This window comes from Microtus oregoni, unplaced genomic scaffold (genome assembly GCF_018167655.1).
Source record: "Microtus oregoni isolate MIOR12 unplaced genomic scaffold, Mior012 000011F_ref0000422, whole genome shotgun sequence".
Lineage (NCBI taxonomy): Eukaryota > Metazoa > Chordata > Mammalia > Rodentia > Cricetidae > Microtus > Microtus oregoni.
This window is the reverse complement of record NW_024543070.1, coordinates 38070011-38214189: the sequence shown is the minus strand read 5'-3', so window position 1 is coordinate 38214189 and position 144179 is coordinate 38070011. Positions and strand designations below refer to the sequence as shown.

At 43.1% G+C, this 144179-nt stretch overlaps 1 protein-coding gene across 3 annotated transcripts; it reads right to left on the bottom strand.

The window, feature by feature from the left end:
- Positions 1-88366: 88366 nt before the first annotated feature.
- On the bottom strand, positions 88367-143856 carry LOC121453409 (protein SSXT). Of its 3 annotated transcripts, XM_041660158.1 has the most exons (11): positions 143671-143856; positions 140345-140421; positions 131191-131275; positions 116905-117058; positions 112641-112862; positions 102242-102409; positions 101520-101624; positions 98642-98734; positions 97815-97937; positions 94762-94895; positions 88367-90009 (listed from the first exon to the last, which is right to left on the bottom strand). In XM_041660158.1, the coding sequence occupies exons 1-11, from the start codon at positions 143737-143739 to the stop codon at positions 89983-89985; spliced, it is 1257 nt and encodes a 418-aa protein (XP_041516092.1). In that variant the 5' UTR covers positions 143740-143856; the 3' UTR covers positions 88367-89982. The 3 variants fall into 3 exon arrangements, with proteins under 3 accessions (XP_041516092.1, XP_041516093.1, XP_041516094.1); XM_041660159.1 differs by lacking the exon at positions 98642-98734; XM_041660160.1 differs by lacking the exons at positions 98642-98734; positions 101520-101624.
- Positions 143857-144179: the final 323 nt, after the last annotated feature.

Here is a 144179-nt window from a genome sequence, read left to right as displayed (position 1 = left end):
TATATTGTGATCATCTTCATCCCCTATCACCCTTCATTGTCCCTTTCAATGACAGTTTGAATAAGAAATGTCCCCCACAGGCTCAGGTATTTGAACACTTGGTCACCAGATGGTGATGCTACTTGGGAAAGTTGAGGAGGTAGAGCCTTGCAGGACAAAGTGTGTCCCTGGGGACAGGCTTTAGGATACACAGGCCCCGCCTTCTTCAGTTTGCTCTCTCTGGCTTGTGTTTGCTGCTATATGTGGGAGTCTCTCAGTCTTCTGTTCCTGCCACCATACTGCTGCTGCCCCTGTCGCTGCTGCTGCCATGATACACTTTAATTCCTGTGGAGCCATAAGCCCAAAAAAACCTCTCTGATCCCACAGTCGGCCTTGTCATGGTATCTTATCACAGCAAAAGAAAATTAATGAACATGGATCTATTATATTATGACATATTATATTATTATATCGCATATATTATACCACAAGTATGTGGTACCCTGAAGAACCTTACAATGTTGCTTTTGGAGGGATGCAGAAGGTTTTGGAACTTTGGTCTAGGAAAGCAATGGAATGTGTAAGCAGAGCTTCAATGACATTTCTCAGAAGCCTGGAAGATAGTCATTCTCAGAGCAAAGACAGCTGGAGAGGTCCAGCTCAAGAGGTTCACAGGGAAGCAAGGACTTGAGGTGCAACTTGGCTAGATAGCATATAATTCTTTTGGGGGAAAATCTGACTGCTGTCTTCCCTTGCCCTAAGAACTTTTCTGGGGCTAAGTCAAAGGGTAGTGGACTAACTTATTTGTCGGAGGAAACTTCAAGGCAGTGTGATGTTGAATGTGTGGCATGGTTGTTACCAATAATGAGAACGCAGGTTTACCAGGGAAAGGAGCAAGTGGAGCAGAGAGCAAGGTGAACGTACAACCTCGAGAGTGGAGGAGCACCAGGAAGCTTAGCCATCTGGCCCACGCATGTGACATCAGAAGGACTGAAGTTGGCAAGGGTATCCACACCACTAAGCAGAAGCTGCTCTGCTCTAGAACAAAGTGAAGGGTGCTCGAAACAGCTAAGCTGGCCACGTAAGGGAGAATAAAGGTTTCTGCGCCTAGAAGGAAACTTAAGAAGTGTTGCTGTTCGTGTGACTTAAGGTCTATCCCAAGCTGACTGGCAAAGTAGTCCACCTGCTGCTGGCTCCAAGTACATGAAGGATGCACAAGGGAGGGGGTGTATATTCTTTCTCCATGGTTTCAAGGCATCACTAAAGGCCAGGTATAATGTGGCAGGAGCATCCCTGGACAAAGAACCAGAGAGGGAAGAGGCCCTGAGAGGCCATTGCATGAAGCTGTGAAAGTGGATATCCCAAGATGCTGGAGATGCCAGGGCCATGAGACACCTGCCAAGGACAGTTGCGTCCAGGAGTGGAAGTACCCCCAAGAAAGAGATGTGTGCTACATGCAAAAAAGTAGAGGGGCAGAGCTTTCCAAGCCACTGAAAACTCAAGTCTCAGACACCTACAGGAGCTATCTACAGGATTTGGTGTTTGTCCTGCTGGGTTTTAGTCTTGCTTTGGTTCAGAATTTTCTTAGCAAATGCCCATTCCTCCCCTTTGCAATGTTAATGTACATTCTGTGCCTTTATAGTTGGAATGATGTAATCTGAAGAATCTTTGACTTTGGAATTTTACGGTGAGACTAAAAGACTGAGGATTTCTTAAGCTGGAATATAAGCATTTTGCACTGGGATAGCCTTGACCTTGGGGGACAGGCAGTGGAATCTACTGCTTTGAATGAGGAATATCTCCTGTAGAGTGTTGGCTAGTTTTATGTCAACTTTACATAAGCTGGGGTCTGTACCAGGTTTTTTCTTTAGGGTCATCAACCAGTTCCCAAATCATAACACAGAGACTTGTTATTAGTTTTAAATGCTTAGTTTAAGCTTAGTTTTTTGTTTTTGTTTTTTGTTTGTTTTGTTTTCGTTTTGCTAGATCTTTTAATTTAATTAACCTGTTTTTCTTTGTTTTCCTCTGGGATTTTTACCTATTCTTACTTTCTTGCTCTCTCTATGTCTGGCTGGCTGATGGCTGCTGGGCTTCTGTCACCAGGGGTGTCCCTCGTTTTCTCCTCCTCCTCTCTTGTTCCTCATGTTCTTCCTGGGCCTAGGTTCCTCCTATTTACTGTCTCTGCCTGGCAACCCCGCCTATCCATTCTCTGACCAGTTATTGACTACTCAGCTTTTTATTAGAGCAATCAGGTGCCTTAGCCAGACAAGGTGAATCAGATGCACAATATCGTGACACCGTCAAACACCCATCCTTACATCATTAAACAATGCAGCATAAACACAGTAACACATCTTTACGCAGCTGAAGGAATATCCTGCAACAAGAGTCATTTGGAAAGAAGAAACCTTGATTGAGAAAATCCCCCTACCACATTGGTCTGTGGGCAAGCCTATGGTACATTTCCTTGATTTATGATTGATGTGAACCAACTCACTATGGGAGCTACCATCACTGGGCTAGTGGTCCTGGTTTCTCTAAGAAAGCAGGCTGAGCAAGCCATGAAGAGCAAACCACAAAGCAATGCCCCTCCATGGCCTCTGCATCAGCTCCTGCCTCCAGGTTCCTGCACTGACTTCCTTAGACAGTGGAGCTGTGGTGTGGAAGTGTGAGCTGAAAACCCTTTCCTCCCAGTACTGCTCTTTGTCACGATGTTTTCTCACAGCAACAGAAACACTAACGGAGACATAGGACAGGCTCAGGCATTTGAACTCTTTGGACCCAGTTAGTGGCACTGTTTGGGAAGGTTTAGGAGGTGTGGCCTGACTGAAAGAGGTGTGTCGCTGTGGAGCAGATTCTGAGTGTATGTAACCTCCCCTACTTCCAGTTCACACTTTCTACTTCACACTCACTATAAAAGATGGATTCTCTCTACTTTCTGCTTTGGCCACCATGCTTGTCACTTGTTACCATGCCTCTGCCTGCCATGATAGACTCTGATCTGCTGGAACCATAAGCTGAAATCAACTCCCTCTTCTGTAAGATGCTGTGGGTGTGTTCTGTCACAGCAATGGAAGTCACTAATACTCCCTCCTGCCCCTCCTCACACGTCCCTCCTTCTAGCTCGTACCCCTACTGCCTTCACGCCTTTCAGTGGCCCAGTTTAGTGCTGCTTGTATAAGAATGTGTAGCATGGGGCTGGAGAGATGGCTCAGTGGTTAAGAGCATTGCCTGCTCTTCCAAAGGTCCTGAGTTCAATTCCCGGCAACCACATGGTGGCTCACAACCATCTGTAATGAGGTCTGGTAACCTCTTCTGGCCTGCAGACATACACACAGACAGAATATTGTATACATAATGAATAAATAAATAAATTTTAAAAAAAAGAATGTGTAGCATAGGCAACTTCAGTGGTAACACCATTTCAGAAGATGATGCCCCCTTCCTCAGCCACCATCAACTGGCTGTAGCTCCTCAGGGAGGGGGAGGGGCCAATGAGCCTTCTATCATCCCTGATGGAATGCTGAAGGAGCCAATCTTCAGGTCAAGTGCAGGTAGGTAATCACAGCTGTCACGTGTTCAGGACTGTAATAGCCACCAGGTCATGCACAGAAGTCAGCGCGTCTCAGTAGCCGTCCCCAGCCCTAGGTCTTCCATCTTTCGGCCTCCTCGTCCAGCATATCCTGGGTCTCACAGATGGTGATAAATGTCCCTTTAGGCTGAGTCCCCAACAGTCCCTTTTTCTCAGCAATTTGACCAGTTAGGAGTCTGCATTTACTCTCACCTACTACAAACAGAAGTTTCTTTATCCAAGGCTGAGAGCCGCACTAACCCGTGGAAGTAAACGCGGTTACTCAGAAGGCAATTTGGCTACAGCTGACATTTTTAACAATAATAACCAAAAAGAAAAGGAGAAAGGAAGAAAGGGAGAGGATGTCAAGTGTCCTGATGTTCAAATTTTTCCTGAATTTAGAAAACCATCTCCTTTTCTCCATCAATAAATTACAGTGCAAATAAAAAAAGTAGAGCCAAAATAGAGAATTTCACCTGTTTTCTTAACATGCTTTAATACAAAAATTGACAAAAAGAAAATCCATTGTATCTGGTAAGATTGCTTTTGGCTAAGAGCTACAGAAATCTTAACATTGTCTAAGCAATAAATACATTTAATTACTTCAAATCACAAGAAGCCTGATAGGAAATTCTAGGAATTGATTCTGCCTCTTACTGATGTCAACTTGCTAAGTCAATATCTCTATGATTCTCTTGCAAAATTCACCTCCTTGGGGGAAAAAAGCAACTAAGATTCTCTAGCTAGAAAATAACCACAAACCCAAAAGCTGAATTATACGCATACATGGACACACACTCCACAGCACAGACCTCACATCTGATCCTGTCACTTCTCAGGGATGCTCTCTTCTCCATCGATGACAGTGAGGAGGCAGCACCCACAATGCATGGCGCATGAGGAGACTCTCACTACTGTCTTTTGGGCATTGTATCACAACTTCATAGTAAACCCTAGAAAGAGCAGTGGGGTCCACTCTGCTCGGTGTCAGTAGATCCTGTGCACAATCTATGACTGCTGGAAGAAAGCATGAATATTGAACAGTAAGGGAGTCCTGCAAGTCCAAGGCTAGAACATCAACATGAACACCCTTAGACCAGAAATGTACCGCGACACAATGTCATTGATGGGCAAAACAGAGCCACACATGTGTCTCTTCCGGCACTCCGCTAGCACCTCAAGGATGTAGGTGGAAAATGAAAGCAGATTTCACTCTTCAGGGTAACCCTGTCCCCCAGAAAACTGGTATCCTCTTCTTTGCTCTTTCTGTCATGTCCCTTCTGCTCAGGGGAGCCCTTGCGTTGGACACTCAAGATTAGTGCCGTCCTTCATGAGGACTTTGTTTGTGACACATTCAGCCCAGATTTAGGCTTCAGAAACAGGAAACCAAAGACCAGAGTCTGTAGTGGAAGGAAAGGACTGCGCAGAGGAGAAATTCAGAGAGAAAACGTCCACTGAGCAGAACTGCCCTCTTACCATGCTTGTTCTTCTAGAAAACCTCTCCATAAGAAGTTTGCCTTCTGCTAGTGTATGTACACGCATCCAAGATTGCATTCCTGCCCCCGCGTTCAGAAAAGCATTCTCCTGAGCACAGTACACCAGGTTCTCCATGATCAAGTCGGGGTTCCCTTTGCAAAGCTAACTTACTACTCTGCATTTCAACACTGCCAAAAAGGGGGTCCCACAACATCTCTGGGTTCCGTTTATTGTCCAGACCACCAGGAGTCTGGTCACAGGAGAAACTTCATTGCTGCCATGGCTGATCCTAGTTGTTATGCTGACTGGTTTGAAAGGAAAATACCCAGAATGCAGAGCACACCTCTGGGTATTGGTGTCAAAGGCATTTCCAGAGATCACTGCATGAACACTGATTCATTGACTGGATTGATCCTTTGAAGAAGTCCTAATACAACCACATATTCCGGAAATGGTGTAGGCTAGAGGAGGTGCGGCCTAACTGGAGGAAGTGGTTACTCGGGGCATATCCTTGTCAATTGTCTTGTCCTTTACAGCTCCTGTTCATCCTCTCTGCTCTGCCCCACCACACCCTCCCTGCCACAGTGGGCTGATGACTCTGAAACTGTGAGCTAACATAAATCCTTCCTCCCTGCCTGGGCTTTCAACAGCTGGAAGCCATGACCACAATGACACCATGAGCACAGCAGCTCTTAAGAAGGAAAAACTGGGGCTGGCTTACAGATACAGAGGGTTATACATTCTCATCATGGCAGGAAGCATGGAAGGCAGGCAGACAAGATGAGGGTTCTACATCTGGATCAGCAGGCCACAGGCGGAGCGTGAGACATGAGGCCTGGCTTGGGTTTCTGAACCCTCAAAGCTCATCCCCAATGACACACTTCCTCCAACAAAGCCACACCTACTCCTACAAAGCAAAACCTCCTAATAGCGCCACTCTCTATGATCCTTCAGGGGCCACTTTCTTTTAAACCACCACATTCCCTAAGGTTGCTTCCGCTGAACCCTTCCTCACCATCATAAGGAGAGTAGCTGATACTCCGAGCTCCATCAGTGTCTGACAGACCCACGGGTAACACACTCCTCAGTTCAGGAAGCCCTCCACAGTAGAAGATAAATGTGTACCTCAATGATTCACTTTATTCTCAGCCCTCAGGAGTCAAGAAAGCCACATGGATGATCTGGTTTCTTCTTTCCAAAGAGCCCCTGGATCTTAATTAGTTGTGTTATTGCCGGCTACAATTCTCTACAGTCTTATCATAAAACGTGCCATAAAAAGAATTTGTGTTCCCCCAAGCTCCTGTAACTGTCTTCTGAGTATTGCCTTTCTAGCCCTGGGCGGCGCTCTGCAGAGTCCCTTCCCCTGCAGGCACTGTCTCCCAAGAACTCGCCAGGTGCCTCAGCCACCAGAGCAGATGTGCTTCTGTATTTGAGAAAGCACCCTTGCTCCCTAACACCCTGACCCCGAGGTGTGTCATCTGCAGGTAAACTGTTGTCCCTACTAGTCCTGCCAGGAGCTAAGTGAAGTCATTAAGTTCATTTCTTCGTCCCTTTCGAGAAGATGCTTCTACAAACCTCATCAGTTTGTCTTTTCTATGGATGCTAACAAGGCAGCATCCTTCTGTCCTTGATACACTGCCGTGTTTCTCCTCCCTTCCAGGTCTGTCCCTGCAGGCTGAATGTGCCTGGGACACATTTTAAAACCCTGGCTTCTGGCAGTTCACCCGAATTTCTAGACTGCATGGTTACATCCAAGAAGTCCCTTTATTTCTGCCCAATAATTCCCCTGCCTGGGTCATGGCCTTCACCACAGCACTTAGCTGCGTTGGCACTCAAAGTGTTGTGATCCTTCCTCTGAGGACTTGGAATCCCTGAATCTTGTTCCCATGGTATCCACGCACAAATTGTGTGAATAGTTTTCTTGTTTTCAGAGCCCCTTGTCTTTCTATTAACTCGTTCCGCTTCTCTTGATGCCACATTCCTCTAGGAAGATAGAAGTCAGAACTGGTCACGTTAGAGTCCTCCCTGTCTTTGTTTAGGTTCCGGGTGAACTCACATGGTGCTCTAATGTGTGGTCCTCACAGGACACCAAGATTGTCTATCCTTCATCCCTCTGTGCCTTCATTCGAACCCACCAGCTCTCTACACACAAATAGCACAGCACCGGGAGGGTCATGGGAGTACTTAGCTCTTTGGATGCCATCTTGTGGCCCAGGACTCTGCAAAGCTGAAGTCCTACCAGTATAGCACCCCGCTCTTCCTTCAGCACTGACCACTCTCATCCTCTCCCTTGGACCTGTCCTCACTCCCTGGCCTAGGAGGACCTGGCTTAACCCAGTCCTGCTGACACAGTCTTATCTCTATCCTAAACCTCAGTTATCCCTGTATCTTGGGTTTGAAGGACAAATCTATCGCTTCTAACATATACGTCATAAAGCCTTCCTAAGTCAGTGACCTTTCAAGGTCACTACCTTGGAAGACTAATTTAATACAGTGGGACAAGAGAGGGAAATGTGAAAGTGGGGACAGGAGAAAGAGAAAGAAAAACTCATCTGTTCATGTTTTGTTTTCTCTTTTTAAAATTTTTTTCTTTATTCCTCTTGGGTTGATAATTTTAAATGCTCTCCTGGTTGTGCCTACTGTGACCTGATTTGACTCTGTCTGGCTCACATCTCAGGGGACTTCATGCTGCCTTTCCACAGACTGTTTTCCTGCCTTCTAGACGCTGAACCTTGCTCCTCGCTTGCGCCCATCCTGGAATTGGTTTTCACCATCATCCCAAAGCTTGTACCCTGCGCACAGCCGCCTCCTCTCTCCCCATTATCCCATTTAGCCGTTCTTCTGCCTGCCGCTTGTCAGCCCACTTCACAATTCATTAGGTGCTTCATCAGCAAGGAAGAAAGAAGTGGGCTGGCTCAAAATGACTGCTTTCAGTTACTGATTTCTTTGTTTTGTGCCAGGAAGCATTTCTGTAACTCGGCTGGCGATTCAAACACAGATAAGAGAAACCCTCTGTCAACTCCAATCCCACTTCATTTACTGGCGTACACAGCTGAATGAGCTGTTTAAGTGAGGCTGCTATAAAATGAAATGAACTTGAATTTCCATTACATATTCTTTCAATTATTTACGGATTGGGCTGAGCCTGTGTAGGTGACTTTTCCCCTCTCCCCTCCTGAGTCATCACGAGACAGCAGGAGGAACAGTAAGTCAGCACTTTTTTGCCAGGTCTGATATCGGTGGCTGCTTACTGTGCTGCGCTGACCTTCAGTAAGAGCTCCCTGCCCTGGCTTCTTTCGGTCACCTTCGGGACCCTGGGAGATCTGGGGATCCAGGGCCACGCTCTGTGGAGCTGTGGGAGCTGCAGTGTGATTTGAGGGGCCTACCTGTCCTACCCATCCTACCTGTCCCACCCTATGAAGCTCTGGTCATTGTTTAGGCTGGGTCTGGAAAAAATCTTATATAGACACCAAGTGCTTCTTTGGGGATTTACAGTGCAACCCCTTCAAGGTCAGTGTGAGGGTAGGTATTTTATGGCCTGCTTGCCCTGGGGAAATGTCCCCTAATTCTTTCTCATTATCATCTTAGTTACTGCTACCCAGCAAGACTCAGAGACTCCAGCCATACAAAAGAGAGTTTTATAAATAACTCCAGGACCTTGTTTACTGGAGAAAGGACCTCCTGTTATTAAACAGCTTATTAAGTTGATACGGATACTCCAGAGAGTGTGCAAACAGTCCCTTACTTCAGAAAGCAAGTCAAATGTCGGTATGGATAAACCAAGGGGCTAGGACAAAAAAAAACTAGCTAGTCACTGTGTCATCCCAGGGCTGGCACTAAGCCCATTCAATTCAGCCATTCTTCTCTTGATTCAGTCCATTCTCAAACCTCTCATTTCCACTGAAGTTTATTTGGGCACGTTGGTGATTTTCTTAAGTTGTTTTTGCTTTTTAAATAAAGGAGGTCTATATGGGGAAATTGGGATGGTGTGTCACTAAAAACAAAACATCAAATTATAAAGAACTGATATGGCATCTAAAGGAGGCTGTAGAATAAGAGCCCAGAGAAAATGAGCATCAGCAGAATGAAAGGGTAGCGTTCGAGCCTTTAATTGCTCGGTAATTGGGAGTCAACGCAGGATCTATTTAGACTCCACAAGGTCTATTAGGAGTGCAGAGGACCAATCGCAAGTCAACCAAAATTAGGAAAAGAAATCAGACTTTAATTGTAAACAGAAGACTAATCATTAACTGCCCCTTTCCCTGGAGTAAGTCGTGGATGCTTGCCTGACATTTTACATTTCACTTTAAGTTCAAAAAAAATGTCCACAAACAGCCTACCCATTAATAGTTTCTTCTATATTACAGGGCATCCAAAGCCTAGAGTCCTGAGCTTGAAAACATTCTCATGGCAGACACCTCAAAATGATCCTACTGATACAGGCAGGGCATTTGCATGCACACAGAAGCTCACCTCTGACTCCCAAGTTGCAACCCAGTTGCCCAGATGGGGCACGGAAGATGCAGCTAACCCAACAGCAGTGTGCCTCGCTCAACATAGCCCATATTTTAAAACAACAAAAGGCAGGGTTTTTAAATAGTCTTACCACACAGGAACAAAACTATCTGAAGTGACCGACAGGCTACTTAGCCTGATCTAACCATTTCACGATACATACATGTACAAAAACATCACATCAAACTCCCTAAATATACACAACTTTCATGTGTCAATTAAAAAAAATGAAAGTCCAGGGCTGAGGAATGTTCCATGGGTAAAGCATTTGGCAAGCAGATGTTGGGTACCCAGAACCCACGTAGATAGCTGAGTAGACTTGGTAGCCCACTTTTAATCCAAGCACCTAGGAGGTGGAAACCGATTCTTAGAACAAGATGGCTGGCTAGCTGAAATGGCAAACTCATGAAAATGTTAAGCACCAGGTTCAGCTAGAGACTCTGCCTCAGCAACATGAAGTCGGGGATGATAAAAGATGCCAAAAGTTCAGATCTACACCCAAGTGTGCATATATATGCACACTCATACATCCACACACTCACATACACACCTGTAAAATGAAAAGGTTCATAGACAGACTGACTTCTGAGAACCGAAGAATTCTTTTCCAAGCTGTCATAGTCATGAGACAGCGGCGAATTAATTGAAGATAGCCCCAGGTACATATTGCTGGGACAGGATCAAACGATCACGAACATTCTTTAATAATTATCCTTGTCACAAAGAAACCAAACAAGGTTTCTAATGCCTACTATAGATATATTGTCTCCAACATTAGAAATCAAATAACCAGGCAGAGGTGGTGCATATCTTTAATCCCAGCACTCGGGAGGCAGAGGCAAGCGGATCTTTGTGAGTCTGAGACTAGCCTAGGCTACACAGAGAAACCCTGTCTTGAAAAAAAATGGAAAAAACTTTAAAAACAAAAAGTACTTAAGAACTCTAATAACCAACACATTAGTTACCTATTGGTGACCTAAAATTTAGATATTGTCACAGATATTATTAAAATAGAAGATTATACTGAAAACTACCTACTGCTAGTGGGAAGATAGCTTGCACCAGATCCAGATGTTAAGACTTCTGGGAACATCTTTATGGAATTAAAACACAGAAGAGGAAAGAGTTCCACTTTTATTTTAATTTGTTAAATATTAAACTATTTATTAGATTTTTTAAATTCTGGTTTATTCTGTTTGCTTGCACTTGTTCATTCATTTATTTGTTGATTTGTTTTTGGAGCACCAAGTTTGTATGCCACAGCTCTGAGTTGCACCTGTTACTTACATGTTCAAAACCCTTCACTAAGGTTTGCAGCCAATGGATACTGGATGGAAGACACTGGGAAGTCTCTATAATGTGTAACATAGCACAGCGGAGAGACTCAAGGCAGGGCAGCTGCCCTGGGAGCATCAGAAAAGCCTTCACGGTGGTGATGGGATGAAAACCTGGCCAAGAAAAGTGAACAAGAATTCTGTTGGCTAGTGCGGCTGACAGTCAACTGACAATATTCAGTGTGTAGTTGCCGATTGTAACTTCACACATGGTGAACATGCACAGACATGCTAGTGCACCTACTGACAGACTGATGGAGCCAAATGCCACATACACAGGGCTGTGACGAGAAACTCAGCTGCCTGGTGCATTGCACTCACAAGAGCATCCGCATGAGAAATCTGGACTTCACTTACAGGCAAAACAAAGCCATCAGCTGTTCGTAACAGGCAGAGATACACGCTAGAGGGACGAGTGAGCAAGTTCACAGAAGTACAAACCGAAAGGAATAGACACAGCAGAAAAACCTGTGGGGCTGGGGGGAAAATGGCATCTCAGGTGCCCAGAACTAGAGTTTCCTGAGATATGGATTGCACAACAGCACAGGGGGAAATGGGAAGTGAGCAATGTGAACACTTGATGAGCTGAATGTGAGCAGCCCAGAAGTTGTGAGAACAAAATCTAGAATGTGTGGAGGTGTTGAAGAATGAGTGAAAGTCCAACAGAAAAGAAACTAGCCTTGTTCGTACCAGCAGTAGAGCTATAAATCTGAGAAGAAATCTGGAGTGTTTTTACCTGGTCAGGAAAGAGCCAGTAAAGAGGGAAGGGGCAGTGAAAGATCATCCTACTAACAGGCAGAGTGTGTCTTCCAGGAAGTCCTAAGTGCAAAAATGCCTAGGTTTCCCAGTGTCCTCAAAATGCGCATCACAGACTTCAGCACTGTACCAAGGCACTGTAGAGGATACAGGAAAGCTGGAGGCTCCAGCTGGCTCCAGCCTGATGGTGAATCTTCACTGTCTACCTGACTGGACTCAGAGTCACCTAAAAGATAGAACCTCTGGGCGTGTTGCGAGGCTGTCTTCAGACACCGTTAACTGAGGAGGGAAGAGTCTCCCCTAATGCTGGTTGCCCCATCCCATTGGCTGTGGTCTGCAGTGAAGGGACAAAGCAGGAAGCCAGTCGGGCACTAGCATCCATGCATCTGCTTCCTAAATGTTGACACAGTGTGACCAGCCACCGCATGTTCCTTCCACCATGCCTTCCCCACCATGAAGAACTGTAGCCCCTCAAACTGTGAGCCAAAAAAGCCCTTCATCCCATAAGCTGTTCTTGTCAGTTTTTGGTTTGAGAGTTTTTCTGTTTGCCTTTTGTCGGGACAAGGGAAAAGTAGCCCATACAGCCAGGAATGTATTAAAAGAAACACTTGTCTTGAGCAGTGTAGAGAGCTCTCCTCATGTGTCTTAGTCTATTTTACACTGCTCTAAGAGTTATTCATAAAAATTGGAACGATTTTCTTGCTCTCAAGAGGCTACAAACCCAGCATCAAGGTACCAGTCCCTGACATAAGCTTTTTTACTGTACCCTCTTATGGTAGAAGGCAGAAGGCAAGAGCAAGGAAACACCAACTGTCACCTGGCAGAAGATCAGCATGGTGTCCCTGCTCCACGAGTCCTTTCTATTGTACCACCAGTCCATCCAAGTAGAGTCCAGGTCTCCAAAACATCCCCCATTAATCCCACCTCCCAACCTGTTCACTGGGGATAAATTATTCAGTAGCTGAGTGTTGAGAAACACATTTACTTATAGCTCAGAAGATGAGCTGAGACCAGCCAAGAAGATGTCACTGTGTGTACCAATTATCTCTACTGCTGAAAAGCTAAACATGCTCCTGGTAGCAAAATGAGTGTGGGCACTGAACCTTTCTTTCAAAGACTGCATTGACAGGGGCCCCTTGAAAAGAAGAGGAATGATTGTCCAACTATGAGTTTGGAGGGTCCAACAGGACACACAGGTGTGAGTTGCCTCTGCGTACCTACCTTTGGCAAAATTGGTATAATTCTTGTTGATATTTTTCATAATTGGTCAATAGTTAGAATGGACAAGTAAAATTTAGCAAATTATATAAATAATTCCATGTGTATTCCTCTAAGAATGAATCAAATATTTCTGAGACAAATGTGTGTGTCTGAGGTGAAGCGAGGGCTCTGTTGGGCTTCTGCTGCACAATTTAAAGTGAGCTCTTGTCCCCAGGAAGTTCTCCAAATTATATCCCCTTCCCAAAGGGTATATCCTGCATGGACCACTGAACAAGGTTATACCGTCAAAGACTCAGCTAAGGGGCCGCCTATCGGCTCTCTAAATTATCCCAGGCTCCTTGCTTTTGCCTATCAGGAGGTGAATCCCAATTTCTGTAAATGAACCAGATTTGAAAATAGGTGTTTAGGAACACGAGTGGCCCTGATGCCACGGCTCACAAAGCAGCCAGGCAAGTGGCATGCGCAGCCCAGCGTTCAAGGATAATAGGTTCACCGAGGGAAATAAAGGCTAAGCTGGGGATAGGGGAGAGAGTTTTACCCTGTCTGACCTCTTAGGAAAGTCATCTGGTGTTTCCTCGGGGAGCAACGCTGCTAGCAGGAAATGCAGGCATGCCCTCTTATCTGGGTTGATAGTCCCTTGTTGCAGAGCTAAACTAGAAAGAACTCCCTGTTCACTTTTAATATTATTTTTTTAACCTTACATATGAAACAGGGCAAGTGGCCCCTCAACTTGGAGTTGGAGGAGGGAAACCATGATCAGAATATATTGTATGAACAAATATTTTCAATTTAAAAAACAAAAGAAAAAAGCAGACAAGTGTGTGTCCATTTCCCCTACTCATTGTCAATTTACAAACATTTGAGGGACAGTGAACACTCCAAATTTTCCCAGCTCATGTCCCTGCAGGCAAGCTCTGTCTACCATTGACCATAAACACCAAAGATGTCAGAAATCCTGACAACTTTTCTTGGTTAGAGGGAAGTCTACAGTTCCCTGTAGCAGAGACTTCTTGGTTTACCAAGCCCAACTGCTGCTTTGAAAAAGAAATGAGGTCTGTCTGTATCTGTGAAAGAGAAAATTATATTAGCGGTTACCTCTGTTTATACCTTTTTACACAATGATCACTGGATTTTCAGACCATTGATTCTATCCATGCATCCATTCATCACATTCTGGAAGCCTGCGTGGGCTGCTCTGTGAGTGCCGGTATTTCTTTGCTGTGGGAATTCCTGGGGTGAGTGTGCATGTACACACCAGGTGCAGTTTGTAAGTGGCAAGGCCACGCTTGGCTCCCATCCTTTTCTAAAATAATATTTCTCTATAATTACAATAAAATACATTTATTATAAAAGTATAGAAAATAAAGGAAAGCACACATAAAATTAAACCATTCATAAGCACAGATGAATGCTCATCATTTTAGTTCATGTATTTCCAACTTGGTTTTGATTTGCAAATACATTTGGATTCATGTACTCCAGAATAGCATTGTGTTGAACATATTATCCTATATATGTATTTTTATTTAATGTGTCCCAAACATTTTTCTATATTATTAAGTATTCTTCTGAGTATAATTTTCAAAAGATATGACACACAGTAGGTATACCAAGTTATTTAATCCTCCTCTTACATTGGATAATTAAGTTCTTTTCAGTATTTGTTGTCATCTACCAAATTATGCTAAACAACCCTACATCTTTGCTTTAAAATAGAATCTGTTCATTAGAGTGAAATCTTTATTTTTTATTCTCCATGAATGAGTGTTTTGCCTGTGCCTATGTATGTATGTGTGTCGTATGTGTGTGCCTCGTTCTTGTCAAGTCCAGGAGAGGGTATTGGATTCCCTGGGTCTAGAGTTACAGAAGCTTGTGAGCTGCCGTGTTGAAGTTTGTCAACTGCTATTGGTTCCAGGAACCGAACCTGGGCCCTCTGCCAGGCAGCCAGTGCTCTTAGCTGCTCAACTGTGCATCCAGCCCCTGAAAGCAGAGCCTGTAAATCAAATCGCTGAGTCACTGAGATCAATCAATTGTTAAGACTTCTACCTATAGGAAAATTGCTTTTCTCAAAGATTTCCTGGGTTCCCATTCCCACCAGCAATGCATCAGGGTGTCAATTCCCCTCTTCACTATCAGTACGTTTCCTGTCGTTTTGATTTTCTGTCTTTTGGGAGTAGAACTTCTGACTCGTCTCTTTAGAATCATAAATGAACAGTTTGATTCGAGTTAAACACATTCCCATCAGTCTTCGGAACACCTGTCAGGCGCAGGCAACCATCAAGATATTAAACCTGGTGCTGATCGCCCAGATCCCATTTCAGACAGCTCGTCTATTCCTTTTAATCCCCACACAGTATTTGTGATCAGGGAGAGGCATGCACTTAAGTTAAAATAATGGCAGTTTCAAAGGATCTGGCACAGGGATCCTAGAAACAGTTCTACCAGGTGCAATGGAGTATTGAAAGGAAAAACTCTTCATTGAGGGGCCAATTCTCCACTATGGCTGGTACACTAACAGAAAGATGCAGAGAATACACAGCTGAGATCCCTGAACATGCCTCGGAGGAGTGGGAACTGGTGAAGAGCCGGCAGGAGAGAAAAGGAGGGTAAATAGACTACCTATATGCAGGAGAGAAAAGGAGGGTAAATAGACTACCTATTTCAGAAGATTAGATGGGTGGAATCCAGTGCAGCGCTGATACAGCCCACCCACACAGTTACCCAAATGAGGAAGGAGCTTATGGAAATGAAGTGGATGTCAAGCTATGTCAAGGGGGCAGCTATGCAAAGCAGTAGGCATATTTATGCAAACAATCCCAACCACCTTGCTAAAGAATCCTCCCAAAACAGGGGCTGAGCCTGGAAAGGGAATAGAAAATGGAGTTTTTGAAAATGTAATATTCTATTGATTCTTTGAGAAGCTCGTACAATGAATTCTGACCATACTCACCCCACTCCTACCCCCATCTGCTCTAAATCCACAGCACCTCCCTATCTTCTGCAACTTCAACATCCTCTTTTATGCTTTTATCCCTTCCAGTCCAGTTTGTGCTACCCTTACCCTTCTGGGTGTGGGGCTTTCCACTGTTGACCTAATGCTAGGACGGTAAAGTTAACTTGCACGCACAATCTTTCTTGTCTAGCACAGTTTAAAAGCTATTAATTAGGATGAGGAGTAACAACAGATGTCTGCCAGGAAAGCCTGTGACGGCTGTGCGAAGCTGCTACTCGGCCTCCTCGTCCAGAGAGTACTAAGTGAATCCCAGAATGCTTAGGGAGAGCTAACACTTGCACTCATCTTTAATTTATTGATTTGCTTCTTCACTGAGGAAATAAAAGCAGCATAGCAGCAAATGGCTTTAGTTAAGAAGTTAAAGTCTGAGAAGAAACAAGGAGGACTTGCTGGAGTGTACTGAAAATATTGAGGTTTAGAAAAAGATCATATCCAGAGCTTCCAGGAGGAAATCGATGTCTGGGTGGAACCACGCACGTTGGACAGCACAAACTTGAAACTCGGCAAGCTAAGAGCTACAGAATGCCCCTCCCTTTTCTTCTGCCTCTTGTTTGTACAAAAATTTAAAAAACTACAGCAATAAACTGGCAATTTTTGGATAAACTAATCTAAAAACAGTGAGTGGAATGAATAATTTAGAACTCTGGGATCCAGCAAATTATGACTTTGTAATTTGTGGCTTATGCTTAATTGTAATGATCAGTTAAAGAAATCTCTATATGAAAATTAAAAATGGGAAACCCTAAAATGATAAACCTAAGAAGGAAAGTAAAAGAGAAGAGGCAATGATGTAAAATTAAAATAATCCTTAATTCTGAAGACGAAAACGGTCCCTGAACATATTTAAATTACTTTTTGTTCATGCAGTCTCATATTGTTCTTTCATAAAAAAAAAAAAAAAAGAAGAAGAAGAAGAAGCTGAAGGCCTGGGAGAAGCTCGGTGGGTAAGGCACTTGCCACCAAGCCTGGTGCCCTGAGTGCCATTGCTGGGACCCCGTGTGGTGGAAGGAGAGAACTCCTGTGTGCTGCCCTCGACCTCAGCCTGAGCACTGTGGTGCTGAGGCTTGCCACACACACGTGCTAAATTTTCTTTTTAAAAAAGGAAATTATAAAATTTGGAGATGTATAAAGTATGATATACTAATAAATTTGAGTAATTTGAATTTTTTCTTTTAATATATATGGAAAGTTAGTTTGAATAAAACTTTAAGCAAACACAACAAATACACACATAGTATGCTATCCCAGATATCCAGAGTCATGGAGACGACGTGACCGCGTCTCATCCTTCAGAGTCGTCAGTGAGATCGCTGTGTGTCCTTCCCAACACACGTTGCTCATCGTTGTCATCATGGAGTGTGTGCTGTATCTTCTTTGTCATAGAAAAACATAAAAAATCATTTTTAAAAGTTTTGCCTATGAATATGAGTAGTTTGCTTGCATGTATGACTGTGCTTCATGTATGTGACCTGTGCTAGAGGAAACTAGAAAAGGACACGGGAGTCCCTGAAACTGGAGTTATAGGCATTTGTGGGCCAGCATGCGGGTGCTGGGAATCTCAACCAGGTCCTCTGGAAGAGCGGGATGTACTCTTCAGCACTGACCCATCTCTCCAGCCCCACATCAGAAGCATGATCGATGTTACTACATGAACATTTTCAGATCATCTCAATCTTCTACTGGTGTTGTTGGATGCTGAAGTGACATTTGTGCTTTACTATAGTACAGAAAACATTACGATTACAATGAGCACCTTAGCTCATAGGTTTGTGGCACTGGAAAAATGCCCAGCAGTGTCCCTCTCCTTGTGTACGACCCTCTTGCTATGGAACACCTAGTGCCTCCCATTCTGAACCCAAGCTCAGCTACATAATTTGCTCAGCAAATGATATCCAAGCACTTACAAATCCAGACTTAGTCCCTTGTTACCCTGGACACTGTCTCTATATAAACAAGCACTGGGTACCATGTTGCACAAAATAAACACACCACTGTTCCCATCCCTCCTGAAAGCCTATAACTCATGAGTGAAGCCATCTTAGGTCACCCAGCCACAGTCAACCTACCACCTCAACACACAGATCTGAGCAAGTCTCAGACTGGAGCAAGGCAGCACCGGCTCCAGTGAGAACTGCCTACCTGCCCACAGAATCATGAGTCAAAGACAAGACTGTTGTTTGAGGATATGTTGCTCTTTAGCTGTTTAATATCTTAAAAAGTGAACTCACTTTGACTTTTTCTACATTACTTATGCTAGTATCCCAAAATGAGTCTTCTGGTCCCAATCCTTGACCCTGAAAGAAAATGTCACAGGTTTTCTCTCACCAGGTGGAAGCTAGGTTTTGGATAGGCAAGACAGACACATATGTCGTAAAAGTAGAAGAGGGCTTATGTGTGGGAAGTACCACAGAGGGGACACAATGAAAGCCGGAAATAGAGAGGAGAGACAGTGTCACAACTTTCCTCTATGCAGAATGTAAACTATATACGATACATACGGTAAGGAAGCAGAGCATTATCTGGGGATGAGTGGGGGGGGTGGAGGATTCGGCAGAGGTGATAGTGTTTGAATCTGAATGCTTCCTCACAATACATGCACACATCCTATCCCAGCTTGTAGAGCTATTTCGAAAGCTGTCAAGTCTTTCACAGTTGGTAGAACCATATCACTAGAAGCAAACCTTTGATGATTACACCCATCCTTGGTCCCAGCCTACAAACTCTGCTTCCTGGCTGACAGGACATGAACAGTCCTTCACTTCATCCTCCCGCCTCCACAAACTCTGCAGTGCCTCTCCTCCCGTGGTGGGCTGCACCCTCACAAGCCATGACCCAAGAGAAACTCTGCCACCTGTCGTGGTCCTGTCGGACATTTTGCCACAACAATGAGAACACTACAGAAATTGGTACCAGGAAGTAAAGTCATTGCACAAGACTGATCCTATTAACATTCCATCATGAGCTGAGAAAGATTAGTGAGGTCTTTTCCTTTCTTGAGAAGTTATTGGCTGTTAGCGGTTACTAGGAGAGGAAGAATCAGTTTCTTCAGTGGTGCATCCGCTGGCAAGTTGGCCATGCTGCAGTAAGTAACCCTGTTTGCCCAGTGGTGGTGGCACACGCCTCTAATCCCAACACTTGGGAGGCATAGACAGGCAGATCTCTGTGAGTTTGAGGCTATCCTGATCTATAGAGCAAACTCCAGGACAGGCTCCAAAGCTCCAGAGGGACCTGTATTGAAAAAAAGAAAAGAAAAGAAAAATAATAATCCTGACTCAAGTTCATGCCAGTAACCTTGATTAAATCAAATCACACACACACACACACACACACACACACACACACACACGAAACTCTTCCAGCTACTTCCTAAAAACCATTTCACAGGACTTGGTGGAAAGTAGTATGGGTTCAGCAGGAGTGGAAAGGAGATAAGAGAGGATATTGAGTATTCAGGAGGGGTTATGATCAAAATGTGTGTGGTGCCTGTGCAAATAATTGCCAAAGAATTTATTTTAAAATACATTTTATATATATTATATATTGCATATATAATATATTATGTATATATAACATAATAATAAAAATAATATAAAGAAATGAGGTCATTGGTATGACCAAACCTGACCATGTGGTTGGTAGACCTTTTTAAATGGTTTTTAGGAAGTAGCTGGAAGAGTTTGAAGATGCAGGTTAGAGAGGCCCCGAAATGCTGTAATCAGAGCTTAAAACAGAAGCTCTGGTGAGAATTAAGGAAAACAAAATGCAAATACAAATGCATGGAATGTACTTGTGGGTTTCTAACAGGAACAAGGACTCTACTGGCAGCAAATCTGTGACCCATTCCTGTCACAATCTGGCAGGTAACCTGACTGTATTTGCCCATCTCCTGAAAATCTTTGCAAGGCTGGATTCAAAAGTAATGGACTAATTAATTTGGTAGAGGAAAAATGAAGGCAAGACAGCAGTCTGGGGGTAGCGGTTGTTCTGGCTAATGTTAGCCAAGCTTACAATGATGTCATGGGCTGACGCCCAGAAGAAAGATGTGACTAGCCAGTCATGTCAGATTGTGGTTGACTTTAAAGTTTCAGATCCGAACGCAGACAAGGCTGCTGTATTAGTTACCTTCCTACTGCTATGATGAAGCACCATGACCAAGGCAACCTAGAAAAGACAGTCTATATTTGAGCTTTTGGTTTCAAAGGATTAAGAGTCTACCATGGCAGGGAAGTATGGCAGGAAGCAAGAGCCATAGCAGATGGAGAAGGAAGTTAAACCACAAGCAGAGCCTCCAGTGACACGCCTCTTCCAACAAGGTCATACTTCCTAAGCCTTCCCCAAATAGTGCTACCTATCAAAGACCAAATATTCCAACGCCCATGGTTATGGGAGCATCTCATTCAAACCATGGCAGCTGCTGCAACTGTTATAAATACTCAAGAGAATAGTACCATTAAAGAAAAAAGAAAAACCTAACTTCCCCATACTGGGACAATAGGAAAGGTGTCCTCAGGGTGAGAACACACCCACCAAAGGCCAAAGGCCACTAAGTACAAACTTGCAAACCCATTGACAACTTTGACTTAGAATATCTGAATAGAAAGAGCCATGAGTGTTCTACCGGAATATTAACCTTTGTTTGCTTTAGTGACCCAAACACCTAGAGACTGCTACAGCCCTTTTCTGAGGTGTCTTGGCCCTACCTCAAGCTCGTCATCTACATGGTGTTTGATTTTCAGACATAGAAGGTAAGAATTATGAAGTTGTGAGAGCTTACATCAAGATACTAAAGCAACGTTTATGGAGCTAGACAATGTATAACAAGGTCAGATTCCCTGCAGGGAGCCCCTACAGGGATCTGTAGGTGAACCCAACTTGCAAATGAGGCACAGGCACCAAGTGAAACTGCCCCAAGGGGAAAATCACATGTACTGTAAGGGCAGGACCATAGAAACAGCTGTCCAGACTCACTGACCTCATGACACCGCCATGCCCCAGGTTCTGGACATGAATACGAGATTTAATGTCTGATGCAGTAGGCTTGGTTTCACCTCTCCTTGCCATCTTCAGGGTTCTCCTTTTAGGAATGATAATGTTCAGCATGCCATTGGATATTAAAAGCAATTTTACTTTGATCGCATAGGGGATCATAGTAATGAAGTGAAAAAGACTTTGAAATTTGGAATTGATGTTGTAGCTGTTAAGACCATAGGGACTTTGGAAGTGGGACTCAATAGATTTTGCAATGTCAGGTGGCCACAGTCTTTGGGGGCCTAGGATGGAATATTACAGTTTGGAACTGAAATAGACTGAAATAGGAGTGGGCTGAGGTTTTGAATGCTCAGTTATCAGCCTATGCTAATGTGAAGACTGTGGAGCCTTAAGAAGGGAAGGCATGGCTGGTGGAAGTATGTCATTAGGGCTGCGTCTTTGAAGGCTGTGCCCACTCCTGGTCATGGTGGCCACACTCTGCTTCCCATCAGCTACCATCTGAACAAGTCTTTGTTGTACACGCCCACCATTGGGTATTCCACCATGCCCTCTAGGATGAAATATATACTCTGACATCATGAGCCAAAATAGACCTTTGTGTAGGGTCTTGGGGGAGGGAGATTGTATAAGCAATGTATAATCTTTTACATGAATTAAAATGTTTTGCATGTGTTAAAATAATGAAACCCATTTGTTGTATGTAGAATATTATTTTAAGGTGTGTTACTTTTGTTTATGCTCTGGAACATTTGTTTAATGATGCAAAGATGCGTTTGATTAAATAAAATTCGCCTGCAGTCAGGAGGTTGAGTCAGCAACTAGCTGACAGGAAGTTGTAGGGAGGAGCCAGGTGGAGAAGCGTTTTTTGAAGAGGACCAAGGAAAAGCATGGAAACTTCTTGGGAGACGCTGGGAGATGAACAAGGTGAGCTGCTTGCTATTCGGCCTCTCTGGGAGCAGAATTCCACCTCAACCTTTGAATCTTGAGTTCTTTAGAGGGGCAGAAATTTAGATAAGTTCCTGTTGTAGCTTTGAAAGACCCAGTGCCTGAGAGAACAGAATTTCTTCACGCTGTGGCTTTTGCGACCGAACTGCTGCTGATAGCTCGGTTGCTGGCTAGGACAGCTGTAGCTTAAAAGGCAGTGACAATTCAAAAAGAGAACAACACCCATTATTTTGAGTGATCATTGAAAAGAAATTAATTTTATAAAACAGAATAGTATTCTTTAGTTATGACATGCAGTACTTTAAATTATGGCAAACAGTTTACTTTCTCAATACCCAGTAGCCCGAAAAGTGGGTCAGCAATTATGTAACTATTATCTGGCCTGCCCCCTTAGTCTTTACAGCTTCTACCCTGAGTCTGAATGTAGCATTTGAGCAGTCAATGAGGCGAAGGAGACCTGCTCTCCAGGATCTGCTTAACACCCAGAATTCCAGTACTGAGAAAGAGACAAGTCCTGTATGTCCCCATTTTGCTTTCCTGTCCTCTGGGCACCCTCTCTTGGAGGCTCGGTGAGCCCCTTTAGAGGAGTCAAGCCCTCTTGTCTTTCCCTCATTCATTCTCGACATCTTCAAGTCCTCAGTAGCTCGGTGCTGGGAGACGCCATTTTTCCTTCAGGTATTTGTAGCGCAGCCGATATAGGCTGCAGTCGGCAGTCGCCAGTGCAGTTATCCTGAAACAGGCTTTGCAGCCACCCACTCCCCACACCCACTCCACCCCTCCCACACTGCTTCCACCCCCTCTCTCTTCACTTAGTCAGTAGAACAAAGGGGGTTTAGAACATGGCCACGTGGTGTAAGAGGTCCTTCTGTATTTGTGTTGCTTTCATTGGTTAATCAATAAATAAACTGCTTGGCCTGATAGGGCAGAACTCAGATAGGCGGAGAAGACAGAACTGTATTCTGGGAGGAAGAAAAGCTGCAGATGGAGCCGAGCCACTATGAAGCTGCCAGGTCAGACATGCTGAATCTTTCCCAATAAACCACAACCTTGTGGTGACATACATATTATTAGAAATGGGTTGAATCAAGATGTGAGAGTCAGCCAATAAGATGCTAGAGCTAATAGGCCAGGCAGTAATTTAATTAATACAATTTCTGTGTGGTTATTTCCGGGGGTTAAGCTAGCCCTCCTACTACAGCCACGTGGTGAGGTGTTAAAGTAGAAAGGCTCCGGATATGTCGAGTTCAAGAAAATTAGTGTAGTAAAATTACTATTTGATTTTAATGTTCGCCTTTTCTTTTTTTCTGGAGATCGTCAAGCTGTTCTTTTTTTAAGCATCTATTTTTGTCCTTTGACACTCCTTCAGCCCATCCAAGTTTCAGCTGATACACTAAGTTTGGTAAGAATAACCGTAATATTAGGTAATACTTCAGCTAGGATTTAGTCCAGTTCCAATTTTACAAAACATCAATGAAATTCTAAAGAAAATTTTAATTGTCTACAACTGAAACCACTCCCATTGCTGAATGTTTCCATATGAAGGACCTAAGAGTACAGGAACATGCACGTCAAGAGACCAGTCCTGTAGTATTAGGTGAACGATCCCATAGGGATGCTAGCCTATGAGCCTCCCTTGGCATTTACTTAATGCTGTGCTTGTTTTAACAATTATATATGTAACGTGCTGTGATCATATACACCCCCATTACCTTCCTGCAGCCTCCTCCCATTCCTATTGACCCCCTTCTTTGTCCAGCTAGTTTCCCTCCTACTAGCTTGCACATTTCTGTCAGTCAGTACTGCCTTGGCTGAATGAAAAAGACACTGATGTAAGCTAAGAAGTAATCAAATGACGTGAACAGCCAAGTGCAGGCCTATATGTCCAGCTTCCTGGGAAGCTGAGGCAGGAAAATCACAAGACCAAGTCCTACCTGGGCTACACAGTAAGTTCAAGGTCATCTGGACAGCTTAGTAAGATGCTGTCTCAAAAGCAAAGAGTAGAGAAGGCTACGAATGTTGCACTGTAACAATGCCCTTGTCTGGCATCCTCCAGGCTCTGAGTTCAAAAAGTGGACAAGTCCAGTGAGCAATAGTGTGGGAAGAGACTGGGGAAACTGTCCCAAATGGTGTAGACTCATCGAATAGGGTTAGGGTGGAGTTTAGCAGTAGAGCACAGGCTTCCTGTGCAAGCCCCTGGGTTCAATTCCTAACATGAAAAGAATTGTTAAAACTCACACACAATGTGGCCTTCAGAAGACTGGCATGGTGGCATATCTGCCCTGAGGCGGGAGAATCTCTTGAGCCCAGGAACTCAGGATACAGCAAGGCAACAGAGCAAGTCCCTGTCTCTTTAATTAGAAACAGAGAAATGGCTCCAGAGGATGACATAGCCCTCAAACTCCGCATCTCATCTCCTACCACTGGACACGTGCCTGTCGTGACTCGGCCACCTAGTTCATCATTGTAAGAGATTTCCTAATAGATAAATATTTGTTAAAAATAAATAAAATGTAAATTTAACTAAATAAACCAGATTCATCATACAAACAATGCTGTGTTAAATGTAAGAACACGTTTTTACATTGGATAAACAATAAACATCTAATGTCAAGGTATCTGTGAATGTTAAGAGAAATTTAAAATTTAAAGAGCCTAACAAGCTCTTAAACTTTGTAACTCCAACTCATAACACAATTTATTTTAGAATTGCTTGAAAGATGAGAACTTTAATACTGAAACACTTAGAGCCCTTTTCATGATCGTGATAACTGTCTTGTGTTGCTGAAGTTAAAGCTTAGACTTACTTATAAGACTCAAAAATCTCTGCTGTAGAATATTATTTTAAAGTGGATTAATTTTGTTTATACTGTGGAACATGTTTAATGATGTAAAGAGGTATTACTTTTGTTTATGTTGCATTTGTTTAACTCTGTGAAACTGTGATACTTTGCCTGTCTAAAACACCTGATGGTCTAATAAAGAGCTGAAAGGCCGTTAACAAGCCAATAGCAAGACTGGAGAAAGGATAGGAGGAGGTAGCAGGCAGAGAGAATAGGAGGAAAGAAGAAAGAGCAAGAGAACAAGAAGAGAAGACACTAAAGGTCAGCCACCCCGCCACACAGTCATCCATGGAGTAAGAGTGAAAATAAGATATACAGAAGTAAGAAAAGGAAAAGGCCCAGAGACAAAAGGTAGCGGGGATCATTTAACTTAAGAAAAGTCGGCTAGAAACAAGGCACGCTAAGGCCAGACATTCATAATTAAGAACAAGCCTCTGTGTGTGATTTATCTGGAAGCTGGATGGTGAGCCCCCCCAAAAGCTGAAAGAGCAAAGAAACAAAAGAGAAAAAAAAAACTAACAACATTTTGACGTTCCAACATGGGGCTAGAGTAAAAAAAAATCTAGCTACAAATCTCTTTGTCAGGCATCCAAAATTCTATAAAATACAATAAAATAAAATAGACTACACTAAATGCATCGATGTGCTTCAAATGCATAAGGAATTAAATTAAATTTATAAATGGGACTGGTTGTTTAAGGACTCCCAGTTTTTCCATTTGCATTAATTAAATATTCACTCTAAGAAAAACATGAACTTGCTGGTTCTTGCTTTAATAGATTTGTAAGTTCATATTAAAATCTTAATTAAATAGATTTCAGAGTTATAATTTTATAAACTATTAACTTAAAACTCAAATATTGTCAAACATTCTTTTTATGTACAAAATTCCTCATCAAAACAGGAAACAAACTCATACACAGTTCCAAGAGAAGGCACACAAAATTCTTGAGAAAAAGCCAAGCCAATCTTTGTATTGACATTATACTTTTTTTTACCACACATTTTTTTTCTATTCCAGGATTTTAAAACTAATATTGTTTTATCTTGGTGTATGTGTGTGTTTGTATGTGTATGCATGTATATATGTGTGTGTTCATTAATGTGTAAAATTGTAGGCATGCATATACCATGGCATGCCTGTAGAGGTCAAAGGACAGAACTGGGTATTGCCTTGCCTTCCACCTTGTTTGAAACAAGACTGTTTTGTTGGTGGTGCTTCATACACCACACTAGCTGGGTCTGGGAGCTTCTAGAAATTCTGTGTCTACTTCTTGACTTGCTGTAGGAACACTGGGATTATACACACAAGCTCCTGCATCTGGCATTACATACATTCTGTGGGTTCAAATTGAGGTCTTCGTGAATGAGCAGCAAGTGTTTTATCCATTTAGCCTTCACCGCTCTAAAAAACTCATCTTAAATTAAAATATAAAGTCAAGATTAGATTACTCTTATCTGCCTGAATACACGAGAACACGCAGGCCCTTGGACATATATATGTGGATGAGAATGGGTAGCAGAAAAGTTTTGGGGGCATTCCTCTAAATGAGGGACCATATTATCTCAGGGGTACAGGATGTTCTGGAATAAAGCAGCCCACATGTAACAGAGGCATCAAATATTTCCCTTACATTGTCTTGGGTGACAACTGGGGTGTAGTTTAGTGGTTGAGAGCTTGCTTACCATACACAAGGCTCTAAGTTCAACTCCCAGACCACATAAACACACGCATGGGACAGGGGGTTAAAAATTATATATGGAATTGTGTTTTTTTTTTCTAGTTCCATCCATTTGCCTTTAGATTTCCTGATGTCATTGTTTTTAGCTGAGTAATATTCCATTGTCTGTATTCATTCTTCAGCTGAGGGGTATCTATGTTGTTTCTAGGTTCTGCTTCTTACAAATAATGCTGCTATGAACATAGTTCAGCAAGTATTCTTGTGGAATGATTGAACATCCTTTGGGCATATGCCCAAGAGTGGTATTGCTGGGTCTTGAGGTAGATTGATTCCCAGTTTCCTGAGAAATCGCCATACAAGAGATAGTGCCAGGACAGTCCAAAGTTATAGCAAAACCCTGTCTTGATAAACCAATCAACCAACCAAACTCACAGAGATCCGCCTGCCTCTGCCTCCCAGGTGTTAGGATTGAAGGTGGGCACTGCCACCACACGGATGCTTGTGACTATTTTAAAGGGTGCTGTTTCCTTGATTCTTTCTCAGTCTGTTTATCATTTGAATATAGGAGGGCTACTGATTTTATTTTTTAGTTAATCTTGTATCCAGCCACTTCGCAGAAGATGTTTATCAGCTGTAGGAGTTCCCTGGTAAAATTTTTGGGGTTGTTTATGTATTAGTATATCATATCATCTACAAATAATGGTGCTAAAAAAATCATCCTTATTTTTCAATAAACAGATAACCCAGACACAGAAATACAAGCATGGTATGTACTCACTCATAAGTAAAGGATAACCATGGTACTACAATCCACAGCCCCAGAGGTAACAAGGAGGGCCCAAAGGGGAACAGGGACTCATGGACTTCCCTGGGAAGGGGAAATAGAAGAGATCTCCTGGTTAGGTTAGGGACCAACAGGGATGGGAAAATGAGGGATTTGGTTGTGGGTGAAGGGGAAAGTAATGAAAGAGATGTCTTCATGTGGGGGGTATTTTTGGAATTAGGTAAAAACCTGGTACAAGGAAAATCCCTGTAAATCTACAAGGATGACCCCAGCTAAGACTCCTAACAATGGTGGATAGGAAACCTGAATTGGCCAACTCCTATGGTCAGATGGATTGTTATACCAATTGTCATCAGAGAGCCTTCATCCAGGGACTGATGGAAACAGATGCAGGGATCCACAGCCAAGCAATGGGCTGAGCTCAGGGAATTCCTGTTGAAGAGAGGGAAGAAGGATTGTATGAGCCAGGGAGTCAAGGTTATCACAACGGAAACCACAGAAACAGCTGACCTAGGCTCATAGGAGCTCACAGAGTCTGGACCAACAGCTAGGGAGCCTGCATGAGACCAACCTAGGCCCTCATCATATGTGTTACAGTTATAAAGCTTGATCTACCTGTGGATCTCCTAGTGGGGAGGAGGAAGAGTGTGAGGGAGGATGGAAGGGGAGGAGGGAAAATGTGAGGAAGGATGGGAGGAGAGAAGGGAAAGTGTAAGGAGGGATGGGAGGGAAAGAAGGAGAGTGTGAGGGATGAGGGGAGGGGAGGAGAGAGTGTGAGGGATGAGGGGAGGGAAGGAGGAAAAGTGTGAGAAGAATGGAAGGGAAGGAAGAAGAATGTAAGCAAAGGAGTATAGATAGATATACAGTATATACTCACACAAAATGTCCTTGTGTAACCTAGTACCATGTGCAGTAAAGGTACATAGTGATAGCACTTTAAATAAAAAAGGAACATAATTTTTACTTGTAAGTTATCCAAGTAAAGAAGAAATGAGAAAAGAAAGGAGAATGAGAGGAAAGAAGCAGAACGATGAGGAGGTATAAATACATACGTGTGTGTGTGTGTGTGCGCATGTGTGTGTGTGTGTGCGCGTGTGTGTGTGTGCGCGCGTGTGTGTGTGTGTGAATTTTAATGCATGTGCAAATAAGTAGAAGATCTTTAAATTTGCTCTTTTGCAAACTTAGTCATTATGATTATTTTCCAAAACATTTTGTATGGCCATATATCCTGTCCCCACTCCTAAACCCTCAACTATTTCCCTTCTCCCCTCCCACTCGCAATCAACTTCCGGTTGTGGGTGGACATCATCATGCCCTTCACATAACGTGATGAACTTATGACCCTTGCTGTGATGAAACACCAGGACCCAAGAAGCTTCCGGAGGAAAGGGTTTATTCCCCTTAAGCCTCCATATCACAGTTCATCATCAAAGGAACTCATGCAGGGCAGGGACCTGGGGGCAGGAGCTGATGCAGAGGCCATGGAGGGGTGCTGTTTACTGGCTTTCTCCCCATGGTTTGCCCAGTCTGCTTTCTTATAGAACCCAGGACCACCAGGCCAGGGGTGGCCCCACCCACAGTGGGCTGGGTCTTCCCATCAATCACTAATTAAGAAATATTGTACAGGCTTGCCTATAGCCCCATCTTTCTTAACTGAGGTTCCCTCCTCTCAGATGACTCCAGCCTGTGTCATAAAAGTTGACACGAAACTATCCAGCTCGGCATACTATTGCAATGATTTGTTCACTGTCTTCTCAAGCCTAGGATGTCTGGAACGCCGTTTGTCTCCTGCCCAGGTGTGTGAGCACCGCACAATGTGCCTAAACAGACTAGACATTCAGCCACACTCGGGAAGTGATGATTGCCTTCTCTGCTTTGGACATGGAATTTAAAATACCATGAACAAAGTTGCTTCTAAATACCATGTGTCCCTCACACAGCTCTGGAGACTTTCACGTCTAAGCTAAAGGGTATCTTCTCTCTGTGTCCTCATGTGCCTGGTCTGCTATCTGGAATGTTTTTCTAAAGGCGCCAGTCCTACGCAAAGACTAAACACCTTTATGGGTCTTCTTCCTGTTCAAGCGACAGCAAAAAACGAGAAAGACCCTCACTACCAAGTCAGCATCAGGTCCAACAGGGAGGATGTGTACAAAGAACTGCAGTCAGTGTTCTAAAGGATGTGGGAATGTATGTATGGGTGTGCTTGCGTGCACGTGTGTGTGCGTGTGTGTGTGTGTATGCATGTGTGTGTGTGCATGCACGTGTGTGTTCATATGTGTGAGTGTGTGCATGTGTATGTGTGTGCGTGTGTGTGATGTATGAGTGCAGGCATGCACAAGCAGCAGTGCCCACGTTGCACAGAGGACAACATTTGGGAGTCTGTTCTCTTCCACTGTGGTTCCAAGACTCTTGAACTCAGGCTGCCAGGATTATGCAGTGAGACTCTGAGCTGGCTCTCTGGCCCCCTGGGGGAGTTGGAAGAAAATCCTTGGTTTGGAAATGCTTTATTTGAACAGGTGCCTCAGGACTGTGCCTTTGAGGGTGTGCAGGACTGTGCTGGGAAGAGCTGGAAGGAAGGATATGACATGCATGCATGGGCTCACATGTAAAGACGTGGTTTTCCTTGGAGTCCTGAGTCATTCTCTCCATGAGGATTGTGATTTCTACAGGAAGACTCTAGAATAGAAATTAGATCGAAAATCAATAGATACACTATGGTTGGAACGTCTGTGTCCTTCCCAAATCAATAAATTGATGCCTAACTCAAGGACACAGCCCTCCCACAAAGACACACCCTCTCCCTCAAGGACACACCTTCGACGAGAAGGACACACCCCTCCCACAAGTTCACGCCCCTTTCACGAGGATATAGAAATTTTTAGATTCATAGACTTGAAGATTATAACAATAGTAGTGATACTTAGAGGTGGTCTAGCTTAAACATTATGCTTAGCGATAGAACCTTTCTTTAAATTTTCCAAAAACCCCATCAATGTTTTCCAACCTCTGAGCAAGATAAGGGAGAGCTGATGGGGTGGAAAGAAGGAGCCGGATGCCTCGCTGGTAGGCTTCTCTTCAGGAAAGAAGCAGGCACACTTTCCGCAGCTGCACAGAAGCCTTGCGGAACACAGACTGAGACTGTGTTGTGTCTGAATGTCCACAACATAGTAGAAGCACTTAAGAAAGCGCTTTGCCAGTGGAAAAGCGCAACACCAGGTAAAGCGCATTCCCTGGGAAGGGTTTGTTAACGACCAGTAAAGGCAGCTAAAGGATGAGCTGCTCTAAGGCAGGAAAAATGTGAATTTAAACGAGAAAGAAAAGAACTCTATAATACTGGTAAAAATGCAAAAATTTCGTCTTTAAGAAGCTAAAGAAGCATTATTCTAGAAATGGTAGTTGGGCAGCATTTCCAATTTTCATTTGTAATTATTCTTTCATTCGGAAATATTATTTCTAAGGATCTGCTCTATAGAAAGCATAAGCATATGAAGCACGCAGATAACATCTCTGAACAAACCTTTTGTTAGTCGTTTTTAATAAAGAAAAGTTAGAAGCATCATGAAAAACAACAGAAGATTTAAGTGAAGCATAACAGTCCTACTAAGAAACACTGTGAATTAAGTCTTAAATGGTAATAACAAAGACAATAAAGGAGCTGGAGAGGTGACTCGGTAGTTAAGGGCTCTTTCAGGGGACCTGGGTGGGTTCCGAACACCTATATGACGGTTCAATAGCTGTAACTCTAGTTCCAGGGGATCTGACACCATCTTTTGGCATCTTTGGGTACTATATGCATGTAGTAAATGCATACATGCAGGCAAAATGCTCACATACAAAATAAAAATAAATCTTTTCTTAAGAAAAGTTGGGTCATGGTGGCTGATGCCTTTAATCTCAGAACTCAAGAGGCAGGATGATTTATGTAAATTTGAGGCCAGCCTGGTCTACATAGAGAGCTCCAGGCCAGCCAGGGATTATAGGGTGAGACCCTGTGTCTATAAAAAAAGTAAAGAAAAGAAGGAAGGAAGAGAGGGAAGGAGGGAGGGAGACAATCAGGGAGGAAGAAAGGGAGGATAAGAAAAAGAAAAAAACAACAATGATTGGAAGTAAGAGTTGATACAATGAGATGGCAAATAAGTAAATGACACCCAGACATGCAGGGAATGTGGCAAACAAAAGTTGTCAGGACAAGTCTAGCTAGAGAAAACAGATACTAAACTCTGAGGCATTTTTCCTCTTTGAAGATTCAAAATGGGTCAATGCATGACAAGCTAAGAGGATGTTACAGCTGCTTCTTGGCTGAGAACTTTGGTACCAGCACCATGGACGAGTTTCGGGTACTCTTGTAGATTTCAAATTAAGGAAAGAGATGTTCCTACGAAACACTCAGGATGTTAACTAAGCATTCGCTGATGTTGGTGACTATGAAGAGCAAGGGGACCCGATGAACTGCACCTGATTTGACCCAAGACATCTAAAAGGAGGTGCAGGCTGTCTGGCTACTGATGGATGAGCTAAAAGAGAGGTGGCTGCTTTGAGGGTGGCTGGAACTCCCAGAGTTCCTGAAGGCTAGAAGACCTGAGTGGGCCAGATGTGGACCATAGGAGAGAGACAACCAGACTGTCTTGTTGGGACTGGTCCAATTGAGCCAAGTGGGAAGGATGCTCCCAGTGGCTGCATGGCAGGAAAGCAGCCAGCTGGACGTGAGTTCATCATTCTTGTCAAGGGAAGTACAGGTGGGAAGAGCCTAGTGGTTGGAAGACATCCCAAAGAATCCTTGCAGACATCCATGAAAGAAAGAGAGAGGAGCCCTCGTTAAAATTTGCCCGATAAAGACAGGACAAAACCATTCAATTATGAGAAGCTTTCCTGTTGTCTGCCATCACCCCTTCCCTGCTGCAAGCCTGAAATCGCCAGAAACCATAGAAGAGGAAAAAAAAAAAAGGAAAGGGGGAAGGTGGACAAAGAATATGATGTGGAGAACTTGATCACATCCCAGAAGTAAGCTTCCTGCCCACAGCAGACCCTTGGTGAGCGAGGGAAAGAGGCAAAGCTGGGTTAGAAATCAAACCTAAAGCTTTGTTACTTACACAGTTCCCGATGCTTCTGATTCCTGAGTGACAGCTTATGTACTCATTACTTTTGTCATTACTGTGACCATGGACCTGGCACAAACAACCTAAGGAAGCAAAGATTTATGTCGCCTCGTGGGGCTCAGTTCGCGATTTCTTGGCCCTGTGCACTTGAGAAGAACACCATGGAGGAGGGAGCCTGTCGCAGAGGACAGATGTGCATATCACAACAGTCCGGAAGCAGACGGAGACAGGAGGGGTGTTATAACCCCAAGAGTCCATCCTTTATGATCTACTTCATTTTTGCATTTTTCCATTTCTCATGATTGTGTGTGTGCATGTGTGTATTTGTGTATATGTGTGCATGTTTGTGTACATGTGTGTGCATGTGTGTGTACATGTATGTATGTGTGTTCATCTGTGTGTGCGTGTGTGTGCATGTGTGTATGTGTGTGCGTGTGTGTGTACATGTGTGTATGTATGTGCATGTGTGTGCGTGTGTGTACATGTGTGTATGTATGTGCATGTATGTGCATGTGTGTGCGTGTGTGTTCACCTGTGTGTACACGTGTGTATGTGTGTGCATGTGTGTGTACATGTGTGTCTGTATGTGCATGTGTGTGTCGTCTATGTGTGCGTGCATGTGTGCATGTGTGTACGTGTGTGTATGTGTGTGTGTGTAGGCCTGAGGTTGATGCTGGGAACCATTTACTGCCCATCTACCTTATGCTCTGAGGCATGGTCTTAAAGATATGACTATGCTCACTCAGCCAGCTTGCTCTGGGGGTCTGCCGGCTTCACTTTCTGAAGCTGTAATCATAGCTGGGCCACCATCGTATGCATTTCTGTGGGTTTCTGGGGATGTGAACTTGAGTCCCCACAATCATAGGTGGGCCACCATCATATGGCATTTCTGTGGGTTTCTGGGGATGTGAACTTGAGTCCCCACAGTCATAGGTGGGCCACCATCGTATGGCATTTATGTGGTTTCTGGGGATGTGAACTTGAGCCCCCACACGTGCACTGTGAGCCATCTCCTCAGCCTCTTGTGACCCACTTCTGTCACCTAGGCCCCAGCTCTTAAAGCCTCCAAAACTCCCCCAAACAACATCATCAGCTGGGAGCCAAGCATCCAAAATATGAGCCTGCAGGGGGACATTTCAGATTCAGGCCGTAACACTGTGTTACAACTGAAAGTGACTTCTTGTCACTGTTTAAGGACACTCTGAAGAGTTGCAGGCTCATGGGGCTCGCATACAGACGCAGGAGAGAAGCATCCCCTCTGAATACAGTGTACAGGGCCAGGAGATAATAGACAGTTCTATACAACAGTCCCCTTGCATGCTCAGGTAACGATGCATTAACATTTATCAAGCACTGACACCACCAGGAGCAGTACTGAATGCTTTAGTGCATTCTCACAGTTAAAGTGCAGATACTGTCATGGAAAGAAGATGTCAAGCGAATGAAGCAAATCTCAGGGCAATAGAATCTGAAGTGTTTGTGTTTGAGCGTGTGTGTTTGAAGATACTCAGAAGAAAGGGATGCTAAGGTGTGTTAGGGCTCTCCAGAGAAGGAAGCACCGGGGTGCATAGCTATACGTGTGGATAGGAAGAGCATTTCCCACATAGATTAGGAATCTAAAAGGAATAACGATGAGAATGAGGGAAAGAGGTGCAGGAAGGAAGGAGAGGGGGAGGGAAGAAGGAGACAAGGGTAGCTTGAAGAATTGGTTTGTGCAATTATGATGGATTGTGCGATTATAAATCCCGAACTCTGCTGGAGGGAGTATCAGAAGCCTTGCAGTTCCTGTCCAGGTGGAGGGAAGGGTGTTCAGATCTTTTTATAATAGGACATGATTTTAATTATAAGAGGCTCTCTGTATTGTAGAAAGTAATCAGCTTTACTGATAATCCACCAATATAAATCTCAACTCCACTCCAAAAAACCTTCACAGAAAAATCCAGAATAATGTTTGACTACATTGCTGGGACTCTGAACCAGCCAAGCTGACATATAAAGTTGGTCATGGAGGAAGGATACACACTAAACTACTGATACTACCTGGGGTAGGAGGTAAAAGTGTAAGGCCTGATTCTGTCCAGCTCTATTCATTGTTCACCCTGAGACCTGGGAAAGAGGACCAGTATCCTGTTCCCAGTCCTGGCCAAGACTTGGATACTGCTGCAACTTCACTCTGACCCTCCTCCACCATGCCTTTGTGCTAAGTTTTGAGATTCCAAGGCCAAAGAAATGAGCATACCCAGAATCTTTGTCTACAAGAGTTGTCAACCTTTTCAGTACCTAGGGCTCCAGAATACCCCTTCTAGGGGACCAGAGACTGTGTACAGCTCATTCCCAAGACCATTCTCAAGGGCAGCCTGTGCCATCTCCAGAGACTACATCACATCTCTCAAAGGCATCTGTGGTGCTGATAATGAAGAAAAGATGAGGACACAGAAGGATGGGCTGGCTTGGTTTTGGTACACACATGCACACAGCCCTTTGCAATGGGGTGACTGTGGTGAGTCAGTACTATGTCTCATTGCCATGACACATTCTGACAGAGAACCCTGAAAATCTGAGAATCCTTGATTTAAGCTTCATCTTCTAATTCATTAGAAATGACGTTTGTCAAAATAAAAAGATATGTTGGAGAAATACAAATTAAAACAAAATTGTCTCCAGTCTAAGAGCACTAGACACAAAGGTAGGGGCAATAGTTTTATCACTACACAAGCGTCAAGCCCACACAGGGTACACATGCAGACAACACGCGAAAAGCTCCAACTGTAGAAACCCCACCCTTTACAAAGCCAAGCAAACACATCTTTTTGCACTCATTTCTCAAAATGCTCCCAGAGGTTCGCTTACAGGCTAATTTGATGGAGGCAGTTTCTCAGATTCCCTTTCCACAGAAGTCTAGGCTTGCGACAAGTTGGAAACAAAATGAAACCAAACCACCCAGCACATCCAGTGACCCAAGTTCAATCCCCATGACTTACATGGTGGAAAGAGAGAATTGCTTCCTGTAAGCTGTCCTCCAGGCTTCACATGCACACAATGGCATGCACATACACGCAGGATACACACACATACAAAGTAGACATGTAATGTAATCTCTTATACAGAGCTCATTCTAAATTTCCCTGATACCTGTATTCGTTGACTGCTTTTACACAAAAGACTAATAAACTGCTGTCTTTATGACACAAAGAAAATTTGAAACCATAGCCAACCTGCCACCAAAACAATCTCCTAACTACCCCTAGAATCTGAAAAATAGGGGTGCCAACCCTCAATAGCATGCAAGTGGATATGTATGTATGTATGTATGTATGTGTTGTATGTATTGTGTGTGTGTGTGTGTGTGTGTGTGTATGTGTGTATTGGGGTACTTATTAGAGGTCAGAGGTAGGTAGGTATCAATTCTCTCTTTACACCATATGGGCCGTAGCTTGGTGGTGAGAGCCTTCACCCACTAGGCCATCTCACTGCCCCATTCTCTTGAGAGAGCTGCTCTAGACTCACAGTGCTGGCATGGTGACAATGCACTACTGCTGTCCCAGCACCCAGAGTGTGGAGGCAGGGAAGACCAACAATTTAAGGCTGGGGCTGGAGAGATAGCTCAGTGGTTAAAAGCACTTGCTGCTCTCGCAGAAGACTGGGTTCAGTTCCCAGAACCCACAATGTGGTCACAACTGTGTGTAACTCCAGTTCCAGAGTTTCCATTACCTTCCTCTGGCTTCTGTGGGTCCTGTACAAAGCCACACATACACATACATGCAGGCAAAACATTCATACCTATAAAAATAAATCAATTTTTAAGTAGAAAGAGAGAAGGGGAGGGGGAGGAAGAGTTTAAGGTCTTCCTTGGCTGCATGGTGACTCCAACAACCATCCAGCTATGCAGCAGAATCAGACCCTGTCTCGAAAAACATAACCCAACAAAGGAGAACTAGCTAAACACAGATCAGAATACATTTCAGACTGTGAAAGGCCTTACATTCCAAGTCTTTTAAGTCAATTCTGTAATAGAAAAGAAGGTGAAATTTCTTGTTTGTAGCTGGAAGAAATAAGCTTCTGTAGTTTTCAGTTTTGCTTGTCCTTATGGTCACCTCCACCCTGCAGATATTTAGACATATTATACATAGACTCCCGTTTGTTTTGTTTTTCAGCCAGACATTAGGCAGTTTCCCAGCTTTGCTGATGGTAGAGGTCTGTCTGTAGATTGCTTTCATCCATCCCCCACAACAGAGCAATGCGCCATTTGGGTAATTTAAAAATCTTTTTCTAGGAGGCGGGAACTGACGTAGGTTAATGTCTGTTACCCTCTCACACTACCAGCAGCTGTACCACAGGGCCCTTGTCTTTAATAGTGTGGTCCAATTTTGACAGAGGTCCCACCCAGTCCCGCAGCTGTTCAGTCCCAAAGAAACTCACAGAGGTCTACATTAATCATAAACTGGTTGGCCTGTTAGCTCAGGCTTCTTATTAAATCTTACATCCTACATTAATCTATAATTCTTGTTTGTGTTAGCCATGTGGCTTAGTATCTTTTATCAGCAAGGCGTTCTCATTTTGCTTCCTCTGTGCCTGAGTGACCACTACAGACTGAGTCTTTCCTCTTCCCAGAATTCTCCTGTTCTTGTCGCTCTGCCTCTACTTCCTGTCTAGTCGCCCTACCTATACTTCCTGCCTGGCTACTGGCCAACAGCATTTTATTAAACCAATACAAGTGACAAATATTTACAGGGCACAAAACCATTGTCCACAGCAGTCCAAACTCAAAGCTTGGAGGTCCCAAAGACAAGAGTTAGCAACTGGCTTTCACAATCATTCACTGCTTAATGACAGGGAGTATTTCTGAGAAGCCCATGGATAGCCAGTTTTGTCAATATTCAGTCATCAAGATGTAATTGCAGGGTGGCAAGATTACTACAAGCATGAGGGACTGTGTTTGATCTTCAGCATGTACATAAAAAAGACAGACAGAGTGACTAGTGCTTGTAATTCTGGTGCAGAAACAGACAGATTCCTGGAGCTGACTGGTCAGCAGGTGTCTTTGTAGGGAACCTTGAGACAGCCCAAGATCAAGTTCCCAGCACAAAGGAGATTTATTTGTACCAGAGGGACAGAAGGCAGGGAATATGGGACAAAGACAGGAGACAGAGGAAAAGGTAGGAGGGGAAGGGAACAAGGGAGAGGGGGAAGGAGTGTTTGTCCAAGGTGGGGGATGGGGGCAGGACATAAAGGAATAGAGAGGAGACACACGTGGCCCATAGGCAAATGGCAGTTTATAAAGGAAAAAGGGGAAATCCTGTATTAGAATGAGGTGTTTAATTTCAATTGGGCATGTTAATTAGGTGAGCTAAATGGGGCCTTTTGATTGCTGTATTTCAATACTTTGATAGTTGAACCTTAATAATCAGCCTAAGGAGGAGGAAATGGCCAAATAAAGGAACAGACCTTGGTGGCTAGCTTTAGGAATGTAATCTGTTTTTTAACAAGGCAGAGGGAATGGAAGAGAGAAGGGCAAGACCTGCAAGAGCCTTGTTTGCCATGTCCACACTGTCTAGAATCCCATCATTCCCACCTTTTTGTTTTATTTTTGGGTTATTTGATGTTGCGTAAATAGGCATCATAGGTCACTCTAGCTGCTTCCTGCTGACATTGGGATGTCATTGTTAGGGGACCCAAGGACGCTGGTTGTTGGTAAAGGTGGGAAGAGTGGGCTGTGTCACTTGTACCATTGGAAAGTGTGGTCTGTGAGGCTGGACCAAGATGGAGATTCCAGGGAAATAGCTGGGGATGGTGCTCGCACTGGGGCTACTGGAGTAATCTGTAGCTGGTTTGAAATCTGGTAACTAGAGGCAAAGGTAAAGCTAAGGAGCTCAGAAAATATTTTTTTAATCTTGGATGTACATTTGAAACTTGTAGGTTCATGGTGCTGGCAATTGGGAAGAGGAGTCCCAAGACCAGGAAAAAGGGGAGAGAACCTGTTATGATTTGTTCTGTCAACTGGTTACCCTATCACCTTAAGAGATAAGTTCCACCCACTCCCCCTTCCTCCTGGGCAAGCAAATCATCCCTTTCCTCCAGCCTGCATGTTCTCTCCCCAGTCCATTTTCTGAAGAAGTGGTTACTACCTTTCTCTCCTCTTCTCTCCTCTCCTCTCCTCTCCTCTCCTCTCCTCTCCTCTCTCTCTCTCTCTCTCTCTCTCTCTCTCTCTCTCTCTCTCTCTCTCTCTCCCCCTTCCCCTTTCTCTCCATAACTCTATACTCAAACTCTCTCTGTATGGCATATCTGTCTCTCAATCACCATGGTCTCTCACCTGCCTGGGACGCTCCTGGGACTCTAGTTGTGGGACCAGCTGCCCCTCGTGGCCCTCCACTGGCCATCAGGAAACTGCTGCCCCTTTGAGTCATCCACTGCTGCCCAGCTCAGGACACCTGCCACTTTTTAGAGAATAACAGAACCCCCCTTAGTAATAGGTAGTAGGCAGGAAAACTTATCTGGAATGTGTTTGAGAATTCTTGAGAGGAATTGGGAAACTTTTGATTGACTCGATCAGGTTAACGGAGAACAACTGTTCTCTGAAAGCAGGGTCTGGTTGTGTTGAGGAGAATATAACTTGAGAGGCTTCAGTTACATTAGGATAGTCTTTTCTGGGGTGTTCAGGTGAGTTCTGAAATAGAAATATTTTAGGAACGTGAATGATTGAGGAGGTTTTGATACATGATAGAAGGGAAAGTCTGCAGTAGGTTTTGGGGGTTGGTGTGGAAAGGTTGAGAGAATTTGGATTTGGATAGTCAAGGGGACAGGTGGTCAGTAGCGGTATTGGGTATTGGCTGTGAGAGGGACTGCAGTTAACAGAGGGCATTGAAGAGAGGTCCAAAGAAAGTAGTGGAGGCATTAAAGAGGATATCAGTGATACATGGAAGTGGGGGGGATGACCTTGACCCAAGTAAGGATTTGGCCATATAAGTGTGCATGGGTCAGAGAGGAGATGGCTTGGGTTTAGTTGTATCTTGTAATTGGGAGTATGACTTCTTCAAAGTGTTTGATGTCTGGATAGTTAATTAATTCAGGCAGTTGGCGGTTTATGTTTGGCAATCATTTGGGCAGGGGAAAAGTGGGGGTGTGAGAAGAGAGTTGAGACGTTTATGGACTGGGAACTGTAGGCTGAGGTAGTGGGGAATAGGAAAGTATCCTGTATTGAGGGAGGGTTAAGGATGTTATCTGGGAGCTGTAGTAGGGCAGCTTGGGAGGAAGTGGGATTAGTTACAAGAGAAGAAAGGGCAACCTGACAGACTGTATGTCAGCACGATTACTGTCTTTGCTGACAATGAAAGGGTCAGTAATCTGATCTGGCCATCCAACAGGAAGGAGCTATTACCTGCATAAAAGTGTAGAGAGAAGGAACTGTTAGACCCTCTTGTGTTTGAGAGGGATGGAGTATGAGCTCTTTGAGAGTTTGGGAGAAGAGCACAGAGGATCTGGGGAACATGAGTATCAGGATCCACCTATGTGAAGACAAAACGTCTTGGGAGTGGACATCCAGGAGGACTGAGAAGAAAACGTCTTTAGGATGGAGGACTGAGAAGCTAGTGGTGTTGTCAGGGATAACAGTGCCTTTGGGTGCCAGAAGAGGTTATCAGCTCCCTAGAACTGGAGTCACAGGTAGCTGTGAGCACTAAGATGGGTGTGATTCCTTGGAGACAGGAATTTTCATGGTAACCATATCATGTATAAGGGCCAGTGCACAATGCCCTATTTCTCCTCCACATTCCAGGGATCAAAGCAGTCCCTCCCAAACACTGGACAGTCCCTTCTCCTAGGAGACAGTTGTACATATGTGCCGAGCAGAAAGGGAACCAAAGCAACCAGCTTGGAGATTAAGAGGTCCTGAGACTGCAGACACTGAAGTCAAACAGAGTCTTGCTGTCGAGGGAACAGCAGAAGAGCTGCTGTCCATGAGTAGACAGCACTCCGGTCTTCACTTGACCAAACAGTCAAATTGAGAAGAAGAGGTGGCTTGAAGCCACCATAACCATTGAGCCTTAAGATGGCTCTCAAAGATATACATACATCCATGACAGACCTACACAGAGACACAGAGTCCTGTGACTAGTTCAGTTTTCATTATTAGCATAACTGGTTTTTTATTGTCATGAGATATTCTAGAGATTCGGGGATCTGGACTGAGGGTATGGTGCTATGGGTAAAGAACTCTCTGAGAAAGTGTGAGGACCCAGTGAGTCCACATAAAGCCCTACTGGGGTTCTGAGCATCTAATCCTACAATTCTCAACCTGTGGGTCATGACCCCTTCGGAAAACCTGTCTCCAAAATATTTACATTACAGTTCAAAACAGTAGCAAAATTATAGTTTTGAAGTAGCAATGAAAACAATTGTATGGCTGGAGGTCACCATAACATGAGGAACAGTATTCAGGGGTTGCAGCATTGGAAAAGTTGAGGATCACTGACTAAACTCAGTGTTCTTACAGCAAAACACTAGGCAGAGACAGAGTCCCAGAGAGCTTGTGGGCCAACTAGTCTGGCATACACAAGAAGTCTGCCTCAAATAAAAGGAAGAGCAACACTGTATGCTGTCTCAGGTCACACACACAATCACATGCCCACGTACAAAGGAAACAGTTCAGAGATCATTCTATCCAGCAAACCATTTTAGGAGATTTATAGCTGGATGGTGGTAGTGCACGTCTTTAATCCCAGCGCTCGGGAGGCAGAGACAGGTGGCTCTCTTGTGAGTTCGAGGCCAGAGCTAGTTTTAGGACAGGCTCCAAAGTTACAGAGAAAAACCAGATTGAGAGAGAGAGAGAGAGAAATTTATACACAAACTAGAGAAATTTAATATCACATCCAAGATAAATGTTTGTTTGCAAAGCCTGGCACTGGCCACTGAGCCTGGGACACTCCCCACTCTCCCATTCTGCCTCTACCCAAAAGCTCACATCTTTAGCCAGGAAACAGCACTGAATTAGGGGTCAGAGAGTATTTTATATGCAGCTTTATGAGACAAAGACCGCTAGTGAGAACACAATAGCCAGCATCACCTTCTCCATTGTCAAAAAATATATATATACAACCCTCTGAATTTTACTCAGCACATATACCTAGCTAAAACACTGTATTTTCAAAAGCCTTATAGCATAGCAGAGCCACATGACAGAGCTGTGGTCAACAAGAGGCAAGCATGGGAGAAAAGAAACCTGGAGTTGGCAAGATGCTCCGCCAATCTGAGTACTTGTTGCTCTTGCAGAGAACCCAGGTTCAGTTCCCAGCACCTGTGGAGGGTGGCTCACAACCACCCGTAACTCTAGCTCCAGGGGATCCAGTGCCCTCTTCTGTCCTCATGAGAATGTGCACTCAGCATGTGCATGCCCACACACACACACAGAGTCAGACAGACAGACAGACACATACAATACAAAATAAAATAAATCTTTCAGAGGAAAAGAACAGAAAGAAACAGGAAACATGTTCATTTTGGCCCTTTTTCTTCCCGTCCTTTTTCCTCCTTCCTGGCAGTTTACTGAACTGTGAGAACTAGAGCCTCGGCAGCCATGTTGGATCACAGAAACGGGAAAGAAAGTGGGCTCCAGATTGTTACATAGCAGCCTGCACATTATTTTATCTTTTCCCACCCAATCTCTCTTTCCCCCTCCAGCATCCAGGCCCTCCAGTTGCAGAGGTAGAACTGCTCCAACTTTGGCACTTTCCTTGACTCCTTTGTTCTAACAACAGATAGCAAACTCTTCACCAAGTTTCTTTGATTCTCTCCTTATGACACACTTGGGTTCTTCTAATCTTATAAGGTGCCATTTGGTTCACTGTCTTGACTATATGCTGGACTAGAGATATGGCTCAGAGGTTAAGAGCATTGCCTGCTCTTCCAAAGGTCCTGAGTTCAATTCCGAACAACCACATGGTGGCTCACACATTTTTAATGAGATCTGGTGCCCTCTTGAGGAAGAGACCTGGTCAGTTGTCCTCATCAACATAGCCCATGATACCCAATGTGGACAAGTTCAACAGAACCACCATATATGGGCTGCCCACGCATGCTTCAGCATTGCCAGGGCATAAATTTTATTTAATTTTTTTCATTTATTCATTCATTCTTGGCTATATACGATCCATGTGGTCTGTGTGAACAGTGCACCCTACAAAACAGTAAAGAAGTAACAGCAGCAGAGTCTTCCAGCTAATGCTCATGCTTAGCAAAGGGTTCATTCATTCATTCATTCATTCTTTCTTTCTTTCTTTCTCTCAGCTAACTTGTGCCTGTGGTCTTCCAAGTATAGAAATGTGACTAAGGCATTGCCGCGGGGGCAATGTCAGCAGAGAAGACAGGTATAAATAAATAACTAGATGGAAACTTATTTTCCACAAGAAAGTCCCAAGCCAAGTTTCTGTTTGCCGTTTCAGGAAGAACAATGCAAGCCCACCCAGGATCCCTCAGGCCCCGCCCACACAGTGCAAGTCCACCCAGGATCCCTCAGGCCCCGCCCACACAGTGCAAGTCCACCCAGGATCCCTCAGGTTCCACTCACACAATGCAGGCCCATTCAGGATCTCTCGGGCCCCACCCACACAATGCAGGCCCACTCAGGATCTCTCGGGCCCCACCCACACAATGCAGGCCCACCCAGGATCCCTCAGGCCCCACACACACAATGCAGGCCCACCCAGGATCCCTCAGGCCCCACACACACAATGCAGGCCCACCCAGGATCCCTCAGGCCCCACACACACAATGCAGGCCCACCCAGGATCCCTCAGGCCCCACCCACACATTTCTAAGAGAGTCCCACTGAGCCCGTGCAATAACCTACAGCTTGCCAGCTTACATTATAATGTCTTCGGGGTTTCAAAATGCCCATCTATCGCTTGTGTTAATGGGATTTGAATGATTACCTTCCTTTCAGCTTTAAATTTCTGTATTCTGTGAAATACATAACTAATGATAGTTATGGTTACCCAGATACATATACACAAGTGCCTAGACATGTCTAGAGATGAAAGATGAATCTACAGGAATTTAACCGGGCAACTACCCGCACAAGCATTCCAGTAGGAGTGAGACCATGTTCTGTCAATCACACGGCCCAACTGAGAGGATGACAGCCACACCAGAACCCATGAACTAACACTTAACAAAAGGGTTTCCACTTATATTATTTCATTGCTATTTAATAAAATGTTTTTTTCAAATATTTATTTATTATGTATACAATATTCTGTCTGTGTGTCTGCCTGCAGGCCAGAAGAGGGCACCAGTCCTCATTACAGACGGTTGTGAGCCACCATGTGGTTGTTGGGAATTGAACTCAGGACCTTTGGAAGAGCAGGTAATGCTATTAACCTCTGAGCCATCTCTCCAGCCCCCTATTTAATAAAATGTTATGCTTTCACTGTCTATGATTATTTTCTAGACCCTTGCCTTTTTTTTTTTTTTTTTTTTTTGGTTTTTCGAGACAGGGTTTCTCTGTAGCTTTGATGCCTGTCCTGGAACTAGCTCTTGTAGACCAGGCTGGCCTCGAACTCCCAGAGAACTGCCTGCCTCTGCCTCCTGAGTGCTGGGATTAAAGGCGTGCACCACCACCGCCCGGCTCCTATTTTTTTAATTTTTATATTTATGTGTGTATGATATTCACTTTTAAAGATTTATTTGTTTTTCTTTTACTTGCATGAGTGTTTTATGTGCATCTGTATATGTGTACCATACTTGCGCTGTTCCTGTAGGGGCCAGAAGAGTATGTTGGAGCCCCTGGAACTGTAGCTACAGTCAATTGTAAGCCCCCATTGGGTACTGAGAACTGAACCCAGGCCCTCTGCACAAGCAGCAAGTGGTCTTACCTGCTGAGACATCTCTCCAGTCTCAAATTTTCTGTTTCTAAAAGTGATTTGTAAATACCTTCTGATAAAAGACATCAGTACAATAAACGGGTGTTATAAAGCATGAGAAATCAAGAGACTTATAACAAAAGCAGGCCACAATGATAGACTCAATCAGAACTTTGACGTTTATTCTTTCTGGTATCCAAGGAAGCTTGCAGGCCACCCTGCCTATCTCACTCTCGTTGCCTTATAAAAAGAAGCATGTTCATTTAACAGGTTCACTTTTTAAGTTCTGAGGAGATGTCATTGTGATCTATGAGTGGACACTAAACTATCTGAGAAGACAATATTCAGGAGCAGACAAATGTGTTCTATAGTATAAATCAATGCTCAGAAATACCAAAGCATAGAGCCAAACAAGAGTCCATACGGAGCTGCCTAATAGGATGACAGACACCTATTTCGAGAAGAAATAAATATCCTATCCTTGAGACTGCTGGAAACATGGTCATCCTGCCCTCTTTTTCCAGACCAGCCAAGCTGTCACTTTAAGAAAATGTACAACCATGTGTCTACAACTTTGAAAGAGAACCTTCAAGATGAAACCTCAGTCAGTACTTAGCGACCACTTGAGCAAGGTGAGAAATGGAGTCCATTAACAGGACCACAGAGGGCCGTGGAGAAAGCTCTGGTGGAAGCCACCTTCTTTTTAATGCTGCTTCCTCCTGATCTCTGAGCACCCCAACCTCTAAACAGATCTAAACAGATCTCACCTCAAAGTTATTGGTGGCACTGAGTAGGCTTCCCCAACGTACCTGTCATATTCCCACAATGCTAAGGGACAGACCGGGGCTGATGTGTCTCCCACTCTTGGGCAGTACTTCTTCCACTTAGTTGAATCTGTGTCTCTCTTGTACATTCATCAGAAATCCAGATCAAGCAGCATTACTTCTGGAAACATATTCCCAAATTCTCTCTCCACCAAGATTGATCACCCCCAGATCTCACTGTTTCCGGGATCCTGTTCCTCACCTGGATATTGTGCACAGCTCTAAAGTCCCTGAAGCAGGTGTCTGGCTGCTCCTTATGATCCTCAACCCTAGCCCAGGCTTAGAGTTTGTTCAACAGTCTGAATAAAGAGTTTACATATGGTTCACAATTGCAAACCTGGTGTAAGGCAAGTGTCTGGCAGCCAGATGACCTTGGAAAGTCTATCTACATTTGGTGCTGACTAACATCCTTAAAGAGATGCTGGGACTGGAAGATTGATTCAGATTCCGTACAACACTTGCAGAGGACCCAAATTCAGTACCCAGGACCCATACCTGGTGGGTAACAACCACCTGGCACTCCACCCGGGAGATCAGACGCCCTCTTCTGACTTCTACTTGCATTGCACTCACATACACAAACCCACACACAGAAACATAATTTAAAATAAATATAAAATATTTTTAAAACAAGTTACTAATATCTTCCTCATTCCAAATCCTGCACTGCTGATGGGTCAGTGTAGGGACAGTCTAGATTTAAAGTGAGGTTGTAATCTTGTTGACATATGTCTCTGTTGTCCCTCTTACCAAGATCCAATGAATTATTCTATTTATTCTCCAATACCTATTTCCTCTTAGCTTACAGAAAAACCTAAAACTCTCTCACTAGGAGCCAGAAAATAAAAGAGTATTTGTATACTTATTTAACTATTAGAGGACTGGCTCAACTCGCTTAAATCTAGGGTGAAAATGGGCAAACATGTGCTTTGTTTTCCTGGAATAAGAAAACCGTTCCTTCTTGACTGGCAAAGGGGGAAGAACGAGAAGGAGGCCTGCTGGGCACAACTGAGACAAACGTATCCAGAACCTATGGTCTGAGCCCACCATGTCACTCTGAGTGAGGACCCCAAGCTGGCCACAGACTAGCCGTGTTCTAGGTTGGAGGGGCTCACATTGGGTACCCTCCTCTTTCTACCCACCTCCTCATAAAGGCCTTATTCTGTGATCATCCAGACACTAGTGAGCTCCCCTCAAATGCAGAGCAAACAATACCACCACCGGAGGACAACAGAAACGGAAAACCCTCGGCGGCATCGGCTTCAATGGGCCATCCATCAGGCCAGCAGAGGGACACTTCACACCCAATGTAACAGTCTGTAATTGGGTGATTATTCTGAAATATGGAACCTTCCATGTCACACACCAGGCAGCTCACGTGCCAAGACTCCACTGGTCCCCACAGGACGGCAGTTAAATGATATATGGCTTGAGGGGGAGACGCCGCCTGTCTCCAGATGCCACAGCTGTCCCTGTGGAGAGGACTCTCTCGGATCACACCATTCAGCAAAGACCCTTGGTGTCAGCATTTTTAATGCTGGGAGTTCTTCAAAATTGTGCTTAAAGTTAAAATCTAACCTGAAATATACATTTTCTTACTTGGCGACTGAGGTGTGAAATGGAGTCACGTGGGACAAGGAAGTGGCAGGGTAGAACAAAGAAACAATACCAACAACACAGAAATTAGTGTTTCCAGTGCTCTGGGAAACACATGTTTGAGAAAGTTAATTCCCTGGGAAGTGCTTGTTTCTGTGTTAGAGTTTTTTCTGTTCTACTCTACCACTTCCGTATCCCATGCGATTCTGTTCCAATGCTCAGTCTCTGAAAAGAAAATGTATATTTTAATTTTGAAGTGTGAACGCCGAAATGCCTTTGAAGTGTGCACCCGTGCGACAAAACTGAATCCCTAGGCCTGCTGGCTCCTTCACAGAGGTGAGGGGACTGAAAAGAAAGTTGAGAGCCAGAAAAGTTGATTCAGCAAGAACATTCTGGATGTCATTCCGTGTGGAGAGGTAAATAAGGGGCAAACTAGATGTCTGTTAGTCAAAAACAGGTGACAGGCATGGTCACCAAAAACATTGCAACAACCTCTGGAAGGCCTGTGACCACCGCTAACAAGAAACAAAGGCATTTTCCACCCTGAATTTTCTGGAAAGCAGTACTGAAATGTTTGGGCTCAATTAAAAGAATTCCAACATTGCCCACTGTGCTTGTGAAGAATAATATCTCCAAAGGAAGGCATATCAATACATCACTGCTGTTGGGTTTTTTAATCAGAAGTAGATTATTACAAGCGACCAGGCACGCTCCATAATGGACAAAGGGCAACATTTTTTTAAAACGTTGGTTATTTAACCCTATGTATGTTGTTTGCCACTATAGAGAAAAACTTTTAGGGAGAAGGTATCAGCAGTGGTAGAGGCACAAGAGCAAGCACAAAAAGGATGCTGCCCAGCGGACAGATCTGTGAAACTGAGGTCAACTGGGGCAGGGATGTGGCTGAGTGTGTTTGAGGGGAGGAGGGATGATAGAAGACGGGAGGGAGGGAAGGAAGGAGGGAAGGGGAGGGGAGAGCTGATAAACTTGGCAGTTGAACATAATGCACCACCTAGAATTCTCTCTACTATTAAAACATTATTGGGGAAATTAGCCAAATTTGGATATTGTGGAGCAGATAGTAGTGGTACATGGAAGTTAGTGTTCTGATTTTGATGGTTGTGCTGTGGCTATGTAATAGAATGCCCTTGCAGAATTTACACATTGAAGCATTCTATAAAACAACCAATTCATACTCTTCAAAAGTCTATCAGGGTTGTGACAAAGGCAGACTGGGAGAAGTGGAAGGGTTAAGAATACTTGCCAAGCATGTTTGAGGGCCTGTGTTTGATCCCCAATATCACAAAGAAAAAGGTAAATATGAGACTTCAGTGATGTGCGATTCCCCTCTGTATGCTGCGAATACCACTGGTTTCTAAAGAAATTGTTTTAGCCCATGATTGGTTGAGTAGAGCTAGGCAAGGAATGCTGGAAGAAAGGAGGCGGAGTCAAGGAGAAGACATGGAGCTGCCATGGGAGACAGACACCCTGAAACTTTGCTGGTAGGCCACAATCTCATGGTGATGCACAGATTAATGGAGATGGGTTAAATTAGGATGTAAGAGTTAGCAAATAAGAAGCTAGAGCTAATGACTTAAGCAGTGATTCAAATAATATGGTTTCTGTGTGATTATTACAGGAGTCTGGGCTGCCAGGAAATGAACAAGCAACCTCCCTACTACACTTCAGTGTTTCAGAAAAGGGGTGAAATACTGCCAAAGGAAAGAATTATCCCCCAAAGTATCAGCTCCTCTAAAGGGCAGACTTTCCACCTCCCTATTAGACTGAACAGTAAACCAGCATGCAGGGAAAGGAACTGCTGACCATGGGAACAGGAAGACCCACTACACCACTGACTGATGGACAATACAGCACAAAACTATCCGTAATAAATTGGACTTGGGTTCACCAGATCATTTGTTTTAGCAAATGTTGTTTATCACATTTTCAAATAAGTATAAGAATGCCTTAGTTTCTTTAGTATTTTATTTTTATTAATTCTTTGAGAATTTCATACATGCACAAAATGTATTTTAATCATGTTCACCACCATCCACTCCTCCCACTAACTCCTCCCAATCCATCCCCAACCCCTCCAAATTTCATCTCATCATCATCTCCATCCTCTTCTTCTTCTTCTCACACTGAGTCCAATTTGTGCTACCCACATACACATGGGTATGGGACCATCCATTGGAGCATGGTAAACCTAGCAGGGACCATTTGTGGGTTACCTGACATAGTGGTAAGAACTCTGGATTCTCAATTCAATAATCTGAGTTCAACTCTCAATGGCCCTCTACACCATTACCAGACCCCTCCTTCCAAACAATAGTTTTTCTCTTCTGTGCTAACTCCAACCTACAAGAAAGAGAGAATGTTGCCACCAGGAATGAATTAAAAGCAAAGAAGGAGGCAATGGCCCCAGTCAACCTGCAGAGTCCCACACAACCAAGAGAACAGAGTTCTCCTGTCTATTTGTTTCAGGGCTTTTCAGATTGCTAATCTACTCTGAATCCTTTGGTAACCGGAGTTTTTAATTACCCTAGTTCTAAAGTTAATGTAAAGAGGATGGGCTCGTTTCTTCCACCCCTTAGCTGAAGGACTCTGGAGGAAAATAAGAATGCATTCTTAGGTGGGAGTGGTGGGATCACATTAACTTGTGTGGTTTGGTTTCAATGAACTTAAAAACACATTCCATAATTTTCTAGTCTAAGTATTTTACTTAAATATATTTAGAGTTGGGAAACTCCTTGGTGCCATGCAGAATTCAAAATCAATGTCAACAGTGCTTGAGTTTAGTCCAACCTAAGTCACTCAAGAAGACAAAGGGTCTTTATTTCTGGATGCTGAAATGCCTAATACACCCTCGTTAATAAATACAAAATAGCTATGTCTACTTATCTGAAAATAATTTCCCTTTCTCCATAGCTATGCTGTCTTTACATCTCCATCTGTTTAGAAGCTTGCAGCCTCGGCACTTCAAGTTACAGAAGCCGCAAGAGCCAAGCCACTTGTTTTTAAAGAAAAGAAAGTTTTCTTTTCCTCCCCTCACATGGCAAAAGTGACCCAACTACCATTTGATTTGGAAGGTTTAAGTCATTCATAGCCAAAGTGTGAGTCCGTTCACTATCTCAGGCTTCTTAAATTCTTCAACCCCAAGTTGAAACAATATGAACATTGTTAAACTCACACTCGAAGATTGAAGAATCTGACAAGGGGATGGGTGTGATCACGTCTTTACTCCTAATACTCGTCTCAGGAAGCAGAGGAAGGAACGGTGGAGGCCAGCCTAGTGAACTCCAGGACAATCAGGTATGCTTGCATGCACGCACTCACACACACACACACACACACACACACACACACTGTGTCAAAAAATATTAAATAAAAATGAAGAATTAGACATAATTAATATTTGATTTTGCAATTCTAAACTTTAAAAGGAATCTACCATTGGATTAGTAATTGGTTGTTTTCTGGTTTGGGTTTTTTTTGTTTGTTTGTTTGTTTTTTGGCTTGGTTGGTTTTGGTTTTTAGAGACAGGGCTTTGCTGTGTAGCATTGTCTGTCCTAGAACTAGCTTTGCAGACCAGGCTGACCTCAAACTCACAGAGATCTGCCTGCCTGGGATTAAAGGGGTGTACCACCACCCTGGCCTTAGTGGTTGATTTCTAAACAAAACTGTTAACTTGAATAAATAGATTAGCACTCTCTGTGTCACCCAATGTCCTTTAAATCATTCTGCCATCTCCTTAGAATCTCAGGTTTCAAAGGTGGTAAGAGCAAGAGGCAGAGGGCCCGTAGCCTTTGTCTTCCCCTGCCCCGCCCCCTCAACACAGAAGCACTGTGAGTTTCTATGGATCCTGTGCTTATGCAGAAGAGAGGCTTTTAAGAAAGGAGAGGGTGAAGGAATATGCATGACCTGTAAGTGGAAAGAGGGAGGAAAGTGGGCTCAGAGGGGCAAGGAAAGAGGCTCAGACACAAGGAAGTGTATATGAAATGCCATAGTGAAAGATGTTGCTTTGTGTGTTCGTTTAAAAAAAAATACATATATATTCTTCACCAAAAAGACTTCTCTGGGACATCATATAGAATCTATCACAAGCTTTTGTTCTTTCTATTCAAACTTTTTCTATCACTCAAAATCTTCCTTCCTATGTAAATGACCTTAGATTGACTGATTTATTTAGCCCCTCAAACCTCCTAGATGAACTATGTAAACTTGAGAGTGCATAGGTCTCATCTCAGGCTCTTGAGTGGCAGTAGTTGCACATGGGGTACCAGTCCCTGCAGTTCCTAACAGGCTCTGGGACATTTGATGCTGGAGGCACGTAGAGTAGCTAGCACAACCAGCAAGCATTGTGCAGAGGCCTAGTAGAAAGACAATATGAAGCATAAATGTAGTACCCATGAGGTTTTGCCAGCACTTTATACCAGACCAGCTTTTGGAAACTAGGAATTGTCCAGGAAAGGCCTGATTATATATAGCCTTGAGTCACCCATGGATGAGGCAAGATAATCTAAGGCAGGATTGCTTGGAGACTGCCAAGCGTTAGAAAACACACACACACACACACACACACACACACACACACGGGTTCAGCAAAGGGAATGGCTGAGTCTTCCTAATAAACCGTATATATGCCTAGCATGCTCCTAGGCATCCACAAGACCCTGGGCTTCGGGCTGGCCTAATAAGAGGCCCTTGCCTGTCTCCCTCAGCTTCCAGCTAACACCTCATTGAGATGACAAAGCTGTAAGCACTCACAAGGGTCACACCTAGCTCCACAGTGACAGCAATATTACCCGATTGGAGATGATCATCACACCAACTGGGGACAGGAGCATTTGCTCAGTAGGCTTCACAAAGACATCCACTGAGCTCCTTAAGCTGTTTGCCTCCTAGAAGGCAATATCCAGCCTTCCTCCCTCGGTGGTGTTATATGGGGGCTGAGAGCTCCATTAGCCTCAGCTTAATTCTTACCAGATCCCTGCTGAGCATATGAGAAGCAATTTTTTTAATTAGCTATTTTTTTTATATTTTGTACTTTTTTCTGCTTTCCCCTTCTCTTTTTGAGTTTTTACAAATACTATTGCACAAGAAGAATGAATCTCTGTGAAGTTTGCAGTTGATTTCATTATGATGTTTTCAAAGGATTATAGTTAAGAATAGTCCTCCTCCTCTTCACTCTGTGTGTGTGTGTGTGTGTGTGTGTGTGTGTGTGTGTGTGTGTGTGCACGCATGCACGTGCACGCATGCTTGTATGTGTTTGGCTATACCTGCACATGTAAGCATGTGAAAGCCGGTTGTTAACTGTGGATATCATTCCCGGGTACCATCCACCTTGACTTTTGAGGCAGGACCTCTCACTGACTTGGAACTTACCATGTAGGTGGAGCTGGCCAACAGTAATCCCTAGGGATGAGCTAGTCTCCATCTCCCCAGTTCTGGGAGCACAGGCATGTCCGGCCACCCCTGGCTTTCTCACGTGCGTCCTAGGGATAAATGTATCTCTTAGTGATGGGAAATATCTTTCTGTAACAAAGAAAAAACAGCTCCCAAAGAGGTTTCACACACTTAGACATGAGAAATTAGTTCACTTTTTTCTTTTAAACAGGGTCTTACTACATCATCCTGGTTAGCCTGGGGGTTATGACACAGACCAGGCGAGCTTCAAATTCACAGTAATATGCCTGCTTCTGCCTCCCAAGTGCTGGTATTAAAGGCATTCTCTCCCACACCCAGCCTTATATCTTTTGGTTTGTCACATAATGGATAAAATTAATTTCTTAAAATGATAGTACTTTAGGTTTTCCTTGAAAACATCTTTTATTGAAAATAGCCATTGTTTTGCCATTATCTGTCAGTCACCAAGTCTAGACAAATCAGGGCTAGCACAGCTTTGACCTCTGAGCTCGATATTACTCTGCTTTGTCAGCTTTAATGGAAGCCCAGCCTCGTGAATCAAAGGGTGTCAATGGGTCAGTAGTTAGCCCTCCACTTCCCAGGACATCGGCACCAAGGTGTTCTGCAGGACTTCCTCTGATCTACACGTCCATGCTCAAAACTCTTCTTCCTTCTACCCGGTCGCTGAAACGTCAGTGTTATTTTAACACATACCCCACCACAGCCTCATGTCTCTAGAGAGGCCTATTCCTTTCATAGAAGGGGCATTTGTGCAACTTAATATCTTACATTTGATTACCATTGGTGCATATTTAAGTGTTGTCTTGCTTGTCTTGTTTATTACATATATGTATTAAAAACTAATAAAAGCAAAATAATACAAAAATGAGCATTTCATTTTGGCGTCCTCCCTCCTGCAGAACCCCGCAGATGTTTGGCTGCCTGTGATGTATTTGGGAGGATGGAATTTGCAACTGCTATAATTAAGCAATACCACTAAGTCACCAGAGAGTAAATTAGAAGCTAAACTGGTGCTGTGTGCTCGGGAACCCAAGATTATGGGCTGAGATCTCTATTCAGAGCATGAAGTCAGCCCCCTTCAAATTGGTTCTGAAATAAAAGGTGTTATTTCTATTCCCTACCCCCCAAATTCATAAGTGTATTAAACATGTCCCTAATATTGATTTGGCATGCCAGTAGTAATCTTAAATTGTAGGGGGAAATGTTTCTGTATGTAGAGCTATTTCTGCTTCACTAGTACGGTTTCAGCTGTAATGGGCAAGAGAAATGCGCAGGTCTGGACGGCTTCCAGGGTTTTGGCTGGATTCCATTGACTCAGTAGCAGCTTAAAAGAAGAGGGGGAAAAAGAGGAAGAATGGAGGGAACATCCTAGTACATCATGTTGCAATTAGAATTGGATAAAGGTAGTGTCATTCTTTTTAGTTTTCCTTGTGTAGTGACCAAATTAGAGCAACCTAGGACACCAGCTGTCAGTCACCCAAATAAAGCAGTGAGGTCATAGCTGTTTCCCTGAGGCAATGTAACACGGCACATCCCATTATCTCAGAATACTAACAACTGAAAACATGTCAAGAAATTACCAAATAAATACGAAAGCCATAGTCTTAACCCTTCACCATATCGCCATGCAATCGTCTCTTCAAGGATCATTTAAATTGTCCACACTAGAATATGAGGGCTGCCTGGCCGCCACTAGATGAAATTCATTTCTTAACATTTTCTTCAGTGCTGTGGCCGCTGATAATGCTCCCAAGCTTCTGAGAACAACCCTTACCCTTGCTTCTATAAGCAACCCTAATTGAATTCATGAGATAACACACAACAAAAGACAGAAAGTAGAACTCCCTGGGAATAAGGGGACGAGCAGATGAATCCGACAGAATATGTTGTATACATTAATGGAAAGGTCACAGTGAAAGCCACTATCGCATGTAATCAATATAGGCTCATTTCAGAGTGTTTTATTAATCAGGCGTTGAAGCAATCTCATGGGCATTGTCTGGGTCGTGTTAAAAACGCTGAATCTTAGCACCCACCCAAACTTATAGATTCACAGTGCACATTTTCAGGAGACCCTGAAAGGATTCATGTACTTACTTAAGTTTTGGTGGTCATAGGAAAAAATGATTTCGCCAAGTAAAGGCCTTAGAATCATGATTAGAAGAAAAGTTTCTCCTTTTTTGTTTGTTTGGTTTGGTTTTGGTTTTTGGAAACCCGTTCTGAAGAAAAGTCTCTGGCCTCTTCCTTCCTGCCTCTCAGTCCCGCTCTCCACTGAGGGAGGTCAAAAAATCTAGAAAGCCCCTTCCCCAGGGCACAGAACTGAAAGAGGAACGCCTGTCCCCAAAGCCTGTCACAGACCTTGACACACCGCTCTTTCCTTGCCTGCACTCTTCTGTGGTAGTGGTCATAAAAAAAAAAGTATGATCCTTATTCCAGACATGCTTTGTCCCATTCCCAAGAAAGGGACTGAGAAGAACCCAAACAGACGGATGCTGCTGGGTCCATGCTTGCCTTGTTATTAGATCAAACCCTTTTTGTCCAGACATTTTTCTATATGCATGTTCATGCCTGATAGAAACAAGACATAAAAATGGATATCATTTTCCCTGGATCTCTGGATCTTAAATCCAAAGGCTCCCAAGTGGTATACTTGTCTCTTGCTGCCCTGCCATTTGTCTGGAGTGTGGGGCACAGCCCTTTATGGTAGGCTGACGGGCATCATCTACTCTTGTACTTCTACAGGTGAAGAGCTCAAATCCAGACCCTTTTCTCCCTACCACACGGAGCATGTGCTCAAAAGCACCGACTCCTCACTTGGGCCCACACAGTGACTGAAAACAGGAGAAACACCTGCACCTCTATCTTCATTTTGTGTCTGTCTCCTTTAAGTTATCTTAGTTTTTATTGCCTGTTCATTGCTTCCAAAGAGCAGACCAGAAGATGTCAAGTCATTTCCTCTAAATCTACAGTCATTTTGCATTCCAGAAAAACAGGATTGACTGAAAAATATCTTTACCACTTCAGTGTGGTGACATGCCTTTAATCTCAGCACTCAGGAGGCAGAAACAGCTATATCTCTGAGTTCAAGGCCAGCCTGGTCTACAGATCAAGTTCCAGGATCGTCAGTGCTACACAGAGAAAACTTGAAAAACCAAAAGAAGGAGGAAGAGAAGAAAAAGAAGAGGAGGAGGAAGGAAGGAAGAAGGGATGGAGGGAGGGAAGGAGAGAAAAAAGAAAGGGAAGCAGAAAGGAGGAGAGAGGAGGGGAAGGGAGAGAAGGGAAAAACATCTTTATGATAGGGAACTAAAACCACCCAGTCCATGTCATGGGATACAGGACAGTCCACACCCCAGATGAGAACAGTCATCCATGATGAGCAGGTGCACTCTTGAGCAGGAGCCAGCATCCTCTTGGAACCAGGTTGCTCCCTCAAGCAATACGGACTTCCTTGACCTACTTCACAGAACCAGAACCCAAATAATGATCCGTCAGACATCTAGACCGACATTTCGTCATAGTGCTGTACTAAGCACTAATCCTTCCTTTGACATAAACTAAAGCACATGAGATGAGCCGAAGATGTTCTTGGAGCCACTGAGCCCCTCCAGGTGTGCTTCCCATTGTGGTCACCTTGACTAAATTTCCTTTCTCTCCTCTTCACCATTACTTACTGGTCTCCTTGATTGACATATTGGGACAAGTGGTCCAGCTGAGTCTATGAGGAATCCCTGCACCTGGATTTTGCTCTAAACTTAATACAGGTACATTAAGTTGGTATTATTTTGAAAAGCCCTGAGTCACTGAACCGCAATATCTGTACTGTGTCCCCACATATGGCTCCCACATATGGCTCACCTTCTAGTGTCTGACCAACCCTCCCAAAATCACACACCATTTTATCAGATTTCCAGAATTTTTCACAAACACCCTCTGAACCAGGACTGAATGTCTCCATGCTCCTCTCCAAGAGTGGCCTCATTGAGCCCCTCAGAGCAGTGTTGACAAGATATTGATGCTGTACATCTTCAGCTTACTGCTCAGCCTGGCCCTCTTGTTTGGTGGATAGATGGCTTTCCTCTACACACCTGACATTTGTCTCCCATCCTCTTGGTTTGCTGTCTTCTGACAGCCCACGTTTATGAAAGTTCCTATTTTTCATTCAGTGTTTCTTCTACACACACGATTCTGTTTTTCTCCTTCATTGATCTAAGCTTAATTCATTTTGAAGTAATGGTCTTTACACAAGGGAATCTCATCGCAAAGTAAGATTTATAAAATGTTGTGAATTTATAAATGTGACCCATCAGGAATGTGTCTTCCCTAGAAGAACTCCACAGACTTTACTTCCTCTGTGGCTCCCGCTTTTCATTCTTCTCTATCAAGACAATGGAACTATGTTTCACATTCTTCGATTCTGTTGGAAGATTACAAAGGATTTTTATATATTAAGACATAGAGCTGGAAAGGTAACTCATCAGGAACGGTGTTTGCTGGCGAGTTTGATGGTCTGAATCAGATTCCCAGGACCCACATGGTAGAAGAAAAAAAACAACTCTAGCAAGGTGTCCTCTGGCCTCCACAATATACCATGTATAAACATGTGTGCATGCGCAAAGAGATAATAAATAAACAAGGAGATGGAGAGTTGGCTCTACAGCTAGGAGAATTTATTCATTTCCAGAACACACTTGGCAGCTCAAAATCATCTGTAACTCCAGTCCCAGGGGACCTGAGACCCTCTTCTGACCTTCTTGGGCACTAAGCATGCACGTGGTACACATACTTACGTGTTAGCAAACTACACATACACATAAAATAATAAAAATTTTAAAATAAATAAGAGTGTAGTTAAAAGTTTAAAAAGTATATAAAAATGTGTGAGGCATGTGCCCTGCAATCATCTTTAAAACAAAGGACAATAAAAACACAGGCTTTGCTACACAAGGTCTTCAGTGTTGTATGAGGAGGGGAGTGGCCCTTTGCTTGTTCCAGCCGCCCGGCTAGCTTACACCTGAAATAAACACACAGAAATTGTATTCATTTAAGCACTGCCTGGCCTATTAGTTCTAGTTTCTTATTGGCTAATTCTTATATCTTAATTTAACCCATTTCTAATAATCTGTATGTCACCACGAGGTCGTGGCTTACCGGGAAAGATTCAGCATGTCTGATCTGGTGTCTCCATGGTGGCTCTCTCTGGCTCTGCTTTCTTCCTCCCAGAATTCAGTTCTGTCTTCCCCACCTACCTAAGTTCTGCCCTATCAGGCCAAGAAGTTTTTTTTTATTGATTAACCAATGAAAGAAACACATAAATAGAAGGACCTCCTACACCACTTCAGCACATAAAGACCTACTGGTGACCAAGCACAATCAACAGCTATGGTGGCTACTACATGAGCAGGATGGTCACATGGGCTTTGAACACAGGCCCGCTGTTTAGATAGAAAGAAAACAGCCGCTGTTTCCCCCACTGAACAGACTTGGAAGTCAGTCACCATCTAGACTATACTCGGTACAAGATTTTGCTTTACACAGGATTGGCTTTTATTTCCACCTGGTAGTTGCAGTGTAACTGTGACTTCTACAATCTCAAGATCAAGAGTCTCTTGAGCAAATAAAGGCCCAGAAAGCTCCATCTCAGGGGGAAACCCACTCGCTCTGGCTTGTTACTCTACTTTCCCTCAGAGTCAGGAGTTTCTTGTCGTGAGGTAATCATCTAGAAACATCTGGTCAGATTCACTGCTCTCAAGTTGCTTATCACTTCATGATGGTAGAACAAACATCCCTAGGGGAAAAAAAGAATAAAAATATTGAGTGTCTACTACAGGCCAACACCCAAGAATTTCCTATGACATTTTTCTTTTTCCAAGATTTTTCTCCTCAAAATCAATCACAAGAGCTCCTCACCCAGTTGGAAGTTCCCTCTGGCTCACTCTACAGTTCACTGCAGCCCAGGGAACACTATCAGTTCAGGAGAAGCCTTGGACACAGCTTTCCAGCTCCCTGCAGAGGCCTCTCTCCTACGCGTAAGAAAGAGTGGAACTCTTGTGGGCAAATCAAACATCATTTTAGTTTAATATGTTTCTCAGTCAACTCCGTTTAATTTTTGTCCTCCCTCCATACAGACTGTTTTTCATACCACCTCCAAAGGCATGAACAGTTTTCTGGCCTCTTGAAACTCAGTATGCTCAACACTGTGGGATTTAATCAAGTTTTCTGAGCAGCTCCACGCTGAGCTGGCAGCATTGGGGGGCAGTGGAAGACAGTTCACAAATGAACTGGGGGAAAATGTGTTTTTCTCTTCCTAGTCCCAAGTCTGTAATTGGCTCTCAACAAGTTTGCTTCTGCTTTAGTGCCCAGTCCTAAAACTTGATCATCCTACTGACAATCACTGCCCGCAGGATGCCACCAGAGACACCAAGAAACATCTAGGGCCAGACGGGGTCTACAAGGACGAGGAAGCTAGTCTCTGTGCTGAGTACTGGGTTGGGATGGCATTGGCGGAGCACTGAAAATTGCCCGCAGGGGCTGAGTGACAGCTCAGTTGGCAAGGCACTTGCCTTGCAAGCATGAGGTCCTGAGGCTGGGTCTTCAGAACTCACAGCAGAATCCAGGCCAGCGTGTAGGGTCCAGAAGCAGCAGGCAGATCCCTGGATCATGCAGGCCAGCCAGTCTGGCTAACTGATGAGTTCCAGATTCAGTGAGAGACCTTGTCTCAAAATAAGATGAAGAACACCTTACGTGTACATGCACATACATGTACACCTGTCTGTTCATAAGCAAATACATGATGAACACATGTACAGACATACACACACACACAAACACAACTGTATACTGCTGAAAGCCCTGGTGTTTGGGCTGCCTCGGCCTAGACTCAGTCCAAGCGTCAGGAGGCCTTTAACTAGGATTTCTCTTCAGTCTATTCTTCTAAATATTCCCTGGTAAATTTTCTTTTGCATGTGGCAAAGATCTTTTGTTGGTTTTTGTTCCCAGCACCTGTCCTTGTGAGCTTGCCTCCAGCTCCCCACAGCCCCCTTTAGACAGGAAATACCGCGAGAGACTAAGCAAACAGAATTATAAAGTGTAGACAAAGGCTGCCTGAGTCTAAAACTCAAAGTAAGTCAGATCTGACCATCATCCTCTAGGAAAACGATGCTTATCAATAATAATATGTGCTTTTGCTATGGCCTCCACTTTATACTTTGTAAATTAGTCTGCCAGTCTCACCAGCCACCCCTCAGGGTTGGCGAGAAGAACTGGCGCCCCAGGTAATATTTTTTTGGCAGCCCCTCCCCAAAACAACAAAGCCAGTCCCCCACTGCTCTCTCCTCTCGTTCCTCAGGTTGCGCCATCTCTCTAATTGGTATTCATCCAACGCTGAACAGTAGCTAGCAGTACTTGTGATTAACAGCCTTGTGAGACCTTGAGCAAGCAGCAAGAGTTGGCTCCTGTACCCACCATTTAAAAGGAGTGCCGGAATGTGAGATTCTAGTTTCAAAGGGGTGCAGATGGATGGCCCGGTGTCCCCACCATCTGAATGGGTCACAACAGCAAGAGATATGTGGCTCAGGCAAGTGGAGGGGACATCCGAGTCCCTCTGCAGGGTAACTCCCAGCATCTCTATGTGCTGGGAAACTTTGAAAGCTACATCTGGGTCTCTATCACTCTTGCATAAATAAAACACTTGCTTGTTTAGTGCTGAGATTCCCCTTTGCTTGTCATTTATTTTTCATTTATTCTTTTAAGTTGTGTGTGTATGTGGTCAGTGTGTCTGTGTTAGTGAATGACACCTGTGTATAAGCCCCCTCAGAAGCTAGAAGAGGGCGTTGGATCTCCTAGAGATGGAGTTACAGGTGGTTGTAAGTGCTGGGGACCAAATTCAGGAGCTCAGGAAAATCAGGACAGCAAGCACCCCACACCCTTTGGTCTTTCACGCCATCTGCTTCTCTTTCCATATTCTGGTCTGTGAAGCCTCACCCCCTTCACTCCCCACTCACCCCTACCTTACGGCAGCTTCTGTGGGTCGTAGGAAATCAGTGGCCCTCGTGTCTTCAGTCTTGCTAGAGACTAGCCCGGTTTCGTGCACTCTGTACTGTGACCCAGAAGGTCTGTCAGAGGCTGATCCCACCATATGGGGCTCTTTGCTCTGCACTGGAGCTGGGCACGGGATTTCAGAAACATGTTTGGAGTCTCATGAAACCACCAAGTATGTTTGGACTGCACCAGATTTTACAAGCCGTGGAGCAAATTGTAAATACTTTTTGGATACTGCTGCACATTTTATAAATAATTCTGGCAGAGTTTTAATTCTCTAGGACTTCGGGGGTTTGTTATATTCAATTTTTCATTATTTGTTCATTTCCATGTGGCCTTATTTCTGCAAACATGATTTCTTGAAAAATGGAATTAGGTCCAGATTTAGCAAATACAAAAGGATGGTTTGTAGCATCTCTCTCATCAACGGGTTCTGAGCAGAGGCGAAATGAACTCCTCTCTACTTAGTGGAGCATAATTGCAAATTTATACATAGGCATTGACGGGAAATTGAGATTCTAAATCGCACCCAGATTTGCAGCTGCTGCCTTACCATCTTCAGGGTAACTGAGTCTTTCTCCCTCTCCCTCGCCTCTCCCTCCTCTTCCTTTCCCCTTTTCCTCACCCTCTCTTGTCTTATTCAAAGGCTACCATGCCCACACCGCCCAAGCCAAGCACACTTGAGAGAGAGCATCAACCAGGGGCCGCAGTGAAACTCCCTTCAGGGAAACCATTGCTTCTCAGAGCATTTTGCGCTTAGCTGCTTTGGTTCTGGAAGTGATCCAAGGAAAAAGAAACAGTTCTGTCGCTCATAGTCATCATTTTTCTCATTGCTATGACCAAATAGCTGACAAGAAACAGCTTAGGAGCCTGGGAAGATGGTTCAGTCAGTAAATACGTCCTTGGCAACGAAAGTGTAAAGATGGAGTCTGAGCCTCAGTGTCCAGGGTGGTGTGTACTCCATAAAGCTAACACTGAGACAAACAGGGCCTTTCTGGCCAGCCAGTCTAGTTAAGTTAGCAAGCTTACACACACACACAGACACACACACACACACACAGAGAGAGAGAGAGAGAGAGAGAGAGAGAGAGAGAGAGAGAGAGAGGCAGACACAGACAGAGAGTCTGGACACAGAATTGCTCTTAGCCCTGCCCTTCCTGGGGTAATTGCACAGCCCTTTAGATCTGCTTTACTTCATACTTCTGAGCTCTGGGTACATTAAATTGGTCCAAACTCCCAGGGGCATTGTCATGTGGTTCAATGGCTGTGGAAGTCCCGGCTCAATGGAATTTTCAGTTCAAGTGTCTCAGGAAGACTGAAAGTCTCAAGTCTCGTCAGCACATGTGTACACACAACTCTTAGGAGAATCAATGCCCTGACAGGCCCAGGTCTATGATCGTCCCTTCCTCTCGAAGCTGAGAGTGAAGTCAGCACCATGAGGCTTGGTTTTCCAAAAGCAAAAATCACCCACAAAAATAAATAGCCCATAGCGTACAAACTGCAAATCATTCCCCTAACCCTTTATTTTTACAGGTCTGATAAACCAACACTCATGGAGACAAAACCCTTTGCTAGGCAGGTTAGCTGACTTTGGAACAGGTGCCATCTTAACACCTCTCTGGGTCCTTTATGGCCTTGTCTTCTCAGCTGTCAAACTTCAAACTGTTGGAAACCTCAGCTGAAGCATTCCTTACCTTTGGAGGTCTTCATATTTGCATGTCCCCTTCTAAGATATTGATGAAGAATGTCGCATAGAGGAGCCCTAGCTTCCTGTGCCCTAGCTTCCTGTGCCCTAGCTTCCTGTGCCCTAACTTCCTGTGCCCTAACTTCCTGTGTACTTTTTTATAAGGCTCCACCCCCTGTCTTACCAGGAAACTATAATCTGTCCATGAACCTCAGTACTGTGTAGCCCTCCATAAATTTGATGAACAAAGTTAAATCAACAGCCTGGAGGCATTAGCACAGGTCTTTAATCCAGCACTCAAAGCCAACCTGTTCTACAGAGTGAGTTCCAGGACAGCCAGGGCTGTCTGTCTCTAAACAAACAAACAACAAAACACCTGAACCTACAATACATACAAATGAGGAAACCTGCCTCTGGTACATTGTGTACAGCTCCCATCCTCACAAGAATTAGGCCAGACCATCATGGACAGACGTCACCAGAGGTTGGTGCCAAGGCCAGAAGGCTTAGCTTTAAAAAGGTAAAATAAAGGCAAAAAATAACTCTGAATAGCATGGATGTGGTTCCAAACATAAGCTCTGACCAATGCAGGGACTGAACTAGAAACAAGGCAGAAAAATAGGATGCTCAGGGGTCCAGAAGCGTAAACAAGGCCATTTCTAGATCCTGGTCATGTGCCAAAGAATATATTTAAGTAAAAATATAGAGCCAGCAAGATGACTCAGACTTAAATTCAGTCCCTGGAGTCCATAGTGAAGACAACAACTCCAGAAAGTTAGCACCAGCATTCACACCACACATATATAAAATAATAATAATTAGTCATGATCATAATCGTGTAATGGCTGTAGACTAGGATGACCTGGGAATGCTGGTGCTAGGCTGTAGTTGAGATTCCCCCATCTCCAAAGTCAAATAGTCTTTACATTGGGGTTGTTGTTTGCTTTTAGTTTTTTAATTTTTTATTTAAATTTTTTCATACAATATATTTTGATCACTTCCCCTCCTCCAGTTCCTCCCAGATTCTCCCCATCTCCCTACCCACCCAACTTCATGTTTTCTCTCTCTCTTTCTCACACTCTCTCACTTCTGTTTGCTTCCTCTCTTGTTCTCTCTCTCTCTAGGACTTGCATTCATATCCATTCCCAGGCACTGTGGCTGTCACTTAGGACCTGTATAGGTTTAAGCCAGACAGGGTCCCAGTCCTGAGAATGAACACCGGCCTCCATAAGTAACCAAGACATTGTTTGCTATTGAGACCTGCTGGCAAAGAAAACATCGGTTTTCTATCGTGAAGTACCACTGAATTGACATTTGTTAAAGGTATAAGCCTTATAATTTCTTTAATCAACTTTAATAAATTGTAGATGTCATTCTCATGTCAAAGTTAAGCTAGTAACTTTCATGTGTAGCACAATGTTGGAAAAGGATTTGAAATCAATTTGGAAATACAGTACCCACTGCAGTAAGCTATCTGCAGTGTTGTGTTAGTGGCAAAGGATGGGGAAGCAGAGAGAACTGGGGAATGTATTGCTTCTAACACCAGGCTGGCGGGGTGCGCCTCGGGTTTATTCTCCACAATCCAACAGGGCCACCCCTGCTGCCAGGTCCTGCTGGGGATGGAAGAAGCCAGGACTTGAAGATCTACTGGAGACCTAGCAGTTAGAGTCAGCCTGATTTCTACCAACCTTCCAGGAAGGCAAGAGTTCGCCTTTCAAAAGGTAGAGTTGTGCAGGAGAAATGATATTGGAAGAAGTAGAACCATTCCCATAGTCCCTGTGACCAGCCCACGTCACCCAGTCACAATGTGTGGTCCTCCTGAGCATGTGATTTGGAGGCTTTTGTATGCTTCCCACTGGGGAAACTATTATCAAATCTTTTCTTCTCAAATATAGACTTAGTATCATTCGCTAGACTGATTCATTTTACATCTGTTCTAACACAAATAGCCAGCAGGAATATTACTTCCGGATTCCTAGATGTTGATGAACAGCAATGCAATTAATCTTTGGCTACCAGGAGAATGCACTCTTTCCCCATTTCTATCTCACTGTAGTTTTACCCCTGTACGTGACCCAAAAGCAGAGAGGAAGCCCATTCACGGGGCCCTAGTTTCTTAGTGAAACCGAAACTTAAGGATTTAGAGTCTATTATGTAGTGTTACAAACATCATCAGATTCACGGAAACCTGACCGTGGTTTAGACTTGGGAAGGGTCCTCCTAGAAATAGCACCATTACAATTCTGTTGAAATTTGGTTTTCCTCAGAGAATTTAGCCTGACCAACATCCTCATGCAGGTCTAACCCAATTGTGGGAAAAGGGTACGTACGTACGTACACACATACGTATATGCATGCATACGTACATACACTCATGCGTAATTTAGGTATTGTATTTCATTAGTGTCTTTATTAACATTCAGCTAAATACTATTCAAATAGAAAGTATAGGAGAAGGCTCCTAGGCTCTTAGATGTAGCCCATTTCACTTGTGTTTTAACAAATAAAGCTTGCCTGAAGATCAGAGTGCAGAGCTAAGCCCCTAGAGGCCTGGTAGTAGTGGCACGTACCAATAATCCCAGAACTCAGGAGACAGAGACAGACAGATCTCTGTTAGTTCAAGGCCACCCTGGGCTACACAAAATCAATCCAGTAAAAAAGAGAAACAGCTCACACAAAGGTGATCCCAGCACTTGGGATCCCATGCCTTTAATCAAACACTAGGGAGGTGGGGACAAGAGCGATACGGCTGGGCAGAGAGAGGACTATAAGGTGGGAGGAGGCAGGAGCTCAGTGCAGTCTGAGGTTTGGTGGAGACAGCTGTAGTGTGATGATCGTCCCTGCAGTCTGAGGAGACAGTCTGAGGACAGGATCGCCCCTTCGGTCTGAGCATTGGTGGAGGTAAAAGATCTTCTAGTGGCCGGCTGCTCTGCTGCTCTGATCTCTCAGCTTCCACCCCTTTATCTGACTCTGGGTTTTATTTATTTAGACCAATAAGAATTTGTGCTACACTTAGAGACTGTAAATATGAATTAAGCAAAGTCCTTGCCCCAAGAAGTTTATAATCCAGCACAAGGAACAGACGATTGTCTGATAATTTACATGGAAGAGCCTCAAACAAAACGGAATGTGGATTCAAAAGAAAAGATAGGTAAAGAGCTAGAAGCTGCTGCCACTGCAAAGGGACGTGCAGGGTTTTAACAGTAGTCTATTAAGTAGGCAGTAGGAAGGGAAGGCCACAGAGGCACCCCAGGGGCAGGAATGCCCGAGACCCATCCTGCTGCTCCTCCAGCTAGTCCTCTGTGCAATTACACTGTATAGTAAACTGCTTTATGGGTTTCTAAAATGGGGACTGGTCTTCATCATTGCTGCTGCTCGTCACCCAACAGCAAGGAAATCCTGAGCGCAGCATAAAAGGAAGCAGAAAAATCCACTCTAATAGCACACGTGGAGGTGCAAGGTCATCGATCAGTTGTGCAGTCTGTTGGCCAGCGACCCCAAAGTTGGGGTCCAGGGATAACCAACGTGAAAGGAGTACTCAAAGACCGGACCTCCCCTCAGTCCTGGCAACTGTGTCCTAAGATTACAGATACATGGCCTACAGGGTAAGTATCCAGCACCACCTACCCTCAGAGACAGGAGCGCAGTGATGGTGGAATCTCCTCGCTGGCAATGTCTCCCGTATTTCTCATTGAGATCTTTCCTATGAGAAGAAAGCATAATATCGTGCCCATTACAATAACGCAGTAGGGACCGGAGGCATAGCTCTGCAGGTAAAGGGATTTCTGTGCAAGCCTGAGGAGCCAAGTTCAGTCCCTGGAACCCACTCGTGGTAAAGGAGAGGACTGACTGCTGAAATGTCTCCACAGATGTGCCGGGGCATGCTCGCGTGCGCATGCGCGCGCGCACACACACATACACCACCACCTACAAAAACAATAATAAATAATATTTTATAAAACATTCAGCAGAACTAACTATATCCAACGTCGAGGTTGCCTATCCTCAAGCATATCTCTGTAGGTTTCCCTGCTTGTAAAATAAGGCCAACTCAAGTCACCTAGGTAACTTAAACACTACGGGAAGATCAATCATTCAGGGCTCATTGAGTGCTTTCGATATGAAAAGCACGATGTATGTCATGAGCAGGGCTGTGACTTCGGGGGACGCAATAAACAACAGGAAGAGATGAACTTCTGAAACAAAAGCCCTATTCTCATGTAAATGCTCAATGATAAAGGCTATGGGAAAGAGCTGCAGGAAATGTTAAAACATAAACAAGCATTTTCCACGAGGAGTCAGCAGATTTTATCAAGTTAATAAATTATTACAATAGCGTGTATAAAATCAGACTCATGCAGAACCAGCCCTGAGAATATGAAGTGTGGCTCCTGGCATTATCTGGCAGGAAGGAAAATCGTATTGTTTTTTGGAGAACATTGGGTCTGGGAGATTTTTAAATTAGGCAAGGCTGATGACCCAGTTTGGGTATGAAGGCTTAAAAACAGTCCCAAAGAAGAAGAAAACCCAAGGAGATGGCTCTAAACATAGCTATTTTTAACCATTCAGGCCTAGGTGACAAAAACAGAATTCCAAAGACTAAATGCAAAAGGAAATGTGGGGTGGGGGATGTGGGTGCACACATACCCATATGGACCCCCAAAGAGGCCAGAGGACACCAGGACATGAGCAACCTGAACATCACCATTTTGGCCAGGCTGACTGGCACCCAGCTGACCAGGCCTGACTGCCTGGGTCGCTTACCTTTTGTCCTCTTTCTTCCTCATGTAGGCTAGAGAGCCACACTCAGGTCACCATGTTTGCACAGGAAGCGATCTTATTCACTGAGCCTCTTCCAACCCCACAAAGAAAACTTTTTAAGAACTCTACTATATCCCACTTATTTCATAACCTTAGCGGAAAATGTGAATAGACAAAGTTGATTTATTTAAATATAAACTTGATGAAAATAGATGCTTTCTGAGTTTTATGAATGTATGGAGAACAAAGTTGTTATATTTTTTTCTAGGATTATGATTCAACTAAAATAAAATCCCTATATGAAATAGAGACCACAGCGTTGAGTTACAATATATTAGAAGCAGATGTGCTCAACTTAAAAAAAATGGTGTAAAATTTGTAAAGTCACCAAGAATCCCACGGGGGAAAGTGCGTATGGATTAACTTGGTCAAATGATGCTATATAATTACCACAAAATAGCGCCACACAGTGAGAGGTCCTTGTCTCCCCATCCCGGAATCCCATATGACACTTCACCTGATCCCTGTGTCTCTTTCCTCCTTAGCCCACTGGCCTAGCCAGACTCCCTTTAATTACAGCAACCCGAGCAGGAGACGTGCGATCGTGAAAGACACTTCACGACTGCTGGCCCCATCCAGCAAAAGGCGTAGGAAAAGAGGGGGAGCTGAAGCAAGAACCAAACACAGTTTTATTTCAGTGTTACAGATCATAAGGGCTAAACAGGAGTGGGTACAGAGTGAAAGCGAGACATCTTTGAGATGCAAACCCAAACTTCTAACAGAGCCTGTGTTGTAAAGTGGAGACAGAGCCCCGCTGCCTAAGACTAAGACTGCTGAGCACAGGGTCAAGCATTCCCTTAGACACTGTGCAGACTGCTAATGGTAAGTCTGACTGGAAGCGCGCCTCTATGCTTATTCTCCTTCCAAACACAGTAAGCTGCGAGGAGCCAAGTTGAGGTGACTTTTTATTTTATTTTTAATTTTATTACATTTGTGAATATGTGTGTGTTTGCTGGTGTGTCCATGTGGAAGTCAGAGGACAACTTGGAGGAGCCAGGTTTTTCCTTCTGCTATGTTAGTCCTGAGGGTAGAACCAGGTCACCAGACCCAGCGCAAAGTGCCTTTGTCTGCAGAGGCATCTCATCAGCCCTAATTTAACTTTTTAAGAAAAGATTTTAGTTTCAAGTATGTATGGGGAGGGATTGGTTGGGGAATTGTGGGCCTGGATGCAGGTACCCACAGAGGTCAGAAGAGGGCGCCAGATGCCCCAGAGCTGAGGCTGCGCATGGGTGGGAGCCACTTGTGTGGGTGATGGCCGTCTAACTCCACAAGAGTCGTGTATATTCCCATTGTACCAGTCACAAGCCCCACATCAGAAGCTTTCTGTGAGAAATTGGGTAGTAATCTGGGTCCTCAGGAGACCAAGGCTTCTAAGGGCTGGAGCCAGAGCGATCTGTCTGAAGCAGTCAGTCATGGCTGGAGCGGAGTGGTCTGGAGTGGGGCCTGATCCCCACTGCCGCAGAGGAACACCTTCAAGTCACTCAAGAACTGCTCAGTACAACCGTACTGCTGTCGTGACAGGGTGACTAGTCACCGCCACAGAGCATCTGAAAGCCTTCAGTTAAGAAGTCAAACTGTTGTTCAGTTTCTTTTCTCTTCCTCCACAGTCTCAGATCTCATCCTGAGAATAGACCACCCAGAACGGGGATCTTCCAACATCCCTCAATGAACTCAAAATAACACCCTCTCCTGGGGCCTTCTCAAAGGCCCATCTCCCAGAGGAGTCTAGAGTCAGTCAAGCTGACGATTAGCATTATATTGTATTCACATAAACTCTTAGAAGGCATTCTATAAGCATGTCAGCTAGTTATCTCTGTTTAAAAATACTATACGTTCTGACCTAGAAACTCCATTTCTGAAGACATAAAATAATGTGCATATATTACATGTTTTAATGACCATAAAGAGTGTGGTTCCTTATTCTCTCTTCACACATGCAGTATGTACTTTGTAAATATAACTTTAATGTTTTTTCCATCTAAAATTTACCCTTTCTGTTGTTTTTGCTTTCTCTGTCACATCGTTTAAAATACTTTATTCCTTACCCTTTCCTACACGTATAAAGACCAAACATTCGATCAAGTAAAATGTATTATTGCAAAACCAAAGAAAGTTTGAGGGAGTCTGCAGAGCTTGCCAAAAATAGTTCTGGGGCAGATGGCCAGGTCCAGACATAGCGTGGTTGTGACTTGTTTGTATATGAGTGGTGTTCAAATATCACCAGTGACAACTCTGGGCTCCTTGGGTGGCTGAGACTTCAAAGCAGTGCCAACAAACCCAGCTACTTCCTGGTGAATTGCTATGGATTTCACAGGCAGTCTAAAGGCTGGCAGAAATGCATTTGCCTTCCTGCTTCCCAAGATGGACATATCCGCCCTTCTCAGACCAGAAGGACATTGCAATCCACAGCCACCCTTCTAAGCCAATAGAAGTTCAGGTTCCCATCTCTTAGGAACAGATTCTTCATTAATTTGGATTCTTCTTTGGAAGAGAAAGACCATTCATTCATCTAGAGCTGTATCCATTCCTTCTCCTGATTACACAAGAGATCAGCACTGTCAGTTTGACAGGATTTGAAATCACCTGGGAGACACACCTCTTCATGTGTCTGTGATCATGTTCCAGAATGGTTTGACTGAAGAAGGAAGACTCACCCTGAATATGAACAGTCCCCTCCTGGACTGAATAAAATAGGAAAGGCAGAAAGTCAACTGAGCCCCAAGCTTCACCTGTCACTGCTTTCTGATTGGCTGGTGAATTATGACTAACCACCTCAAGCTCCTGCCGCCATGACCCTCGCACCATGATAGTCTATACCCTTGAACAGTAGCCAAAATAAACACTTCTTTGCCTAAGTTGTTTTTCATCGGGTATTTTAGCACAGACACAAAAAGAGCAGCTATCATTCCGCTAGGACATAACTATGCAGCATGCACACTACTGTCCACTCTGATCCTATCGAGGGGTGAGCACACGGTCTCTAGTACTCTGAGGGGCTGGCTGTTTAAAGTTCATAGCTCTTCCCTATACTGAAGCGAGTCCTCCGTCAAACAATCCTAGCCCACCTAGCTAGAAGTCTGTACACTCCCTTGGAAGGCCAACTTCAGCAAATGAGTGACTAGCCCAGGAGAAAATGCCTTGTCTTAGTGCGGAGGTAAACGTGTGTCGTGGTGTATGATTCAGCAATGGCATCCAGGAAGTTCCAATCGGGGTCATGAGCAGCTTTCGTCTCTTCCTAGCCCACTTCTTCATTCCCAGTAGCATGCTCTCCACAATCAACTTAATAAAAATCTCAGAGCCAGAAATGGTGGCACCCATCTATAACCCTAGCTACTTGGGGAGTTGAGAAAGGAAGATCATAAAGTAGCCTGGGCAGCATGGCAAATCCAAGTTCAGCCTGGTCTTCATAATCATCTCATCTCAGAAAAAATCTACCCCAGGTTCTCCTCTCAGGAAACTCATCCTGTGCTTACAGGTGTAGGTCTGAGTCCAGAGGGAGCCTCTTCCAGGTCCTTATGTTTCTGAACAAGAATCTGGATAGAGACACATGGACAGCATCAGGAATGGAGACAGTAACTTAAAGGAAGAGACAGATAAGCCAGGAAATGGGTCAGAGATATAGCCCTGCCTAGGCTCCAGAGTAGCTCTAGGACGCTGTGACTTTCCATGGGCCATGATGCCCTCTGCACTCGGTCTTTTACACGCGGGTAGTCCTGCTCTGTCTTTGGCTTCTTTCCTGTTGATCTGGATGTCTGTCAGGGTGCAGGTGACTCCTCTCCATCCAGAGCCAAGGCCCTTTGGACCCTATGTCCCAGCTTTTCCGTGATCTAGTCTGTGGCCCGTGACTACCTCTTCCCTGGAGTGCCTCATTATGTTCATTGATCTCTGTCACAAATGAGACTGAGCAAGGCACCTTTTTCTGAGAGCTAAACCAACGAAGAGCCCCACTCATCCTGTGTCCTCCGCCTACCTCTTTGTGGCTCCCATAGATAAGTCCTATTCCAAAGCAATCTGCAGCTACAGTTTCTGCTCTCACCTCCACAGGGAAGTGTAATTCTTCAAGACCAGGAGAGTAAGAAATGTAGGGGGAAATACATTCCATTTCTGACAAGTCTGAGATACTTATCATTTTACTTTTTAAGATTTATTTATTAATTATGTATACAGTGTTTTACCTATATGTATGCTGCAGGCCAGAAGAGGGCACCATATCTCATTGCAGATGGTTGTGAGCCACCATGTGGTTGCTGAGAATTGAACTCAGGACCTCCGGAAGAACGGTCAGTGCTCTTAACCTCTGAGCCATCTCTCCAGCCCGATACTTATTATTTTAAATGCAAATTTTCTGTTAAGGAGTTGGTACTGAGGGTCTCAAGTCATGATGTGGTGGTAAAATATTTACCTGGTTCTCTGCTAGAAGGTGGATGTTTTCATGTATACATACATCCAGCTTTGTACTTATGTGAAGGATTATAATTTATAATAACCAATTATACAACAATTTATGGCAAATCCATTCTACCAATAGATTCTCAAAGTGTGTTTTCATTGACCTTTGCTAAGTTCATGTCCACAAAAAAAAAAAAAAAAAGCCAGTGGTTGCAGTTGATGGATGAGCCTGATAAAGGGATTTTGAGGACAGTGGGCTGACTTTTCTTGGGCTAATTGTGTTTGCCACAGGGCCCAAGGTGTTGGACTCTCGCCGCTGCTAAAGATCAACCAGGGGCTGTGGTATCAAGTACGTTTTCTTACACCAGTAAAAGGGGAAAAGACACACACTCCCATGGGTGCATGCAAAGCAGAGACAAACATTATTAAGGAAAATTACAGAAAAAAAAGTGAGAAAGTAAAAGTTGAAAAATTAAAGAAAGTGAGAGGCTCTCCTGAGAGTGGGAGGGATTTCTAAGAGAGGAAAGGATATCAACAATCCTTTTCCAGAGTTTTATAGGGCCATGGAAGAAACAGGACAGAGGCTAAGATAATTGCTCTGAGATTGATTAAGACTCTGGACTATGCAGACATAGATGCTCTGCACTATGCCCACCTAGTTCAGCCGGAGAGGCATTCATGCTCTGTCCACATGCAGTCCACCTAGCTAGGACTAATCACTGTCTCCTGTGGTTACCTCCAACTTTGCATGTCTCTCGGGTAGTGCTAATTATACTAAACTCTTTGTTTCCACGGCTTCCAAGAAGCATCTGCAGTGTTCCTGATTATCCCCTCACCTGTACCATGGTCTGAGATGGCTTTCCTGAAATGGGTGGAAGTTTTTAGAAGCCCACCCTTTCATTTATTCTATTAGCTGCATGAGAAGCAAGTACGTGGCGAGGCAGCAGCGTCGCGCATGCGCTCACTCAGGAGCCTCATGGATGCGTCCAGCCGACCCCCAGCACTGGCTAAGCTCTTGCTTCTTAGGGTTTGCGTCTGTCTCGTTTGGCTCGCTCACACCCTGTAGCTCTGTTTCTCATCCCTGGTGGTCCTAGTCCTACTGACGGCTTGCAGTTTTTCACCACGGGCCTATCTTCCTTGCTGCCTCCTCTGAGAGAGCTCAGGTAAGACATAAATGTTGGCTGATGTTTATGTTCATGAATGAAGGAGAGTAAAACAATGAAGATGTAACCAGAATGCCCCTTGTTTACTGAAGATACAAGCTTTTCCCTGCTGTTGCTTGAACCATGCAGGTAGATTTTTAAAATGTAGAATATTTCCTTAATTTTTCATATTAACCACAGCATGATATACTATTCAGCGTAATCTACATTGTCAACACTTGATTCTTCACTTTCTAAAGTCGAGGCAATCAATATCTAAATTGAACCCTGGTTTGTAGCCTTTCCCAGCCGCCCTGGTGTGGATATCCTCACGGGGACAGTCAGTTTCTAAGCTTTCAGTAAAGTATCGCTCACCACTTGGTTGAGATGGGAGCAGAAAGCTCTTACACTGAATTTCTCCTCTTCAGATATGACAGGCACATGTCTCAACAGTACAGGCAGAAGGAATGTAGCAAAAGAAAGTGGTGAATTTTAAGTGTTTATTACTTTTAAAAGATCCTAAGCTCATACCACTTTAGCAATGTCTAGATTTAGGTCACAAAATTCTTGAAAATGCTAGCTGGTTTTCACAAGCTGGTCGTTGTCCTATTGGCTTAGTGAAATGGGGTGCTCTGGGGTGGGAAAGCGAATGGGTCAACAGTAGCCAAAGCAGGGGTATATGGGATAAGTTCCTGCAGGGAGAATGTAATTAGACCGGTGGTAACAGAAGATAGCTGAGGAGGAGACCTTTAAGGGCACCAGGATATAAAGATAGACAGTTTGAAGAGAGAACAACAGTGTGGGAACTAGCAGGTGGAGACGCAGGAACAGTATCAGGAGAGAGGGTGCTCAGAGAGGCTGGTAAGAAGGGGACTTGGGGGAGGGGAGGTAAGCAGTATCAATAATAACAAGAGGTGATGACATCAAGGACACCAAGAAATGACCCGTTCCTTCAGGAGGTCATTCACTCTTTCACACACCACCATTGGATGAGTATTCTTATGTTATGGTTTGAATATGAACTGTACCCTGCATGATTGACACTTGGGTCCCTAGCTGGTGGTGCTTTTTAGAGGAACCAGATCACTGGGGACAAAGCCTTTTATACCTGGTTCCCGTCCCTTCATCACCTGCTGCTCCGTGTCCACCATAATTAACTTTTCCTGGGGAGAGGTAAAGGAACATCTCCTCCACACAGATGTGTCACAAACAGAACAAAGTAACAATTCTATCAAACTCCAACTTGGCGAACCAATGAGTATATTGGGATTACTTAGAGATCATGAACAAGAAGTTTCTTATAGGAGCATAGTGACCCCCAAACTGCTGCAAAGGCCTTCTCCGGCCTAGAGGACAACCCACTAGAAGCTGAGACCCCTTCAATTTAACAGTCTATTTCTTACATACTCCGGCATCTCCCAAGGTCACTTGCAGCTGGGGAAGAGGGGATGGGGAGAAATAGCTACAATCTCAGTTCAGGGCAATGTGTCTCTCCTTCCTCTCCTATTGAGGATCAACAGCTGCATCACCATTGCCATAGAACTAGCTACCTCTGCACTGCTCTACTCAATCGGTGGCTACTGGGCCAAGAGAATCTCTATTCCCAAGCGAAGATGGGACAATCATGTTATGCCTGGTGGAACAAAGCTACATCACATACTACGTGAGGAGAGGACCTCATTTGCCAGCTGCTGCCATGCTGCTCTGTCTACATAGAGCTAAGCACCCACGGAAACTGGGTGCTTTCAAACCCTTTGAAACTGTGAGCAGATTAAACCTATCCTCCTTCAAGTTCTTCTCCTGGGTATTTTGGTCAGAGCTATGCAAAACTGACTAACACACTGGATTGCTTGGAAATCAACTGTCTTAAATTTTGTGTGTTTTGTCTGCATGTATGTCTGTGTACCATAAGTGTGCCTGATGTCCATGGAGACCAGAAGAGGGCACTAGATTCCCTGGGACTACAGTTACAGTCAGTTGTGAGTCACCACATGGGTCCTGGGAACTGAACCTGGATCCTCTGGAAGAGCTGCCAGGACTCACTACTGAGCCATTTCTCCAGCCCCAGGGAAATCAAGTACTGTGTATATATAAGGAGTCCATGAATACAAGGCTCGCTGAGATTCTTACACTAGCACCTATCTCAAGAGCATAAAGAGACCAAAGGCCAACGTGATGTGGTGATGAAAATTTCTTTGAAAATTCAGGACAACCTCATGTTGCTTCACTTTATGCAAGCCCAGGATGTCACCAAAAATTCCCAGGAACATATCACTTGAGGTATCTGGCTCATTCAGAAAACAAGAAACATCCCGCATGATATGACAGACAGCCTCATAGTAGATGTCCAAGAACGCACTGGACCACTCTGGCAGGAGGCGCAGCCTGTGAGATTTTGTGATGCACACGTATGCAAAGAGCTCTGCTGGAAGGTCCAGGTCACCTCTGCAGTAAGGCTGGAGGCACAGGCTAGGACGCTCACATCGAGGGAGAGGAGAGCCAAAGACGGAGTCCCTCATCCGCTCACTCCCTCATCCGCTCACTTGCTGCATCAGATCATCTTTCAAAGAGCCAGGTGTGGTGGCACACTCTAGTAATCCCGAGTAGGGGAGCAAAGACAGGTGGGTCCCTGGGCTTAGTCTGTTGGTAAGCTCCAAGCTACTGAGAGACACTCACAGGCAGTTTGTTATAGCTACTAAAGGCCTGGCTAACACAATAAATAACAGAGCATGCCTTTTGCATACACGTTTTCAATTGAAGTTTATTTTTTTTATTTAGGTTACTCTGAAGAAACAGTGTTCTAAGACAAAAATGAAAACAGTTCTTCTTTCCTTCCTTCCCTCCTTCCCTCCTTCCTTCCTTCCTTCCTTCCTTCCTTCCCTTATTTTTGAGACAAAGTCTCACTATGTAGACCTGGCTGGCTTTGAAATCAAAGAGATCCACCTGCCTCAACTCTCCAGAGTGCTGGAAACAAAGGCATGTGACACCACGCCTGGCCAATAGGGTATGTTTTTTTTTTTTTATGACATTGACCATAATTCATCTCGTCTAAAGCACTACTTAGTACAGGAATAAGACACATCAGTATTTTATGTTACAAAGGAAAAACCCCCTTTAATTTCAGAAATATTTAAGTATGAGCAAAATCAGTCTTAGATCAGATGAATAGTAGCATATGTAGTTTCAATGACTAAATCTTATTCTGTCTCCCTGAAGATAGCACATGGGGTGTGTGTGTGTGTGTGTGTGTGTGTGTGTGTGTGTGTAGAGGCCAGAGGCTGATATCCAGTGTCTTTTTCTACCATTCTCCACTTTATTTTTTAAAAATATTTACTATTTTTTTAGAATTTATGCATATAATGTATTTTTACATTTTTTATTTTATTATTTATTTATTTATTCATTCTTTTTTTTTTTTTGAGACAGGGTTTCTCTGTGTAGCCCTGTTTGTCTTGCAACTCTAGCTCTGTAGACCAGGCTGGCTTCAAACCCAGAAATCCACCTGCATCTGCGTCCCCAGTGCTGGGATTAAAGGCGTGCATCCCACTGTGTGTGTCCCCAGTGCTGGGACTAAAGGCGTGCATCCCACTGTCTGCTGGGACTAAAGGCGTGCATCCCACTGTCTGCTGGGACTAAAGGCGTGCATCCCACTGTCTGCTGGGACTAAAGGCGTGCATCCCACTGTGTGCGTCCCTAGTGCTGGGATTAAAGGCATGCATCCCACTGTCTGCGTCCCCAGTGCTGGGATTAAAGGCGTGCGTCCCACTGTCTGCGTCCCCAGTGCTGGGATTAAAGGCATGCATCCCACTGTGTGCGTCCCCAGTGCTGGGATTAAAGGCGTGCATCCCACTGTGTGCGTCCCCAGTGCTGGGATTAAAGGCATGCATCCCACTGTCTGCGTCCCCAGTGCTGGGATTAAAGGCATGCATCCCCACTGTGTGCATCCCACTGTTTGGCTATTTTTATCTTATGTGTGAGCTGCATGCACAAATGTGCCCCACATGCATGCCTTGTAAGAAAAAGGGGATTCAGATCCCCTGGAATGGATGTTACAGATGGTTGTGAGCTGCCATGTGGGTGCTAGAAACTGAACCCAGGCCTTCTGGGACCACAAGCTCTCCTAAACATAGACATCTCTCTAGTGCCCAGAAGATGTATTTTGATCATATCGACCCCAACTCTCCCAATTCCTCCAAGATCCAAGATCCACCTCCTTCCGACTTTGGATCCTTTATAATCTTTTTTTTTTACTTGTATTATCCACTGAGTCCAATTCATGCTTCCCATATACTCACGAGGGCGGGGCTACCCATGGAGCATGGTTGACCTTGTAGGTCGAACAAAAAAAAAACAAAAAACAAAAACAAAACAAAACTGCCTCTCCCCAAGCAGCCAGCAACTGCCAAGGGCTCCTCAGCAAGGAGTGGGGGGGTCAGCTCTCCCTCGCTCCAGGCTGAAATGCTACCCGCCATGTCTGGAGAACTGCTTCGACTGTCCAGCCTGACTCAGGCTCTTGCAGTCTCTTTGACCCACTTCCACTGTGTTCCCTGAGCGCTGGGAACAGGGGCCGCCTTATTTTTGAGTCAAGATCTCTCAGTGAACCTGGAGCTCACTGAATTGGAGAGGCGAGTTTGCCAGCTGGCTCCGGGATTGCAGGTGTGTGCCATTGTACCTGGCTTTCATGTGGGCGCTGGGGATCTGAACTCAGATCTCTGTGCTTGCACAGCATAAAGATGCGCCACCTCCCCATGCCCTGAAGATAATTTTTAATCATTAGTTCCAACTGTGAATCGATTATCATGGCTAATCTTTCCCAGTCTGAATTTTTGTTCATTTTCCTACACCGTGGCAACTTCATTGAGACATTTACATAGCAGACAATAAAATTCCTCACACACTAAACAATGAACTCCTGCTGTTTATTCTGCATAGAAGGGGAAAAATTATTGCTAACAATCACACATGCCAGACCAGAAGCCTATCACCCTGAATCTCTACTACAGGAACTTGGAAATTCTGAAAGCCATAAAACGTTTAAAAAGGGAACTGGTTTAACAGGTAGCTTGATCGAACATGGTTGGGTGAGTAGTGGGCAGTAAAGGAAGCCATTTGGAGTCTAACAATGCGTGAGGAGGATTCTATGAAGAACTGGGAACAGTCACACAACCACACTGTGAAAGTGCGTGACAAGGAAAGGCAGGAAAAAGTGGCTGTGGCAAGACCATTGTGTGATCACACGCTTGATCAATATGCTATAGGTAAAAGCATACTAGCCCACGCTTTTCAGCAAGTAGGATTCTAATGGTTTAACTCTGGGCATAGAGTGGCACACACAGACTGGTAAGGCATCTTGGCACTTCAGTTTCAGAGCTAGAGAGACAGTACCAAACTACAACCAGTTGTAGCAAGAGATGGGGCTGCATCCAGGAAAGCCAGCAGCACAGGCTGGCCACCCTGAAGCCCGGGACCCCAGTCACTGCTCCAGAGTATCCAAAGATTATTTGGAAATGTAGAACTTCATGTAGTTTACCCTGTTGGATTTTAGAGCTGCTTGGGGCTGTTGTCTTCCTTTTATCCCCTCTATTTTTGCTTTTGGGATGGGAGTGTCTGTTCTTGCCTGTCCCATCATTATTTTGGAGGCAACTGACTTGTTTGCTGTACACAGCTGGGGAGCGACTGATATCCTAAGGAACTATACCTGGAGTTCCATTCACATCCCACAGATGATAATCAGCTGACACTCGGGTTTGAATTCATGCTGGAATGATTTTAACGGCTTTTGAGATGTCTTCCAGGTTAGGAGGCGGGTGCTTGGGTGGCACTGAGCAGGATTGTCTGTGCCCCTGCCCCAATTCACATGTTGAATCCTGGATGAACCATTAGAAAGCAGGGCCTGCAACAGTGGCGAGGTCATGAAGGTGCCTGAGATCTGTGGACCTCAGAGAGCTCCCTTACCCCTTCTGCCACATGATGACAAATGAAAAGACACCTTCCATGAAGCAAACACCTACCCTACCTAAGCATTACCTGGGACCCTGTGGCTTCTGGAACAACAGGAATACATTTCTGTGTTTCTAAGTCACTGGTCTCTGGTACTTTGTTTAGGACTCTAAGCACACTAAGCCTTTGTGTTGCAGCACTTTTGTCTGGTTTTAACTTTAAAACACAAAGACAGCTTTTGGTTCTTTTTGTGATTCTCTTTCTATAGACCAGGCTAGCCTTCACATCTCAGTCTTCCTGCCTTTACCTCCTGAGTAGGGACTAGAGGCATATACCATCACACCCTACACAATCCTCCTTTTTCTAATAAAAATATTACAATTATTTATGTGTATGTGAGCATGTTTATGTTATGTGGTGTATACATGCCACAGCACCCATGTGCACATGTGGAGGTCAGAGAACAAATCTGTAAACTGTTCTCTCCATCCAGAATGTGGGTCCTGGGGATCAAACTGAGATCCTCAGACTTTACCACAAACATCCATCTCCCTGGTCCTTGTTTGTTTTTTAACATTTGTTCATTTCTGTGTGTATGTGTTACATGGGTACACACATGCCATGGCATGATTGTGGAGGTCAGAGGACTAGCAGGGATGTTTTACCTTCTACCATGTGGGTTCCAGCAATCGAACTCTAGTTGCCAGGAAGGGCAGTAATTACCTTTATCTTCTGAGACATCTGACCAGCTCAAAATCCTCTATTTTTTTAAACTGTATTATTCTTGACTTTATCATCACCTCAAAAACACCTCCAAATATTCATAACTATCTGAATTTAACTTTGACTTCCTCATGTACACTCACAAATTGCATTTCAGTCCCTTTTGGTTTTAATGTGTTTTGCCTGCATGTATGTGTGTACAACACGTGAACACCTTAGAACCCCTGGAACCGGAGTTATGGTCAGTTGTGAACACCATAGGGGTGCTAGGAACCAAATCCAGTTCCACTTCAAGAGCAAGAGCTCCTAACCACAGCCAATCTCTCCAGCCCTTTTCCTCTTTTTAAAAGAAAGGAATTTAAAGCTAGCAATTCATTTGTAAGAACTTTGCTATCATCTCACTCCCCGCCCCACGTATGCATGCTATGTTATCGTGTGCACACATGTGTGGGTGCGTGTGTATGAATGCCCGCAGAGGCCAGAGTTTGCCACTGGGTGTTGTCCTCTCCACTCACTGAAGCAGGGTTTCTTATCGAACCCAGAGCCCGTGTATCTGGCTAGTCTCATTAACCAACTTGTCCTGCCCACCTGGCCTTTTAGACCCAAACCCCAATTCTCACACTGGCACAGCAAACATTTATCAACAGAACCATCTCCCCAACCCTCTTAAAAATGTGAGTGCACAGGACATCACTGCCTACAAGTATAGGCTTTGACCAAGAACCTTCAGTGTAGCTCATTTCCAAATTTTCTAAATTCTTGATTTTTCTTTAAGCCCAAGCTGCTGAATAATACATTTTTAAAATTCCTGGCACAGGTATTATTATCAGAGAAAGTGGTTTATATCCTACTGAGCCTTTGAATTGTGATCAGGCAGCTTTTAAGTCAGCAAGAGGTCAGTTTAAAAAACTATCTTATATATACTGGAGAAGGCTGTGCACCGTCAAGTGCAGGCTTTTCAGCATCCCCCTCCCCCATATGCCACATCCACTGGCCAGGGGTGGCTACTGAGCACTTGAGATTTGGCTAAGACAATACTAATGGGATGTTAGACTTAACCATACAAAGGTTAAAAATGTCTCATAAATTTACACATTCAACAAGTACTATGGTTATACTAGATAAAATATATCAAAATAAAACATTTTCTACATTTTAAATGTAGTTCCTAAAAGTTTCAAAATTCCATCAGCATGGGGTTTGCTCTTTTTCTTTCCTCAGTTCCAGGGTCTGAACCTGGGGCTTCACATATGATCAGCAAGTGGTCTACTGTAGTGGTATATTTCCTGTATTTTAATAAACAAACCTTGCCTGAAGACCAGAGGCAAAGCTAAAGCCACTAGAGGTCAGGTAATGGTGACATACACCTTTAATCCCAGGATTAGGGAGACTGAGGCAGATGGATCTCTGTGAGTTCAAGGCCACCCTGGGCTACACAAGATCAATGCAGAAACAAATTCAGGTGGTGGTGGCTCACCCCTTTAATCCCAGCACTAGTGGCAATATAAAATGGAAGGAGAGAGGCTTAGGCTGCTTAGCTTGCAGTCGCCCAGCCTTGGTAGATGTAAGACTTCTCTAGTGGCTTGGCTGCTTTGCTTTTCTGGTTTTCAGGTTGAACCCCCCCCCCCCCCACACACACACACAATTTCTGTCTCTGAGTTTTTAATGATTCACGCTACAGTCTACAACAGGTACATCTGATCACGTGTGCACACTCACACACGCCCTAGCTTTCTAAAATTTTGAAATAGGGTCTCACTCAGTTGATCAGACCTTGACCTTGTGACCCCGCTGCTCCCAGAGCAGCTGCAATTCCAGCACACCACCAGGTCCAGCAGATACGTTTCTATTAGAAAAGACCTATGCTGTCACTGACATTTCGTCTGAGCCGAGTTCCCGCTGTAAGTGGGTTCATCTTCCCACTGTGGCTCCAGTTTGGGCTATGCTTGTTTTTTGCTTTGTGACCCAGTTATATCTCAAATGTGTTGTGTTCCCTCGTAACTCCTCAATGGTTTTACTCTAGACTGTACTGGAGCACTGGTAGCCCTGTTCCTGTTTTCTGCTGTATTTTAGGAATCTCTCATAACAAGCAGACTGGGTCTTCCTTTCTCTAAACCCTTTCAGAGAATGAGTTCAGCCTGGATGCAGTTGTGCCTACCGACATATACAGAATCCTACTATCTTCATTTGTGTTTTTATTTAATTTTGAGACTGGCTTTGAACTTGTAACCTGACTCTACCTCCCAAGCGCTGGGATGGCAGGGTATGAACTACCATGCCAGTTTTCCAGTGCTGGGAACCAAATGCAGGGCTGTGTGCACAAGATACGTCCTCTACCCATGCAGCTTCAATCGGCCCTCTGTATTCTTAAAGCTCCTCCTCCTGTTTCCCCTCATGCAGGGCTTCCACTAGTGAGTAAATTTCCTTTATTTCTTCTCTCCTGACTCTGCCTTTTAATGATGATTCTTTTACATTTACATTTCAACTTTTCACATTACGCACGATCTTACCTGGAAAACTGCAAGAAAATCTAGATTTTCAGTGATTGTTCTGCTCACAAAACCTCCTCAGCAGACAGGCCACGGATCACACTCTGCTCTTCACTGTACCATTTGAATGCTATTTATTCCTACAATACTGCTGCACAATGAAGATACACTCACAATCAGTGGTTTGTAATCAGAGGATGCATAGGAGCCTGCAGACTCTAGCAGGGCTGGGAAGGCTGGTTGAGTGATGGCAGCTTTTGTTAGAGAATTGGCTGCTTCCCTCCCACACTAGCCTGAGCAGATTACCATGGTAAAGGCAGAGCAACACGTGGAAACAACTTCCATAAGCTCCAACTGGCATCTGCCAACGCCCCATTGGCCAGAGCAAGTCACACCCAAACGTGAAGGGCAGAAAAACTCCTCTATTCCCATCCATCGTCCATCAAGGGGTGTGCAAGAGGCTCATCCCAAGGGGTGTGGCCTTACAGGGATGTAAATGTGAAGAAATTAGGGTGATCAGCCAATCACAATGTTACTATTTCTTCAAACCTAAAATAATATTCCATTAAAAAATTTATTTTATCAATTTCATAGAATCTCCAGTTCTAAAATTTTACACCTTCCCTCTGGATAATTTTCAAGTTAACTTAAGTTCGTCTTTCACGCATGGATGAGGTATCCTCTTGGTCACTGTGAATCCCAAGATGCCTTTGTCCTCACTGCGGAATCCCAACAGTTGAGCTGATGAGCTTTCCTCTATTGGTTGCTGACTATTCTCATCCAAGTTTTATTTAAGGGGTAATACACTGTTTCAGGTAAAGATTCTCCTCTCAAACCCCAGCATAATGTCTACATATAAACTGAATTCCTAATTATTTGATCTGACTGAACTACAGCGAGCTTACAAGGTGTGTACTTGGACTCATTTGTAGAAACCGTCAGTTTTTCTTCGTGTCTTGCTCTTTTTTACCAACCTCCTCTGGAGGTTTTATATCAACACTCAGCTTTGCTATGTCCAAACTGTTCATTCACAAATTTTATAAGAATGTTTCCTGGTGCTATGTCCAAACTGTTCATTCATATATTTTATAAGAATGTTTCCTGGTGCTATATCCAAACTGTTCATTCATATATTTTATAAGAATGTTTCCTGGTGCTATGTCCAAACTGTTCATTCATATATTTTATAAGAATGTTTCCTGGTGCTATGTCCAAACTGTTCGTTCATATATTTTATAAGAATGTTTCCTGGCGCTCTGGAATAGGACAATTTCTCATACTATTACCTAACAACACCCAAATTTTCTCTTCACGTCTGATCTATAATTTACACCAATTGGGCATTTTTGCAATGACAGTATTTTTTACTTACAAGATTTCCAAATGGAGTTCCTATGTAACTTATTTGTTCTGACTTGTAGCTGCCCATCTCTCTGAAAACTTGTGTGGACTGCTTGAGCATCTTAGTGTGCCCGGCTCTCACAGTGTGGACACGTGTTTTGAGTCTGACATGATTAGAAGATGATCCATTTGTGTGTAAGGTTTTACTTCTTTTTCCCACTTCTCCATGTTTCCTTCTATTCTTTCATTTGTTCCGTTCACTCTGGAACCAAGTGCAGAGTCAAATCTTTGAGAACTTGTTTCCCTAATGACTTTTAGGAGCTCCACCTCTCCCCAATACCAGTAATAAAATGTTGCCGCTTTCTGGATGGAGAGCCAGCAGGACATGGGAGCTGCGGCTCCAACTCTGCACGGCTATCACTCAGCTCCTGCCCACACCTCACAGCAACACCCAGGCTCCAGGACAGCCTGGTTCCACCCTAGAGCTACATCTTCTACTATCACCACACCCCACTTCCCCAAAACAAGGCCCCAGGTATTACCAACTAGCTTCCTTTTTTACAGGGCTACAAAGCTGGGCAGCAGCAGGACAGCCCCAGCGCAGCAGACAGAGCCCCAGCACAGGGTCCCAGGGGTCCCTGCTGCTGCTGACATTTCATTTCCTCTTCTGGCCCAATTAATGCTAAGCTTAATTGAGCCTGGATGTCCCTGGATCTCTTAGTTTCCCATCAACAGCAGGAGACAGCAGTATTTGCACCATTGTGTTAGATGGTACATACCAATACAAGGAAGTACCCTCAAATCAACACCCCCCACAAAAGACTCACATAATCATATACATATCCCTAAACAGGCCAAAACACAACTACAGACTTCTTGTTCTATGTCTAGAAATTAAGCCCAAAAATGAAAAACACATTTTTGGTGACATTGGGAACTGCACATAAATTTCAGATCAAAACCATATAATCACTAGCACATTTAGATAGAGCTGACTTCATCGAACCAAAGAGTTAAGTGTTTCAGATTTGCTGCCTGAATGTGACTGTTTTCTCTGAAAACCTGGTTGTGTCTTATTAAAACTCCGGAAGCTTTTTAAGGGGTGGTGTTTGTGAAGAGGATGACTGATTCGGAGAAGAGACTGAGCGTCGTGAAGACAGAAAAACATCGAGTGTATAGAGAGTATAGCCCCTCGGAGTCAGCCTTGGCACTAATGCATTCTACATTAGCGTGCCGCATCAGGAAATCCTGACTTTTTGGTGCCAAGGGGGTAATTAATATCAGTTCATGTTTTCAAAATGGCTGTGTTTATGTGGGGATGAGGGCTGAGGATGACGTGGGGAGCCTCGAGTACGAAAAGCTTGCTGTGAGGCGAGATCTTGGGAGGGGAAGGAGACTGAATTAGTGAACAGGAAACAGTACGTGTTTGAGTGGAAGGAAGGGACTGCAAGGAACGTTACCAGCTCAGTCGGCGCTCTCAAGTCAGTAACACAGTTCCCTAGCACAGCCGCCAACACGGGAAAGACGGGAAAATGCGATCACTCTAGACATTATTTGGGGTCACTGTAAGTCTTAAAAATTTGTAAAACTTAATCACATCTATAAAATAGTACATGAAAAATGACACTATTTCAAAGCATTTTCCACTATTAAGCTCATTCCCCACTTAGCCTATGTAGACATAGGCTTCAAACCTGGAATCCTTCTGTCTCAACTTTACAACTTTTCAGACCTTAAGTACCCCACCCAGCTATAGGATTAAATGTTAGTAATCTTTTAAGAAGAAAAAGAAAATTGGCATGTGCTCTACAATCAAAATACTCACATCAATAAGGGAAGCAAAAAAGTGGGGGGGGGGGGGGAAGACCTGAAAGAGATTAAGAAAAGCCAAAATAAAATAAAAAACTCCATAGGCTTGAAGATCTCACACAAATCCTCAACAAACAAAAACAGACTGTTCACAAAGTTTATACAAAGTTGCCAGGTATATTATTAAGCATGCCATCATTATGTAGGGGGTGTATGCGCATACACATATTGTGTGTGTGTGTGTGTGTGTATTTGTGTGTGTATGTGTGTATAGAGGCTTGGTTTTTCGAGACAAGGTTTCTCTGTGTAGCCCTGGCTGTCCTGTAGACCAGGCTAGACTGGAACTCACATAGATTCAGCCTGTTGAGGGCTGGGATTAAAGGTGTGCATCACCACTACCCAGCTTTTACCAGTATTTTTAAATTGAGAGAATCTATGAAGTGAGGTACCCTACTCACTCAAATGCCAGCACACAGGACAGTCTCAGAAGGCACTAAAAGGCTCTGCCCGTTTTGTTGGTCCAGAATATGAACATAATGACTCTGAAGTGCACACTATTTTAATTTGTCTTTGAAAAAATTATAAAGAGCATGTCATAGGGAAGTACAGCCGGTCACCGTGGTACACAACCCTCCTGTCACAGTACAAGCAATGAGCTGAAGGGCAGACACCAGAGCCCATTCTGGGGACCTCTGTCTCTCAATGCTGCCACTTTTCTAGAATATTCTTCTAACCTGTAAGGGTACTCCACATACACCATGCATCGTGTTCTAGCCAAAGAAAAGCAGAAATGAGAAAACAGGAGCGCACCTTCACCAATGTGCTTAGGGAGCTGGAGCATGGCTTCAACTTCCATCCAAAGGCCTGAAAGTCACACGAGCAGAAATGGAAGACGCTAACCCTTTTCTTTCTAGGCAGTTAGCTGCACATTCACACAACGTGGGGTGGTCTTTGTTAAAGATGAGGAAAGAATAGTGGGGAGCAGTCAATATTCTCGAGCAGGAACAGAGATGACGATAATTTAGGATATTCTGGATTTCTTATTCACCTGTTCAAATAACAATTTTATTTTGAAATATACTGCCACTAAATACCTCATAGTTTGACAAACCAGTTAATGATGCCATCTTAAACAGAATGTATTTCTGTCTCAGGGTTCTAGTGCTATACCAAACACCATGAGCAGAAGCAACATGAGGAAAGGCTTTATTTCCCCTTACAGCTAGCTGGAAGTCCATCTCCAGGGAAGTCAGACAAGAACTTTAGGCAGGAACCTGGATGCAGGAGCTGAAGCAGAAGCCATGGAGGATGCTTACCGGCTTGTGTCCTCCTGGCTCGCTCCTGGTTCGCTCCTGGCTCACTCAGTCTGCTTTCTCAGAGCACCCATCACTACCAGCCGAGGGCGGCACCACCTACGGCCACTTAAGAAAATACACTCAGGCCAATCTTCTAGTACCTTCTCTGAGAGTCCGTCTTCCCAACCAACTCTAGCTCTGTAGTCACCACCATTACCCACATCCTCAAAACTCTTAAATTACAGGGTTTATCAGGAAAACACGACAGTTGTTCAAAGACTGATTTTTATTAAGATAGTTCTTTTATGTATATGTGTGCATCTCTGTATGAGTGGATGTCCTGTGCACACTGGTACACACTGAAACCAGAAGACATCAGATCCCCTGGAGGAGCAGTTACAGACAGGTGGATGTGAACCACATGACATGGAGGCGGGAACCACACTTGGGAGCTCTGGAAGAGAAGTAAGTGTTTTTCTTAAGCTATCTCTCTAGCCCCAAAACAATAAAATTTAAAAACATATTTATCCATAGATATAAAACATGTGCATAAGGCAAACATGTGTTTATGTAAATATCTGTATTTATATATAAAATATGCCCCCTCTTTACCCTGCTTACTGGACTCTGCTGAACTAAAGAAAATTAGATTCCATCATCTGCTTCTGAGACTTGAACCAATAAAACAAGATTTTCTATCTGAGACTTCTACTAATAAACAATAAGAAGGGATTTTCTATTGATTTTTTAATTTTTTCTTTGTAATTCAACAGATGTACTTTGAGGCAGCTCAAGAGATAATTATCAGGTACAAAAATATCAAATTTCAACAAGTAATAAACTTTAACATATTCTAGATTATCCATATTAAATATCTGAATGGTTACCATCCAGGTGCCAGTCACTGTTTGTGAGTCTGCAAAAACTTGTATCAATATATATATATATATATATATATATATATATATATATATATACACACACACACACACAGAGAGGAAAAGAACTCATCTCTGTGACAATTAAATAGTTCTACCTAAATGAATTTATTTGATCTTTGAAATGGAATATTTAACATACCTTACATTTAACAAAAGCAATAAAATGACATCTCAAATCACTGCAAGGAAATACTCATTTAATAAATGGTTAAACAGTTGCCTACTTATATGGGGGAAAGTTAATGCCCTAAATCATAGCAAGTAAAGTAAAATTTTAAAATGTAAGCAAATAGGAATACTTAACAAATTTGCAAGTTAGGGAGGATGCAAGACACTATGGTGGGGGGAGCTACAAAAAACCTTTAACACAATGAAAGACATCATAATCACAAGTTTTCAAAGTGATAGATGAAAAGATATGTAAGACACCAAAGAGTCAAAAGATCAACATATACATACACCTAGCACATGAGAAAATGGAGGGAACATAAACAGCCCAAAAGCACACATAAAGAACTCTGCTGGGTATTTTATAAAAAATGTTTCTATAATAGGGAAAAAAAGGCAACTCAGAAAGGAGCATCCTAAGTTAAAAGAAAAGGAAAGAAAAAAGACATTGCAAAACAGGAAAGTACAATTCTTCTCTTGCTGGACAGGAAAAAAATGAAAATATATACTGAGGTATCTGTTGGCTGTACATCAAAAATAAAGCAGAAAAAACCTACCAGATTAAAAAAAATAGGGAATAAAGTTATATAAAACATCCACTGTTTTGTAATGTGCTTGTTAATTTTTTATTTTTTGTGGAAGGCAGCAGTCTGAACGTATAGGTTCTGAGATGGTGTCTAACTGAATGCTGCCATTGAAAAGAAAGAATTCCTCCAAGTCTAAGACTTTTGTAAAAACGAGAAGCCACTCAGGTCCTTACTGACATGGCTGTGAGCAACAGAACAGCGTTTGCCTCTGCTAGTGAGGTGTGTAGACAACACAGGTTCTGCCCTGAGTGTGCGAGATGAGCTCGGCCACCACACACAGGAGCACGTGACCTGACTTCATTCTGCCCTGAAGTCACTAAAGCCCAGTGTGCACCAAATGGAGCTCGAGAATAAGACCAACAGTTGCACAAGATAGAACCAGCACACTGATGTCTGAAAAGCCTTATCAATAACCACACTACTCTTGTTTGCATTTTAAGGGATGCTATAATATTTATTCACTAGATAATATGAAACTTTGACTTTTTTTCTGTATGAAAATGTCAACTTTGGTAGAAAAGCTACTGGTGAAGCTATTGTTCTTACCAGGTACCAAAGGAGTTAGGTAATCTTTGTCACCACCAATTAACAACTTGTACGAAATAGGACTGGTATAAAACAATTAAGCCTTGCAAATGCACCAGTCTCCAGGAGGGAAGTCCTGGAGGAAATTCTGCTTATTAAAATTGCAATTTTAGTTTCCATTAAAGGAGAATAAGACAACAGAAGATGGGATGGCAAGACAAATTATTTCTTAATGTCAGTTGAGCTCATTTCAAATGAGATAACGTATCTCCACCAGGTTGGGATCAGCACAATTTTGTCTCCTCACCTCATTTATCTAATTCAGTCATCTTGATTATAGCCTCATGGACTTCATTTTCAGAGAAAGAATTCTGCAAAACAGCCTACACAACACGCTGATTACCGAACAGTTAATTCTAATTAACTTGGGCATGGCAAGAGAATTTTGATCCAGTCCTAGAATACAAATACAGTCTATTTGTACTGGACTAACTCACATAAAACCCAGAGTATGGTCTCCAGACAAAATGGTAGAGTCAAAGAGATCTAATTTAAAGAAACAAATGAGAAAATTAAAATCACAAATAATTTATTCTTTCGTTAGAGTTGATACAGTTTTAAATAGAACAAAGTACACAGTGGTGGAGAGCCTGGCACAGAACCTACAAGCATTTCAATCACAACAAGGCTTCCCGTGCCTTATCTGTGCAGACTTGATGCCTATTTTCTACTGACTCACTCACACAGACACAGAGAAACCCCTCCTTTGATTACAGTATGTTGAGAACAGTGTACTTGGCATCTTCGAATTTACAGCACCCTTCTGCTCTGTTTCCAGCCAGAAGTGGCAAAATCTAACTCAATTAAAAAGAGTATGTTCTATTCCCTGGATACAGACAACTGTGAGGACACAGCAACTTACCTTTGGGCTAGATGCTTTCAAAGTCTGCTCCAACAGATGTGTTTAGAAATCTCTCAGTGCATGCTTTCCTGTCAGTGCAATGTCCCGAATCAGCTAACACAATCAGTCTCAAATAATGATTATGTATGTCATGCTTAAAAACAAGGAACCGTAAAATGCAACCTCAAGGCTTTCCATACAGATGAGAAATGCCCCATCAAACGCATTTTCCTGTTACAGTAACTAAGAGGAAGAGAGAGGAACGTGAAGATGCCCTTTACTTATACCCAATTAAGAAAGTTAAAATACAAGTGTGTAAAGTCTCCTGGACTCTTATTCTGTGCCATGAACCAATTATACTAATGTTAAAAAAACAGTATGATGAGATCACCACCGAGTCCTCTTTGGTGTGCTTAGAAAGTGTCGACGGTCCTCACTAAGCTCCCTGATTCTCAAACAAGGTAAAGACCAATGCTTCTTCCTTTTCAATTATTGCTGTTTGAGAGGCTTCGTACTTCACTGACACGAACCTGCCAACACTCACAGGTGCAACATAATTATTGCCTTGCATTTTCAAACAGTATTATAAGTCATCTTTACAAAAAGGTTTTAATGCACAAAACTGGAAGGCTTTTAAAAAACTGTCTTTGTACTTAAAAACTGTATCCCAGTGCCCTTGCAAATCTGGTATATAAGAGAGATGCGCACTTCCTCTAAGACCTAACAGTAATATGGTGTGCTTCTGTCTTCTCCCTCACCTGTGTCTTACAGGACACCACAGCCACCAAGCATCTACCACACTCCACATTAACAGGGTTTCTGATTCTGCCCAGTGCGTAGTGTACCGCCTTGCATATTCATCACACAAAATAAACATAATATACAAAATATTGCTGCTGTAAAAAGTGTACATTTCCCCCCCTTACAAAATAATTTGTGGAAAAGTATGAAACCCCCTTGACCTTCGTAAACATACAAAGCTGTTGACACCTTCAGCCTGCGACAGTCCATTTGGAACAGTTCCGACGTCGCAGCAAATGACTTTATGTTGATGCATTTTCTGTCCAATGTTGCCATCTAGAGTAGAAATGTGAAATCAGGTGTATCTGGTAGCTACCAAAGCCTTTACAAACTAACCCACAAAGGCTGCTTGGGGATAAGGCAGCCACTTAGCCAAAGATTTTCCCAAAAGCGAGGCAGTGGAATGGAAGGAGCCTTCATAGGTGTCCACAGTAGAAGGATGACAGTATGCTGCTAACGGAGACTGACTGGAATGTAAGGACATCTTCACTGTTGGTAATTTCCATACTGTCCCTAAAAGATAAATTTAAAAATAGAATTAGATAAGACCTTGACTTAAGTTAGCTTAAGACAAAATATTACAAATGTAATTTCAAAGTCATCATACCAGGAAAGCAAAAAATCCAAACATTTATGTATTAGGTATTATCGCTCTAATTCTCCTGATATATTCAACTGCAAATGGACTTTACAGCGTAAATTACAGAAAGGAGTAGTACTTCTAAACCAGACCTGGTAGCACACGCTTGTAACCCTAGGATGGGGGCGGGGGAAGAGCAGGTGGATCTAATGGCCAGTGGAGTCAAAAAGTTTCTAGTTTCTGTGAGAAACACATAGACCCTCCCCCCCCCCACAGACATGCATGAATATACATAACTAAAAATTAAAAAAAATTTAAAGGGTAATTGTCGGCGTGCTGCAGTTAAGTGCCCTATGTTACAGAACCTGAGCCCAACACTGAATTCAAGTTCTAACTGCTGCTACCTTTATCCTTGTCTAAAAAGACTCCAAGACTCAGTTTCTTTTACCCACGAACTGAGAAAGTATGAGCGACATCTCCAGCTCACAACCAGGTCTCTAGTTCCGTCAGGACTATACTAATCCTACCTCTCTGCTATGACCCTAACAAGGACACAAGAAAGGCCTTTCACAATGAGCAGAGTGCCATGGTTTATGCCTGCAGTCCAAGCCACTAAGGAGGCCAAAGAGGAGTCTAGAAGTTCTTTTTTTTTTTTTTTTTTTTTTTTGATTTTCGAGACAGGGTTTCTCCGTAGCTTTTGGTTCCTGTCCTGGAACTAGCTCTTGTAAACCAGGCTGGCCTCGAACTCACAGAGATCTGCCTGCCTCTGCCTCCCGAGTGCTGGGATTAAAGGCGTGCGCCACCACTGTCCGGCTCAGCCTAGAAGTTCTTGAGACCACGAATATAGTGACACCTTTTTTCAAAGTAAGTAAGTTAACTTATTAATTAACTGTAACACACCCAATATCAACACTGGTGGGAAAAGTCCCCTGTGCGTGTGTGCAGGGAGATTCTAATGATGGAAGCACACTGTGCACAAGTCCCCTGTGCGTGTGTGCAGGGAGATAGATTCTAATGATGGAAGTACACTGTGCACAAGTCCCCTGTGCGTGTGTGCAGGGAGATTCTAATGATGGAAGCACACTGTGCACAAGTCCCCTGTGCGTGTGTGCAGGGAGATTCTAATGATGGAAGCACACTGTGCACAAGTCGCTGGAAAGGAGCCTGAAGACTTGAGTTCAGGATCCGGAGTTGGAAGGAGAGAATAACCCACAATGACCTGATTACCACAGGTGTGCCACACTGCCAGTATGCACATGTGAGCATGTACACATCAGTAAACATATAACAAGGTTTTCATTTACACTAATTTTTAGGGAGTTCCTTTTCTATCTAGGAAGAGACCTCTCTCATTTATTTCTGCTACATTCACTAACAGTTTCCAGAGGGCTCATCTAATTTGTTCTTCATTCTGAGACCGCTGTCCTCTGTTGTCGGTGAAGTGGTCCTGAATACAATTGCTTCTTGTGTTCTGTGTAACTGGTGGGTACAGGCCAGGAGGCAAACCTATCTCAATTGGAAAAGTGCTAGGCTTTTTCAACAGTGTTTCCAATGTTCTCTCCTGCTCACTGTAAATTCTGGGAAGGCACCCTGTGGTCTGTTTTATCACACTGAGCTGCCGTCACCTAGGAGGCAATGACACCTGGTAACTATCTAGACTTCCAGGCTGCAAGTCCAGAAGGAGGGCCATCGTCCAGCACACATCCACCATGTGCCTTCCACACTTAGGATTTAGATGAAAAATACCTGGCTGTTCAGGTACTTTAGCTTTAGTTGGATAGAAAGCCTTATCACAGAATACTAGCTAGCTATAAAGAATTGCTTATAATCACAATATGAGCAAATATCAAAGCAATTATGGCAAATAAATCAACTCAGCCTGCAAAGTGGCTTAGCAGGTGGTACCTGCTGCCAAGTGTGATGACGGCGTTCAGTCTCCAGGACCCCCAGAAGGAAGAACCGACTACCACTGGCTGTCCTCTGACCTCCACACACTGTTGCAGGAGCATGTGTGAGCACACACACACACACACACACACACACACACGCACAATAAATAAACTTAAAATACATAAAAAGTAAAGAAGTGAGGTAACGTCTAAACTATTCTTTTCTATAGTGAGAAGAAGCCTATCAGTGACGTCCAGGGAGGGATGAATGCAGCGGGCGTTTCAAAGGTGGCACAGGGAACTTTGGGGCATGTTGAATACTTCATTATTTTGGTTTTAATGACTTCATACGCATGTATAGTTAAAATATATTAAACTATACAACGTAAATGTGTGGTTTGTTAAATGTAAATTACATAAATTAAACCTCAAGAAAGCTACTTTGTTTGTGTTTTCTGAGACAGTCTAATGTAGAGAACAGGCCTCCATCTCACTATGTCCCCAAGGATGATCATTGTGTCTCAATCTCCCCAGTGCTCAGATGGCAGGCATCAGCCAATACCCTTATTATTTCAAAACAGAGAAAGGGAGACCAAGTAATTCAGTGACCAACATTCACTACTGCAGCCATATGTCAAAGCAAGTTGGGAAAGACTGCAGACAGAGGGGACAGCTTCAGGCAGAGGGAGCTGCAAACAAAAGGGCTCTGAGGTGGCCTGATGCATGTTAGAGAAGCAAGAAGCCAATGCAGGGAGGGAACAACTCATGATGTAATACACAGTGCTGAACTATATGGCAGGAGACAGAAAAGAAGTCATCTTTCCTGGGGCCTCCATGAGACTGAAGCCACCCCTGAGGGAAGGTATCAGAACTTGGCTGCTGTTATTAAAAGATCACTCCAGGTTCTATGTGGGGAACAGCAGGATGGAGTCTAAGCCAGGAAGGAAGACCCAGTGGCAGTGGAGTGCTGACTTGAAAAGAAGAAGGTTTTAAAAAATAGTTATAGCTACTAGATACATTCTTACAAAAAGGCTATGAGATTTGTTGCTCAGCTCAGCTTTCAGTTTACCAGAGAGCGGTGCATATGCTGAGGATGAGCCAAGGCTGTCAACCCAAGCCCTGGTTACAGAGACGAAAACGTGAATGCTCTGTGGAGTGTTCACTCTCAATGCCCCACTGTAAATTTATCTGTCTGAACCATACAAACTGCCATGACGATTATATCACTACTGGGCTGAAGAACTTGCTTTGGTTTTCATTCTTTCACCCATTCTCAAAAATAAACAGAGCAGACGCTGGACAGGCATGGCCGCACACCTGGAGCCCCAGAACCCAAGGAACAAAGGGTCCGACAGCAAGCTGGCTACCTAGACAGAGGAACTGGGGTGCGCTGGGCTCAAGTGAAAGACCTTGCCCCAGTAAATGGACACACAAATGTCATACCACATGCAAATTTAAAAAACCCAGCAGATCAATAGGTATAGGATTGCTCAGTGATCCCTTAGATCCCTAAGCACTCTAATCTAGCAAGTCACAGATCAACAGGAGTTCTGTGGAGGACTGCTCAATGATTTATGAAATACCTAAACTCTCTCATCTAGCAAATCAGATGGACTAAGAAGGAAGAGCTGCAATAGCAGAAGTAGGAGACTGACCTAAAGACCTAACAAGGGCAATTCTAGAGAATCAAGTGCCCTCTTCTGACCTTTACAGGCACTGCGTACAAACAGTGCACAGACATACATGTGGGCAAAAGACCCACAGACACAATATAAGCCAAAATAAATAAATAAATGAAATAAAACTTAACTTCTGCCGTCCCCTCTAACCCTCCTCTACTTAGAAGCAGGCACGGCTTATGCACCCTTCCCCTGTGTGTCAGTCTCTTGTACTCTTGTCTTTACTTGAAAGACAAGAGGGGCTGCAAGCTGACGGAGGGCAGGGAGCACCCACCGCTTGTGGTTCTAACGCTAGTTAATGCAGCATCTGGGCTGTCCCTCGGATGAGAACATCTACAGTGGCCTCAGAGCCCTCCTTTATAACTATATACAATTCCATGTTCTACACTCCCTATTTAGTACCTTACAAGTTGTGAATCTATCAAAACATCCTCACTGAAAACCCATGCACAAATCTGAAGCAGTCAATAGCCAATAAATCATTCCCGCAACAAAAGAGAGTGAGAACAAGGGCATTCCTAAGTGCCTATGGCACACATTACAGGTTTTAGAAGTCTGACTGAAAAGAGGAAACTTAGATAAATAAGATACATTTCAACATTTGAAATCTAAGGGTAGAGAAAAAGACGTGATGATAGATACACGCGGAAGGACTACGCAGAGACGTTCAAATGCAAGAGCTCTGACAGCAAAGGTGTGCCAGGTGAGCTGCACAGAGCTGAGAAAGGCCTGGGCCAAATGCACTCTCAACAATATGGGAGACAGCAGGGAAACACTCATGGACAGTGCGTCCAAGGACAATGAGCTGGTATCTTATTTCAAGTTGTTTCACAAGTAAGAGGAGCTGCTATTGAACAGTGCTGGCATTCCAAAATATTTTAAAGTAGTTATACTATTTGGAGTGGGACAGTGACTAGCAAACAAGAAAAGGGGGCTTGACAACTCTTGCCTGAAAGTCCACTTCCTGCAGGCTGGGACTGGTGGATCATGAGTTCAAAAGCAGTTTGGGCAACATAGTGAAATCTTGACTCAAAAATCAGTAAAACAAACAACAAAAGTCCATGGTGATGAAGAGCAATATGGTGGCTCCACGGGGGCAGGGGGACACCTAACTTACCTGGTCGTACCCATAAGGCCTCTGTTGGGGTGGCTGGGGTGGTCCCGGCTGTGCTGCTCTGTAGCCCCCATACTGCTGACCTTGACCCTGAGGATAATTAGGATACTGAGGACCTGGAGCACCCTGGGAAGGACCTGCAAGACAGTAACACCGACAAACCTGAGCAGAGCAGGGTTAGAGGGGACGGCAGAAGTTAAGTTCCATTTCATTTATTTCTTTATTTTGACTTATATTGGGTCTGTGGGTGTCTTGGCCACATGTATGTAATCCTCCACAATTTCAGGGAAGATTTCAAATAAGATGTTACTACATTCTTGTGTCTAAACTAAAAAGGACAGTTTGGCACCTTGACCAAGGTTAATGGTTGTAGTAGAAGTGAAATACTGGAAAGAAACGTCAAGACGGGAATCCCCGTCAATGACGGGAGGTCAAACACTGGAATCCCAGTCAATGGCGGGAGGTCAAACACTGGAATCCCCGTCAATGGCGGGAGGTCAAACACTGGAATCCCCGTCAATGACGGGAGGCACTAAATATGCACTGGGAGCTGGTAGGACAGACTCAAGATGCAATAAGGCCAGGGCGACTCGTGATAACAGCAAAGCTCACCTCTGCTTCTATCCGTCAGCCAGTATAACCAAGAAGCAGGTCCAAATAACGACATAATTTATGAATAAAGTTGGGGAATTAATGACATTTCTAACTGTGTGACTAAATTTACATTTGAAGTCATCAAAATGACAGGATTCTACCACCATTAGTAAGCTTATCTCCATAGGACACTGCTGCTCTTGCAGAAGACACGGGTTTTTTTCCCAGCATCCACATGGAAGTTCACAACTGCCTCTAACTCCAGTTCCAAGGGATCCCATGGCCCCTTCTAACCTCCTGAAACACCACACACACACACAATGCACATTCATACATGCAGGCAAAACACTCATCCCCATGCAATACAACTAAATAAATCTTAATTACACTCTGAGAAGCAATCACTGTTAACACCTTAACTTTACCCATTAACCAATAATAAGACCCAGAAACAACAAGGGGCTGACTCCGCTGGCTAGGCAGGCGCTCCTACTACTTTACAACAACTGGGAGGATGTTTTCTCAAGCAGAAGCTGACAGCTTAGGCACTTCAATGTCTTCTCCCACAGCCACTTTACACCTACCATAAACACAATGACTGGAGACAATCTCACAAGAGGATAATCAATTTTCAACCTCAAATAAATTCTACCAGGTTACTCAATTATTGCATATTCAATTTTTTTTTTTTTGAGACAAAATGTCTCTGTAACTTTTGAGCCTGCCCTGGAACTAGCTGTTGTAGACCAGGCTGGCCTTGAACTCACAGAGATCCGCCTGCTTCTGTCTCCCCAGTGCTGGGATTAAAGGCGTGACCACCACTGCCTGGCTCACACATTCAATTATTAACTCTAAATTAGAAGAGAGTTCGACAAGAGAGGCCTATAAAGGAGCATGATGGGAAGATCCTTTAGGGTTCTTGGTATACAACAAATAGTATTTAATGATAATTCTTCTGTCTTCTTCCAGTAAAAACTATTTTTCACAAACCTGTATGTTTAGCTCATTTAATGACATCAAAGTTGTTTTCATGCAATTTCAATAAAATTGATTTGACATACAAAAGTCATGAAAAGGAAATGCCATTTAGGAGAGGCAAGAAATGTCTTTGGGAACAGAAGAAAACCATGAACAACAACTTCTCAACATATCTATTTAGACTTCTCTTCCTTGGGAAAGACATGATGCCACAGAGTGTTAACGCACACCCTGGGAGGACAAAAGAATCTCGGCCTCGGGGAAGGGTTCTTCCTTCTCACCATAAGCAAAGATGGTTCCAGACAATAGAAAACACCAATAGTCCAAAGTAATTCATTACTCCTGGGACAAGCAGAGCACGTTAGTGCTGGCAAGCAGCTGCCGTGCACCAAACACTCATCTCATGCTCTACATGCAAAATGGTCAAAGACACAGACAGATCATCAAATAGAATTATTTCAAGGCGGATGTTCTAATAGACTTTTCGGTACTAAAAGTATTAGGAATTAAATCTAGAGCCTTGTGCATTCCAAGCAAAGAAAGCCGGCAGAGCTCTTCACAGGAAACACAGCTGTACTTTCCCTATCCTCTGTATGATGCACACATTTAGGAAATACTCCCTCAGATGTGTGAAGTGCTTTGAACTAAAACGACACATTGCCTTTATGGATTCTGAGTAATCTTTCCCTTTGCACTAAAAAAGAAATTTTTATAGTAACAGCTACTTGTGTACCTAATTATCATTAATCTAAACTCATACAAAGCTGCCTCCTGTTCATACATGTCAAACAGACCCACAAATTCATTCTTGCTTTTAAAGTAACTGTTACCTTACTGTTAAACAATGTCTTGAGTCTGTAGCCATTTCTGAATGGATTATTAGTTTACCTAAGAGGAACATCTGTGTGACTGTGTCTATGGTATGTGCTCACATGTATGTACATGCTCATGTTAAATCTGTTTCCTTTTTTGAGACAGACTCTCACTGGCTGATTCACTGGGTAAAATTCAGTGCTGCCCAAGGGACCCTCCTGCCCCTGCCTCTTCAGTAACGTGACTAAGGATGAGTACCCTTAGGTGGGTGCTGAGGTTCTGACTCAGGTCCTCATCCTTATGCGGTAAACACTTTTACCAACTCAATCATTTTCCCCATGCCTTTAAAAGGAACAGTCTAAAACAATGGGGCTAAAATAATGCGTATAGAATTAAATGGGCTGGAGAGAGATGACGCAGTAGATAGGGAGGGACACTTGTCACCAGACCTGATAACCTGAGTTCAATTTCCAGGACACATATGGTAGAAAGAAGCGACTCCTACAAGTTGTCCTGTGACTTCTACAAGTGCACTGTTTCACATGTATTCACACATGCACAATAAATAAATGCTTAAAAATTAAAATAAAATGGAGGTTAAATACCACTTGTATATTACAAGAACAACCATGACATCTTTTCATAGGGAAGAAAAATAAAGTAGTTCTCACCATAGCCCTGCTGCTGCCCTGGGTAGCCCTGCTGCCCTGGGTACTGCTGCTGCTGCGGTGGGTACCCTTGCTGTGGAGGTGCTCCTTGATAAGCATCTTGCTGTTGGCCGTACTGTGAGTTTCCTACAGAAGAAACGGAGAGGAGGAGAACAAAGGACTGAGAAGTCTGCCTAGTTAAAGTTTTTGCTTTTCCCTCTAAGATGCACAGCCAACAATACAAGAACAAAATGAAATGCCATATTGATTTTTAAAAAGTTAACAAAACAAAGAAAAAACTCAAACCAAACAGAAGGATTTCGGCCAAACAAACTGCAGTTAAAGCCAATGTGCAAGGTTGAACTGCAGCTCTTTCAGCGCCTCTGCCATACGAGCATTACAGTTACTGGAGCACCACAGTCCTAAGATCATGACTATGCTAAATAAAATAAAAAAGACAAAATTAAAGACAGCTACAAGAGCACACACTAGCTACATGACATCAGCAAGCTGTTCCCTAAAGGCACTATGCTGAGATGTAAATAATACATATGTACAAACACACACGAGGGGTAAGGGGAGTGGGGATTGATGGATTTATGTTCAAAGAGGAAATTTCCACGGAGCAAAAAAGCATTTCTCAGTGTTTTAGTCTTTTTACTGCTGTTAGAAATGGCACGTCACGGTTACGTTCTAAGTATCTGTAAGGTTGTTCTGGGACCCTGTAACTTTCCAGACAGCCAGCAACTTAGTGCTCTTCAAGAGCTCTGCGTGGGAAACACTGTCCTGCACAAGAACTGCATTCCTGGAAAGGGGTATGCGTGTGTCCGTGTGTGAAGGTATATAGATACCTCCTTCGTAGTAATGTGGTGAGGAATCCTCGTAAGGCCTATCGTAGCCTTGTTCAGGATACGACGGTTGCTGATAACCGTAATCACTATGACCTACATCAATTCGACAAGAGACAGGAAGAAACGTTAATGGCCACTGAGTGAAAACCCTACAATTAAACTTTAAGATAAAACTGAAGAAAAGAAAGAAAAAGAAATGGAAATACATAAAAAATAATTTTAATTGCATTAGAAGTATTTACCAACGTGAATGCTTTCACAGTGAGCTAAAGTGCACTTTCTCAAAGCAAAGAGCAGCAGTTTTAGAAATGTCACACTCACTCTCTTAACTCTGATAATCCTCACTGAGGGGGAAAACCTTACATTCTATGTTTAAAAAGAAAATTAGAACATTTAGGCCTCTCACATGTGAGTACATCAAGTTAAATCAGAATGAACAAAAGATGTAATTATCATATTTTTCAAACCCCTGTTCTGCTGGTCACCACTTCCACAGCTTATGTTAAAAACAACACAAATTATATAAGAGGTCCTTAAGTTTTCCCCCTGAAAGAAGCTGAAGTGAGTTCTTAACACTCTAGATTTTATTGCATCAAGTACAAGTGTTTTTTACAGTATTTTCAGATACAAGAAAAAACTTTAAGATAGCGTCTCTCACCCTGGCTTCTTTGAACTCTCTGTAGACCAGACTGGCCTCAAACTCACAGGGATCCACTTGCCTGTGCAGCCCAAGTAAAAATGTATTTCTTAATGCTGTCATTTTAGGCATCTTAAGAAATATTTCTAGAGTATCTTGAATATAAAAGTTCATAAGATTTGTTTACTAAATTAGAGAACACCTTAAATTTATGACACAGCAACTTTAACTGGTAGACTATTTTCTTATTCTTTTAAGTTTCACTTTTTAAAAAAATATAGGAACTAATGTTTTCAGTTGCTAACACATAGTACTAACGTTCTGCGAATGTGTAATCAGGAGGAAGGGCTACCGTCACAGATAAATGTTACACTCCTTGTGTTAGTACTGGAGACCAGAGTTCTGCTGGGGTCCATCATGCCCATGCCGCCCCTAAGCACTGTCTACTGCTGCTCTCCTGCTTTTATTGAGGGTTTGCAGTTACAATCTGAGAGCAATGTTCACTGCTAGCCCTCTGCTGAAAAACTCAGCCAGATATTCATCCAGGTATTTACGGACATGATTATTTCTGAACATGAAAACAGATACTCAATTTTGCCTAAGAAAATACAACTGTTGACATAAACGGAATACTCTATATATGTCAAGACGTACTTATACACACCTGTAAAAACATAACCATTTAAATTTAAAACATAGCAACATAAGTAATTATAACTTTTAAACTTTAATATTTACAAAAGTAGTGTGTCTACTTTGAATAGAAAGGTTTAAAATAAGATAAATTTTACATTGAAGAAATAATCAAGACCAAAAACTACCAAGTTCAACATAACTGCTTAAGATGTACATTAAGGTTGATCTAAAAATTAATTTATTCTCAGACTAATTATGTTTACCAGGTAATTATCACCTTTTAAATTTTTCTGTAAACATACTATTAGCTTATTAAAGTTTCTAAATTAAAAAACTTAATATATCTACATAGAAATAAGGGAAGAAAGAACAACATTCTTACTATTTCATGGCAAGAAAATTTGAGATAAAGATACTGTTTTAACCAGAATTACCTAGATATACCATCATTACTAATAAATGTTTATTGTGTATAAAGTTCTCTCTGCTTTATCAGGAACTCTGTGGTGACAGTCGGTGTCTAAAGCAGATGTCCCTGCATCCTTTAAACGCTGATGGAAAGCGGCAGAGGAAGTGCCTTTGTAACAAGCCAAACTCCATCTTCTTGCTAGCTTGCACTAGGTTCTAGCCAAGGGGTCCTAACATTTTACCCTAACATTTCTTTGCCACATAATGTAAATTTAAAATAACAATGGAATTTACTCGACAGATCAATATTTTGGCAAAGCAGTTCATTAGACAAATCACTGTGATACAGTCACTGTCACTTTAGCAGTTCTGTAAAGATTTAGAAATGCACGATAGAAATCTACTTGTGTACTTTCTTAGCATGTAGTTCTTCCTCAGTACAGTCAGCATCGCATAGTTACCTTCCCTTTAAAGAGGGCTGGGGGAAGCCCCAAACTAAAAATCGCAGTGTTCTGTTTACTCAGTACTAGTCCGTGTGCCTGTCTCTTGTAGACACACCTTTTCTCAAAGGCAAACACATAAGCTACAGTTCTTTCACAAGAATGTAACATTAAATAAAATGAAAAATATTCAGGAATTATATATTCTATAGTTCTACAAAGCCATAGTCTTTAAACTAATGGGTGAAACCTTATAGCATGTGAATTAAATCTCTACAAAGATATTACAGAAGAAGAAGGAGAAGAAGGAGGAGGGGGGGAGGAGGAGGAGGGAGAGGAGGAGGGGGGAGGAGGAGGAGGAGGTGGGGAGGAGGAGGGGGAAGGGGAGGGGAGGGGAGGGGAGGGAGGGAGGGAGGGAGGGAGGGAGGGAGGAAGGAAGGAAGGAAGGAAAGGAGGGATCAGTAACATTTGCGTCAGGTTCAAATGAACCATCCCAAATATAAAAAGATGTTCATTTTATGTGAGAAAACATTCTAGTGACAGAATGCACCTCCTGATGGCACTAACAATAACTACAAATATGCTCTGAATTAGTTACAAACAAATGCGTTTACTGTTGGTACTGTAGAAAACCCAAATGTCTCTAAATGAAGAAACGAGACGTAGTTTCTTCACCCTTCATTAAACTATGAAATGCTGTCTACATCAAGACTGGGCAGGGATAGAAAACGGGAAGGTTAGCATTAGGAGAGGTTACCATCAGGGTAATACTGCTGGTTCATGCCTTCTGGAGGACCTTGTCCACCATGACTGTATTGGTCCCCATAATAGTCTTCCTGGCCTGAGAACTGCTGTGGTGGGCCTGAAAAACCACAACCAGTCAAGACGTAAATCATTTGTTCTCTATGGCATCACAGGTGCTCTTCCTAATCTCATGCTACGAGAGACTACTCCTCAGCTGCAGACCCCTCCAGTGCTCTGGCCCTTCTGACACTCTTAATGACTTCCACACACACTTACATATACACACAGCAGGTCCACAAGTCACATTTACAAAGTCAATCTAAGACCATACAAATAATATCCAACAATACCAACTCAGACAAACAGCCTCTCAGAGGGGCTGAAGCTGGTAGGAAGCTCGTTTCTTTTGGCTTTAGTTAGAGCACTTTGTAAAATTGGCTTTGTTCTTGGTCATATATTTAGTAGCTTCTTTAAAAAGGCATTTTCTGTTATAAATTTTGATAGAAAGCTTTATGATGTAATAGTTTCCTAAAAAATACCAGATAAAAGGAAGCTGTGTGCTGGGAAGCTCCTCTATGCCTCAAGACTCCTGCATCCTAAACCCTGCTACCTTAGGGGTGTAAGGGGAATCCAAAAAAGCCCTCGATTTACCTAGATAAAAAGTTCATTAAAACATAAAGCCTTTCAATTGCTGTTATTTACATTAAGTAAGGAACGGTCCAAATGGCCTCTCACCCTGCTGCGGTGGTCTATATGGAGGCATCTGTCTCTGGCCCATCATGTGGTTGCCTTGGTTAACTTGACCCATCATGCCCATGGGGGGCTGCTGTCCTTGGTAGTGCTGCCCACCTCCAGGTGGCATGTTGTACTGCTGCGAAGGAGGCTGCTGATGCATCATGGGACCTGAGGATATATAAAACATTAACACACAATATTCTGGTATAACACTTCAACAACTTAAGAAAGATGCAACAATGTCTTACAACATAAGTCACAAAATGTGCAATCTAACAAAGGAAACGGTTCAAGGATGAGTGAGTCTTTGCACAAAGCTCACACACCCAGATTCATGTGCAAGGAAAACAAGCAAATCTCAGGGCCACTGACATCATTTTCCAAAAGTCAAAATGTAGACAGTAAACAACCTCTTCCTGAACATGGGCATTTTCTACACCGTGTTACCTATACCATCTTTCAAGCTGGGCGGTGGTGGCGCACGCCTTTAATCCCAGCACTTGGGAGGCAGAGGCAGGCGGATCTCTGTGAGTTCGAGACCAGCCTGGTCTACAGAGCGAGTACCAGGACAGGCTCCAAAACCACAGAGAAACCCTGTCTCAAAAAACCAAAAAAAAAAAAAAAAACAAAAAAACAAAACAAAAAAAAAACAAAAAACCTATACCATCTTTCCAGACAAAGTATCTTACTATAGTATTAGAAAACCTAAGAAAAGTAAAGCTCCACAAATGTTAAACCAACAAAAGAAACAAACTTCTGGATTTCCATTTCTTTTTTTTTTGCAGAGGGGAGATAAAGATTTATTTACTTGCACGTATGCGAGCTTGCAGGATTTCTGCACATCATATATACATGCAGGAGCCCAAGGAGGCTGGAGAAGGGCATGTGATCCCACAGAGCAGGGAGCATGAATGTTGGGAAGGGAAATCAGGTCCTCTGTAAGAGCAGCAAGCACTCTTAACTACCCACCATCCCTCTGATCCTACCCTTTTATTCTTCTTAATAGACATTTATTCAACTCTGGTAGGTAGAAACCTGTAAAAGCACTTCACAAACAGATAATTTGAACAATCTGAGGACAAAATTTCAAAAAAGAATCTTTCCCTTTCCAAAATCTCAAAAGTTTTATAAACTTGAAATCAAAGGACTAAAATGTTTCTTTTTTAAGTTAAAATGTATCTGTGTATATGGGTGTGTGCCTCTATGTACCAAGTGCCTGCATACTCAGAGGTGGAAGAGGACACAGATCCCCTAGAACTGGAGTTACAAACACTTGTTGGCTGCCATGTGGATTCTGGGAACTGAACCAGAGTCCTTTCTTTCTGAGGGCAGCTAAGCCTTCTCTTCAGCCTCCAGGACTAAAGTGAAATTGAATGAAACTTATGCCCTGGCAATGCTGAAGCAGGCATGGGCGGTCCGTATATGGTGGTTCTGTTGAACTTGTCCATATTGGGTTTCATGGTCTAAGTTGATGAGGACGACTGACCAGGCCTCTTCCTCAAAAGAGCACCAGATCTCATTACAGAGGGCTGTGTAAGCCACCATGTGGTTGCTGGGAATTGAACTCAGGACCTTTGGAAGAGCAGTCAGTGCTCTTAATCACTGAGCCATCTCTTAAACCCTCTCACCCTGCCCCTTGCCTCCCCACCCTAAAAACTACCAGGAAAAGGAATGTAATAGAGCATGGCTCAGAAAACAGACCTATACAGTCTCCAGAGAGAGAGGCCAGGACACAGAAGGGCCACTGCTGCAGCACACAGTGAGGATGTGCCGTCCCACACTGTCACCTAGCAGTGCAAACTGTCCCCTTAGAGGGCCTCAGAGCTCCTCACTCTACTCTCTCACCAAGGCAGTCTCGGGAGTGTTGTCTGTGGATGCCACTTACCCTCACTCAGGGGTGACAAGACCAGAGAGCATAGGGAAGTTCTCCAGGCAAAAGCGACACAGATGAGTCAGAGGCTCGTTAATAATTTAAACAAACATTATAACAGCCAAGCGAGCCCACTCCTGTAAGTTTCCAGGAACAACGTGAGCCTGAAACTTTACCTCCCTGACAATGTGACCAACTGTTTGGTCTCAAGAAATGCGTTTTCAGAGCTATTTTTTTTCCTATCCACTTTTGTCTGTTCGGCTTTGCTTCAGATTCTTTTCTCTCTAGTTTTTAATTTCATAACTATACACTTTCCGAGCTTACTCTGAAGTCATCAATGTGGAGATGAGCTCCTCAGAGCAAGGAGAAGGTGGCTCAGTAAGAGGTGAGGAAGCAAGCCCGAGATCCGGCACAGAAACCCTCAAGCCTTCACTCGCACTTCCCATGACCCTCTGGCAACCAAGGAATCCAGACACCAAGACCAGACAGCTAACAGTACTCAGCAAAGGGACAGACAGACCTCAAGTCCAAGGTCAAAGTGCATGCCTGCTTTTTTCTACATTTTTTTTTCACTTGCGCTTCTCAAAAATAAGGTTTAACAGAGTTCACAGATCCAAAGCAAACTTGGCCACAGGAAAGGTCTAAAACAGCCATTCATTTCACTGAATTTATTGCCAAAAATTAAAAATTTGAGAATTTAAATGTGCAGCATGCACATGCCTAGAGTCTGAAGAGGCACTGAAGTCCCTGGAACTAGACTTACAACTGCTCTGTGGGTGCTGGGAACCGAACCCAGGTGTTCATCCCTCTAGACTCATAAACTTAAAACTCTCAAGTACATTTCCTATATGATAAGGTATTTATGATGCTATTACTCATAATTTTATTGACAACCTCACTGTGCCTTTGCATAATTTCACTTTCAAGAAATGAAGGCTTCTTTACCTTAGTTTTGGTCTAAAAAAATTTTTCAAAGAACTCTTAGCTTAGAAGTAACAGTTATAGCTAAACCCTATCTGTATACTGGAGCCAAAGTTAGAGGGGTGGGATCCACAAACATCCAGCACAACGACACTCGAAAGTTCCTCCCGGAGAAAAGCAGTTCCAACAGAGTCACAGCCAGGCAAGACCACACCATGAGCCCTGTCTCTTAGGACTGCCAGCAGCTCCAATCCCAAAGAGATCAACAACCACTTTCCTTTATTCTGTCACTTCCCTCTTGGGACCTTGACACCATTCAGATCAGGCTCTGCACCACCCTCTGGAAGGCTTAACCACAGAGACCCGAGAACCCCCCTTGTCATTGTTTAGAATGCATGTTGTTTTCCTAACACACCAATGGAAACAAAGGCTACCAATTCGAAGAATGCACACTACAGAGAAAGGCAGGCTTGCAAAATGAATCCATTACAGATAATCATTTTCGGCAAATAACAGCAACATGTCCTTTTTCCCTTCACAGATATTCCTTGTTTTTACATAAATTATTTTGATATTGGGTATACTACAAAGTATAATACATAAAGATATATAATACTTTATTAACCTAGAATATATTTTCAAGTTGTCTGCAAAGGACATAAAACAAATACTCACCATCCATTTTGAATTTTACAACTTATCACACCATTTATAATTGCAATTCTATATTAAACACATGAAAAATAGCCCCAAATGCTACATCTTATATTACTGGAATCCTTAACTCCAGTGAGAATTTTGTCAAGAAAAACATTTGAATGCTTCTTATTCTGTAGCAGGCCAAGGCCAGGCGCCTGGGTGACTGACAGGTAACTGGTACTGTCACCATCACACTCAGACAAAAAGAACTTACAGATGTTAGAGTTCATTAACTCGTGAAGAAACTGAAACGGTGTTATTTTCAAGACATTCGTCACACACGCGCACATCTGTCCACCACTTCCACCTTCAGACACTGTCTTTCCAGGCAGTTACTTACATTAACCATTCTCGACAGCTGGGACTCTCAGTTCTAACGACCCTGTCTTCTAGGGGACATTCAGCAAGGCAGAGACACTCTTGGGGGTCCAAGAGGGAGTAAGAGGCACTACAGTCACCTACGTGTAGAGGGCAGATACACAGACAAACAACTCCTTGACGTGTTGCACAGTCCCCTTAACAAGGAACTAGCTACACCCTCAAAACTGTCAAGAGCAGCGAGGAAAGGAACTCTGGGTTCGCACCGGCATCACAGGCACCTACAAAAAGTACTCCAAGAACTAGATTGTGAAGGATTACTAGGGACTGAAAAATAAAAAGGAGTGTAGCATGGATCAATAAACCTAACAACAGACAAAGCTTGAGTTTATTTTAGTTAGCCACCCCTCAGAACTAGACTACACAATGACTCACAAAGACAGTCAGTGGTAAACATCTCTTGTTGCCTGAATTGACTTCCAAAATTCTCCATGTGTGTGGCAACACACTGTGCTGCGAAAGAACCCTGTCTACCTAAGTGCTAGATGGACTACATCTGAATACCTAAGCTTGATTTAGAAAGAGAGCTCAGTTGGCACACTGCATGCCTAGCACACATAGAGCCCCAGACTGGATCCCCAGCACTATGTAAGCCAGGCATGAAGACGCATGCCTATAGGCATGCAGGCAGAAGGATCAAGCATCAAAAGTCATCTCCAGACAGCCACAGGCTGGAGCTAACAGCCTGGGCTACGAAGCAAGGAGGTCCATGGGAGGACTTGGAGGGAAGAGCAGGAACGGGAAAATGCTGTAATTATTTTACTATTTAAAAAAAATCATAACTGTACAACAGTACAGAAGGACATTGGTTTTTTAATTTGTTATGGCAGAAGGACATACCGTCAATCAACACACATAATACAGTGTGACCAAAGCAAAACAACATCTGACCGTCTTAAACAAAGAGTATAAGGGAAAAACAATACGCAATTATGTAATGAATGCTACTAAGATTTCTCTCGACAGCCTAGGTGTGCGTATGGGATAATACAAAGCATGCCAGGTTTGGAGGTGATTCCTGGCTGTGTCTATGCTTCATATATCTTCCAGTTTTCATATTAAACACAGGTTAACTTTGATGACAGGAAAGTGATATATTGTAACAAAATATCTGAACTACAACTAAAAGGTTGCAATACTCTTCAAACTCTTTATCTCAGCAACTGTGGTATCAGCATATTCTTAGGACCCCAGTCTTGATGGGGAGGAAGAACAAAGATGGCATGACTCGCTTATTCAGAACATGTTACCAGACAAGATACCCCTATGGGATACTTCAGATAACTCTTTTGTTTGCTAATTTTCTATTCTCAAAATTTAGTTAGTGAATCATGACTTGAGATCTGCCCCACAGCAGTGAAGCCAGTACTGGAAACAGTCCCCTTTAATCCCATATACTATAATCATTTCAATTTCTAAACTAGAGGTCCTATAGTTCCTAAACCTAGTTTGAATTGGAGTCATGAGGCAGAAGTCATAACTAGAGATACAGATTAATCATGAGGGCAATCTATTAATCAAATCTACCTAACGGAGCCCACAACACTACATATGCATCTTCTCACATCCATGCCAGGTGAGCGATGCCTCCTGGTGCTCAGAGACAACAGAGGCAGCACCCCTGGAGCCCCTCTGGATGCTGCCTGTGCACTCGTCCGCTTCTTGATGGGACTCTGTCGAATGCAGAATGCATTCAGTTGAATTACTCAAGTTCTTCCAAAAGTCACAAGACCTAAAGAGGTTAGAAAACCCTCACCTTTCCACTCAGAAGTGAAACGAGTCTTAGTGACCAGAAATAAATTAAGAGGATTGATGGAGGAGGGTCATCTGTCTATGTGTTACTTTCATTGGTTAATAAAGAAACTGTCTTGGCCCTTTGATAGGACAGAAAATTAGGTAGGTGGAGTAAACAGAACAGAATGCTGGGAAGAAGGGAAGTGAGGCAGATGCAATGAAGCTCCGACCCAAGATAGACGTAGGCTAGAATCTTCCCGGTAATCCACAACCTCGTGGTGCTACACACATTAATAGAAATGGGTTAATTGAGACGTGAGAGTTAGCCAGTAAGAGGCTAGGGCTAATGGGCCAAGCAGTGTTTAAAAGAATACAATTTGTGTGTTGTTATTTCAGGTGTAAAGCTAGCCGTGTGGAAGCCGGGCGGGACGAAAAGCAGGCCTGCTCGCCTCATCACTACAGAGGATATAGCTGCAATAAGACAATTGAAAAAAAGCAATGTCAATGTTTTACGTTCATCTATCATCTAAAAAGAAAAAGTCTGAAAAACTCTGACCAAATGGCCTCATATAAATTCTGCAAACGCTACTGACTAGAACTTCTCCAGGAGTCACGCCACTTCACCTTATCACCATCATTAGCAGTGGGCGACATGGAGGGGAGAGACATTGTTTATTTTATTAGCAGTGGGCGACATGGAGGGGAGAGACATTGTTTATTTTGTGTTTTGCCTGCACATATGTACAAGTGACAGGAAAGCAGGAGCCAGCCAGAGGGCAGTCGGGCAGGGGACAAGTTAGAACAAAGTATAATGAAACACACAGATGACAGTACCACACTGGAGCCCAGTACTTTATATGCTCATTTATAGAATCCATTTCAATATTCAAAGTCCAAAGGAATTCCACAATTTTACTACTCTGTCTTACAATCCTGTGAGGCCTCAGGACATCAGCACCAGTGGTATAAGCTAGCAGATTATTTCTCCACTTCTTAAGCAAATAAAAGATAAAGATATATATATATACATATATATAAATATATATATATAAAGATATCCACAGATTTATTTTATATGAGCTAGTAAAAATTAAAATTTTAAAAATTTGGGAGTTAATTTTTCCCCATTAATTTCAAATTCAAAGTAGAGATGTGGGAGGGGCAACAGAATCCTTATAGCAATTTACAAAGGAAGCTGGGGGAAGCTGCTAGAATGAATGCAGAGTCCTGCAGAACTCATTTAGAAAACTACTGCAACTGGGAGGTGGCAGGGAGTAGGCTGAGAAGCAGCTTGGTGATAAAATACTTGTCCAGTACGTATGCACCTATGGGCACAACCCCAGCAAGAAAATCTAAAGAGAAAACTACAGCATAATCACTCAGTTCATAAAAATATCATTAAGCATTAATTACAAATATATTATTGTATTTTATATAATATATTACAATCTATAAATACAATATATAATATAATGAATATATAAATTTTATCATATAAATATACAAATTATGTATAATATAATTAATATATAAAATATATTATAATAAATGGCTGGATGGTGGTGGTCCACACCTTTAATCCCAGAACTTGGGAGGCAGAGGCAGGCAGAGCTCTGTAAATTCAGGCCAGCCTGTTCTACAGAGTGAGTTCCAGGACAGGCTCCAAAGCTATACAGAGAAACCCTATCTTGAAAAACAGTGTGTGTGTTATATGTTAGTAAATGATACAATGCATTAGCTAATTGTCATGTGATTATGTCTTTTTTTTTGCAATACAACTCTTTTGAGTTTTTTTTTTCTATTGTGCTCCATCACTTAGCAAAATCTTCATCCTTCCTTTTTGCAAACTCAGGTTTGCACTCATTCTACAATGCGCTACATTTCTGACCCTAAACATAAGCCAGACCTTAGAATTTCACCAATATTTGTTTCCATAACAAAAAAAAAAAAACATTAAAAATGGTAGCCCCCTGAGGAAGGAGGAGTCTAAGCTAAAGGCCAGACTGGCGTACACAGCGCAACTTTATCTCAAAACAAACAGAGGCTGGAGAGGTGGCTCAGTGGTTAAGATCACTTGTTCTTGCTGAAGACCCGGGTTTGGTCCCCAGCATCCACATGGTGACTCACAGCCATGCATTAACTCTAGCTCCAGAGGGCGCCCTCTTCTCCAGAAGCATCAGCACACACAGTACACACTGCACCCACGCAGACAAACGCACATACAAAATAAATCTTAACAAAGCAACCCACGCACACAGTGGGGAAAAAAAAAGTGAGTACTTTTAAATATCATTCTAGTGTTTCTTGATACAAAGATAAACAGGTCTAAGGATTTTTGTCATTTTTTAATGAAAAACAAAATCAAACCAAAACACAAAAGTAATCCTTATTAAATTTGAGGCTTGGGAAGAGAACAGTACCAAGGGTTGGACCCAGGACTTTGGGGCCTGTGAGAAATTTTTTTTTTTCCTGTGAGAAATTTTTAAGAGGGAAAAAAGTTCCTTTTCATTTTTAGAATTGTTCCAGCCTTCTAAACAAGGACTATCCATCCACACAGCAGTGTGTTCCCACCTCCGCATGCTTTTATGTCTAAACAGAAAATGTAAAGTATGTAGCTTATTTTTATAAAAACTACCTAAAAGAAATGTTTTATGATGAAACAACAACAAAAACTTAATGAAACCTTCATTTGCCATTCCAGTTTTTCATCCAATAGACCAGATCACAATTATAACAAGTCCAGACTGTCGAAAAGTGATGGCGCACGCCCTTACCCCAGTACTCAGGAAGCATAGGCAGGCAGAGCTCGGCAGGTTCGGGCTCTGGTCTACAGAGCGAGTGCCATGACAGGTTCCAAAGCTATAGAGAAACCCTTGTCTCAAAAAACCAAAAAAGAAAAGAAAAATGAAGAAGAAGAAAAAAAAGCCCAGACTATATTAGTATTTTGAAATTATGTAAATAATTTTAATACAACCAGTTCTTCCTTTATCTGAGTACCTTTGAGTGATCTGATCTTTTTCTATAATCAAGATCAAGGCTCACCATTATAGCGTTAGCGGGAAACCTGGTACCAGGGAAAGTTCCAAGAATCCACAAGGATGACCCCAGCTAAGACTCTAAGTAATAGTGGAGAGGGTGCCCAAACTGGCCTTCCCCTGCGATCAGAGTGATCACTACCTTGTCATCATGGAACCTTCATCCAGTAACTGATGGATGCAGATGCAGAGGTCCACAGCTAGCACTGGGCTGAGCTCCCAGACTCCAGTTGAAGAAAGGGAGGAGCGATAATATGAGCAAAGGGGTCAAGACCATGGTGAGAAAACCCACAGAGACAGCTGACCTGAGCTAGTGGAAACTCACTGACTCTGGACTGATAGCTGGGGAACCTGCACAGGACCAAACTAGGCCCTCTGAATGCGGGTGACAGTTGTGTGGCTGGGGCAGTTTGTGGGGTCACTGGCAGTGGGATCAGGATTTATCCCTAGTGCTTGAACTGTCTTTTTGGAGCCCATTCCCTATGGAAGGATTTCTTGCTCAGCCTAAGATATAGGGGGGGGGGGGGCTCGGGGATACTTTGTTGGCTTCCCTCTGAAAAATAGATGGGGGCTGGGGTGGGGGAAGGGTGAGAGGAGTGAAAGAGGAGGAAAGGGAGAGAGAACTGGGATTGGTATGTAAAATTAAAGACTGTTTTATAAAAAAAAGTGTATGTAAATTTAAAAAAACAAGGCTCACTACATTCTGTACATGAAATAGCTTTAAGGAGGCAATGTGCCAACCGCGTTAATACAGCAATCAGCAGAACAGAGTTACTGGTTTCTAATTATTTACAGGACACTTAAAAGAGTAACGTGAAATCAGCTTCACGGAGACTGGTAATAAACGGCAGTGCGCTCCAGTATGCTGAGCAGCTAGCCATGGGCGCAGAGGCACACCCACCTTTAGAAGGAGCTGCCCTGCTCAAACACAGGGCAGTCAGAAGTGGCGCGGCAGGGGCAAAGGACCAGGCTGGTGACTTTTAAGACAGTGTGCCTGGATGGCAGACCACACACCCCAGTGTTCTAACACAAAACAAAATGCTGCCTTTTCCGGTGACCAGCATTATGAAGCAATCCAAATAAAATGTGCAAAAGGCAAACAAGCTTGAAAAGGCAAATTCAGCAATTTAATTTCTAAACACAAATGTAAAGACTCAAGGCTTCAACTCAATGCATGCTGTTTTCTCATGAGCACCACTGTGCGTTACTTCACACTCCAGACAGAGCCTGTCTTAAACCAAAAAGCAAACCAACGAGGCTACTGCATCTACTTCAGGCAGACCTCAGTGCTGGGCTTCAGCAATGGAGAGGCCGAGGCAGAACTGCCGCAAGTTCAGGCTAGCCTCGACTACACACTGCGAATCTGTCTTCAGTTCTCAACGGAACGCCTGGACGAGCCAGCCAGGACAGGAAGATGTACCCATGAAATCTCCATGATACAAGACTGGCATGACCACCAAATGACATGCCAATATGAAGAAATGCCACAAGGTCCGACATCTAGACAAGAGCTACAAGTGGTTAGCGGCTGACAAGAGAGGGAGATCAGGCTACTCCCAAATGTGTTAGGTATCTGACCCCCATTAGTCAGCCATAAACATAAATAATGCTAAATGAACTCAAGTTGTATGTGTGTGTGTGTGTATATATGCAAGTGCACACGCACACACATACAATAACAATTACGGAAGAGATCATGAAGTGGAAGGACGGGCACGAGGGGGCCAGAGCTGGGAAGAGGGAGAAGCGAGGGCACAGGTACCTTGATTTGGCTGCATGTTCATGTTTGGTCTGGGACCATAGTTTCCCATTGGCTGCCCTTGGCTCATTGTCATCTGGTTCTGCACAGGCATGCTCTGGGATGATGGCACCGAATGGTTGTAGCCTCCCATGGAGCCGTGGCTACTTGAAGGCATATTCATGGAACTGTTTGTCATGTTGAGCTGATTGGGTCCAGGTCCCTGCATTGGTATATGGTTAGGCCCTTTGAAGAGAAATGGTCAGAATGGAAAATGAGTTAAAGGGATACATGGTACAAGTTTTTATTACTGCAGTACAGCCTAAGCAACAACTTGAATATTTAGTCAACAGGAACTGTGAACAGTTTAAACAGGTAACTCTGACAAGGTCTGTGCTGCTATTTTCCCACCTTAAGAGAGGAGGAAATTGACCTCGGAAAACCAGAAATTGTATGAGAGGAATAAGGAAGGAACACTAGCTTGCTAGGCAATGAGACTCATGGAGTATTAAGTGTGCAGTTCTAGCAGACATAAGCAAACAGAGGACAGGCCAAGGGAACACACTGCCCAGTACATAATGCAGCAAATGATAAGCAATGGTGACATTTATAGCCATGGGCAACAGAGACAGAGTCCAGCCGAGAGGGCAGTGACAATTGGATAGCCATTTGGAAAACCACCCAGCTGGAGCACTACCTCATTTCTTCCTCTAAAACTAACTTCATTATGTATAAAACATGTAAATATTAAAGGAAAAACAAATCATGAAAGATAATTTCAAACATGAGAACTTTGAAAATAATCTTGGAAGGGGAAGGTCTTAGGTATGCTTGGAATCTCCGAGCCATAATAAATAAATTTAGTTACATAAAAATGAATTTGAACATATCAAAACAACTAAAATAGAATCTGGGGACATGGCTCAGTGTAGGTAAAGTGCTTGTCATGCAGGCATGAGAACCTGTGTTGGATACCCAGAACATGTGTGAAACACAGAGCAAGACAGCTGACCTGTAATCCCTGAGGCCTGCTGGACGGCAGACCTGTAATCCCTGAGGCCTGCTGGACGGCAGACCTGTAATCCCTGCGGCCTGCTGGACGGCAGACCTGTAATCCCTGCGGCCTGCTGGACGGCAGACCTGTAATCCCTGAGGCCTGCTGGACGGCAGACCTGTAATCCCTGAGGCCTGCTGGCCAACTAGCCTAGTCCGGTCAGTCTAGATTCAGCATGACCTGTCTAGAACCCTGATCCAGCTTACCACGAAGGAACACTCTCATACACTGCTGAAGGGATGTGAAGCTAAGTTAAGTACTGCTTTATTTTTATACGGAGTAATCTGCAATGACTAGCAAACTTTAAAATGTACTGGTTTATAGCACAGAATAGTCTGTCGCACAGACTGGCCTCAAATTCACTGTGCAGCAAGGATCATCTTGAACTCCTGAACCTCCTGTCTCCTACCTCTGAAGTGTTGGGATTACAGGTATTTACCACTACACCCAGGTTGAAATGTACTTTACACCCATCATAAAATGTACTTGTAATCCAATAATTTAAGTTCTAGGATTCTATGTATGTTCTGAAGTACACGTATGCATGGAAGCAAAAATATGTGCACATGCATATGCACAGACATACCAAAACACTAGAAACTTCATTTCCGTCACCAGGCAATGGTGTACCATAAAGAAGGGTGAGGACGGAGAGCACCCAGGTTTGATTCCCACCACCCACCACAGCCCCACAACTTCTTTAAGTATAGTCCCACGGGGTCCTAGACCCTCTACTGGCTTCCTTGGGTACTGGAATACATATGGTACAGACATACAAAGCAGGCAAACATCTATACATTAAAAAAAGGATGTGAATGGGCGCCAAATGAGACAGCTGTCTGATGGAAAGTTTATGTAAAGGGTGTTTCTTAGGAAGGGGAGACAGGGGTGGGGATGAGGGAAGGGAAGGGAGGGGAGGGGAGGGGAAGAGAGGAGGTGAGGGGAGGGAACTAGAAATTACAGGAGCCTCTTTTCCTTTCTCCCCAGACCCAGAACTAAGCATCTGAAGAAGCAAGCATGCAGAAACACCTGTGCCTTTTGATTTTGGTTCCACAGGAGTGTGAACTTACTTTTACTTTCAAGGCTTAAAAGCAAATCAAAGAAAATCTTGTCATTAACATGGTCTACAGATGAGTTCCAGGCCAGCCAGGATTACACAAAGGAACCCTGTCTCAACACAAACAAAAAACTACTAGGAAATTCAAAACAGATGGGAGAAATATAAGCTATTGGTCTTCCAATTTCTCTTACACCAAACAGTAAATGTTCTTTTAAGATAGTACTGGGTATTTAGAAATTACTGTTTTAGAAGCTCTGCGGTATTCTAGACAATCTCATCATTAGTTGACAATCTTTGTTCATAGAAAGTCATTTATGGATTTGCCTTAGCAGGTGAGAGTATTCACTGCTGTGCAAGCCTGCTGATCTGAGTTCCACATTGGGAATCTACATGAAGAGTCAGATCCAGTGGCACACACCTGAAATCTCAACACTCCTGCAATGACATGGAGAGAGGCAGAATCCACAGGAGAGCTAGCCTGAGCCCAGAGAGCAGAGAGTCAGTCCACGGGTGAGCTAGCCTGAGCCCAGAGTGCAGAGTCAGTCCACGGGTGAGCTAGCCTGAGCCCAGAGAGCAGAGAGTCAGTCCACGGGTGAGCTAGCCTGAGCCCAGAGTGCAGAGTCAGTCCACAGGTGAGCTAGCCTGAGCCCAGAGTGCAGAGTCAGTCCACAGGTGAGCTAGCCTGAGCCCAGAGAACAGAGAGTCAGTCCACGGGTGAGCTAGCCTGAGCCCAGAGTGCACGAGATCCTGCCTCAGAAAGGCGGACAGCTAGTTCCTCGATTTTCCTGACTATCCACATGACACATCCACGTACATAAGCATTTCAAAATTGTTAATAAAAAAGGACATACCTTTATTTGGCTTTATAAATAAACCAAGATGTTAAACTAACAATAATTGCATGTTTCTCAGCTGTTTACTTGATCTTAGGCCTCACTGTCATCTGGAGAGTTAGGTACGAGTTCTAATCAAAGGTTCTACCACAAAGCTCCCAACGGGCTAACCTGGACTAGCATTGTGTCTCAGTTCTAAAGTGGCGTGTGTGTCCTAGAGAGCCACACACTGACTTGGCAAGAAGCTTTCTCTCAACTACAGTCTAACTGCCTATACCCCTACCTCCATGCTGTGAGGGAGGAGAAGCGGAGAAAGACCATTTGCCTCCTAATTAACAACAGCACACCGATCCTCTAAGCCACGCTACCTTGTCTCTTCTACTCAGCGTTCTCCTCTTTGGTTCTTTTACTAAATCCGCCATCCTTGGGTACACAACCAGTCAGAGACTGTTCTGAGCACATCAACTCTCCAGGTCAATAATAAAAATGGTTCTGCTCTTCCAATTTACTCTATTGCTAATTGAATGGTGCTCTTTTCAACTCTGCTAGTGAAAATATCTTAGTCTTTGGAAAGTAAAAATATTCTCACATTAAAGGTAGAGTAAGCTTTATCAAAACTTATGCTATAGACTATTATAAAAACAAAAATAGTTTAAGGATACTTTTTGGCAGAAGGTTCAGTAGATAAATACCCAAGTAGCCTAAAAAGATCACTATTATACTGATTCTAGGGTTAAAATGGATAAATGGAACGGCTCACTATTAAGAGAGCTTATATTACTTTTCAGTTTTTAATACTGTCTCTAAATCAATTTCCATTTTAATGATACTCTATAAACATATGTACTAACAAGAATCTAGATTTGGCTTCAGAACTATCTGCAAGGAAATATTAAATACACCAGCCCCTCGGGGACAGTTCCGCTCCTGTACCCAGGCCTTTTGCAGTGTTCCTATTTCTGAAAGATCAATACGTTTTTAGGTAAATAAATGTCATGGTTCTTTTTCATGAACAGGCCTTAATTCTTAAGCCATGGCAAAATCCCTTTCGCCCCCAAAAGCTCCTAAAGCCAACTGTATTGCAGAGTTTCAGACAGACTAAATTTAGCCAGTTCTGTTCATCCGAGGAATGCTGTGTGTCAGCTACACCGAAGCCCAAGGGCGGCCTGATAAGCACTGAATACAGGTCACGTCGCTCTGCAGCTAACAAACTCGAAGAGAGCCTGGACTCGGGGGCATTCAAAGCAGTTTTGTCATCAACAATCTAGTGTCCCCTGAGTCCCCATGTCGTTTCAGTTGCTAAGCAACTCTGGTGTTAATGTCTTAGAGGAGAGAACTTACCAGGCATCTGGCCGTTCATCTGGTTCTGCATGTGTGGGGCAGGAGGGCCCCCACCCACCATTCCATCTGAAGGCATGTTGTGAGAACGGGGAGGGGGCGGAGGGCCGCTCTGACTCATCCCTCCAGGACCCATAGGCATATTCTGTGTGGGCGGCTGAAAGAAGACAGTTTTAGTAAACCAAGAGAAACAGAAAAAATTCATATGGAATGGCTGCTGTCTATATTAGTAAACTGAATACAAACAAAACAATAAATGCATATCAATGTCTTGTAATGTATCTTAATGATGGACTTATTAAAATCATATTTAATATCCCTCACAACCTCAAGTGCTTGGAAAGTAGACTACAGTTAAAGTGGGCTCTAACGTATACAATCTCACAGTGAAATGGAATTTTCTAATAGGCTATACAGACTTTTCATTTATTGACGATCTCTAATGTGTCTATTATTTAAATTACATTAAAAACCTAAGTGTCTTTTCATTGTGAACATAGTTGGAAGTTTATTAATGGTAGACTTTTACCTGCAAATGAGATAACAACAGCACAGTACACAAAGAGCGAGAAAGAACAATGTCTTCTACTTAGAGGGGGAGCACTGGCAGTGAAAGAATGGTAAACAGCTCAGCTTATTTCTGTGCCCGTCAAGGGTTAGGAAAGGGTACACAGACAGGGGCCTCTAAAGGATGCCTCTGGCAAACTTTTGAAGAAAACTACTCACTAAATATGAGAGCTCACAAAAGGGTTAAAGGAAACACACACACAAAGATCTTCAACACTCTGTCCCACTTCTTATGTGAAAAAGGCAAATGGCTGATTAGTTTCTTTCCAAGCCCTCATTTTCAGTCTGCAGGTTATAAAGGTGTAGAGATACACACTATTAAGGTCTACACATCTCTTCTGCTGTCTCTCCTTCCTCCTTCCAGACCTTCTGCTGATGGCCTCTTCAGCAGCCCAACCATATCTGTCACCTCTTATGCAGCTTTCAGATTTGAACACAGCAGCACTTGGCAGACATCAGAAGACTCATTGTTAATGAATCGCTAAAAGTTGCAGAAATATTGGTTCTTTCTATTTTTGTAGACCAGCCTGGCCTCAATCCCACACTATTCACCTGCCTCTGCCTCCTGAGTGCTGGGACTAAAGGTATGCACCACCATCTCCAGGCAGTGTTTGGAAAAAAAAAAAAAAACACTTTTTTCTTTCCTCCCTCCCTCTCTCCCCCCTCTAAGAAACCTAAGGGTTTCGCTGTAGCTTTGGAGCCTATCCTGGAACTAGCTCTCTTAAACCAGGCTGTCCTTGAACTCACAGAGATTTGCCTGCCTCTGCCTCCTGAGTGCTGGGATTAGCATGCAACACCACCTCCCAGCTTTATCAGTAAATCCAGATCACTAATTTTTAGTAAAAATTTTAAAATCTCATATTCAGGTCTTTGTTTAACTTGTATCATTGCACACTTAATAATTTGGTTCTGATTTAAAAAGAAAAAAGAAACAAATCACACTTCTTAGTTTTAATTATTATCCATCACTTACCAATCTGATTAACTCTTTGCCATTCAATCTATAACACATCCTGGATCACTATTATCATTACAAGGCATAACAAACAAACACACTTGATCATAAGTCATAAAGTGCTGGGAAACAAAAGCAAGCTGAAGAGAAACTGAAGGCTAGCCCACCAGAAAGAGTCAAATGTAAGACCACACAATGCCTTTGGCCTTTTCCTCTGCTGTGCTGTGCACAGGAAGAGCCCCAGTAGAAAGAAATAGATGTTTGGAATCTTTGACAAGCAGAAAAAAGAAAATTTAAGTATAAAACATCAAGAGCAGAACCATGTGAAGGGGAAATTGGTAGCCTGGAAGAGACAGAGGGAAGCAGATGCTGGGAGCTAGCTAACTGCTGGAGTGTGGGGCCACCAAGTCAGAGGGGCTTTCATGGAGGACTGGAGGGGACTCAAGGCTCCTCTTAAACTAAGGTCAAACCCCAAGACTGGTCTTAACAAGTCTAACTCGAGCCTCACTAAATTTAAGATTATCCCTGGTATTTCAACACTGAAGGCAAATGAATCCCTTTGGAAGAATAACATGGAAGTGTACTGCTGGAATCTTCAGCCACAAGCCTGACGTTCTGTTTAAAAAAAGAAAAGAAAAGAAAAGAAAACTCACAGGGCATTATGAAAAGCAGGAGTAAACACCCAACACCAGCAGGACAGCTGTAACAATAGCAAAGTAAAAACTAGACAAAGCAGCAAGTATTAGAGGGACAGAAACATTCACAGAGACTAGGTAGGGGTGTAAAAAAAGTGCAGGCTCCAGGGCAAATGTCACCTCTCAACAAAGCTTAACACCAACTCAGCACTGAATCTAGCAATTTCAACTCTTGTACATACACTGCAAAACTTGCAGATAAAACACCCACTAAGGCATCCCTCAAAAGAACCCCAGGTGAAGTGAATGTAATACCTGCCAGCAGCGAACGGATAAACAAACATGGAAAGTCATCACACAGAAACACTACAGTAGTGATGCATGCTTATCAGGGTGAGCCCAAAAGACACCAAGTGAAGGAGGCTACACAAGAGGCTGTCATGTGACTCCATCTTTACAAATGCCAGGTCAACAAATAGAGGCAAACAGCAGATTAGTTGTTGCCAGTGAGTCGTAAAAAGGAGAACTGATTTAGTGGCATCAGACACAAGTTTTTCTTTTTTAAGAATTCTCCTTTTTTAATGTATAGGTGTTTAGCCTATATGTATAAAATACATATGTATACCACATGCCTGCCTGGTGTCCAAGGAGACCAGAACAGAGCATTGGATACATGGGAACTGGAGCTACAGATGCTGTGGCTGCCTCTCGGGTGTGGAAACTAAACCCAGGTCTTTCACAAAACCAGCTCATGCTTTTAGCCACTGAGCCAGCTGTCCAGCGCAGATGGGAACTGTTGTGTTTTGTGTGTGAAATGACACAGTGTAATGGTAAAGGCTGTGTGCTTTACAATGGCCAACAGAGAGACTGTTTTATAGAAATTTTACTTCAATCCAAAAGGATAAACAAATCAGAGGATAATAGTAAAGTTTTAAATTTTTATTTTTTTTTTTATTATATGTGCATTGGGGATAGGGGGGAATTGTCAGAATGCAATCGGAGACAGCTGGTTCTCTCCTTTCATAATGTGGGTCCCAGGAACCAAATTCAGATGGTAAGGCTTGGCACCTTTACAGGTTAAAAACCTCCCCAATTCTATAAATAATAAAGACATGTAAAGCATTCAAATTTTTGAGTTGTCAAAAACTTAAAAGTAACCATGTTTGATATTAGCAAAAACGGGAGAAAAAAAAACCAAAAAATCAGGAAAATGGAGAATTTCTGTAAAGTCCTATAAGAAAGTCAGGTGTAAATCCCTGAATTAGAAATAAAATCACAGAAATTAAGACAGCAATAGTTAGAAACAACAGAACAGGTCTGGGATGTGATTTATAGACAGAGACGTTCAAGAGGGACAAGACAAACACACCAAAGGAGTGCCCATGAGCTCGGGACAGAACTGCTGTAAAGAGCGTGTCTAGCGCACAAAAGGCCCTGGGGTTGAGGCCAGCACAAAGTGCAAAAGCCCATACAACATCTACCTGGAGTTAGAGAACAGAGTAGAACAGAGCAGGAGATCCTGGCTGAGCTTCCCAAAGCTAAGCAAAGACTCCTGTGAAGCACAAAGACACAAAGCGATAACAAACCAGTCACAACTCCACACGAAGACAAAACACTCTTCTCTCCATCCTGAGAATGAAATAAAAATTCTTTAAGGTGAGCAAAAGCTAGAATTTGTTACAAGAAAGAGGTTCACTGAAAAATAACCAGGGTCTGGAGACGTGAGTTCTGTTCCCAACCTGTAAGCTCCAGCTCCAGGGGACCAGACAACTTTTCTGCCTCTGAGGACAACAGAAACAAAGAAAGTGCAGGCATGTAGGCAAACTCTCATATACAGAAAGAAATTCTGTAAACCTTTTAAACAGTAAATAACTATATAGGAGCACATGTTTGAAAGTGTATGAAGGAATGAATGAATTAGTAGATATATCAACTAACAGAAATGACTATTAACATTCACAATAACGAAGACATAAGAGGGGCTGAGCCATGGGTACCAGAAGGAAAAGAGGACACTCTCCGGGATAAACCCAGACACCCTCCGGGATAAACCCAGACACCCAACAGCAGGACTGACCGTAGAGCTGTGCACTTCTTATCACAACTTTAAGGATCTGAGAAGCAAAAACCGAGAGAATGACAAGAAAGGAAACCAGAGAGAAAGCCGGAGATTTTTCAACATACTTCTCTCAGTAATTCACAAAACGCCAAAAACAAAAGACAAATCAAAACGGCTGAAACCAGAAGGCCGGCACAATTCACTACAAACCACTAACAAAATCACATTATACAAAGAAGCAACCACAGGAAATCAGAAGTAATTTTTAACTGAACGATAATTAAAATGCAACATGGAAATTTGTGGTAGGCCAGCATGGGGTGCACACACAGAATCCTGACCCCCGGGCAAAGCTGGAGGAACATCAAGTCTGAGGCACCTGAACTACACGGTAAGATCCCGGTTCAAAAAGGACCCAGAACCATGAGATACAGCAAGATTATACAGATGGTAGTTTGTGGTTTAAAGAAAATCAAACTCTGATTCTTTAGACTACCAATAACCAACAACCCTTAGCAGGAATTATCTACAAGTTTACAGAAACTAAGGGTCAGGCAGCAACCAACACTCAACAGACTAAAAGACAGCTAGAGACCTTCAGAACAACTTTAACAGGTGTCTGATAATCCAGATGAAGTAGACAAAGCATCTGAAATATGTAGCTTAAGGAAATGGACACAAAATACAGCAAGTCTGAGAGTTGTGTGTGGCTCAGCAGTAGGGCACTATTATATACCGTGCGACCCTGGACTCAGCTACCAGCACCAAAAAAGGAAGGAAGTGGGGAGGTAAATTTGAAAAATCTTCTATTAAAAAACTTGATCCATATTTTTAAATCTTTCCTGAAGAAATCTCTTGTGAGCTTTTATTATTGTTTCATACATAAATTACTTAGGAATAAAAAAATACCAAATGGAAATCCATATATATGTAACCGTTGAGAAATAAAACTAAGAGAGCAGATGCCAATTCCTTATGAGGCCATCACACTCTGACGGAGGTATTTCAGAAGACAATGTACAGACATTACAAACCTGAACACACCACGAGCAAATCAAGTCTAGAATGGTGGACAATGGGCTTCACTGTAGGAATGCAGGTCAGCACGACTGTGAACGAGGACAAAAAGCTCCAAATTAGCAAAGTGAAGACTACAGAGAGCTAGGAAAAGAAACCAGGTGGCTCAGAAGGTCAGGGTGCCTGAGCCCCACAGTGAAAGGTTGATGACCACAGTAAGACCCCAAGAATCCATTCAAGGTAGAAGAAAACGCTCAAGTTTGACCCGTTTCCCACAGTACATCATGGTGATCACAACCCCGTCCCACTCACATAGAAAATAACCATTCTTTTTTAAAAGAACAAAAGAGGCATTCACACCCAAATAAAACTAATATACAAAAAGTTTATAACCAACATCATCTTATTAATGAAATATTGCACTCATGTCCCTGTGGTTCAAGAATAAAACAAAAGTATTTACTAATACTGATAAATCAAAAAGCAAATCAAAGTCAGAAGTAACTAGAAAAAAAGCAACAATGACAGAAGACTGGGAAAGAAAGGAAATCACATCATATTTTCCTCAGATGCAGGACTGAGCACACACATGTGCACACATGTAGAATGAGAAGACACATACATCAACTATGTTACTGTTTATTTCCAACAAATTGAAAATATCAACTGATAGCATTTAACCTAAGAAGAGATGTACAACATCTTTATAGAGAAACATTGTTAAGAGCAACTGAAAGCTCCAACAGAAGGACATGCCATCTTCATTCAATGCATAAGATAATAGATTTCCCTAAGGTTAACCTACATATGCCATGTAACACATATCAAAACCACAGCTGGCTTTTCTCCTGAATTCACAAACTCATTCCAACATTTACTAGTACATGAAAAAGGTTTAGAATCACCATAGCAATCTTAACAACAATTAGTAGCAAATATAAAGACTTAACTAGAAGGTACAATAATAAGACCATGTGGTTGGTGCAAGGACAGATTAAAAAGACTGAGAAAAGAGAATAGAGAATTGATCATTCAGTGGTCAAGGAAGAGTTTCCAGTAAGTGGTACCGAAGCAGCAGTGTGATCTGTGATAGATCGGTGAACTTCTCTTGTCCTACCAGAAACTGAAGCTAGGACCCTCACGCATGCTGGTCAGCTGCTACTAATTCACACCCACCAACTACTGGATAAACTTTTAAGAAAATATAGGCATATCTTCATAACCTTGTTAAAGGAAAATGAGAACCAAACAATCAATGCCGTTACAAGCAGAGGGCATGTGAGAGAGACAGAGATCACAGACTACTCTTCCATGGCAGAGCTCTGGCTTTCAGGCTCAGGTTTTATTTTAAAAATTCCTACAATCAAGTACAAAAAGTTCAAGGAATTAAAAACTAGCCAAGAAAGGGACACTAGAAACTCTGGGGATTATAGCATGGTTCTCACAATTAACAAACACATGGAATTATGGAAACTCATCTGAACACTTCAAAGGATGGGTTTACTGTGAGTGAATTATATGTCAAAGGTTACTTTATTTTCTACCGTTCCTAGCATGAGAATTACTGAGCTCCCGCTGCCTACTCCCAATATCCTAAACATTTCTTCATTTCTGAGTCCAATTCTAATTTCCCACGCCTGTCACTGTAACTCTACTATGCAGCAGGTTACATAAGGGTAAGGGCCACGATTACATTATTTGCTAATTGTTGACGCCTCCAATGATTGAATCAACTTGATAAATATTTGAGAGATGATATGAAATTGTTTTCCCCAGTGCTGGGAATCTGATTGATCTAAGCCAGGGCCGTGTGCACGCGCACAAGTGCTCTTCTGCTAACCCTCCTCCTATCTCTCACTGCTTCTTTACCTCTTCTGGAAATCTTCCAGAAGGGAATCTCCCGAGTCTGGGTGAAGGCAGTTCTACCCTGACAACAGTGGAGCCATCCCAACAGCTTTCTCGTCCTCGCTGGCATTATACTCTCAGCACACCCTCTGGCCTCTACTCTACACCTGGGATGTAACCATGTCTACTGCTTCCTGGACCATCGCCCTGGTGCAGCTACTGCTATCTCTGGGGTATAACAGTTGCCTCCTGATTCCCTTCAACCCACCCCCTTCTGTACCATCCTTTCCAGTCTGCACAGGATCTTATTAAAATGGAACAACTTCTCAAAAGCCTCTAAAAGCTTTAATTTTCAAGTCCTTAGAATCAAAAAAGCAATCTTCTGTTGACATGCCACTTCAGTTACTGTATATACTGGCCCTTGCCTTCATCCTGTTCCCTCAATAAGACACAGTTTCCTATCAGCCACTTCTCAGTGAGGTACAGCCTCCTTCCACTTTGCACATCCCATCCTGCAATCGCTGTCACTGTCCCCAATACATGATTCCTGCTCTTTCCTTCCCTCTCCATAGCTTACCATCTTTCAACACCCTACCTGATCTTTTACTAAACCTGCCTTGCCTGATGGAAGACAGAACAAGACAGTGGTGGTTTCTGGCTGTTTTGCTCACTGACACTTCAAAAGTACTAATTACTACAGCCTGATATATTGTAAACTATATACAGTCAATAAATTAATGAGCTCAAAATTTCAGTTTACCATATAACTATAAGTCAGTGTATCAAATTACCTTCAATATCGCTTTCAAATATAAATATACAACAAAGCAAAAGCTTTAGCTTCCTTATTCTTAGTATAATTGGCATTAATAAAGCTCCCCACAAGGAGGCACTAAAACAACACAGAAACCTAAGAATCAAAACTAGCAACAAGAAGAGACACAAGTACACAAAACGCTGCCTAAAGCTGCTAAGAGCTAGACCCACAAACAAGAGCCTCGTCATGCACTGAGACAGGCCGCACAGCCACCACTGGCACACTTTCTATAACTAGATTATCCTTACTCCCAAACTAGAAAGCAAAAAGAGAAAGAAAGAAAGAAAGAAAGAAAGAAAGAAAGAAAGAAAGAGGCTCAATTCTATCCCCAAGAACCGAGTTGACTGGGCAACCTTCCACAGTAAATGCTCCCACCTACATCTGCAGGATGACCATTCTCCAAACTTCCTAGGCGCTTATTCTATTGGACTCTCCCTGGTTTTAGTACCAGGTTCCCGATCAACTCAATCTTTCTCATTCATGAGAGCAAGTACTTCAAACCAAATATTATACTTCACCTCAGTTCTGACAACCCGAGTTTATCCAACTTCAACATTCTAATTAATGAACAGTCATTAAGATGATGTCTACTTTTGTAGGCCAGGTTGTCCTAGACCCTGTGACTCTCCTAAGTAAGGCTCCCAAGTGTTGGATTATAGACATCATGTGTCCTAATTTTACATAAGGAAAGCAAATGCGGGGGGGTCCTCTTCCCAGGAGAATTTTCTAGAATATACTTCAAAATAAAACAACAGGCTGAGGATACACTTATGGGAAACACAAAGCACATTTAAATCTCTGGGACTCATCTCTAAGAACACAGAAAATTAAATGAAGGATTTATTACTGTACCTGGTGTAAGCAATTATAACTTGAATGGAAAGGTATCCTGGCATTCGGGAGCCACACCACACAACAAAATTCACAGAAGAGATTTTTCTAAGGGGAAGAATCAGGAGGGTGGCTGCCTCTGTTCGGGCAAGGAGCAGCAGGGGAGTTAGCAGAAGAAGGCAGGTTATATGGAGTTTCGGGGGGGGGGGGGGTGAGGAGTAGTGGGATTTCAAGCCCAGAGCTTGTGGATTTTATTCAGTAGGGTGGGGCAGGGTCCAGCTTTAGGAGAGTAGTGTTCTATGAGTGGAATCTGGCAGTTTGAGGACTCAGGGGAAAGCCGTGGCCACTGGTGCGCTCCAGGGGCTTACACTTGGAGTTAGGCTAGCTGCTACCCATCTGCATCTCCTCCCCTACGGCACTTGGGTTACATGTGGGTGCTGGGATCCAAAATCAAATCTTCATGTGTGGTGGTCTGAATGAAAGTAAGAAAGACACCTAGAAATAGACAGCTTCCAAATGAAGATTTTGTTGCCTGAGTGTGAAACAAGAATCTATTGTGTACTCCACAGACCTTTCAACACAGTTTGAAAAAGAACCAAACAGTTTCGTCTGTGACTGTTAAGGGACAGACTTCGTAGGGAGATGCAAGATATTTGCTTGTTCACCCCAGAGAGGGAGCCCATGATAGACCAAAGTACAGATACCAACAAAGTCCAACTTGGTGAACCAGCATGTTTTATTGGGGATACTTATGGAATATGGGTGAGGGGTTACTTACAGGAGCAGAAATGACTCAAGACAGCTGTTTCATTAAAGTTCACCCCAAGTGGGTAGCAGCTTACAAAAGCTGGGTTATATAAGAAACAGGAGCAGACATATAAATGAAGTCTCTTTGAAGGGTGTTTTAGATTCAGTACAAACTAAAGCATCAATATTTGCCTGATCTTCTGGTGAAGGGTTTTTGTTTTATTGTTTTTAGCATAAGAAAACAATGTAGGAAGATTGATTTGATTCCTTCAAAAAATGGATAACAAAGAATTTTACATACCTTAAATGCTTATAACTGAAGATGGCTTCCATGCATATTTTATAGAGAACATTTTGTATTACTGTAGAAATGCTGTATATATTTAATGTATTTTACACAGCAAATGAGATTACTAGTTCTGAGAGATTAGGGACCACTCAGCAAGGGAGTCATCCTGTGCTGGAGGAGACAGACCTATGTGCATAGAGTTTTATATCTTTTTGTGAATAGAAGAGTATGTGTGTCTTTTTCAGAAACAGAGAAATTTCTAAAGGATTGTTAGTCTAGAGGGCCAATACCCAAGGTGATCCTGACCACCACATATGCACCCTGGCATATACCCACATGCAATGCATAAATGCATGCAAGATACAGCAGCAGAGTGCTGGCCCTGGATTCACAACACAATGGCAGAGGGAAAAGAGCAGATCAACAGATGTGACACAGCGACACACACACACGGCTGTCTTCGAATGTTCGACAGCAACAGCATTTATTCTTCTGCTTTACTTACTGTACAGATAAAAGCTCTATTAAATTTAGTCATAAAGGGCCTTTATGATGCTCTCTTAGAACACTTATTGAACTTAAAAACTAAAATCAATTTGCTAAAGCTTTTGGAAAAAAGAAAAGCCATTAATTATCACCCATGGGTTTTTCAGTTAAATGTAACATCACCCAAAAATTGTAGGCTAGAAACTGAAGGTATTACATAAGACTATCAATTTTTATTCATAGACCAATCTTCCATTCTATACATACAAGTCATTTACAACTACCTTTAATAAAGTTAAAATTTCATACATATAATTAAATAAAACACTATTGTACTTTTTGTTGTACTGTCTGAAACTCAGTACCCAAAGTGAATTAAATGAAAAGCAAATAAATAGCGGCCAGCAGCTTTGGTAATGGAACTGCCTTTGTCTTTCTGCTCCTATTTATAACCACAACCAAGCTGGACTCTGGTGGCATCCATACCTTGGTCTGACATGGGGTTTCTATCTGGGGTGAGTAGAGGTGTATGCTGTGCCTCCCTGAGAAAACAGTGTCATCCAACAATGCACTGTATGCATGCCTCGAACCCAAGGTCAGACGAGTGTCCACTTCCCTGGAACCAGACTTAAAGCCATTTGAACTGCACAGTAAGTTTGAGGCCAGCCTAGACTACTGTATGTATTAATAACACAATGAGGATAATAATGCAATGGGATTCTAAGTCCAAAAAGCTTGAAAAATACTTCAACACAGAAAAATTAAAGTCAAAAATTGATTCTTTAGAAAAATTTTAAAAATCGGTAACTTAAGGGTGTCAAGAATGACAGAAAAGTCACAAGAATATAAAATTATACAAAAATTCAAGATCTCCATATAACCTGCTGTTATTCGAAAGATTATTTCATCAACTTTATAGAAATAAATTTAAAATGCTACTAAAATATCAAAAGGCACATCTTACCAAAATAGACAATGCACAAAATATAAAACAATAAACTCCCTACCTTCTTGAAAGAAATATAAACACTTTCATGCAAAGGAAACTAGATTCAGATACTTTTCTACAGAAGCTTGCCAACCATTTAAAAAGTCAAATTTTAAACACTATTTCAGATTAAGTAAAAGCAAGAAAATTTCATTTCATAAAGCCTGCAACAATCAATAAACAGACAGAAGCACTATAAGAAAGAAAAATCACAAGTGCACACCCACACACCTGTAATCCCAGCATCTTGGAAGTAAAAGCAGGATTCCTAGTGCCAAGGCTACCCTGGGCTAAAAAGCAAGTTCCAGGTCAACCTCAGCTACAATGAGCTGTCCTATCTCAAGAAGAAAAGCGAAGAAGAAAGGCCATGACCAGGTGAGTATACACAAGAAAGTCAACAGGACTCACTGGTGAGTTTTCCAGTGTAAGTTACCACACTGAGAGATTAAAGAAGGAAAGCACAAGCTCACCTCACTACGTGCAATACAGTCAAGATACACACTCTTAATTAGCATACCAGAAATCAAAGCAGACTTGCTTATTTTGATAAAAGTTATCTATAAAATACTAGAGCAAATCTTAATGGTCAAACAGTTAAACTCTCCCTTTAAGATCAGGAACCAGACAAGGCTATCCTACATTATCACTAAGAACAGAAGGTGTCATAATTGGCAGGGAACAAACAGAATTCCTGTTCACAAATGACAAACTGTGACTACAGAAAGCAAATGCCAGCAATTAAACACAATGCCCAAGAGGCTAAGACTGAAAATCCACTGCATTTCCATGCAGATGGCAGATGAGATTAGAACAAAGCTTAAAAACAAAGACAGGCAGATAGAGGTGCTCAGGCAGCAGAACAAGCCTGGGACCTCCATTCCATCCCTGGAACTCACGGAGAGGTAGAAAGAGCAGGGCTGTCCTGAGTGCTGTGGCACATGGGCACACACCCCAGAATGGCGTGCATAGTACTATGCCAATGAGAGCAGAAAAATCCTTCAGGGGAAAAAGCCAGAAACTAAACTCAGACACTAAAGGAATGAAAAAGGAATGCATAAAACGCTCTTGATTTGAAAGACTCTTTTGTAAGGTGTCAATTCTTCCCAAAATGACTAAAGTCCAGGTAATAATGAAAATCCCATCAGGATTAGACAGGATAACAACCTGACATGCTGGTATTGAGTTATATGGACATCTGAAGGCTAATTGTAGCCAGGGTACTCTTGAGGAGGAAAGAAGGAAGAAGTGGTGTTATTATCAGGTGTGACAAGATCATGGAATTAATTTAGAAAGACCAACACAACAGAGGTCCAACACAGATCCACACATATACCAACACTTAATAAATGATAAAGGTGGTCAAATAAACCAGAATAAAAAAAAAATCATTTCCAAAGATGATAAGACAGAGAACTAGTTGTCCGGAAGTGAGCAGAACAAGCCAATGCCTCCCACTGTCCTGAGAAATCAACTCAAGGGTAATGAAGTTTAAGGCAATAACCATACAAACAATTTCACGTTCAAAACTAAATGTGTTAAATATCCCCAGGAGGATGCAGCTTACTTAAGGTCAAGGATTTTACTATCAGGGTACTCTTATGTTCTTATTCAGTGCACTATAAAGCAATCAACTACAAACTTGTAGATGAAGAGAGGGGATACTGACAAAATCAAAATCCAGTAAAAGTAAGCCGGGCAGTGGTGGCACACACCTTTAATCCCAGCACTTGGGAGGCAGAGGCAGGCGGATCTCTGTGAGTTCAAGACCAGCCTGTTATTGAGCTAGTTCCAGGACAGGCTCCAAAACCACAGAGAAACCCTGTCTCGAAAAAGAAAAAAAAAAAAATCCAGTAAAAGTAGTTTCTGAGGTGAGCATGGTGGTGCATGCCTTTAGGAAGCAGAGGCAGATGCGTCTCTGGGAGCTTATGCCAGCCTTGTCTATATAGCAAAGTTTGAGCCAGTCAGGGCTACACAGTGAGATCTTGTCTCAATAAAATAATTTATGGAAGTAGAACCACCACTCAGATCTCAAATTCTTAAAAACATTTTTTTCTGGTTGTATCTACTAAAAATGCTCAATAACCATGAAAATCTAAAATAATGAATGTTCCACGCATTCAAATTGGTCTTTGAGCACTAATCCCCAAGTGAATGAGGAGGAAATGAAAGAAAACTCCTGGAAAACAACCGATTCTATTTCTTGGGCATGAAAGTCTGACATCTTGGATCCTGAAAGTACTGCATCACCCTGACATGATCCAATAGAAGATCCATAGTACCCAGATGTAACGTCAAACCAAGCTTGGAGGCTCTCCCCTATTATCAGTCTGTGCCACCAGTTTGAGACGCCGGGCCATGTTATAAAACTGGGAGACAGAATTCTGAGTATGGTAAAATCTGCACAACACGTGGCTCAGTTTCCCCAACAAGTAAATGGAAATATAAATGGATAAACTGTCAGATACACCCACCAATGACAATGCCAGGATTTTGTCTGAACATGAGCAATCAATCAAAGGTTTATTGAGTAAAGTGACATTCTAAGATGCTGAGAAAATAGTTTGTTTTGCTGTAACGGATGGCAGTCCTGAGAGTTGAAGATTCATATGCAAATGTTTAATACTGAAATGATACAGAATACCCCAGACACATTAGCAACTTACTTAGTAATTAAAAGTAAACTAAATAGCACTCAGGAGGCAGAGGCAGGCAGATCTCTGTGAGTTCCGAGGCCAGCCTGGTCTACAAGAGCTAGTTCCAGGACAGGCTCTAAAACTACAGAGAAACCCTGTCTCAAAAACGAAAGAAAACTAAATAGATACGGTAGACAGGTGAATGGACACAGCTTCCCTGGGGAAGGGAGTGCTTTAGGTGAATTAATTCAAACATCCAAATCAGATGAGTGAAGACAGGAAGGCCCTTAGAGAGTACAGAACAGGCGTGTGTGCTCAGGGTAAACCAGGGCTTAGGACACAAAACTCAGCATCACCAAAACCAACTGTGTTAATCACACAGCTACAGACATGGACTTCACACACTTTCAAGGGACTTACTGCTGGCAGGAGAGTCTGCATATTTTGATTAGAGTCTGCTATTGTAGCAAGGTATACCAGGTTCGTATGCAACATCTGCTGATACCTATTAAAACAAAACAAATACCAATATTAAAAAATCTTCCTATCTACTTAAAAACAAGCAGCATTATAATTATTTTTAGAGCTTAATGAAAAATGTGTTACCTGAACATCAATAGAACTTCAACTTTTCCTCTGCAAAATAATTCCAAATGATACATGCTACATTTAAGGTAATGGGAACACAGAGTGATTTCATCATATGCTAGAGACGGTTTAGTTAGTATTATGTGTACATACCTCACTTATATGTAAACCAGTGCTATGAGCTAGCAGCTCTTACTCTCTCCTTACCGGTAGCCTGAGGAATTATGGTTTAGAGACTGCTGAGTTACACACAATTTCATAACTGGTCAAGAGAATAACTGACGCCTAGCGTCAGACACACAGTATGTTAGGTTTTACAAGAACTGAAATAAAGAAGTTCAGTGAACTATGCTTACCACGCCATCCCACCCTCATGCTTCCTTCTGCTTTTGTTGTAGCTCGTTGTTTACAGACAGGGTCTCATTAGGTAGGCCTGACTGACCTGAAACTCACGATGTAGCCCAGACGGGCTGCAACTCAGAGATCCACCTGCCTCTGCTTCCCAAGTGCAGACATAAACAAAATGATAGGACACTAAAATCATTAACAATTCACTTTAAGACAATAAAGTGAATTCTTAATACTTGGGCTATATGGTTAAATATAAGTAGAAAAAATAGCTTTTGGTAACACTGTCTAATAATTAAAGTTGCCTTATAATTTTTAAAGTTAACTCATATAAAACCAGAAACTGGCAGTGATCTAAATCACTGTCTGATCTCAGTACATGAGCAGAACAAGCCCCACACATACAAATTTAAAACCTACACCAAAATGTACCAGTTTCAAGAGCTCTTTTCCAGAGGGCAGGCATGGGACACAGGCCTATGGCCCCTGTACTTGACAAAGCTGGTATAGAAACACAGGCTAGCCTGGGAATGCAGCAAGACAGAACCCAAACACCAAAAATCTGTTATTAGAGAAACTAGCTATAAATTTTAAATGAATGTCAAAAGAATTTTATTCAAATAAATGAAGTATTTCATTTCACATCCAGATTGAAATACTTCTCACCAATTTCACGTTTCTAACGCGGGAAAAGCTTCCACACTACGAAGCCTACACTTTTAGTTCCACTCCTCACATACACCTAATCTGAAAGGAGACATTTGTAAGGGTCCTGGGATAAGCACAGACCAATAAATGATTACTATGGTTAATTATGTTTTTGGAATTCTTCAAACAAGACTGACAGCAAACAGCAGTTGGGACTGTTTTATAATTTTATAGAAGTCTTGCATGGAACTTAATACCACTTTACCCTATTCAAAACCAATCAAACAGTCTTTTTTGGTTTTGACTTTTTTTTTTTTTTTTTTTTTTTGAGACAGGGTTTCTCTGTGTAGCCCTGACTGTCCTGGAACTCCCTCTGTAGTCTGTAGGTTGGCCTCAAATTTAGAGAACCACCTCAATTCTGGCCTCTGCCCTCTAAGTTCTGGGATTAAAGGAGTGTCCTGCCATGGCCAGCCCTCAAAAAATGTTTAATTTTTATTCATGGTGGTAGGAGCAGTATGAGGGCCCTGGGTTCGACCAGAGTTGTTCCTCTCCTTCCACCATGTGGGTTCTGGGTATCGGACACACTTTTTCTTCTGAGTTTTAGAATGTGGGTATGATCCTCAAGTGTGAGCTTTCTAGGACTACCAACTATACCATGGCAAATAAAAATGCCAACCTGAAGCCTTTGCCCACACATTACCATAACAAAGCTTGGGTGTTACACTGATTAGCCTAGCCAGCCTCAGAAAGTCACTTTAAGTGTCCCAACAGGAGCTACAGCAGGCCTTTAAAGTCCCTGCAGCTCTAAATGTCTACACACAAACATGACTCATTTAAATTTTCAAGATATTTACCTAACTGCTCAATATCAGATCTTTTATTTATTTATTTATTTATTTTTTTTTTTTTTTGCTTTTTCAAGACAGGGTTTCTCTGTAGCTTTGGAGCCTGTCCTGGAACTAGCTCTTGTAGACCAGGCTGGTCTCGAACTCACAGAGATCCACCTATCTCTGCCTCCCAAGTGCTGGGATTAAAGGCGTGCGCCACCACCGCCAGGCAACTTTTAATTAATTTGAAGTGATTTTAAATTTACAGAAAAGTTTCAGAATGGGGGAGAGGGAACGTTTTACAGCTCTCTTCCAGACTTCCAACTAGCATCTTAAAGCATGCGCTATCACTCTGCCTCACGTCGACGCACACATACTTTTGTCAAAACCATTTAACAGTCAGTTGCAAACATGAACCTTCAATATCAACTCCCAAACAAGACACCCTCCATGCCACCACAAGGATACTAACATCAATCACAGTACAAGAAACCCCATTCCGATGCACAGAACTGCCTGCAAGTCCTTTTCCTAACATAGGAAGGTGGGCACAAGCAAGTGTTTTGTTGTTGTTGTGTTTTGTTTTATGAGACAAGGTCTCGATTTTATAGTCCCGGCTGGCCCCAGACTGAGTGCACAGATCAGACTGGCCTTACAACAGTCCCACTTTGGGACAGATCTCTGTCTGGATTAGTAATTCTGCTTGCTTTAATCTCCAACTTGCTGAGACAACAGGCAGATTCCAATCAACAGGATAAAGGGAACACTGGAGCAAAAGCACAGTAAGAAAAATAATATTTATCAAAGAATTTATTCTAAGACAACGCAAGTCTCAAAAAATTATTAACAAAAACTTGCTCATTTCTCTTTTTTCTGCATTCTCTTCTGAGTTTGTATGTTAAGTCGTCCAAAATAGTATTTAAAAATCAACAAAAACACAGAATCTGAACTCAGCATATGAAACAAAAATAAAAACATTTTCCTGAGAATTTTAGTCTGCAAATACCACAGCACTTGTTCCTGCGGTTCTCGTGGACTTGTGCTGTTCTATACTGCGTCAAGGACAGAGCGGGTGCACCCGGCACCCACAACACTCCACTCTGCAGCACCACATCATTGCAGGGCACCCTTAATGTTTACACAGTGACAAAACTGGCCAACAATGCCGTTTATGGGGTCCCTGTCTTTCAATGTAACTGTACCTTGTGAACACAAGCTAATGAGAGAGTATCAAACACAGTCAACATCTTACGTCTGACGACGGCAGCTGCTGACAGGCAGCCCAAGTTACGAGAGCCATCAAAATCTTACGTTTGATGACTGTATGGTCCTAACAAGCCTGACAGATACGTACAGATACGAATGGTCACGATTAAAAGAGAGCTCAGCTTCCAAAGACCCCACCAAAAGCCACAACACATTACCTTGCATAAGACAAAATTACCAGTTCTAAGTTTGATTAATTAAAAACTAATCTGAAAAGCTTAGACTTAATGTAAAAATAAGTTTAATGCAGCACATTTGTGGGACGATGCTATAGTTTACAGAATAAAAATTACCTTGGTAAGCAGTAATTTAAACTAAAATTTCATTAAATGGTGACAAATACTCATTTCTGAAATAAGCTGCACCCATCCTAAAATACCAAAAAGAGGCTGCTGATTAAAGCAAAATCTGGACTGATCTAAAAGTATTCAAACATAAAAGGAAGCAATGTCTCAAACATGCGTTAGCAAACATGAAGAACCATGCCTGGGCCCACAGTGTGTTTGCTGATGCTGACGGCCGGAGCCATATCCAGCAGAGAATCACCACCGGGAGTCTGTCTGACAAGGATGAGCTCCTTGTTGTGTTTTAAATGTATTTGTTTTCTCACTTATTTATAAGGCATATGCTGTCCATGGCTAGAACACAGTAAGGGTTTGCTTGGTTTACTTTCTTTGAGACAGGGCCTCGTTAAATGATCCAGGCTGGCCTTGAACTCATGGCAATCCTCCTGCCTCAGCCTTCTGTGTGAAGGGATTAAGCCATCCAGTCTTCTTCTGTGTGTGTGATGGGGGTCTTTATTGTTTCCAAGTTCATGTTTTCTTTCACAGTAGGGTTGGGGGGAGATCCATGGCATTAATCAGGCCTGTCTGCAAGAGCAGGGCTGGGGGTTATTTACTTCCCAGAGCTGGAGAGATGGCTTAGTGGTTGAGAGCACTAATTGCTCTTCCAGAGGACCAGGGTTCAATTCCCAGCATCCACATGGCAGCTCATAAGTGTCTGTAAATCCAGTTCCTGGGCAATCTGACACCTTCACCCCAAGGCACAAAATAAAGTTAAATAAATCATAAAAAAAATTTAAAAAGGGGGGGGGGCAACTTCCCACTGTTAACCCACTGAGGAACAGAACTCAGCTCTTCCCAGCCTAGGTTCCCCAGTACCACTAACAGCCTATAGCCCTGGAGAGGGTGTGGCCTCAGGAGATCCTCTCTCACCATGATGGAAGTAAGCTACTTTTAATCTAAGAAGTTGTAGTCAAAGGATACATTTAAACAAAGTTGGACTACCAATTCCCAGATAGTTGGGTTTACTAAAGCTTCTCTACATTTGCTTTACTTCCACCACGAGGACAGGAGTTGTAGGTGTTGCCAGAAGGAGATGTTTCTCTTTAGTCACAAACTACACTGACAACCTGAGAAAGAATGAATACCAAGGAACAGTCAAAAGGAAGGACCCATCAGAGCAGGCGGCAGCTCAGGTGTGCTGATCAAGCCTCCTGAGACTGAAATAGAAGGACCACACACACATACACAAGCACGCACGCACATAAAGACATGAAAGTAGAGGGACTTGCTGGGAAGAAGGGTTTGGTAGGCAGATAAGAGAGCATAGCAGGGGAGAATATCTCAGAGTACATTATATACAGGTATGAAATTGCAAAAAAATACATGAACTTGAAAAACATAAAACTCCAAACCCTAGAATTCAGGGAAACCCTAAGTGACATAGCAAATCCCCCTTGATCAAAGGTAGGAGTTATAAAATCATTAGAAAAGGCAAAATTGAAGTTTCTATCTTAAATCAATCTAAGCCTCGGTTGTATCAAATAGAGACAAGAAATTTCTATAATAGCCTATCCCCATGTGCAGAAAGAAGGGGATTTATATATTTTGTCTCTTCAATAAATTCTGTCTGTATGTATTTGAAATTTTATTTTTCAAAAGCAGTGGATCTATCTATCTACACACACACATAAATACAAAGCTTCTAATATAAACAAAACAGTATCAACCACAATTCACTCGGGTTGGAAAAGCTGGTTCTCGCTGGGAACACCTCGCTATCCGTATCATTGGTCATACATGAAAACGAAACCTGTCCTACTCCCTAAAATCCTTCTGTTCTACCAGATTCCTAAATGTCTTAGGTGAAAAAAGTCACCCCGGTAAGTGTCTCCTTGCCTGGCTTCAGGGTGATCTCAAAACTGAAGATCATCCACAACAAAACCACAGAAATAGGCCCACTGCTTTTTAAAAATAAAATTTCAAATATATACCGACAAAATTTATTGAAGAAACAAAATATATAAATGAAAATGGTCCTACAAAATACAAAATGTGAAAGTCAATAGAAAACAATACAATCTGATAAAAACAATTTGGTTTCTACATTTCAGCCTATATATTTAAACAAACTAAACAACCACCAATCTGGTCTTAAGAGAAATGGACGCTTCCAGATTTGTACAAAAAGAAATACAAGGTAAGACTAAAACATTTCATAGTATAGGAAAATAAAATGCTTAAAGAATTATAGAGCGAGGCACGGTGGTGGTGGCACATGTCTTTAATCCCAGTATAAGGAGGCAGAAGCAGGCAGGTCTCTGTGAGTTTGAGGCCAACATGGTCTACAGAGTGAAACCCTGTCTCAATAAATGAGGAAAAGAAGGGAGGGAGTGAGGAAGGAACGGAGAGGGGAGGAGGGAAGAAGGGAATAAGAGAGAGATGTCAAGAAGCCAGTCAGAAAAGCTCCCAGTAGTCAGATCTAGAACAAACCAAGAAAAAAAGCAAAGTATCAAGTAGCAAATACAGTAGGAATGTACAAATCCATTTACATATAAAGACCCGAAATAACGAATGGAGGGAAGGGGGTGAAAGATGACTTCCTCACAGCAGAATTCCAAGTAAGTCTAGGAGGAGTGATGAATCTGGTCATCAACCACAACAGTAACAACCGTTGTAGGCAAAAATCGCAGTGGATACTAAAACTAGCACATTGAGTATAATGAGCAAAGGCCTTTTGTTTCAATGTGTTTCAAGGCCTTGTGTTAATCAGATGAACTACAAAGAAAAAATATTAACTCTGGTGGAGAAAACAGCAGGTGCCAGCTTAGGGAAGCAGATCCAAGCTACCACATGCTGACCAAGCTGCTGCTGCTCTTCAACTAGGGAGGATGCAGTCAGAAGGACATCACCTCACAACTGTGACACCAGAGCCATAGGGCACAGTGTGAACTTCATTGTGCAGAGACAAACTGGGTCTTAGAGGAAGAGCAGTCCACAGAACAACTGCATTCTGCAACATCAACACCATGAAACATGCAGTCTGAGGAGCAGCAACAGATTCAAGTACACCACAAGTATACTCTCCCCACTAAACGCAAACATAACCCACACGGGGATCCAAAAACAATCTGGAAACACTGCACTAGTCACTTCATACTCTATACTCGGGTGATCTAAGAATACGTGCCAACTTTAGGAAAAGCCTGCAATGATTCTCAAATGTCTATTAATAAAGAACAACTGGGCAAATCTGTTACCCCCTGAAGAATTTCAGTAAAGGACATATCGTAATTGCTATCATTGAGTCTTTTTCATTAAGCAGGAAGTGCTTTCAAAGGAGCATTTGTTTAAAAACTGGTATCTTTTACTAATCAGATGTACAGAATTGTATAAAAGATGGCCAATATCCACTACTGACAGTGGCGGGTGAACACAGGACAGGGGTGAAATAAAGCAAGGACATTTCTGGCAGGGTAGTTTGGCACGTCAGCATGCTCTGACCTAGTAATCCACTTAGGAACTGCAGTCTAGGACTGGACAAGTCAGTGGGGTAGCACTTGCCAAACAGAAACAAGAGTCTAAACTTGATCCTGCCTTAATAAGAAAGAGGAAAAAAGACTGCTTCTATAAACACTAGGATATCGTAATCTATCTTTGTATTGACATAAAAACAGAGAGAAGCAAATAAGATGAGAATTAAGAGGTAATTGCCAAATTTTGATAATAGTGAACAAGAGATTTTTATTTTAAAAATAATTTAAATAAAGGGAAAGAGAGACCTAGAGTTCAGAGGTCAAGTGAATCACTGGAGGGCAAGAGCCCAATAAAGATGGAAAAGCAAATCAATTGGTTGCTGGGACTATCTCCCAAGAGCAGGTCAATGAGACCTCTAGGAAAGGATGGGCCCTAAAACATGGCAGAGTGAAATCCTCTAAAACCCTGTTCTCCAGTGCAGCAGTCACTGGACATGGTGACAGGACACATTTCGTTCTAACCCCACACACTACACACAACTCGGGATGGAAAGGGAGTGCTAACACTCAATGCCATACAGAAGCCATATATATCAAGGTGACAGCATTTTACATTTTATAAATAATGAACCAAGGAAAGCACAGGCAAGCCACCTCTTTGTCTGCGGCATCACTAGAAGATACGGCTTGTATCTACATGCATCTGAGCACTGCTACTCTGGACGCTTGACAATATTGGCAACTCTACATCACTTCTTTGGATCTGCTTTGTTGTTGTCCTGAGGTGTGGCTCAGGACTCTACAATTCGCCTGCCTCAGCCTTGAAGGTGCTGGGATTCTTGACCATGCCCAGCTTCCCATCTGAGTCTGTCAGGGTCTACCACTTACCTCAGACAGACCACTTTAAAATAAAAGTTTGGTCCTTGAAAATGACAATTAGTCTCTAGGATCTCAGTATCCACAGAAGTAACTAAATACAGTACATACATGAAAATTTTACTTTTTCTTTTCTTTCTTGTTTTTTGAGACAGGGTTTCTCTGTGTAATTCTGGCTATCCTAAAACTTGCTGTTGACTAGGCTGATCTTGAACTCAGAGATCTACCTGCCTCTGCCTCCTGGGTGCTGGGATTAAAGGCCCGTGCCACCACTACCAGGCTAATATTTTAAGTTTCTATAGATGAGGCTCTGTACAAGTTTAAAGTCATTATTTTAAAATATAGAGTAAGAAATAGGGGAAAAAAATGACATCTAACTCCCATCATAAAGTGTTTTTCTTTTGTAAAAGAATCAAGAAGAAACAAAGTCATACAAATTTAGAGCAGTATCATGAACAGAGAACTGGAAACAACCCAAACGAGAGTACCAAATGGAAGATCATTTGGCATTATGAGCAAGTCTAGTGCACGTGCCAGCATGGATCACTCTTGGAAACATTATGCTATGTGAGAAAAGTCAATCAGAGCTGGGTGCTACATTGCCATGCCTACATGGCAATACTTATATTAACAGAAATGGGTTAATTTAAATGTAACAGCTAACTAGTAAAAAGCCTGAGCCACCTGGCAAACATTCATAATTAATATTAAACCTGAGTGGTTATTCGGGAACTAGTGGGCAGGAAAAACCTACAATTACAGCTGGGTCTTTGGCACACCCCATAATGTGCACTTGAGAGGCAGAGACAGGGATCAGGAATTTCACCACAGCCTGGGCTTCACAAGACCCTATCTCAGAGAAGTCAGTCAAAACAGACTACACATTGTTAGAATCCATTTACACAAAAGGTCCCCTAAAATTCAAGTCCACACTAATAGATGGTGGAGCACACCTTTAATCCCGGCACTCCAAAAGTAGAGGCAGAGGGATCTCTAGTTCAAGGCCAGCCTGGTCTACAGAGTGAGTTCCAGGGCAGCCAAGGCTACACAGAGAAACCCTGTCTCAAAAAAAAAAAAAAAAAAAAAAAAAAAAAAGCAATAAAACAACCAGCAAAGATTCCCAATGATGGCCAATAAACACATTTCCCTCTGCGGAGATGAACGTTTTCTCAAGCCACAACCACAAATACAGTTTAATACTGTCGTTCTACAGAAAAGTAAGAACAACAGCGCTTGGACATAAAAAGCTTCTCATAGGACTTACTGAGAGCACTCTGACGCCTTCCCCTTATTCTGATAGTCCATTATACATTGAATAAGATGGTTATTTTCATCCAGCATCTGAAACACAAACAAGAAAAAGTTTATTGTTAATCTAGCGCTCATCAAGTAAAATGAAAAACTAAGACGTCTGAAGAGGAAAGACAGTTTACTACAGAAGCACTTCGGTCAGAAATGTTCCTCAAAGCCATCCTTACAGATTATAAAATCATCCAGTGGACGAGAAAAACAACACCCTGGGAGAGTCACTGCTACTGTGTCTACCTGCTGCTACAATTTAAGTCCACAGAAATGAAAATTGTGAAACTGGCTGGGAAGTGGTGATGCACGCCTTTAATCCCAGCACTCAGCAGGCAAAGGCAGGAGGAGCTCTGTGAGTTTGAGCACAAGACTCTGTGAGTCGTGTAGACCAGCCTGGACAGCCAAGCTACAGAGAAACCCTGTCTCAAAAAACCATAGACAGACAGACAGACAGACAGACAGACAGATAAACAACATATAAACAAACAAAAATAAATAAAGTAAAAATCATGATTGAATTAACTTAGTTAAAATTTTTCATTACTGTTAAAATGTATAAATCACTTATAAAATATGCTATACATGATTCATATAGATAATTCTGCAACAACTGATTTTTATAATCTATTTTTCTAGACATGTCATATCTACATGGAAACTGAACCTCCTGGGGTCTTCTGTTAATATAGATTATAACTTATAACACACAAAAAACTTTACTTTGTATATTTGAAATGATATCACATTTAATTAATTATGTTTAATACCTATTTCAATATCTCTCCTTCTTGAGACCCAGAAGAGAAAAGCAATGTTTCTTTTATTTTATTTAGCATTAGTGAGTGTGAGCTCGCACTCTCTCACTGCACGCACGCACAAACAAACGTGCGCGCGCACACACACGCACACACAAACACACTCACACACACACTCACACACACACACCTCCAAGTGCCAAGACGCACGTGAGACTAGAGGACGACTCCTTGAACCCCACTGAACCATCCTTCAAGTTCCACTGTTTTGTTTTTGTTTTTTAATACATTTAATTACCACCTATGCTATCTGTAACTATAGTTTCAACTAGCTGAAAGTTGGTTTTAGAGTATTCAAACAGTTTGTAGTACGAAGGGAAAAGATCTGTCCTTACCCAGACTGAAATAAACACAAGGACTTGAAGTAATAGGCTACCTTCTTCTCTAACTATATAGATTTGTGATTCTCTAAAACAACACATAGCCTAACAATCGCTATACATTTACAGTATTTAATAGAATTTGAGATTACAATATAAAATGAGGTATCTCAAAAGCTTAAAAAACATAAGATACATAAATTATCATTTTATCATCTGATAACTATCTAAGCAAACTTGACTTTGAGGGTTAAATAGTTCATCTATACCAATGGCACTAAACAAAGTGCCAGGACGCTGTCCCTAGTACAACACCTAAGTCTGTAAGAGCTTCAGTATCAGGGTAATGCTCATCCTGAACCCACCTCTCATGATCCAGTAAATATCCAGGCAACAACACCAAAACCACCATCTCAATCACTTAATGTCACTTTTAATTAAAAACAAAGATCCCATTACCATTAACTGATAGTTCTGCACATTTATCATAATCATTGATTACTGAGGGCAAACACTTTTCTAAGGAGTGCGTCTTAAATATGATCACTAGGTACCAAGAGTTTTTTGTTGTTTTTGTTTGTTTGGTTTGGTTTTTCGAGACAGGGCTTCTCTGTGTAGTCCTGGCTGTCCTGGAACTCACTGGGTAGACCAGGCTGGTCTCAAACTCGGAGATCTGTCTGCTTCTGCCTCCTGAGTGCCATCAATTCAATACTCAAACCAAGGAACGCATAACATGTTAAACAATCCCAATCATATGCCTGTCTTTTGTCTAATAGCAATGTCTAACACTGCAAACAAAACTTACACTGGAATACGCTTCTGAGGGCTGGAGAGATGGTCCCAGAAGACAAGAGCCCTTAACGCTCTCGGTGAGAACCTGGGTTTGGATCCCAGTACCCACAATGTAACTCACAATAGGCTGTATCTGGTGTTTCTTCTGACATCCCCAGGCATGGCATACACATGACACACACACATACACACACACAATAAAAAGTCTTAAGTCATTTTTCACTTCTTATCGAGAATTTCTAAAAAATGACCAGTTAGCACCTTCTAGATCACTCACTCATGATAAACAAATAAAACATGTAAGAAAGAACTCTACTGAGAAAAAGGAAAAAGCCAGACTTTTTCTAGAGTTCAAAAGGAAAGCGCAAATTCCGCCAAAAACATGCTTCCTGCACGTGTGTAAGGGAAGCTGTTCACCAGACTACCACTAGAGAAAGAAACTGCGTTTCCAGGCACTGCCAGGCGGGTTTCTTCAAAGAAAATAAAGCAACAGTTGGGCAAATGATAAACTCCACACTACAAAGACCCTGACAGTAAACAGAAAGCGAGAGCCATTAACCCACGGGTCTGCAAGGGTGCCCCAATTGGTACAACAAGTTGACTTTCTCTCAACCTTGCTCCAGGGTAGGGAACAAGATGGAGATACTCAGGGCAAACTGTTAAACTTGACAAGCGACTTTTCAAAGTCTACCACGCTGAGATCTAGAATAGTGCCTTGCTAGACACAGGCTCAGAGGATAATAAAGAACCTTTGTGTCCCCAGTTGGCAGCCCCCGAGCGGCGACTGGGGTGGCACTGTCCTCTGAGGGCGCAGCTCCCAGCCCTTCTGCGCTGACTTAATGCAAACCGCCCGCCCGTCGGCGCAGACAGCCGCAGTTGGCCGGCGAGAAGGCTCGCCCTCCTGAAACCCAGCGCCCGGCCTGCGCTCAGGCGCCTCTATCGGGACCAGAGGGGATCGGATCCCGGTTGCTCCTCTGGGGAACCCCCGTGCCCACAGGCTCCTTCCTCGCCTGCCCCGAGCCTCTGCGGAAGGTTCCCAAGTTCTCCCGGAGGGCCTCAACTCCGAGGAGTTTGCGGCGCAACACTCCAGGCTCCAGCTTCCGCGAGTGGGGTCCCGGCGGGGCGGGGCATCGGCGGACTCTCGCGGGCCGCCCCACTCCCGGCCCCGCGCCGCCCAGTCGAGTACACGCGCCCCGCGGGGAAATCGGGCGGCGGTTGCCGGCGCTTTTGTGCGGGCAGAGCAGGCGCCAAAGGGTTCTGCCGGCTTCCCGGCGCCCGCCCTCACCACCGCCGGGCCGCTCCCCACCCCCGTCCCCCGCCACCTCGTCTCGGCCCGCGCTCCGGCGCCTCCCCGAGCTCACCTTCTGGATGGCGGCGGGCGTGATCTCCCCCTTGCCCCGCTGCCTCGGGGCTGCGAACGCCACAGACATGTTGCCACCGAGCCCGCGATCGGCGAGTCCGGAGCGCTCCGGGGGCCGCGGAGCTGGGGGCCCGACGCCCGCCTCCCGGGCAGGCCCACCTCAGCGCGCGCCGAGGGGGGGGACGAGGCTCCGGGGCCGCGCGCATTTCCGGCCGAGCCCGGGTGGGCGCAGAGCCGCAGCTCCCAGCAAGGCGTCTAGGAAGCTCGTCGAGGCCTGGGCGGCTCGGGCTCCGCGCCCCGCCGCCCGCCCGCCTGTCCTTGCCCGCTGTCGGGCGTCACCCCCGCGCCCGCGCGCTGATGGTAGCGCCGCGCCGGCCGCCTCCGCCCGGACGCTCAGGAAATGGTCCCGCCGTCGCGGGAGGGAGCTGCCCGGCCGCGCTGTCACAGGAAACGCGGGGCCCGACCGCCAAACTGTCCCCAACTGCGCCCGCGACCCTCCGGGGAAGAGGC

Excerpts from the sequence above, each read along its gene's own strand:
- LOC121453409 (XM_041660158.1), bottom strand. The coding sequence starts at position 143,739 with ATGTCTGTGGCGTTCGCAGCCCCGAGGCAGCGGGGCAAGGGGGAGATC. Across the intron at positions 140,422-143,670 it reads CGCCCGCCGCCATCCAGAAG|ATGCTGGATGAAAATAACCA; the intron begins GTGAGCTCGGGG and ends TTTGTGTTTCAG. Across the intron at positions 101,625-102,241 it reads ATATAGACCACCGCAGCAGG|GCCCACCACAGCAGTTCTCA; the intron begins GTGAGAGGCCAT and ends GTGGTTTTTCAG.